The 144,179-nt window shown below is 43.0% G+C and overlaps 3 protein-coding genes across 3 annotated transcripts in view; all 3 read left to right on the plus strand.

The window, feature by feature from the left end:
* Nucleotides 1-710: 710 nt before the first annotated feature.
* On the plus strand, nt 711-80,178 carry LOC116982018 (protein HEG-like). Its single transcript, XM_033035289.1, has 12 exons — nt 711-991; nt 44,761-45,801; nt 50,445-50,558; nt 54,793-54,902; nt 56,584-56,642; nt 59,555-59,697; nt 65,314-65,442; nt 68,486-68,528; nt 72,819-72,856; nt 74,524-74,611; nt 75,320-75,497; nt 79,663-80,178. The coding sequence occupies exons 1-12, from the start codon at nt 901-903 to the stop codon at nt 79,783-79,785; spliced, it is 2,157 nt and encodes a 718-aa protein (XP_032891180.1). The 5' UTR covers nt 711-900; the 3' UTR covers nt 79,786-80,178.
* Nucleotides 80,179-101,276: 21,098 nt separating this feature from the next.
* On the plus strand, nt 101,277-121,091 carry LOC116982019 (all-trans-retinol 13,14-reductase-like). The gene is made up of 11 exons (XM_033035290.1): nt 101,277-101,526; nt 103,288-103,470; nt 106,736-106,977; nt 107,787-107,988; nt 110,799-110,996; nt 111,097-111,216; nt 113,152-113,290; nt 114,138-114,247; nt 114,689-114,855; nt 116,216-116,375; nt 120,491-121,091. Exons 1-11 carry the CDS (start codon nt 101,364-101,366, stop codon nt 120,634-120,636), a joined length of 1,830 nt encoding a protein of 609 aa, XP_032891181.1. The 5' UTR covers nt 101,277-101,363; the 3' UTR covers nt 120,637-121,091.
* A 6,341-nt stretch (nt 121,092-127,432) lies between these two features.
* The window catches only part of LOC116982020 (cyclin-dependent kinase 6-like), an 18,038-nt gene continuing 1,291 nt past the window's right edge, over nt 127,433-144,179 (plus strand). Inside the window, exons 1-6 of the mRNA XM_033035291.1 lie at nt 127,433-127,676; nt 129,147-129,282; nt 129,809-129,976; nt 132,520-132,629; nt 135,621-135,671; nt 140,316-140,451. Coding sequence (XP_032891182.1) covers nt 127,456-127,676; nt 129,147-129,282; nt 129,809-129,976; nt 132,520-132,629; nt 135,621-135,671; nt 140,316-140,451 — 822 coding nt within the window. The 5' untranslated portion in view covers nt 127,433-127,455. The remainder of the gene's footprint in view (nt 127,677-129,146; nt 129,283-129,808; nt 129,977-132,519; nt 132,630-135,620; nt 135,672-140,315; nt 140,452-144,179) is intronic.

The raw sequence follows: 144,179 nt of genomic DNA on the forward strand, positions 1-144,179 counted from the left end.
CCATATTGGTACTTTAGCTGATGTTCAAATTCCAATAACTTAATTTCAGAAACAACTTTAATATGTATTTGTCAATTGCAAGTATTACGGCAACATACATAGATAGAGTAAACAATCAGAACCTTTTTCCGAGTGTGGAAATGTCAAAGTCTGGAGGGAATAGCTTTAAAATTTGAAGGAGATGCACGGGGCAGGTTTTTTACACAGAGGTGGTGGGCACCTGGAATGCACAGGCAGGTACCATAGTGGTGTTTAATAGGATTTTAGATAGGCACACGGATAGGCAGGGAATGGAGAGATCTGGATCACATGCAGATAGAGGGGATTAGTTTATCTTGGCATCATGTTCGGTACAGACATTGTGGGCCGAAGGGCCTGTACTGTACTTCCATGAAAAAAACCCTCCAGCGTTCCGTACCACACTGATGTTCAAATTCCTGTAACTCAATTTCAGAGACAGTCTTAACAAACAGCTGACACTGAAGAAATGAGGTCTACCCACTGCCTCTACAGCCTGACCAGCTAAGTTACCCCGGCACTTTGCTCAAGATTCCAGCATTTGCATTCCCTTGTGTCAACAGGTTGAGTTTGTAGATTTGTCAATTGCTTGTGTTAGTGTCGCCATTTACGCCGGGAACAGCAGGGGGCAAGTGGCGGGCGGTGCGCCTTTAAGACCGGCAGGAGGTGGAGTCTGGTGCGTTGAAGCCGCTACATCTGTTGAAAGTGACCAGACTCTCAGTTTGTTCAGCACCTGTGCACAGACGGAGCCTCCCAGCAGTCTCCGGATCGTGGTCAGAATTAACCAGCATCAGCGACAGACGCGGGCGGCTGGGATCCAGAGAGCAATTTAAATCATTGCTATTTCTCCTCCAGTCTCTGCACTGCAATCAGAAGCCGAGGATGGCGATGAAGCGCGGCGCCACATCCAGTTGCCTCTTCGTTCTTATCTGCTATGTTGCAGCTTCAACCCCAGGCAGCAATACAACTATGGGTAGGTCATGTCAAATGTGCCCTGGGGATTGATCAGTACATGCGAGGGAGAGAAAACTGGGGAAGAAAGAGCTGCAGAAAACTTTATTTCAAGTTTAATTGTTTTGGTTTTAAATGTTTCTGTGTTGACGTAATTTTGTTTTCTTTATTTGCGCCGGCCAAGCTATTTTGTTTTTATTTAAGAGCACGGAATCGGTCAGGCGTGAAGAGGTTTCATTAATCTTCTTGCAGTGATTACTGCGGTTCGCATAGCAACTGTGTAGTGACTCAAATCGCCCAGAGTCTCGCAGTCTCCCTCCAGTCCTGACATGTCTGCACGCCTGCCAACTCCAGTTTGCTTCGTGGTTTTCTTTCTCTCCCTTTTTTTGTTGTGGTCAAAATAGATGCTATCTCAGCAACATAAACTGGAAAAAATATAGGCAATGCAATGAGAGAAATTGCCTCGGAAATCAACGCACAACGTTTGTGTTTTGGTCGCTGCTACAGTGGATGGCTCTCTCGAAACCTCTGGTCCGGTTCGATTTTTCTGCATTAATCCGATTTCCCATAAATAATTAGTTCATTAATAATCACCCCGCAGTTTTTTTTTTAAAACAAGTGGACACTGTTGAATGCGAGTATCCAGGCTCATAGGGACGGACTCTTGCCACGAAGGATCTTTCCTTTATATACATTGTAAAATAAAAGATTTCAACCATTTATTCATCACAAACTATGCCCAGCCGTTGGTCCTTGTTCGTGATCTAACCGCATCTGCCGACTTTTTGCTCATCCTGCTTGGGGAAGGAAATAATTAAGTTCAATTTCAGCTGCAGTAAATGTTAGTTTTAACTTGATGTCGCTGTCATTATTGCAAATGTAAAATCCATGTGTTCCTGTAATTAGTCTAATTGGTCATCAACTGTACAGCAAACTTGTTCCATTGAGGTTTAAGTGACTGCCCCCAATGTTGATCCTAAGTTTCAGATGTTGAAATAATGTGAGGAGTGCTGTGATGAGGTACAATGTAATGACACCTATGGTTTTGATCTTTGGTCGTTCACCAAGTGGTGCAATGAGCACCCCATGATTTATCTGAAACCAGGAAGATTGCAACATTGTGTATGATGCCATGCTGACTTGTATTTGGCACCCTGTGATTGAATGGCAATCAGTGTGTGGCCCAACGCTGGAGTTGGCCTGGGGTTGCATTCCACCCATGCATGAAACTATCTGACAATCTTGGGTGGAATTTGGGTTGCTAACTGCTGCTGAGTTTGTTTGTGGCATTTAGTCAGGAGGCTGTTTTATGTCTGGAAGATGGTATTGTAAATGATGAATAGGATGTTTCTCTAGGGCTGGAGAGGTTTTGGTTCCTCAGTTACTCCAAGTGCCTCAATTTGATGATTTGCATAAACAACAAAAGAGAAACTGGTTTGCATTAGGAACTTGTATTTTAATTTATTTAAAGAGTTTTGTTTATTTTAAAACTGGATGGACATTTGTCTTCTGATTATATCCATTTGTGTAGTACAGCACAACTAATTAAACATTAAAAAGAACAGAGTGCTGAAGTAACTCAGCAGGTCAGATAGCATCCCCGGAGAACATGGATAGGTGACGTTTTGGGTCGGAGTCCTTCCTCAAACATGTTCTGGTTGTAAACCTCACTCTGGACGTAGCTGGTCATGGCCAGTGTATACTTGGATGAGGAGAAAATATCTTAAAATCACTTTTTTTGAACGTAAAGGGCTATTTGTTGCTATTCAGTGGAGCCATAGATGCATGTAGATATGACAGAGAGAGTAGAGACAAAATGGGGGTAAAAGAGAATCGGGAGAGAAGGTCACAAATGGTTATCATATGTATTGATAATGTAACAATGAAATATTTACTTGCGAATATAGACACAAAAAGAGTCAGTCTGAAGAAGGGTCTCGACCCAAGACATCACTTATTCCTTTTCTCCAGAGATGCCTGACCCGCGGAATTATTCCAGCTTTTTGTGTCTATCTTTGGTGTAAAGCAATGTCTGCAGTTCCTTCCTACACACATTTCTACTTGCTGCAGCTTAACAGGCCCGTAAATGCAATAACACATAGATAAATATAATAATCAAAAAGCAATAAATTATAATGGTAAACTATAATAGTGCCACAAAAATGAAGTCTGGAGTGCAACCAGAGATGCCATCGCGGAGATGCAGTGTTCAGGAGCTAGATGGTTGCTGGGAAGAAGCTGTTCTTGAACCTGGAGGTCACAGTTCTTGGGATCCTGTATCACCTTCCTCATGGCAGTAGCAATGACATTATATTGACTGTGACATGTTGTTTATGTTCTTGCACGTGAAGAATTCTTATTTAGATGGGAACCAAAAATAGTTTCAAATAAAGATCATGATATTTTTGACTGATAGTTATGATCCTAAATCTAGAATGCTTTCTGATTTAGAATGTTCATATGTCTTTAAAAAATATTTTTATAATGTCCCTCTGTAAATTTAGGGCCTGGTTTTGTACCACTTGGGATTAGTTTCTTCCATCATATTGGTGAGGGGTGATATGTCCTGCAATTGCCTTCCATGGTGGAGAAACATTGAGGCTGGATTCTGGATTTGTGCTGCAGCATTAGTGTTTAAATGCAACAACATAAGACCATGTCACCAAATCGCAACCTCCGTGTTACCCTCGTCATAGAGTGCTACAGAACAGAAACAGGCCCTTCCACCCATCCTGTCCATGCCGATCAAGGTGCCCCATCTAAGCTGGTCCCATTCGCAAGACCATGGGCCAAATCCTTCCAATCCACGTACCTGTTCAAATGTCTTTAAAATTATGTTATTGCACCTGCCTCAACTATTTCCTCTGACAGCTCGATCCATACATGTGCCACCTTCTGTGTGTAAAGTTGGCTCATGGGTTCCAAAGCCCTGCCCTCTCACTTTAAACCTCTAGTTCTTGATGTTCCCCAACCCTGGGAAAAGACTCTGAGCATTTACCCAAATAGGGCAAGCAGCATCTCTGGAGAGAAGAAATTGGTGACATTTTGGGTCGAGACCCTTCTTCAGACTGAACGTTGAGTTACGCCAACATTTTGTGTCTATCTTCGATTTAACGCACCATCTGCAGTTCTTTCCTACACACTGCATTTACCATATCTATTCCACTCATGATCTTGTACACATCTATAAAATCACACTTGCGATCTACTGTGCTCTAAAGAATAATTTCTGAAGTGTTAGGATGTGCTACAATTAATTGTATCATATTACTACTGTTGTAGTAATTGGGTTCTACAGCTGTATACTCACGAAGAAATTATAGTGATTTACTTCATAGGTCACAACCTTCCTTGCTGTGTGAAGTTTCATGAAATGATTGGATAAATTAAGGATAACTTTAAATTACATTTTAATAGTGGTGCTGTATTGTCATGAAGTTCATTAATGTTGCTTATGACATTGTTGATCTGGGTTAAAAGTAACATGTATTCCACCTGCTTTCTGTTTTCTGCTTAAGTGAAACTTTCAAAGGACTTCATTTGGATGTTGCTTTAGTTCGGAATTCCAGAGGGCCAAATTCAAACAATTGATCACAAGAAGTCAATGAGAGGCCTATTCATGGCTCAAGGGAAGTCAGACCCATCATTAAAGGCTGGAGGTTTCCTTCAAAACCCTTATTCGTTTTCTTAAACTCCTCAACTTTCATTGTTTAAGTTGACACAGAGCAGCCAAGTAATGCACATACATGACTTTGTACCTTTTCATTTCTCTAGTTTCCATCTCCCTTAACTCAGTCTAAAGAAGGGCTTGACCCGAAATGTCACCTATTCCTTCTCTCCAGCGATGCCTCCTGAACTGCTGAGTTACTCCAGCATTTGATATCTATCTTCAGGGTAAACCAGCATCTGCCGTTCCTTCCAACACATATATAGTTTTCCAGTTGTAATTCTTTTCTGCCGAGTCAACGGAGTTGCCGAGATATGACTATTGTAAATAGTTTTGTGATTAGCTGCTATGTATGAAATTGTGAGAAATATGTTTTCTGATTCCAAGTACTAATGTCCATAAATGTTGTGTGAAGTTGATCTGACCTCCTTGTGCTAAGTTTTCTGCTGATGTCAAGAATCCACAAGTCATCAGCACACACCATAATGAGGCCTGCAAATGTTGCACTTCACTCTAGCCTAGAGAAGCAAAGGAACCGGCCGTAGACCCACAATGTCTGTGTCGAGCATGATGCATGTTAAACAAATCTCCTCTGCCTGTACGTGATCCACATCCTTCCATTCCTTTCATATCCATCATCCTCATTGACTCAACTGATGACTCAGTTGCATTCATTCAACCCACCACAAATATTGTCAGCATCTTTGATTTAAGGAATGAATAGCTTGACAATTACATTATAACGTTCATTGAGTAGTATCTCTGGAATTTTCTCGCCTGCAGGGCTGTGGAGGATAGCTGATAGCAGGTGTTTAAAGAGGAAGAGAATATATTTTTGAAAGAATCTGGAAATTACGGAATGGGGAATTGGCAGAGACGATGGGTGATCAGCAATTACTGTGTTAAATGGAGGAGCAAGCTTGGAGACGGTCTAATCCTCCTCCGATTTACTGACGTGAACACAAAAATGCAGTGATGATCTGCCATGCCCATTTTCCTTTAGCTTTGTGACCGGCTTAGTTACTGATTTGAGTGCCGAGATATGGGCACATTTTCTCAGAGGTACTGCTGACGAGATAATTTGTTTTCCATATAATGGTGATCAAAGACCTTCATAAAGTACTTTTAAATCCACATAAATCTTAATGCTCATAATATTTGAAGGATTGTGCAATGTGACAGAGGGGAACAGACTGTGTAGGTATAGATGTTCTACACGATAGAGGTCTGACCTCTATCAAGAAGGTGACAAGGTTTGGTTGCAAAACATCTCGCCTAAGAACAATCAATTGATGGGAAGTTTGGGACTTGCTTAGAGTAATTGTACATCAGAGTTAAATCATCTGGGAGGCAATGTTAATCCCAGATGTGCATTTAACAACCTTACCACATCTCTGCTGAAAGTAATTAAGCTCTTAGGGTTTACCTTTAAGTCTTAATGATGCAATTGAATGGATTACCCCTAGTGCCCTTGTGTGTTTGACACTTGCTGATTTCTGCTCCCGTTGTGCCTTAAGGGCTTAGCAAATGAAATTTGGATTGTATCCAAGTTTGGACAGGTGTATGTTTTTAGTATAAGCCAATAATGGGGTCCTGCAAAATCCAACAAAGGTAAAGGAACAGCTTGCATATTTACTGCATTTTTCATGATCTCGGTTTGGCCCTCGAGTGTTTTAAAGCAAAGTGTTTACTTTAGCAGTGGCAGTTAATTTAAACATAGCAAGTTTGCACAAATGGCAATGACTTTAGACTTTACTTTAGACTTTGGAGAAACAGACCCTTCGGCCCAATGAGTTTGTGCCAGTCAGGGATCACCTCCTATACTAGCACTATTGTATACACTATGGACAATTTACAATTTAACCAAAGCCAATTAATTGATTGGAGTGCGGGAGAAAAATGGAGCACTCGGTGAAAACCTCTGTGATCATGGGGAGAATGTACAAACTCCATACAGACAGCACCTGTAGTCAGAATCGAACCCAGGTCTCTGGCACTGTAAGGCAGCAACTCTACCACTGCACCACTATGATAATTAACTTTTTCTTTCTCAAAGCATTGTTGGCGCAGTGATAAATATTGGCCAGGGCACAAGGAGGACCATGTTGCACTTTGAAGTAGAGAGTAGGATACGTCATCCTTGGGGGTACAACATCCTCGTTGCTCAACCACTCACCCAGTGGTGTTACCTCAATGCACCAGTGAAATCTTACTGTAGCATATTTGCCAGGATCTCTGGAGTGAGCTTTGCATAATGTAACCTTCTGACCAAGAAGTGACCATGATAAACAGGTTACTTCAGATACTGGAGTCTTGAGTAAATGCAAAGTGCTGAAGGAACTCGGCATCTGTCATGGGAATGGACAGGCAACATTTTGGGTTGTGACCCTTCTCCAGACTGCTGGTTCCTTCCTTACACGCTGCAGCTGTAAATATGTGCCTAATTTACCTGAATGCACACAATGTAAGGTCACTGCTTTTGCATTCCACCATGCTTGGCTGGCTGTCGTTGTTATCTTGGTCTCTGTGTTCTTGAAAGAATAACCTTCCTACAGGCTGAGTGCAATGAAGGTTGATCAGATTGATTCCTGAATAATGCCACATTTGGTGAGATTAGTAAGGACAAACTTAGTCAACCTAAAGTTTGGACCAACGAGGAGGGAGTCTCATTGAAAATCTAAAAAATCCTGACTGGCCTCGACATCCTGGATAGGAGTGGATGTTTCTCCTGACTATGGTGTCTGAAAGGGGGAGATCACAGTCTTGGGTTTATATTCATTAGTCATAGGACATTCAGCCCATCGAGTCTACTCCACCATTCAATCATTGCAGATCTGTCTTTCCCTCTCAAACACATTCTCCTGCCTTCTCCCAATAATATTTGCCAACCTTACTAATCAAGAAACTGTGGGGCAAGTGGACAGAGATTAATTCACTCTGAGGATGAAGAGCCTGTGAGTAGGCTCCCACAGAAGGACGTGGAGACCAAGAAACCTAATGTACTGAATGAAAAGATACATTTCTATGCCATATGTAACGGGGGACACAAGAAATTGCGGTAGCTGGAATGTTGAGCAAAATACTGGAGGAATTCTGTGGGTCAGGCAGTATCTGTGGAGGGAACAGACAGATGATAGATGAAAGGTCAAGACCTTTCTTCAGACTCCTAGGAAATGTAGTATTGAGGTACATGATTAGTTGTTGTGTTGATAGTTGGACAGGATTGCAGGGCTTACTGCTGTTTTCTGTGCTTCTTAAGTAGACCTGTAAATCCCACCTCTATTGATCTGAGATAATCGGTGATGAGCTACACAATTCAAAGCGAGCTGCCGTCTTTCAAGATCCTTTTTAACTGTTGGATATAACCATGTGGTTGTTGGATCTCCTGATATCAAATTCCATTATATTGGCTTGAGACTGGAGTCGCATATAGACCAGATTTGCATCAATAAGACAGTGAGCCAATTTGTGTTCATCTTGAGTTTAGTTTATTGTCATATATACCAATGTACAGTGGAAATCTTCAGCCATCAATTCAGTTTCAAGGTGTAAAAACAAAAGTGTATTCAAACATAAAGTGGGATTTCAGCTCCAATGTGCATCCAGGTGCCTATATTGTGCCCTCAATGGTGTAATCACTGCACCAAGGAACCCAGCACATATCATAAGGGATAGGAGTAGAATTAAGTCATTCAGCCCATCAAGTCTACTCTGCCATTTTATCATGGCTGATCTATCCCTCCTAGCCCCATTCGCCTGCCTTCTACCCATAACCTCTGACATCTGTACTAATGTGTCCAGTGTTGTAACACTACACTGCAGAACAGAACCTAGTCACTGGATCAGATGTGGATGGGGGATGGTGTATAATATATTTGCTGGACCAGCTCAACAGAAAGACTGCAGAGCATCATTATGTCTTCCCGCACTTCAGACGTTGAATGTTCCGCTCACTTTCTGATTGGGAAGCGCATGTTGAGTTAAGCTGCTTCTAGGTGTTCCCCGTCCAGAGTTGTGATCAATGATTATCACCTAATTGACACGAGTTGTGAAGTTGAGTTAGTTCTCAGAGTGTGAGGATGAGAGATGCATGACCAGAACAGGCAAATGCTATTCCTTTTATTCTATGGAACTGTGGTTAATAGATATTAATAATGGATAAGTGCCCCTTACAAGGCAGGTGCTGTGGGCTGATTTTGCCAGCAGGTTGTGGTCTACAAAATCTGCTGAAGCGATTTATAAACGATAGGTTGGTTTTCTTGACTCTGGTAGTTTTGAATGTGACACATTTGGCTTTGCTATGGCCATTGTTCTGCAAGATCTCTCAGCACCCTCTGGCCACCAGTAGAAAAGCAAGCCTAAAGCGGAGAAGATCATAGACCCGTAGAGCAGTGCAGCATGGAAACATTCCCTTCATCCCACCTTGTCCACTCTGACCAAGTTGGCAAACTGCATTTGTCTCATTTCCCTGCATATGCCCTGTAGCCCTCTGAACCCTTCAGAAGATTACAGAAGATTAGTCAAGCATTGTCATAATTGTGTCATTTTGGTGACTCTTCTCGCTAAGCAATGAAAGCAATTAACAGCCCATCGTTGAGGCTGGGAGTTTGCTAAATATTCCCAATTTAGCAACTATTTGGATAAACTCACTGAGCCAGTGGAGCCGTGCTAGAGTTTATCTTTCCCCATTTGTGCATAGATATGTAGAAAGATGATGAACTGGTTTTGGTCCAAACAAAGGTTTGTGTTATGTATTCAGAATTGTGTTGCCTTGGCACGGTGCATATGTCAACTCATGCCCTGATTTGGATCTTGTTTATTTGACAACTGATGAGCAAATTTCCACTGCCTCTTAAAAAATATTTGGTCCTGTAATCCAAACAGGAGAATGGCTTAGTTTTCCACATAACATTAGCAGATGTATGGCTGTGTAACTGCTTGCTGCAGTTAACTAAAAACGTGTGTGTGAAGCGATTTATTGACTTGAAATTCATCCCTGGTTTGTAGGTCCGTGTGGTAACATCTGCACAATGTACTCTTGCCTCTGATGCTCAGTCCCACTGACCATGCAATGGGTGTGAGGCAGAGAACAGTCTGCTGACATAAGATTTTGCATTTAGTCACTGCTGAGAAATTTGTCCTCGAGCTTAATCAGAAACTTATTTATTTTAAATTTAAAAAAAGCAAATTGGGTGCAGATGCTGGATCTTTGGAGTAAGACAGCAAAAATGCTGGAAATATTCATTTAGTTAGAGGAGATGGGACATTGGCCAAATGAGAATCAAGGTTCACCTTTTAGGTTGATGCTAATTAATTATGGATAAGAATCTCCTGACTTGTAGATAATAGGTGCAGGAGTAGGCCATTCAGCCCTTCGAGCCAGCACTGCCATTCAATGTGATCATGGCTGATTATCCACAATCAGTATCCCGTTCCTGCCTTCTCCCCATATCCCTTGACTCCACTATCTTTAAGAGCTCTATCTAACTCTCTCTTGAAAGCATCCAGAGAACCAGCCTCCACCGCCCTCTGAGGCAGAGAAATCCACTGACTCTCCGTGTGAAAAAGTATTTCATTATCTCCGTTCTAAAAGGCTTACCCCTTATTCTTAAACTGTGGCCCCTGGTTCTGGACTCCTCCAACATTGGGAACATGTTTCCTGCCTCTAGTGTGTCCAAACCGTTAATAATCATATGATTCAATAAGATCCCATCTCATCCTTCTAAATTCCAGAGTAGACAAACCCAGCCGCTCCATCCTATGAACATATGACAGTCCCACCATCCCACGAATTAACCTTATGAACCTACGCTGCACTCCCTCAATAGCAAGAATGTTCTTCCTCAAATTTGGAGACCGAAACTGCACACAATACTCCATGTGTGGTTTCACTAGGGCCCTGTACAACTGCAGAAGGACCTCTTTGCTCCTATACTCAACTCTTCTTGTTATGAAGGCCAACATGCCATTTGCTTTCTTCATTGCCTGCTGTACCTGCATGCTTGCTTTCAGTGACTGATGAACAAGGACCCCCAGATCCCATTGTACTTCCCCCTTTTTCCCAATTTGACACCATTTAGATAATAATCTGCCTTCCGGTTTTTGCCACCAAAGTGGATAACATCACATTTATCCACATTAAACTGCATCTGCCATGCATCTGCCCACTCACCCAACCTGTCCAAGTCACCCTGCATCCTCATAGCAACCTCTTCACAGTTCACACTGCCACCCAGCTTTGTCATCTGCAAATTTGCTAATGTTACTTTTAATCCCTTCATCAAAATAATTAACATATATTGTAAATAGCTGCGGTCCCAGCGCTGGGCCTTGTGGTACCCCACTAGTCACTGCCTGCCATTCTGAAAGGGACCTGTTAATCCCTATTCTTTGTTTCCTGTCTGCCAACCAATTTTCTATCCATGTCAGCACCCTACCCTCAATACCATGCACTCTAATTTTGCCCACTAATATCCTATGTGGGACCTTATCAAATGCTTTCTGAAAGTCCAGGTACACCACATCCACTGGCTCTCCCGTCCATTTTCCTAGTTACATCCTCAAAAAATTACAGAAGATTAGTCAAGCATTAATACCCCTTCGTAAATCCATGCTGACTCGGACCGATCCTGCTACTGCTATCCAAATGTGCCGCTATATCATCTTTTAAAATTGACTCCAATATCTTCCCCACCACTGATGTCAGGCTAACTTGTCTATAATACCCAGTTTTCTCTCTCCTGCCTTTCTTAAAATGTGGGATAACATCAGCTACCCTCCAATCCACAGGAACTGATCCTGAATATATAGAACATTGGAAAATGATCACCAATGCGTCCACGATTTCTAGAGCCACTTCCTTAAGTACCCTGGGATGCAGACCATCAGGCCCTGTGGATTTATCAGCCCCATCAGTCTACCCAACACCATTCCCTGCCTAATGTGAATTTCCTTCAGTTTCTCTGTCACCCTAGATCCTCTGGCCATCAGGGAGATTGTTTGTGTCCTCTTTAGTGAAGACGAATCCAAAGTACCTATTCAACTCGTCTGCCATTTCCCTGTTCCCCATAATAAATTCGCCCCTTTCAGTCTTCAAGGGTCCAATTTTGGTCTTAACTAATTCTTCCCTCTTCACATACGTAAAGAAGCTTTTACTATCCTCCTTTATATTCTCGGCTAGCTTACCTCATCTTTTCTCCCCGTATTGCCTTTTTAGTTATCTTCTGTTGCTCTTTAAAAATTACTCAATCCTCTGGCTTCCTGCTCATCTTTGCTATGATGTTATACTTGTTCTCTTTTATTTTATACTGTCCCTGACTTCCCTTGTCAGCCATGGTCGCCCCTTACTCCCATTGGAATCTTTCTTCCTCTTTAGAATGAACTGATCCTGCACCTTCTGTATTATTCCCAGAAATACCTGCCATTGTTGTTCCACTGTCATCCCTGCTAGGGTATCTTTCCAGTCAACTTTGGCCAGCTTAAACCTACAAACAGCACAGATCAGGAGTCAAACTTGTAACGTTTCTCATTGTTGTGGGTTGGCTCCAAGAGTGGGGAAACCTGCTAGATAGTTACATTGATGGTGATAAGGGACACTGATGTGACAATCCATAGAATTCTTCAAAACCTGCTTTCAGTGGCTGCTCCTAATTTAGTTTAGTTTATTGTCACGTGCCCTGAGGTGCGGTGAAAAGCTTTTTGTTGCATGTCAATGGAACCAACCAGTCAATGGAAAAAACAATACATGATTACAATCGAGCCATTCAGTGTACTGATACATGCTCAAGATAATAACATGAAAAACGTTTAGTGCAAGATAAAGCCAGTGAAGTACGATCAAAGATAGTATGATGGTCTCCAATGAGGTAGATAGTAGTTCAGGACTGCTCTCTAGTTGTGGTAGGATGATTCAGTCGCCTGATAACAGCTGGGAAGAAACTGGCCCTGAATCGGGAGGTGTGTGTTTTCACATTTCTATGCCTTTTGAAGAAAGCATTGACTTTGTTACCAAACAGGGAAATTGGAATGGATGAAGTAATGCACAATGTGCAGGAGGGGTGCAGTGAGTCAGTCTGAAGAAGGGTCTCGCTCTGAAACATTGTCTGTCCATTCCCTCCGCAGATGCTGCCTGATCTGTTGTTCCTCCAGCACTTTGTGTTTTGGTCAAGATTCTAGCATCTGCAGTTTCTTGTGTCTCCAGTCTCTGGAAGGCACTAGGTGCTGCCTGATCTGCTGAGTTCTTCCAGCAGTTTGGATTTTGACCATCTCTGATACAACTAATATCCCCCGCCCCCCACTCTCCACAGATGTTGTCTGCCCAGCTGGACTTTCCCTGCATTCTCCTTTATCTTATTTCCAGTATCTCGGCTTTAGCAACATTTTCTCCCCTCTCGATGTTCTCCCTCTATTTACATCTCCTTCAGCCAGGGCGGTTGCAATTAACAATATCCTCTCTATCAATAGGAATCTGTATCATCCATCACCTCCAGGCTTCCACCCCACCCTACCACAGAGATGTTCGTTCTCACACACTCATTTGCACCATTCCACAGACTCTCGATCTCTTTCCCTTATTTACACGTTGAAACTTGTCCATTTTCTAAACTTTCTGTTTTGACCAAAGTCATTATTTTCCGGCTTTTTGTTTATGCATAGGGTTAGTTGCTGGAACCGACAAAAAAAATTGCCCACAGGATTTCTGCTACATGCCACACCCTCAGAGTGAAGTCCTTCAGACTGAACCACCTTACCAAAGTCTCGCTTCTATTTTGCATTATCGTGGGTGGGGGGAGAAATACAACTTTTTTTTTTTACCCCCCCCCCCCCCCCCCTCAATATTGAGGCGTTTTATTGGTTCCTGTCAGTTAAAACCAAACAATTCAAGTGTTGTAAATGTAACTTTCATTGCATTACCTGTTTTTACCCTGATTGTGGAAGAATATTCACTGCACCTTTAAAGTGAGAATCGAGTTGCAACTGCTTGTTTGTCACACGAGAACGTTCTCGAATCATAAAGAGTTAGGTCAGGGAAATGGGCACTTCAGCGCATCGAGTCCCTGCTGACCATCAACCACTCGTTTGTCCTATTCCTACAATAATCCCATTTCTGTTTATTTCCACAAATTATCATCAACACCTCCCAGATTTTACCCCAAACCTCCAAATTAGGGGCAATGTACAGAGACAAGATTTTCCCATTCCAATACCCATCTTTCTCTCCTTGGCTTCCTCCATTGCCAGAGTGAGGCCACACACAAACTGGAAGAACAGCACTTTGTACTTTGCTTGCGCAGCTCGCAGCCTAATAAATTCTCCAGTTTTGAGTAATAACCTCTGCCATCCTGGCGTGCACACACATTTCTCCAACCACCCTCTCCTCTGTACACTTATCTCCCATTCCAGAGTCCCCTACCTTTCCCATCACATTCCACCCATATCTGCTGCTCTGGCTTCACAATTCACACCACTTCATCTCTCACCTGCCAACTTTTTGCCTCCTTTTCACCTTGAGCTTTTGTCACATTCCCCATTTACCAATTACCTACACCCCCTCACCTATATCCACCTATCACTTGCCAGGCTTTGCCCCACCCATACCTTCCATCTGTTTTTTCCCCCCTACTCCATCAGTCCGAAGAAGGGTCCAACTCGTTCATCTGTCCATTCCCTCCACAGATGATGCCTGCCCGGTGAGTTCCTCCAGCACTTTGTGTTTTGCTCAACTAGCCCCTACATATAATTGGTATCGATTCAAGATACAGCTCCCAAAGTCACCCATCCATGTTCTCCAGGGATGTTGTCTGACCCGCTGAGTTACTCTGGCATTTTGTGACATTTGTTGGTAAACTAGCATCTGCAGTTCCTTGTTTCTACATCAATGCAAGCTTCTGCAGTGATTTTGTTTTTAGAAAGGAACAGTTCGTCAAGTGAAAGATTACTTTGAAAGCTATGGCTGGTGGTCTTTAAGTGTCGTATTGATGGTGTTACTCTCCCAGTTTGTTCCTGCCTAACAGTTTCGGAGCATTGTGTGTAATTACCAAGGTCACAATAGAACTGGTAACTGCAGGTTTGAAAGTAACTTTCAGTTTGAGTACGGGAAACAATCTGTCACAATGTTAGGATCCCTATCACGTGCTTAATCCATGAAGCATGAATACAATTCGGTAGCAGTCTTTGAACGTTGTTGGAAGCAAAGCTGTGGGCAGTTTCTCACTTCTGTTCCTTTGCATGCAGTGTAGCCAAAAGGTCGGGATCAAAGGAAATGGCAAATTCTGTTTAAAAACTTTTTTTTTTAAAATCTGAGATAAAACTGAAAATACTGAAATCTAGATCGACATCTGCAATGTCAGTTCAGATTCCAGTACTGTTCAGCACATGACCACGTCTTTTATTTATGTACAGTCTTTCATGTCCAGAAGCACGGCATAGTTGGAAGTCATTTTGAAGTGAGGTCACTGTGTAATGTAGGAAACATCACACACGGCAATCTCAGATAGCCTGCCACATGACGATGACTTGATAATTTTTTGTGGATACATTGATTTCAGTGATAAATATTTACCAGGACATTGGGTCATTTCTTTGCCTCTGCAAGATGGTGCCTTGGGATATGTCGAGCCTGTCTGAGAGAACGGAGGAGGATGTAATGAATGCGTTATCTGAAAGAAGGCATTCCTGACCTATGTGGCTCTACCGTTGCACTGAGAGGCATCTGCCTGGAGATCAGAGCTCGTGTCTCCAGCGAGACTGGAATCCAGAGCTTCTCAACTCCAGTCAGAAAACCACCAAGCGATGCGAAACGTGCTTTGAAATGTAAATGTGATGACTTGCTTTGCTGCTTCATAGAAAGGTTTTATGCTTGGAATTTGTGAAGATTGATGTGACAGAGTTTGAAAGCTAGATTGGTCTGAATGAGTACAGTTGGTGAAAGAAATATCATTTTTCTTTCCCTGGTTTAGTAGTTGTTATATTAAAAGGTACAAATGCAGTTATTTTTCATGTAACAGTGTTGAATATTTGGCTCCATCTTTGCTAATATCCCCTTTGACTTAATGAGTCATGCTTTCATTACAAATGTTGTAGTGGAAACACGAGGTAATCTTTGTTTATAAATAGGGGAGGGTGGCGGAATTGGACACATTTTCAAGTAAGCCAAAAGACCGAGGAAGGTTGGAACTTATGATGTCAACAGATGGGAACCTATTGTGTCTACAAGGATTGAGGACCACCTAAAATAGAATGTACAGATGTATAATAGAACATAGGCCAGTACAGTATGAGAACCTAGTACAGTATTGGGCCCTTTGGCCGAAAATGTTTGTGCTGAACATTATGCCAATACTAACACTTATTTGCTTGCACATAATCCATATTCCTCCATTCCCTGCATATCCACATGCCTATCCAAAAGTCTCTTGAATGTCACTATCGTAACTGATTCCACCCCCACCCCTGGCAGCACATTCCAGTCACTCGCCACTGATTTTTGTTTTAAACTTTCCCTGAACATATCCTTTAAAACTATACCCCTCTCACCTTAAAGCTCTGCCCTCAATACTAATTTGATACTAATTTGATATTTCCATCCAGGGGAGAAAAGGTTGCGACTGTCTACACTGTCTTCAATCTTTTCTCCAGATCTGCTGGTGTATCATTCTTTGGGCCCATAGATTGGTTTTAATGTCAAATGTACAGCGGGTGTAGATTGTGCAGTATTTTGAGTCTGTTCTCGTACTCATTAGAATTGTGACTCATGCTGTGCTTCATCCACTTTCCTGGAAGCTGGAGACCCATTTCTGGAGGCATTCAAGTCTGTCAAAGTGTCGAAACCTCTTGAGAGATCAAAAAATACACTGCACAATGATCAACACTGTTCCCTGAAATTCCCTGTGCAGGTGGATTTTCTGAGATAGGTGCATTGTATGAAATGTCTTAATTTGTGGCTCTCAATGGTTCATTTAACTTTTTGGTCTTTGAACAGGCAAATGAGGAATTTAAAAAAAAAAAGGAACTTGCAGCCTTAAATTGTCATTAATTGTTTTGAAGTTTGATATATTAACTGATTAACCAATTTACTTCTGATTTGGTATATTGTTGCCCACTTCCTGAAACAAGCAAAAATGTGTAAATCTGTTCCTACTATTTATTGAATTTCAAATTAACATGAAATAGTCACGAACACCATTGCTTGGCCAAATGCAACCTCTACAATATAGAAGGATAAGGACTGGAGGAGTGTGGGAACACCACCAATTACAAATTGCTCATCCTGGCTTATTAACTCTCCAGTTTCCGACCAGTGAGAAGATGTTTCCTCTCATAGGAGGGTTCAGAATGAACAGATGAGCTCTCAGAATAAGGGAACAACCATTTAAGGTTGTAAGGAAGAATTTATTCTAGGGGCTGAAAGTCTTTTGGAGCATCTTGTCACAGGGAGGTTTGATTGTGGTCTAATGGCAGGGAAACGGGCCAATCTATCCAACTCTGTCCAATGCAGCCATGCTGACCAAGGTGCCCCATCTAACCTAGTCCCATTTGCTTGTATTAGGCCCATATTAACTCTAAACCTTTCCTATCCATGCACTTGCTGAAATGTCTTTGCAAATGTTGCTCTTGTGCCTGCCTCCAGTTGCTTCCTCTGGCAACTCGTTCCGTATACCCACCACCCTCTGTGGGGTGGAAGATTGCAGCCTTCACGTGGTCCGCCCTGTTTCGACGAATGCAATCTACCCGGCGTGCACAATCAAATAAGATCGAATAGAACAAGTTGTCGTACAACTTTAGGCTGTGCACGCCATACACAAGAAGAAGAAGACCACCCTCTGTGTGAAAACATTGCGCCTCGGGTTACGATTAAATCTTCCCCTCTCACCTTACACCTATGTCCCTTAATTCTTGATTCCCCTAGATTGGTGTGCATTCACCCTGATTGTGATTTGTGTGCCTTAAAATCCTTGTGTAACCTTAGGGCTGAGATGGATCTCTCTCTGTACTTGGAACCTTGATGCTTTTGTTGTACGCTTTAAATTTGACAGCTCCTCAATTGCTATTACTGAAGAACAAGCTCTATAGAACTAGTCATACAGTGTGGGAACTGGATCAACTTGCCCATGCTGACCAACATGCCTCATCTACACTATTCCCACCTTCCTGCTTTTAGCCCATGTCGCTCTAAACCTATCCTATCCAAGTAGCTGCCTAATTGTTGCAATAGTACCTTCCTCAACTAGGGTATTTCAAGTTTGCACTGCTACTGATCAGCCTTGGAAGTAATATCTGGGGATACATGTGCCACAACTTGCCTTCCAGATCAGGCCGTGAACCCATGATTTAAGTTACTGCTTCAATACGATGCCCAAAATGCTGTATTAATGATGATCCTCCTGCGCTTGGCCTCTCCTGGTATTTAACTCTCTCAAGCTCTTCCAAAACACATGGGCATTTCCATCGTCACTGATTGTTGGATTCTGCTAGGCACACATTGGTTGTACTGCACTGTTTACTTTTTAGTTTTGAGATCGAGTGCAGAAACGGGCCCTGCTGCCAACCGAGTCCGCACCAACCAGCGATCCCTGCACATTAACACTACACAAGGGACAATTTACATTTCCACAAAGACAATTAACCTACAAACCTGTACGTTTTTGGAAAGTGGGAGGAAACCGAAGATCTCGGAGAAATCTCAAGTGGTCATGAGGAGAACGTACAAACTCCATACAGACAGCACCCTTAGTCAGGATCGCACCTGGATCTCTGGCGCTGCGAGCGCTGTAAAGCAGCAACTCTACCGCTGTGCCATTGTGCCGCCCTACTGTTCATCAATATTATTACAAATCAAATAGTGAATCATTGGTTGTGAAATTCCTTTGCACACTGCCTCTACTCAGTATGGTTTATTTTCTGACTTTAATTGACTTTCTTGCATTCATGAGCATTTTGATTCTGAAACTCCCTTTCTCTTTTTGCAAATCATTTTCAACTTTAAGATGGACAAGTGCAGACACATCCTTGCCTGAGAAATAATATTAGTTTTCATCTCAGCGAAACATTAATTAAAAAAAAAAAGTGTATTACGTGGCTGGTGATTTTGAAGTTTTGGATACAATGAATGGGATTGTTGAACTTAAATACTCATCCACAAGCATGTCCATGTGATAGCAGCATTAGGCCATTCGGCGCATCAAGTCTATTCTTTGCCATCAATTTCACAACTATGAACTATTCCAGAGCAGAAATATATATATTTTTTTTAATCATGATTTTTAACTGCATGTGCACTATATTAGCACCAAATCATTCTGAATTAACGAGGGAGTTGCAGTATTCTATGCAGATAAATGTTATTCATGGAACAAATTCAGCTTCGACCTGGAGATCACTCCAGCTGTTGCATCAACCCAGCAGAAAATGTTCATGGAAATTCTGCAAATGGCATAATTACCCACCTTTTTCTTAACAATAACCCAATAAAAATGGTGACGTTTTGGGTCGAGACCCTTCTTCACACCAGTGCCTGAAGAAGGTTCTCGACCCGAAACGTCACCAATTCCTTCTCTCCAGAAATGCTGCCTGTCCCGCTGAGTTTATTATTATTATTATTATTATTATAATCGGAGGCTCAATCCAGCGTAAAAATGCAGCTCAACTCTGCCTGTCTCGCCAGGTTAATCTACAGCCCTGCCTGGACTGACGGGACACCAGTGCTGCTTCTCCGCGCTGACTGTAAACCTGGGCCATATTTCCCGCATGCCTAGGCAGGGCTGTAGGTTAACCTGGCGGGACAGGCAGAGTTGAGCTGGGTTTAGCGCTGCTTCTCTACACTGGCTATGGGCTGGGGGGGCACAGCTCCCGTCTGACTCCTGACGTCTCTGGCCATGAGGCGCAGGTCTGTGCCGAGAGTGTTTTGGCACGTCTCCCTCCTCCAATCACCGCACTCAGTCCCCCCCCCCCCCTACTCCTCCCTCCTCCAATGATCGCGCTGAATCATCATGTCCCGCCCCTATTGCCTGCTGACCAACGTCTCTCTCGTCCTATCGGTGCCCTCGATCAGCAGTCCCACCTCCACTGTCTCGCGGAAAGCGGAGATTTCACCGGATTACAAAAACTTCGGGGGGGATGTCCTCCACCTCTCAAAACAGAGGGGGGAACATGCCCTCCATGCCCCCCCCCCCCCCCCCTCCGGGATTTCCACCCCTGATGCTACAGTGATCGCAACTTCCACTAAAGTGTGGATGGCCGTTGGCTTGCTGGGAGCTCATCCGCCCTTAACCGGGTCTTGTTTTTGGTCCTGCTGGGGGTCCACAGCCCTCTCCTCACCTGGTGGGGGAGACGGTTTAGTCACCGACTAGCCGACCATGGAGCAGGTAGCACGGGATTACATGGTACCCGTGACTGGGGGTACTCGCCTGCTGAGTTACTCCAGCATTTTGTGCCTATCTTCGGTTTAAACCAGCATCTGCAGTTCCTTCCTATACATTAAAAATTGTGTGTAGTAAAATCATTTAACTAACCAAAGGCATGTCACAGGAATAGTTAGAGTGAAAGATTTTGACGTATGGATTTATTCTGTGAATTATGAAATCTGGTAACAGATCTGACATTTAATAGGTTAATTAGAATAGATTAGATTAGATATAATTTATTGCCACACAGCCAGGCTGGTGGAAATTTGGGTTGTCTGCAGCGATACAATAATAAAGAACACACAACCACAATAAAACTGTAACACAAACATCCACATTCATCACTGTGGTGGAAGGCACAAAATTTGGCCAGTCCTCATCCATTTTCCCCCCGTGGTCAGGACCAGAGTCCAGAGTCAGTCCAGGATCGGCTCTTCCTCTGAAAATGTACCACTTAGCCATTCCATGTTGATTATTCTTGGAGAAAATGAGGTGTGTATTTTTTAGTTATTGGTAGTATGATCAAGTTTGTAATGTTTTCATTTGCACGTCTGTTCTGTGAGGTCTCGGTTAAAATAAAATCACATGTCAGTATTTGGGGATGGAGGGAAAGCAGAGACATTCTCACTGATGTCCAGGCCACTGATGTCCAGGCCAGTGTCAAATCATCACCAATGCAAAAAGTAATCCAGGATAACTTGTCATTTAGTTTAGAGATACAGCGCCGAAACAGGCCCTTTGGCCCACGAGTCCGTGTCAACCAGTGATCCCCGCACATTAACGGGCAGCACGATGGCGCAGCGGTAGAGTTGCTGCCTTACAGCGCCAGAAACATGGATTCGACCCCGACCACGGGTGCTGTCTGTACAGAGTTTGAACGTTCTCCCCATGACCTGCATGGGTTTTCTCCGAGATCTTCTGTTTTCCCCCACACCCCAAAAATGTACGGGTTTGTAGGTTAATTGGCTTGCTATAAATATAAATTATCCCTAGTGTGTGTAAAATAGTGTTGGTGTGTGGGGATCACTGATTGGCGTGAACGCGGTGGGCCGAAGGGCCTGTTTCCGTGCTTTATTTCTAAACTAACACCATCGTACACACATTAGGGACAAATTACAAATGTACCAAGCTAATTCACCGACAAACCTGTACGTCTTTGGAGTGTGGGAAGAAACCGAAGATCCCGAAGAAAACTCGCGCAGTTATAGGGGGACCGTAGAAACTCCACACGGACAAGCACCTGTAGTCGGGATTGAACTGGAGTCTCAGGCGCTGTCAGGCAGCAACCCTGCCACTGTCTTTCACTGTAGACCCTTGTGTGTAAAGCTGGTAGCTGTGTCTCAGCTCATTGCAATAGTGACGGGGGGTCCAATGCTACCTAATTGCCTGTAATTATATCCTGCAGTCATGGATAACGTTTCTATGAAAGCAAGATGTTTACTTTTGTATTATAATGTAAGATATATTGTTTCTAAAAATAAACAATACAATCGACCCAGTATGAAATACGGTCCGAATAAGAGGCCCGACCTAAAAGATCGCTGCCTGACCTGCTGAGTTAATCCAATACTTTGTGGTTTGATCAAGTTTCCAGCGTTTGCTCAAGTTTCCAGCGTTTGCTCTTCCTTGTGCCTCCATGGAATATGGTTTATTGTACAGTTCAGTGGCTGACTGATATTTTCTTTGCATGAGAGCGTTTTGCTATCTGAAATATAAAGGTAATGGTTACAGTTTAACTTCTGATGGTGCTGGAAGAAGTAGACGTGGCAAGGAGGTGAATCTCTGGAATTTGGTTGATGTAAACAAGTGAAGCATGGTTTTGAAAGACTTTGAATGTGCAACTCCTATTTTGTTCTTTATCTTTCCTCTGACTTATTATTTGGGTGGGAACCTGGATGCATAGCCAGCTTGCGCTATTAACTATAATCAGTTTACATAAACAATACTTGGCAGTGATGCATGTTTGTGCTGCTGTAGCCTGGAAATCATCTGGAGGGATATTGTGCTTCTCATTAAGAAACAGGCTACTCAACCTAAGCCCTAGCCTCATGTATAGGGCTCTGGGCCAGATGTCCCCTCATGTTTTCATACAAATAGAACTAGGCCATTTAGCCCATCAAGTCTCTGCCAGCTCTCAATGTTCCCATCAGTTTCATTTAATCCGCCCCCCCCCCCCCCCTTCAATCCACCTAGGGCGGCACGGTGACGCAGAGATAGGGTTGCTGCCATCCCGCACCAGAGACTCTGGTTTGATTATGACCATGGATGCTGCCTGTACGGAGTTTGCATGTTCTCAATGTGACTTGCATGGGTTTTCCTTGCGTGCTTGTATTTCCTCACACACTTCAAACACATACAGATTTACAGGTTAATTGGCTTTGGTAAAATTGTAAATTGTCCCGTATGTGTAGGATCGTGTTAGTGTGCACTCAGTGGGCCGAAGGGCCTGTTTCAGTGCTATGCCTCTAAACTAAACTATTCCCTAATATCCCATCCTCTCTCTCAAACCTATTAACTCTCCCTGTTCTGCTGGCAACTACCTACACTAGGGGTAACTTACAGTAGCCTGTTGACCTACCAACTAGCATGCCTGTGGGATGCAGGAGGTAACCAGAACACCAGGGAGAAATCAATCTGTCATACATTGTTCAGACTCTTGTAGCTGTGCACTACCTGCTGCTCTGATGTGTGTCCTGAGGAAATATTTGGAGTGTGCTTGGCCCGGGCTGTACTGGACTGGCTCAATACCTCGCGCAGATCAGGATCATTTGTTAAATATGACTGCACAGACCCTTCAATGTGACTGCGTAGACCCTTAATTCTAAATGCGTATTTGGTGTTGAACTAGGTTTTAAATTAAACACAAGCCAGGTTTGATGTGTACTAAGTCATACAGCATGGAAATGGGTCCTGTGGCCCAACTTGCCTATTCCAACTAAGATGCCTCATCGAGACTAGTTCCACCAGCCCGCGTTTGTCCCATGTCCCTCTAAACCTTTACGATCCACATACATGTCCAAATGTTTTAGATGTTGATGATGTGGTCAAATTTAGCATAGACTGTCTGTAACAACACCGGGTTCGATTTGGTGCTTGAGCAGATCTCCATTTGTGGAGATGGGAATGGGAAATAAATGTGTTCAATAATTTTAGTAAAACGTCATCAACGTTTTATTTACCACACACCCCTGGCATGGTTTAGCAGTGTAACTTGGGTTAAAGACACGGGTCCATTGCACCACCTAGTCTGCACTGACCATCAATTTGCCTTCATGTTATCCCATTTCCTCATCCACCCTCTAAACATTATAGGCAATTTATGCGGGTCAATTAACTTACAAGCCAGCACGTCTTTGGGATGTGGGACGAAACCAGAGCACCGCGTGAAAACCCACGCAGTCACAGAAAGAACGTGCATACTCTGCGTAGACAGCATGCAAGATCAGGATCAAACCCAGGTCACGGGCTGAGACGGCAGCTGTGCCACTGTGCCGCCCATACGGATTTATGTAATACTAAGCAATGTGGAGTATGGTCGTCCCAAAATCCAGCTCTAATTTCAGTGTGGACAGTCCAAGAAGGGACAGACACTGGTTAGGTTTGCAGTTAGTGAGTGGGGAAGGATAAGCCAGCATGCAGTGGTTGTGAGTCGTTCAGCTCTTTTCAAGTGAATAGCCACTCGAGAAACAAAGGTCAATAGTTGCAACATTATTTTTCCAGAAGAACAAGATAAAGTAAAAAGGAGCTGCAGATGGTGGTTTACACCGAGGATACACCACAAAATGCTGGTGCAACTCAGTGATCAGGTAGCATCTCTGGAGGCAAATTCCTTGTATGTATATACATACTTGGCTAATTCAATTCAATCCAATTCAAAAGAATAGGTGAATTTTGGGTTGTGACCCTTCATCAGACAATTCATCAAATTAATATTTTCTCTGGTGCTAAATTTAATTTTCTTTGGAAGAAGCTGACATCTAAATCCTTCAACTCCTGCTCACTAACATTGTGGGAAGAGCAAAACAAGCAGGCAGCTCCTCACTACCTTCTCAGTGGCTGCAGGATTGGCAGTGAATGCCATCCTTGCCAAAGATGCCCACACGTCTTTTTTTTTTTTTTTTTTAAATCACAAGATCTATTTCCATGTATCTGTAATCTGTTTAATAATTCTGCATTGTAATTCTATGTAAATGTGGGTACTTTCAGTTGACTGAATCATGGTCTCTCCAATCAGTAAACGGAAGCTGATTAATGAGAATACCTAATTATCTTTAGAATAGAATAGAATAGAATGCTATTTATTGTCATTCAAGCCTGGGTTTGAACGAAATTCCATTTCTACAGTTTTTTTACATTACAAACACAGTCCAAGACCCACACTTAACATAGTTTACATAAACATCCATCACAGTGAGTCTCCAACATCTCCTCACTGTGATGGAAGGCAAAGTCTTTATCTCTTCCCTTTGTTCCTTCTCCCGTGGTCCAGCAGTCCAACTGCAGCGTCGAGGCGAACTGGGGCTCCGATGTTAAAGCCCCCGGCGGGCGATGGTAAGTCCTGAGGCCGTTTAAGCCACGCCGGGCGATGTTAGGCCCCGGCTCCATGTCCTTAAACCCGCGGTTCCAGCGGGAGAAGTCGCCGTTGCGGAGCTCGGAAAAGCAGTCTCCCACCAGGGACCTGCGAGCTCCCGATGTTCCCGTCCACCGGGTCTGCGGCCGGTGCCTCCGAACTCCAAAAGTCGAGTCGCAGCCGCGCGCCACCACAGCTCTTCCCGCTCCGAAGTTGGCCAGCTCCGCGATGTCAGTTCCGCAGGCTCTGCAACTGGAGCCCTCAGGTTAGTCCCGGCCGGAGGTCGCCGCCGGCTCCACGATGTTAGGCCCAACGACATCCGAGACCCGACAGGGAATAGTCGGGTCCCCGCACAGGGAAGAGATTAACGGTTTCCCCCACAGCCCCCCCCCCCCCTCCCCACCACCCCCCACATATACACAGCTTAAAAAAAAAAAATAAAAAAACTGACAAAGACATACATTTAACAAGACAAAAAATAAAAAAAAGACGATACCGAGACGATACATAGTTATCTTGAGAATAAACAGTCCCTTCTGGAATCTAAATCTGTTTACTTGATCTGAAGATTGTTATCATTTAACTGCTTCAAGAATAATGAAATGACTAACTGACTTCATCATGTTACAAATTTATCTTTGACCCTGCACCATTTCCACTTGAGAATTCCCACCGTCCGACCCAATGCAAAATTGCAGGTCTCTAGATTCCCAGCAAGGGCGCCTACTTTTCAAAGCTTGGGTTAGGAGGAAAATCAATTTCCAAAGTTACTTTAGTTTTGGTTTAGTTTAGAGATGCAGCGCGGAAACAGGCCCTTCGGCTCACCCAGTCCGCTCCGACCAGCGATCCCTGCACATTAACACTATCCTACACACACGAGGGACAATTTACACTTATACCAAGCTAATTAACCTACAAACCTGTATGTCTTTGGTGTGTGGGAGGAAACCCACGCGGTCATGGGGAAAATGTACAAACTCCGTACAGACAGCACCCATTGTCGGGATTGAATCCTGGTCTCTAGTGTTGCAAGCGCTGTAAGGCAGCAACTCTACTGCTGCACCACCGTGTCGCTGCCAAAGTGTGTGTTGGCTCTTGAGAGCTGGGAGAGTAATATCATGGGACCTTCAGAAGTGAGACCTGTGAGCTAACGCACAAGAACTAGTTCATCAACATTTTCTTTTCCACGGTCTGCTTTCAAGACCAAGTGAAAATAAACAAAAATAAGACTCTAGATGCTGAAAATCTGAGGTAGATGGAGAAGACACTGGAAACACTCAGTGGGTCAGGCGGAGTCAAGGGCATTTAATTGTTCCAGTGCCGGTACATACGAACAAGAGATTCTAACGTGCAGCAGTATTACAAGATTGTAAATGCAATGCACATAAATAAACAATCATAAAATAATAACCAAAAAGAAACAGTCCTTGGTGTAATCCAAGACAGTTTATAGAAGCTCATAGCTGATGTTAGTGGGTTGTGGTGTTCAAAGGTTTGCTGGTTGTTGGAAATAGGCTCATCTTGAATCTGATGGACAGTCTTCAGACATCTCTTCCCTGATGGTATGAGTGAAATTAGAACATGGACAGGGTTGTGTGTATCTTTGATGCTGACAGTGTGTATGCCCTCCGTAATCCCATTCATTTGAGTCACTGAACCAGGCCATAATGCAGGCAGTTAAGTTGTAGAAGTTCAGGAGCATGGGGTTAGGAGGGAGAGATAGATCAGCCATGAGTGAATGACGGAGTAGACTTGATGGGCCGAGTGTGGCCTAATTCTGCTCCTATCACGTGATCTTATTTCCTTCAACAAGATGCCATTGCCTGGTACATCTTTCTCTCCTTTCCCTCCCCTTCCAGTATTGCGCAGAGATAATTTATTTCACGACTCTCCAGTCTGTTATTCTGTTCCTATAATATCACCAAGATTTTCATATGTTTCCTTCCTGTCATCCTGGGATCTAGTCTTTCAGGATGAAGTGGCAATTCACTTGCACCTCATTTAATCTTGTGCATGGCATTCAGTGTTCATAATATTGTCTCCACTATGTTGGAGATAACATACACAGATGGATAGGGTGACCACTTTGCAGAGTATCTACATTCACACCAGAAGGGGGTCTTCCAGTTACCTGCCTCTATAATTCTCCATCCACTTCCACTCTGACCTAGCTCTCTGTGGCCTCCTGCACAGTTACAATGCGGTCTAACATGTCCTGTTCCTCAAGCTTCTCATCTTCCACATGGGTATGTTACAACCTTCTGGAATCAAGACACAAAGTGCTGGAGCAATCCAGCAGATTAAACAGCATCTCTGGAGAATGTGGCTAGGCGACATTTTGGGTCGGGACCCTTCTTCAGACTAGAGACACATCCTCAGTCCAAAGAAGGGCCCTGGCCCAAAATGTCACACATGCCTTTTTTTGTTTTGTAAACTAGCATCTGCAGTCCTTGTGTTAAATTACAACCTCGAGAACTGATTCTGCAGCTTCAGGCATCTTATTTTCTCTGTGTCTAAATGGGACAGATGATCGCTCTAAGATTTTGGCACAGTGTTTTTCTCTACATTAGTGCAACCTGACCTGTGGGCCCCATCCTGTTGTTCCATAGTTTGCAAATCTTGCATCCCTTTTGTCTGATTTCTCAATCTCTGACTGTCCTCATTTCAATCCTGTTATGAACAAAGGACTGCACTCTCTCTTTTTTAACCCCTCGCCCAATCAGCAATATTCTCTTTGTCCTATCCATTCCCTGCAGAACTACATCTTCTCTTTCCCAATTCTGATAAAGGATCTTCAACCAGAATCATCAACTGTTTCTCTTTCCACAGATGCTGCCTAAACTTCTGAGTATATCCAGCATTTTCTGTTTTAATTACTTTAAAGGGCTATTTGTAGGCTATGTAGCAGCTTATGACTTCCTAATATGGCTGATAGGTTCCTTATAAACATGCCAGCCTTTCTTTGAACTATTGTATGGATTTCATTCTTATTAAAAGAGGAATAAATTGTGCATCAACAATTGAAATGTTCCTCCTTTGACCGTCTGTTTCTGTTTCTAATAAATAATTTGACTGCATGTGCGTGTGTGTAAGGCCAATAATTTGTCCTGATGTCTTGTCATACAGCATGGAAAAGAGCCATTTGGTCCACCATGTCCATGCCAACCTTCGATCACCCATTCACACTAGGCCGATGGTATCCAGCTTTCTCATCCACTCCCACACACGCGAGGGTCAATTTACAGTGGCCAATTAATCTGCTAACCTACTGACACGCACGGCTTTGGGATATGGGAGGCAACTGGAAGAAACTCATGCGGTTACACGGAGAACATGCAAACTTTGCACAGACAGCACCTGAGGTTGGGATCGAACCTATGTCTCTGGTGCTTTCAGGCAGCAGCTCTACCAGCTGTGGAAGGGATTTATTATAATAATCCAAAATTCTATTCAAAGTAATTTCACTTCAAAAATACTTTGTCTTCTAAATCAATCATTTTGTTATTAAGCCTCCATCTTATTCACCTTGATCATGGCACAGTGCATTTGTTCCCTGAACACAAGCACTTGCTACTTTCATTTGACTGCATCCAGTGCCCTCAATGAGGCCTCCTGTACGTTGGTGAGGCCAAGCACAGATGCGGCAACCGTTTCCCTGAACACTTGTACTTGGTCCGCCAAGGCCTGCCAGATCTCCAGGTTACCAACCATCTAAACTCTCCTTCCCATTCCCATAATGACCTTTCTGGCCCATGGGCCTTCTCTACTACATGAATAAGGGCACACACAAACTAGAGGAACAGCACATCACATTCTGCTTGGGTAGCTACCAACCCAATGGTATGAATATTGGGTAACTAACCAGCGACAACCGCTTCCCTCTTCCACTTAAATCCCTTCCTCTGGCTTCACATCTCTCGTCTCTTCTTATCTCATCCTTTAGCCATTGTTTCATCTCTGGCCCTTGTCCACTCATCTGGCAAATTAAGTCTCACTCCCCCGTATCCACCTATCAAAGGCTTTGTCCCAACCCCACCTCTCTTCCAGTTTTTCCTCCCCACCGCAATCATTCAGAAGAAGGGTCCCAACCCAAAACATCACCAATCCAGAGATGCCACATGACTCGCTGAGTTACTCCAACACTTTGTCTCTTTGTTAGCTAACATCTGCAGTTCCTTGTGTCGTCATGCTACTATCTTCTCTTTGGTGAAAGGGAAGTCCCATGTTAAATGCCTTGAAGGCTGGTTTGTAACTGTCCACGTGGGGGAAAACCAGCAAAACATTGGCATAAAATAGCTCATGGGAACTCGTACCACTCTCATGGCCATCCCTGAGGAACTTGTTGTTAATCTGTTCCTCTGAGCCAGTAACAAGAACACTCAACTGAAGGCTGCAGGATCGTTTTGGCTAATCTGATAAGGATGTGTGCGGCCATTTTTATTTTCCTCGGGCACTTGAATGAGGCAGCCATTTTGATTTTCCTTTGAAGCAGCATGGCTACATGGATGTTTCTCAAGACTTCCCTGTGGCAACTTAATCTGTCTTCCAGAGGTCATAATTTTACATTCCACATCAACAAGCCACTGGATTTGGGCCAGAGACCGATGGGTGACCTGTGAAAAGTAGGAGTTGAATTGTCCTAGCTCCACAGTTGAATCCTAGGTGGTCGACTTTGCCCCCCCCTCCCCCTTCCTTTCCCCGTACACCTAATCTATGCCTCACTTATTTCTCACTGGAATTATGTTTGCTAACTACAGGTTCCATGCCCACTGACTGTGAAACCAGGAATCCAGCAAAATGCTGCCTATGCAGAAAGCAATGTTTTCCAATTGCTCTCTGAGTGCACTGCTTGTAATTGGTGTGGCCACCCAGTGAGAGAGCTCCGCTAACTGTATAATCAAAGACCTTTGTAGGACAACTGAGGGTGTGTGCACTTTTGAAGCCTCCCCTGTTGAAACAATCGATGTAGCTTGGACCGTGTAAAAGTAGGTGAAAGGAAATATAATAAAATTTAGGAAGCAAGCTAATGACGGAGAACTAATATTGTCACTTGGAATTCCAGCAGCCATTTAAAGAGGAATTATTGTTGTCCCTTTTGTGCTTTATTGTCATATGTACTGAAACTGAACAATGAAATTCGTACTTGCCATAGCAACACAACAGGCTTGTAAACTCGGTACTTAACAGATAATATAACAAACAGAAAAAAGTTCAAACATTTTTTTTTCAAGTAACAATGTCGTGCAAAAACAAATCCGAGTCCCTCGTGCAACCAAGGCAGTTTGGCGTTTAGTTGTTCATGGTGTTCAAAAGCTTAATGGTTGTTGGGAAGAAGCTGTTCCTGAACCTGAACATTGTAGTCATAGAGTAATACAGTGTCAAATAGAGTAAAACAGGCCCTTTGGCCCAAGTTGCCCACACCGGCCAACACGTCCCAGCTATATTATAGACTACTATATCACCTTCCTGATGACAGGAGTGAAATAACAACATTGTCAGGCTGGCGTGGGTCCTTGACAATGCTGGCTGCCTTTAGGGACAGTGCGTCCGATAGATTCCTTCGATGGTGGGGAGGTCTGAACCCGTGATGGACCAGGCAGTGTTCACCTCTTTTTGTGATCTTTGATGTAAACCAGAAGACCAAGGATAAAGCCTACAGGTTTTCTCTGGAATGCCGGAGATTGGGGGCTGACCTGATAAAAGTTGGATTGGAATTGTCAAAGATTAGAGGACATAGTTTTAAAAAGGGGGGTGGGGAATCGAGTTTAAAGGAGATGTGCAGGGCACATTTAGATGGGGGATAGGGGGTGGTGGGAGCCTGGATCACACTGCCATGGATGGTGGTGGAGGCAGATACGATAATAGTATTTAAGGCATTGTTAGATAGGCTCCTGGATATGGAGGGTTTTGGACCATGTGCAGGCCAAGGAGATTAGTTTCATGTAGCATTGGGGCCTGTTCCTGTACTGTTCTGTGAAAGTAAACAGAACCATTAATGCCCGTCGGAAGGAAACTGGAACCACTACAGATTGGGGTCAATGATTTTAAAATTGCTAACCCAGGCTGCCAATTGAAATGGCTGGGATTCTTCCGAAATAATCAATTAAGACAATGTGGGATACAAACTCTGGAAATAATTCTAAGTATTACAATGCCAGAAACTATCATCATTAGGTACCCAACAGGATGACTGTAATGACTTAAAGATTTTGTGGTTAACTTAATAGCTGCGATTAAGTCAATCATAAACCTGCCCCAGCCTGCAAGTGGCAAAACCAAAGTGATTAATTTAAAATGTATTTAATGAAATGAGAAAACTACGATGGCGAATTAAACTCTTGAGTGGGAAGGAACTGCAGGAACCGAAGATAGACACAAAAAGCTGGAGTAACTCAGCGGGACAGGCAGCATCTCTGGAGAGAAAGAATGGGTGATGTTTTGGGTCGAGACCCTTCAGACTAGTTGGGGATAAGAGAAATGAAAGATGTAGATGGTGCAGAGAAATAAAGAATAATTAATGAATGATATGTGGAAAAGGTAATGATAATAAAGGAAACTGGTCATTGTTAGCTGTTTGTTGGGTGAAAATGTGAAGCTGGTGCAACTTGGGTGGGGGAGGGATAGAGAGAGAGGGAATGCTGGGGTTACTTGAAGAGATAAATCAATATTCATACCACTGGGCTGCAAACTGCGTAAGCAAAATATGAGATGCTGTTCCTCCAATTTGCGTTTAGCCTCACTCTGACAATGGAGGAGACCCAGGACAGAAAGGTTTGCATGGAAATGGGAAGGAAATTTATGCTTTACCAGTAGGTTAAAGAAATTACATTAATCAAGCTTTTAAATGTAAAAGCTATTGTTTCAAAAATCCTTTATTGTGGCAGTGACAACAGCTCGAGTGTTATTTATTGGTTGAAAGTATTTTGGAATGTCCTGTGGTCTTAAAGGATTCTGCGTAAATACTTCCAAGAATGTTTGTAGTGAATTGATGGGTGAAGTGGGAAGTTTGGTTCAGAAACTAGATCCAAGGCATGTAACTTGTACCCCATTGAAAGATGTAAATCTTTAAAAGAATTTGAGGTTTAGCATTCTGGGAGCCTCGAGGGCCATTTTTATCATTCCGCAGCATCAGTGTGCAAGGTATCAATGAAGCCTTGTGTATTCTTCATCTCTAGCCTTTGTCCACCCACCTGCTAATCAAATCCTCTCTTCCCCTCCATCCCCACCTACACCCGACCCATGTGCACCTACCACTCCCGACCCAAAACAACATATATCCACGTTCTCCAGAGATTCTTCATGACCAGCTGAATTACCCCACCACTTTGTGTCCTTTTGTGCGTCAATCAGCAGCTGCAGTTCCTATTCTCCACCTATCACTTGCAGGCTTTGTTCTACCCCAACCCCCACTTTTTTTCAGCTTTCTACAGCCCCCCTTTCCCCCCCCCCCCCCCCCCCCTCCAATTTGTCTGAAGAAGGGACCTGACCTGAAACTTTACTAATCAATGTCACACAGTGCTGAAGTAACTCAATGGGCCAAACCGCATCTTTGCAGAACATGGATAGGTGATATTTTGGGTTGAGACCCTTCAAACACGTCCCAGCATTTTCCACAGATGCTGCCTGTTCTGAGTTACTCCAGCACCTTTTTTTGTAAACCAGCATCTGTAGTGCCTTGTGTCTACATTCATCTTGCCTTCATCTCAATGTCTACATTTTACTTTAGAAGGGTTGGGCAAAGACTTTTGGAAGAGATGGTTCTTTGTGGATTGATTTAGAATAAGAAAAAGATTTTTAACTATCAGGATGTGTGTTTTAGTTTTTATGAGGCCAGAAGATAAGACAACCTTTTGAATTAACCCAACTGCACAGCAATATAACTTGGTAACAAACACAATAATGAAATCAACACCACATGGGCCTGGATACTTTTCATTTGATGATCAATAGTCATAGGGTAGCACAGAAACAGACCTTTTGGCCCACTTTGTCCATGCTAACTAAGTTGGCAAACTGGCCTAATCCCATTTACCTGGACTTGGTATATAGCCCTCCATGGCGACAGATGGCACAATGGGCTAAGTGTTTGGCTGGCAACCGGAAGGTAGCCGGTTCGAATCCCGCTTGGAGTGCATACTGTCGTTGTGTCCTTGGGCAAGACACTTCACCCACCTTTGCCTGTGTGTGAATGTGTGTGAGTGATTGGTGGTGGTCGGAGGGGCCGTAGGCGCAGATTGGCAGCCACGCTTCCGTCAGTCTGCCCCAGGGCAGCTGTGGCTACAGAAGTAGCTTACCACCACCGAGTGTGACTGAGGAGTGAATGAATAATGCGATGTAAAGCGCCTTGAGTATTAGAAAGGCGCTATATAAATCCCATCCATTATTATTATTATTAAACTCTTCCTATTTATATATCTGTCCTTTGAGGGAAATTAATTTATCCCAAAGATCATACACCTGATAGTCGACCACAGAAACTTCCAACTGCGTTATTGGCATGCTTTCACGGGAAGGAGTGAAATAACTATCTCCTGTCGTCATTAGCTTTGTTCAATGAGTTTCTCAGAAAAAATTAAACTTAATCAAAGTGTCGATAAGAACAGAAACTTGCAGGGGGAAGGGTTTTACTTGGAGTTGGAGAATTCAGCGTTACAGTAGAATAGGGCTGATGTTGGGTCTCAACCGAAAACGTCACCTATTCCTTTTCTCCCGTGATGCTGCCTGACTGGTTGAGTTACTCCGGCATTTTGGGTCTATCTTCAATGTTCATATTGTTGGGTTGTAAGCTGTGCAAGAAGAATGAGTTGCTGTTCCTCCAGTTTGTGTGTGGCCTCGCTCTGTCAGTAGAGTAGGCCCAGGATCGAAAGGTTGGTATGGACATGGGAAGGGGAGTTAAAATGATCAGCTACCAGGTACGGTCATTTTTTTACCCCCCTATTTTATGCTGCAATTTTGTACATCCCAGTTGATATTTCAGTCAAAATGCAGGAAAATACACAGCGTTAGGCAAGGGGCAATGTAAATAGAAATGCTTTGAAAAATGCTATGGGCATAATCTCTAATCTTCATGAACTGTTACGTACTGTAATAGTTTTAGCTTCTGGGAAGGTTCAGCCACTGTAAACTTTGCATCAACTCCAAGATAGCCACAGTACTTGGTGTTCTTTCATGTTCCAATAAGATGGTCACAATAACACTGCCACTCTTCTACTAATATGCAGCACTTGGGTATTTCAGACCAGCTGAACAAATAGCTCCATTTATAATGTCCTGCTATTTTTTTCAAAATGCATGTGCTAACAGAATAAGTTGGAGAGATTTGGGTAGAATTGATGGTCCTTGCACAAAATGTATTAGTTGATTGAAAGATAGCACATGGAAACAGGCCCTTAGGCCTACCGAGCCTGCATGTCAGAGGAGCAGAATTGGGCCATTCAGCCCATCTAGTCTACTCCGCCATTCAAGCATGGCTGATCTATCTTTCCCCCTCAACCCCATTCTCCTGCCTTCTCCTTCAATCCCCGCTTTAAAAATCCCTTCGCCTCCAAATCTGGTTGCGGCAATGAATTCCACAGATTCATCTCTCACTGACTAAAGAAATTTGTCGTCATCTATTTTCTAAAAGTACATCCTTTTATACTGAAGCTGTGCCCTCTGGCCCTAGACACTCTCACTTGTGGAAACATCCTCTCCACATCCACTCTATCCAGGCCTTTCACTATTCTGGAGGTTTCAGTCACTCCTCATCCTATAAACTCCAGTGTGTTCAGATCAAGAACTGCCAAACAAATTGACCATCAACCATGCTAATTCTATGTTATCTCATTTTTTTTCACCCACTCTCAATTCTCCTACAAACCCACATGTCTTTTGGTTTCCTCTGGGAGGAAACCGGAGCACTCGGATAAAACCCACACGGTCACAGGGAGAACATACAAACTCCACACAACACCAGAGTCAGGATCAAAGTTGGGTCTCTTGGGTAGCACGGTGGTGCAGCGGTCGAGTTGCTGCCTTACAGCCCCAAAGACCCAGGTTCGATCCTGATTGCAGGTGCTGTCTGTGCGGAGTTTGTACGTTCTCCCCGTGATTGTGTGGGCTTTCTTTGGGTGCTCCGGTTTCTCCCACATCTCAAAGACGTACAGGTTTGTAGGTTAATTGGCTTTGGCAAAGATGGTAAAATGTCCCTAATGTGTAGGATAATGTACGGGGATCGCTGGTCAGTGCGGACACGGCGGACCGAAGGGCCTGTTTTTGCGCTGTATCTCTGAACTCTTGCCCTGTGAGGCAGCAGCTCTACCAGCTGTACCTCTGTGCCGTCGCAACTGAGTTAGTTTCTCATGAATGCGTTTAGATAAATTGAACAAGTAATTCTGTGAGATTATTCCCTCGAGGCAAGAATTGTAGAGTTCGTGAAGTACTACTGATGCGTACTGAAAGTTCTAATGTTGGAACTCTGTAGCCGATTGCTTGCAGTAAGTCAGTAAGCCTCAAGAACTATGTGATAATTCATTAGAATGTAGAAACGAGGAACTGTTTACAAAAAAGTTTACAAAAAAAAAAATCAAAGTGCTGGAGACACTCAGCGGGTCAGGCAGCATCTCTGGGGAAAACATGGATAGGTGATGTTTCGTGCTGGGACCCTTCATCAGACCTATTGTGGAGGAGTGAGGGGAAGAAAGCTGGGATTGAGGAGGGGACAGGATTGTAGATGAATATAGGAGAGTAGTGGAGGGGTTGATCAGCAGATAGTTGGAGAAAGATGAAAAGACAGAAGGCATGAGATCAATTGTGAAGCTAGAGGAGGGAATGTAGGGGGGGATGGGAGAAATGTGCGTGAGCCCGGGTAGGGCACAGGGGAGAGGAGTGGAGTGAGGTGGGAAACTGGGAGATCCAGCAGGCCTTGGTGGACCGAGCACGTGTTTAGCGAAATGATTACTGAGTCTATGCTTGGTTTTATTGATGTTAGTTGAGCAACAAATAAGGGCCAAGAACTGAGGGAGAGACAACCCTTTCTCATCTCTCTCCAAAGCCCTCAAAATCCAGCAGTTCTTTAAAATGGGGCCATGGGATCTCTTATGTCGATTTGAGAGCCTTGATTTAACATTTCATTCAAACAAAAAGCATATTTGGCAGCACAGCACTCTGCCTAGACTTAGTCATAGAGTCACAGTGGCATATTATGGAAGTTCAAGTTCAAGTGAGTTTATTGTCATGTGTCCCTGATAGGACAATGAAATTTTTGCTTTGCTTCAGCACACAGAACATAGTAGGCATTGACTACATAACAGATCAGTGTGTCCATATACCATAATATAAATATATACACACATGAATAAATAAACTTATAAAGTGCAAATAACAGATAATGGGCTATTAATGTTCAGAGTTTTGTCCGAGTCAAGTTTAATAGCCTGATGGCTGTGGGGAAGTAGCTATTCCTGAACCTGGTCGTTGCAGTCTTCAGGCTCCTGTGCCTTCTACCTGAAGGTAGCAGGGAGATGAGTGTGTGGCCAGTATGGTGTGGTACTGCCAGCCTTTTTGAGGCAGCGATTGCGATAGATCCCCTCGATGGAAGGGAGGTCAGAGCCGATGACGAGGGCAGTGTTTACTTTTTGTAGTCTTTTCCTCTCCAGGGCGCTCAAGTTGCCGAACCAAGCCACGATGCAACCGGTCAGCATGCTCTTACTGTGCACCTGTAGAAGTTAGAGACCTCCTTGACAAACCGACTCTCCGTAATCTTCTCAGGAAGTAGAGGCGCTGATGTGCTTTCTTAATAATTGCATCAGTGTTCTCGGACCAGGAAAGATCTTCAGAGATGTGCACGCCTAGGAATTTGAAGCTCTTGACCCTTTCAACCATCGACCCGTTGATATAAACGGGACTGTGGGTCCCCATCCTACTCCTTCCAAAGTCCACAATCTGTTCCTTGGTTTTGGTGGTGAAACGGGCCCTTCTGCCCAATCAGTCCATGCTGATCAGTTTACTCCATCTAAGCTAGTCTCATTTGCCTGCATTTGGCCCATTTCTCTCTAAACCTTTCCTATCCATGTACCTGTCCAAGTGCTTTTAAATGCTCTATTTGTACCTGCCTCAACTACTTCCTATGGCAACTCATTCCACACAACCACCACCCTCTGTGAAAAGGTTGTCCCTCAGGTTCCTGTAAAATCTTTCCCCTCTCACCTTAAAGCTACATCCTGTTGTTCTCGATTCCCTAATCTGGGTAAAAGACTTTGTGCATTCACCCTATCTATTCCCCATGACTTTATACTCTAGAAAATCACTCCTCAGCCACCTCCTCCAATGAATAAAGCCTATGGGAATCTATAGGGAGAGGTTGTGCAGATTAGGCCCTTGAGTCCTGGCAATATCCTCAACTTTCCTCTGCACTCTTTTTAGTTTAATGACATCCTTCCGATAATAGGGTGACCTCCACTACAAAACTGAAGGCCTCTGATTCAGAGACAAGTGAGTGAGTCAAGCAAACTACAAATGTATCTACTTTTCCTTTATGTATCTGCCTTTTAATTTGGAACAATACCGTGCCTTGGTTTACTGATGCCAAGTGAATTAATTCACATGTTAACTTGGACAATATCAGCTGCCCGAAGTTCATCTCTTAATTTTGAAGGTGAACAAAACCGAGGAATTCAGTGAAGGTGCATTGCTGGCAGATTTTCAACAAGAATGTTATAATTTGTTTTTGCACATTGACAAGGATGTGCGGAGACTCTTTATGTTTAAGATCTGCCCCTTGGCGAGATAAGGATTCTCCCTTTGGAATGTAAACAGCAACTGCTGATATTGAAATGGCTGTGATTTTTCTTTTTGATTTTTTAAAGTCTCGTTAGCATGGTTCATGAAGATTAGAGATTATGTCCATAGCTGGAGAGATCGGCTGCTTTTTTTTCTGGAGTGGTCCAATTATAAGAAACACAAGTAGGCAATGGATTGACTTGTTTAACATTAGTGTAAAATCTATGTTTAAGTTTGTTTAGTGTTCAGTAAAAGACAAAGTGCTGGAGTAACTCAGCCGGGTCAGGCAGCATTTGCGGAAAACAAAGGGGCCAAGAGTCAAGTCAAGAGTGTTTTATTGTCATAAGTCCAAGATAGACACAGTGAAAGTCTTACTTGCTTACTTCCACATGTTCTCCAGAGACGCAGTCTGACCTGCTGAATTACTCCAACACTTTTTGTTTCTTTTTTTTGTTGTAAACCAGCATCTGCAACTCCTTGTGGAGTTTTGTAAACCAGCATCTGCAACTCTAGTGTTCAGTTAAGGTTTAGAAGGAAGCCATTTGGCTTATTAGGTCTAGGTCAACTCGTATTAGAGACCAGGTCAGTCTCATTTCCCCATGATTCAGCAAAGTAATTTCCATCCAGTGCCATTCCAATGTCCTCATGAAAGCTCCCACCATTCTTTAGAAGCAGCGAGTTCCACATCCCGGAGTGCCTTTAATTTCAATGCCTCTTCCATTGTTGGTGATCACTGGAACTAGTAATTGTCCTCCTGGTAGGTCCTTTCTCTGATACATCTCTCCTGGTGGATGCCTGTGCATGACATCTTTTTATGTGGGGAGACTGCTGCACCGACAGCTACCACACGGTCTTTGGTTGAGACAGATCTGGCTCCAACAGCATGAACTCCGCAACAGTTGGAAGTCTCTCCCTGCTGCAGGCGCCTTCCACGCCGAACGTGATGACGATTTAAACTAATCTCCTCTGCCTGCAAGTGGTCCATTTCCCTTCATCCCTGCATATCTTTGCCTACCAAAAAGACTATAAAACGTCACTATCGTATTTACCTCCACTCCTAATAATGCATTCCAGGCACCCTCCACATTGTGTAAAAAAAAAACCTTAAGCCTATGCTCTAAAGTCTGTGATGTGTTTAAGATTAGCCAAAGGTTAACTTAAATTTTTTTTTTTTAACAAAATGGGGGTGGTGCACCGGTAGAGTAGCTGCCTACAGCGCCAGGGACCCAGGTTCGATCCTGACTACGGGTGCTCGACTGTACAGCGTTTTTACATTCTCCCTGTGACCTGTGTGGGTTTTCTCCAAGATCTTTGGCTTCTTTCCACACGCCAAAGACTTATAGCGTTGTAGATAAATTGGCTTGCTATAAATGTTAAAATTGTCCCTAGTGTTTGTAGGATAGTCTTAATGTGCAAGGATTGCTGGTCGGTGCATACTCAGTGGGCCGAAAGGCCTGTTTCTACACTATCTCTAAACTAAACTAAACCAAACTTAATTGAAAAATAATGTTGAATCTGTCTGCAGACATGCTCTACAAATTGCTATTTAGAGGGTTTTTTTAGGAGACGGGCTGGTTTAAAATTTAAATCCTTAAGCTGTTTAAGTACCCTGCGGTCAAAGTCTAATATTTACATATGGATAGAGTATTTGGTCTTCAAACAGGTGTTGAATGCTTCAGTGATTCTGCAGGCTGTCTGCTTTCTTCCCTTCCTTGCCCCATTGTAATTCAACATGAATGGGCATCACTTGGATGTTGGGTGTCTGACGCTTTGAAGGGTAACATGTACACCGTTGCTTCATCTCCCTGTGACCATGTGGGTTTTTTCGGGTAGCCCCGGTTTCCTAAATCACAAAGACATACAAGTAAGTCTGAAGCAGGGTCTCGACCCGAAACGTCACCTATTTCCTTCGCTCCATAGATGCTGCCTCACCCACTGAGTTTCTCCAGCATTTTTGTCTACCTTCAATTTTTCCAGCATCTGCAGTTCTTTCTTAAACAAGTTAATTGGTCTCTATAAAATGCCCCTTGTGCGCAGGTGAGCGGTAGAATCTGATAACAATATGTAGAGAATAGAATTGGATAGAATGAGTTTAAATAGGTGATCGATGGTCAGTGTGGACTCGGTGGGTCAAAGGGCCTGTTTCCATGCTGTGTTTCTCCCTCTATAGAACCCTACTGCAGATTTCTCCCCTCCCCCCCTCACCTAATGGTATTTGCCACATTGGTAATATCATCATCTTTGGACTATTAGTTTCCAAATACATCAGTTTTATATTTAACATAATTATTCCAATCAAACAATACAATCTTCATGATCTGGAACACTGTGATTCTGATAGAGTAATGGCATTATTCAATGTCCCTTTCCTACAGGGTGTCTGCAGTTCCCTTTTGTAATGCTGTTTGTGCAAACAAATAATAAGCCAGTAAACATGGACGCACTGTGGTGCAGCCGTTAGAGCTGCTGTCCCACCATGCCAAAGACCAGAGTTCAATAATGACCTTGGATGCTGTCTGTGTGGAGTTTGCACGTTCTCCTTCCTTGGGTTTCCTCTGGGTGCTCCCATTTCCTCCCACATCCCAAAGACGTGTGGGGTTGCTGGATCACTGGCCTCTATAAATTTCCCCTAGTGTGAAGAGAATAGATGGGAAAGTGGGACAACTGAACTAGTGTGAATGGGTGATCGATGGTCTGCGTAGACTCGGTGGGCTGAAGGGCCTGTTTTCGTGCCATAGCTTTCAATCAATCAATGCAACATCCCTTTTCTGAAGGCAGTAACTCTCAACTAAACTGCAAGGTCTGGTATAATAAGGTATCAAAGACTCATTCAATTCTTCAAGCAACACAAATATACTACACTGAATTTTTTTTTGGATAAGTTATATTTAAGTTTTTTTACATTTCAGTTATTGGTCACACTTGAATCACTTCAAAAGTACCATTCTGCGTATGCTGGAACTATGCAATAAAACACGCCTTTTAAAATGCTCGGCAGGTCAGGTAACAGCTCTGGCGAGAAAAGCTGAGATTTAACAATACAGGTTGAATAACTTTTGACATGAAAGACGAAGGTACTGTCTGACCTTAGTTTAAGCAGAAAACAAAGTGCTGGAGGAACTCGGTGGGTCAGGCAGCATCTGTGGAGGGAATGGACAGATGACATTTCAGGCCAGGACTCCGCTTCAAACTTTCCAGACCAGAAATTTCCTCTGGCACCCTCTGTCGCTGCGGGGGAACAAGCATCCAAGGTCAATGAGCGATACAGCTTGGAAGCAGGCCCTTCGGCCTGAATCTGTACTGACCACCAATCCCCCATTACACTTCCTCTCTATGAATCCCATTTTGATTCTTCTTGCATTCTTATATTTATCAATCTAACACTGGGGATGCTGGCTTTGGTCAGATGCCCACAACTTGCTCATTAGAGTGACAATTCCTAGCACGTAAACGGGGGGGGGAGAGGAAATACTAACATTTTGTTTTGTTTCACATGTTGAGTATTTTTTGTTTCAGTCTGTCTCTTCTGTTGGAGGTTGAGGGACTATATGGCAGTGAGGCAGATGAGACAATTTGGCAATGCTAATGGCTTTAAAAGGTCTCTGAACGTGACTGCAACGTGGGCTTGAACCTCTCCGACCCCACTTCCTCCAGCCCTTCATCCTATTGAGGCCCCCCCCACCCTCTCTGAGGGTCGGGTCTCCGCAACATTGCCAGAGGTCTACCTGCTGCTAAGCCTGGCAGTGACCTCGGCAAACACCTGGCAGGGCAGCTCACTCCACTCTCTGCCCGCTCAGGTGTGGCCGGCTGTGTCCAGCTCAAATCAGCCCAGTGCTTTGCGTCCCGTTTACACAATGCAAATCTTGGCTGGTTTAACATTTTTAAACTCGTGTAAACTTTGTTGATCTGAAGTTATTTCTGCAAAGGGTAGCGGTGACAGAATTTTGGATGTTAAAAGCCCTTTCTGCTTCTTGAGTCTTTCTAGACCCTCTTTGAAGAGGTTTACCAGATTGTTGCCTAGTTTGGAGGGAATTAACTACAAGGAGAGACTGGACAAACTTGGATTATTTTCTCCGGAGAGTCTGGGTCTGAGAGGAGACCTGGTAGATGAGTATAAACTTGAGAGGTGTGGATAGGGTAGGCAATTCGAACCTTTTGTCAAAGGTGGAACTGTTAATGAATAAAGAAGTGATTCGGCCCGAAGCGTTGCCTATTTCCTTCGCTCCATAGATGCTGCTGCACCCGCTGAGTTTCTCCAGCACTTTTGTCTACCAATGAATAAAGGGGATAGTTTTAAGTTGAGAGGGGCAAAGTTTAAAAAAGATGTGCCAGGCACGTTTTTTTAGAGTAATGGGTGCCTGGAATACAATGCCAGGGGTGGTGGTGGAGACAGATACAACAGTGGTATTTACGAGGCTTACCGGTTTAGATATGCAGGGAATGGAGGCGATACGATTCATGCAGAGGCAGAGGCGATTAGTTTAACCTGGCATTATGTTTGGCACAGGGCCAGTTACTCTGCTATATTCTATGTTCTATGTAAGGGTGGTCTAATTAAGATATTTAAGACTCTGGGAGAAATTGACATGCAGGTAGTTCTTGATCAGTCTAAAGTATAAGAACTAGAGACATGGCCGCAGGGTTTTAGATAGGCACATGGGCAAGCTGGGAATGGAGGATATGAATCAAATGGAGGCAACTCCATATATTAGTTAACTCGGCATCATGTTCGGCATAGATATTATGGGCCGAAGGGCCTGTTCCTGTGCTGTGCTGTTCTATGCTTATGTGGAAAGAAATGCCTGGCATTAATGTAAGCTGTTTATGTGAACATGCACAACAATTCGAGGGAGCCCCAATCCATTTACATCAGCCTTTTCATTACAAAACGAGAGGGATGTGCTTCAGTGGAGTAATGCTTAAAATGCTGTTGTGGCCTTTGAACTAGCATTTTGATAATCTACACTAAACAGTGAAGCCAAGCGACTGACATCCACATAGTTAGAGACTTGTTAGCAATGCAACGCTCTAGCTCTGTGTTAGTTTCTAGTCGTGACGTAGTTCTTTCTTGCTGCACAACATGGCTCTGGTGCCGATCAGTGAGTTAGGAAAGGAACAAGGAAGTTCCTGATGTCAGGATTTTTTTCTGCTTAGGAGGGGGGAGGTTGCTAAATGAATTCCTCTGGCTGGTATGCTGCTGGATACCATTTGTGAAATATTTCAGGAATGCCGGATAATCCCTCCGTGTATCTGAGATGTTATGTTGAGTTCTCCAGCTAATTAAAGGGACATGCTTCAAGCAGTGCACCTTCCACCTTATCAGTGTCCCTGAGTTCAGGGAAGAGAGATGTTAAATGTCAACCCTCTTGTGCTGGCACTGTCATTATAGTTTCCCCGACAAGTTAAAGAGGAATGTTAAACAGACTTTTTTTTTAAACGGACATTCTTGTGTACAAAATAAACTAATTGTGGGTTTGGGGAAGCTGAGTTGCTGAAGTTGTCCTCTCTGCAAATGAGGTCATTGTAAGGATGTAATGATATGGGTGTAATTAATATTATAAATGTAATGGGAGAAGGGAACTGCTTTGCTTCACTTGGTTGTGTTTCCTTTACAGATTTGTACATTAGTTTAGAAATGCAGCATTGAAACGGGTCCTTCAGCCCATCCATTCCATGCCGATCATCACACTAGTCTGTTATCTCTCTTTCTCATCCACTCCCGACACACTTGGGGCGATTTACAGTGGTCAATCTATAACAAATATACTTATTGTTCAATGATTTTTCTACATTAGTAATATTATTTCATTTGTATAATTTTCAACACCCTTCCAAGTCATGACTTTTAGGGAAAAAAAGCCTTGCTCTAAGATCTGACTGGATTTGATCATTGTTATAATTATGGTGTTTTCTCTATTTTTTCCACTTCTCCCTCCAGCATTTTTTTGTATATAAATGTAGCCCTTATGTGATGGAAAGCGATTTAACCTTGTTATTCTTTCATCGTCCTAAGCATTGATGATAATCACAACCTGTATACTGTGGACGGCTTGATTGTAAACATGTATAGTCTTTTTGTTGACTTGATAGCATGCAACACAGTTTTTCACTGCACCTCAGTGCACGTGACAATATTAAACTAAACTAAATAATCCAAAGTGTACAACTGGATCAGAACAGTATATACGGAACTAATTGTCCAGCACAGTTTAAGCTTGAATTCCACCTCAAAATGACCAACGGGTGAGTCTTGTAAAATGACTTTAAGCTTGGGAACAAAATATCTTTCAGCTGACCAATTCCAAATGCATTATTGTTGGGCTTAAAATCGTCGCCTCAAGAGGGTCAGAAAACAGTTCCGATTGCCCACACAAGACATGAAGACACTGTAGTCGTAGGTTATTGAGACAGCAGAACTATGTTTGAAAGGAATATTATCATTAGCAAAACAAAGTGCCGGAGTAGCTCAATGGGTCAGGCAGCATCTGTGGGAGAATGGATAAGCGATGTTTCAAGTTGGGACCATTCTTCAGACCTCTGAAGCAAACCTTCACCTGCTAATTCCCTCCATGGATGCTGCCTGACCTGCTGAGTTACTCCAGCAGTTTGTGTTTGTTCAAGGTTCCAGCATCTGTGGTTATTTGTATTCCTAAATATCATCATCAATTGCTTTTTGGCATTTCAAATAGAGATAATTAGTGGCATTAAAGTATTTTTATGATAGAGGATGGGAAGATACAGAGGAGAGATTGGGGGCAGTTTTGGCTTCGTTACTGTGCAGTGATCATGGCCTTATTAGTAGGTCGACAAAAATGCTGGAGAAACTCAGCGGGTGCGGCAGCATCTATGGAGCGAAGGAATAGGTGACGTTTCAAGACCCTTCAGACTGATGTGGGGGTGGGGGGAGGGAGGGAAGAAGAAGAAAGGAAGAGGTGGAGAAAGTGGGCTGAGGGAGAGCTGGGAAGGGGAGGGGAAGGAGGGAGAAAGCAAGGACTACCTGAAATTGGAGAAGTCAATGGTCATAATGTTCATGGCCTTATCAGTGATCCAGCCTCCTCAATGGCTGGATTTACCTCTCCAAACCTCAACATGCTGCTTACTTTCCTCCTTAAATGCTTCTGAAACCTTAATACATTGAAGTTTTTGAGCACCAGCTTAATATCTCATAATTAGAGACCTTCGACCGAACTCATCCATGCCGATCAAGATACCACATCTAAGCTCGTCTCATTTGCCCACACTTGGCTCGTATCTCTCAACCGTTCCTATCTACATACTTGTCCAAATGTATTTTAAATATTGTTAGTAGTGCCAAAGTTCCTTGGAAGCTCTTTGGGTGTTTGTTTTACTATATTAAAAGCACTAAATTAAATAGTTTTTTTGTTTTGTTTCAGACACCACAGGAACATTCACTAAGACCTCTTCAAGTACATTATCTACAGCTGGTACGACCTGGTCACCATCAAACTCCACTTCGCCGGTGGCACCAACCTCCATGGCGACTGAACAAGCAAGTGCTTCGAGTTCAGCAAGTGGTAACACAACTTTGGTTGTCAGCTCGAGTACGGCAGCTGTTAATGCACCCTTGCCCTCCAGCACGAGTACGGCAAGTGGTAACGCCAACACCACCGCGGTCCCTGGCGCTTCGGCAAATGGTAACACCACCCCGGCCCCGGCAACTGGCAACACAACCATGTTCCTAAGTTCAAGTATGGCAACTGGCAACACAACCATGTTCCCAGGTTCAAGTGCGGCAAATGTTAACACGAGTATGGTGCCAGGTTCTGGTATGGCAACTGTTAACACAACCATGTTCTCAAGTTCAAGTACGGCAAATGTTAACACGAGTATGGTTCCAGGTTCTGGTATGGCAACTGTTAACACAACCATGTTCCCAAGTTCAAGTTCGGTAAATGTCAACACCACCTTGATCTCTGGTGCTACCACTACTGGAGCTTTAGTATCCAATACAAGTTCCACAACTGTTTCTATCGCCAATGAAACATCTACTTCAGCCCAGAACAATATGAGCACCGATGGAACGATGGCCACTGGTTTGAATTCGTCGTTTGTGTCTACAAGCTCCCAGGTCAACCAAACAGGCACAGTAACAAGTGCTCCAACAACTTTGGCTGTAACCCCGTCTACAATTGCGACTGAGAACGTCACCCAAACTTCAACATTTGACCCCACAGCCATCGCTACCCTACCTAGTAATGCATCAACCAACTCGACGAGTGCAAGTACAACTACAAATACAACAGTACCAACTACAGTTTCAAAAAATGAGACCTTTATCACAATTACTCCTAACACCACACTAACAAGCACACCAGTACCAACGATGCTAGTCAACACGACAGCCCTCACTACAAACGTTCCCAATTCCAATATGACCACACATTCTCCGAAGACTTCAGCAATGCGGCCTGCAGGTAGGATGCTTCTGTTCAATTTTGACCAATTGGCTGTGAAACTGGTTGATTTAAAAAAAATGAATATTAGTTAACACGATGTTTAATCATGTAGTTGTGAAGTTTAGTTTAGAGATACAGAATGGAAACAGGCCCTTCGGCCCACCGAGTCCACACCGACTAGCGATCACTGCATATTAACACGGTCCTACACACACTAGGGACAATTTACATTTATACCAAGCCGATTAACTTATAAACCTGTACGTCTTTGGAGTGTGGGAGGAAACAAAAGATCTCAGAGAAAACCCCCACAGGTCACGGGGAGAACGTACAAACTCTGTACAGACAGCACATGTAGTTAGGATCGAGCCCAGGTCTCCGGCGCTGCAAGGCAGCAACTCTACCGCTGTGCCCCCGTGCCACCGCCAAGTTGTTCATAAAAGAAAACAAAAGCCCATTGATGATCATCCCAACCAAAAATGAACTGTTTAGGCTGATCCTACTTTCCAATTTGGAATGTACAATTTTCTTGGTGAATTTTGAAAAATATTCTCATCTCCCCTTTTATCCTTGTGTTTTAAATCTGTGTCCAGTTTTTGCCGTGTCTGTCAAAGGACACATGATTAAGTTGTTGGATTAATAAACCAGAGGCCTGAACTAACGGAGGCCCGAGTTCAAATCCCACCATGGCACCTGTGGTATTTAAAGTCAAATAAAATTGGGAATATGGAGAAACGGAACTGGCCTTAATAAAGATCAAAACTGCTGGAATTGTTATTAAAAATCCATCCATTCCTTGTCTGTGTTACATGTGACTCCAGACATACCACATGTAGAGGTTTGCTATATGCCCTCTGATATAGACTGGTAAGGCACCACCATCTAGAGGACAGTTTTTGAGAGCCAATGAATTTTGGCCTTGCCAGTGAAGCCCAAGTCCCCCAAAATAAATGCTGATTGAATTTCCTTTCAGTCCCCTTAGTTCCAAAGAAAACAAACCAAGCTAAATTTTTCTTGGAAGAAAAATTCTCCATCCCTAGTAATATCCTCATGAATCTTCTCTACACCTTCTCTTGTGATGACCAGAACTATGTTCAGTACATTGTCAATGTTCCAATTCACAATGTACACTGTTGCAGCCTCCCAGGCCTTGTATCTATTGGAGTGGCCAACAAAAGCAAGTACACCCTCTGAGCTATGTTCTTTTGGGAATTGTGGACATTCACTCCAAATTTGCTAGTGTTTTCCATCTCCCTACCATTTTAACCCGCACCTTGCTAAACCTTCCAAAAAGCTTGAGCTTCGAATAGCATTTAAGAACAACAAAGTTTGTGGCTGTGCGTCCAGCAAATAAATTTAGGTGAGAAAAACTGAAATACCTCTGGGTTTAGTGGATTATTAATGTAACTTTGAGAGCACTAACACCTGGCAAAGCTATTTGTTTATCATCCCATGACCTTCGGGCTTGTCTGCCGTAAAGATCTTGTTTACAATACACCGAGTGGAAAATTACATAGTGCAGTCTTTACTGATAACTGTTGTGATTCATCAACATTTTGCCCGATAAAACCTACACGTAGGACCTTTTGGAATGAAGGTGCCATTTTTTTTCACATCTATACTGATGGCATTCGATCAGCCTTATCATCATTCCTGTTGACCCATCTCTAATTTGCTCCATTTATCCTTCACCTGAATAATGGAATATGGAATAAGAATAAAGGGGAGGCCATTTAAAACTGAGATGAGAAAAAAAAAATCAATTGTGAATTTGTGGAATTCTCTGCCACAGAAGGCAGTAGAGGCCATTGGATGAATTTAAAAGAGAGTTAGATAGAGCTCTAGGGGCTAGTGGAATCAAGCAATATTGGGAGAAGGCAGGCACGGGTTACTGATTGTGGATGATCAGCCATGATCACAATGAATGGCAGTGCAAGATCGAAGGGCCAAATGGCGGCCTCCTGCACCTATCTCTATGTTTCGAAGGAACCCAAATAATGTTGGCACAAGAAGACACCAAGTGCTAGAATAACGCAGCAGGCAGCATCTCAAGATAACATGGATGGGTGACATTTTGGGTGGGGGACCCTTCTTCAGACTCAAACAAAGTTCCTCAGCCTTATTGTCTGTAATTGAATCGGGTTGTTCAGAGTACTGGTGTCATATTTGATCCCAAGACAGCTACTAATGTCTATTTCTCCCATCACTAAGATCTCTTTCCACCTTCCAAGCATCCCTTGCCTCACTTGTGCATTATTGATTGAAAGCGTGGACACAGGCCATTCGGCCCACCCTCCTTGCCAACTATCGATCACCATTTCACACTAGTTCCATTTTAGCATCCACTCCCTACACTCTAAGGGCACGTCTATGGGGTTTGGGAGGAAACCAGAGCACCCGGAGGAAATAGGCACTGCATTGCCCATGTTTCAACAATCAAGGACTCTAGGTCTGGAATTCCCTTTTCAACTCTCTGCTTTTTATTAACCACCACCTTCTTTGGGACTTTTTATAACCTATCTCCTTGATTCATTGTTTATTCAGCGGGTGCAGCAGCATCTATGGAGCGAAGGAAATAGGCAACGTTTCGGGAAAGGAAAGGGTTTCGGCCCGAAACGTTGCCTATTTCCTTCACCCCATAGATGCTGCTGCACCCGCTGAGTATCTCCAGTACTTTTGTCTACTTTCGATTTTCCAGCATCTGCAGTTCCTTCTTAAACAATTAATTGTTTATTCATTCAGCCCACTTGGCTTGGCATCAATTATTATTTGGCGAGTCTCCTTTAAGACATATTAAAGGCAATAGAATACTGAAGGTATCTGCACTGGCAATAATAGTAATGAGACTCCAGCATGACTTAAGTCCGATGTAAATGAGTAAGCGGCAAGTGATCGTTTAATTGGGAGCTAGTGTAGTTAAAATGTTATACATAGAGCAGAACAGTACAGCACAGGAACAAATTCTTCAGTCCTTAAAGTCCTGGCTGCACATGTTGCCAAGTTAAACTAATCTCCTCTGCTTGCACATGATCCTTGTCCTATTCCCTTCGAATTCATGTGCCTAGCTAAATGTCTCTTAAATTCCACTATCGTATCTGTCTCCATCACTACCTCTGGCAGCTGTTCCAGGCATCCGTCACTCTCTGTGCAAAACTAACTGCATCGCAGATCTCCCTTAAACTTTGCCCCTCACCATAAACCTGTGGTCTCAAGTGTCTGACATTTCTACCCGGGGAGAGAGGTTCTGACGATCGACCCTCTCTATGCCTCTAATAATTTTGTATTCTTCTATTGGGTCTCCCCTCAATCTCGATGCTCCAAAGGAAACACAGTCTGTCCAACTTCTAACTAATACCCTTTAATCCTTGCAGCATTCTGGTAAACCTTTCTGCACCATCTCTAAAGCCACCACATCCTGCAATGAAGCAACCATTAACTTTTAATCTTTGGAATGTGCTACCAATATTAACCATGATTGAAAGAGACATTAATGATTGTGCTTTTTTGTAAATTGATCTTCCTTGGGACCCAGTGGAAAATTGAGGATTTTCCTTTTGCCAGTGGTGGTTACTGTTGTGAAATTTCTTGTTGTATAAATAGGCATTTGATTTATTTACAGAAGTGATAACGTCACTTTTCCACATTGTTTTGTGCTATTGAATAATTTATATTTCCATTGGATAGACAGTAACCACCAACAATAACTTCTGCTTGTTTGTAGCTTTTCTTTCCAGTTACATACCGAACAAGCAGTTCATCAGGCAGACTGTTGCTGCAAAATATTATACAAAGTAGACCTTTTTTTTTGTAGCCAGAGCTGGCCTTGGACATGGTTAAAAGCTTCATGCAGACTCGTAATAAAAATGCATTGATATGTTGCATGAGACTCGTCCACCTCCTGTTTGTGCAGTCTACATTGGTTGACCTGAGCAGGAGTAAAAGTTTATCCTTTTGCATTGGCCAGAGTTTAGTTTTGAGATACAGTGCGGACACAGGCCCTTCAGCCCACTGAGTCCACACCGTCCAGCAAGCCTTGCACATTAACACTAACCACACACACACACACACACACACACACACACACACACACACACAAACACACGGGACAATTTACATTTACACCAAGCCAAATAACCCACAAATCTGTACGTCTTTGAAGTGTGGGAGAAAATCGAAGATTTCGGAGTAAACCCATGCAGGTCACAGGGAGAATGTCCAAACTCCATACAGACAGCACCCGTAGCCGTGATCGAACCCGGGTCTCTGGCGCTGTAAGGCAGTAGCTCTCCCGCTTAATCGCCGTGTTGTCCCGAGGTTATTGCTTTTTTTATTACTTTAATGTTTTAGACCATGGCAAAGTTACAATGACCTAATTCCTGCAACCTTGATCAAGGATTATTGGGAACATTTGTCATCCATGTTACATGACAAGAGTGCAGCTGACAATACTTTGTTTGGTACACTGGCAAATCCACAAAAGATTATGAACTACTTTATAATTCCATCCAATAAACCCTGCACCACAAGGACGTAAACTGTTACTTTTCTAATCCAAAGCTCTTAATTGTTTGTGTTCAGTGAATTTCAAACATTCTGTGACTGTGTCCTTCAATAATTTACACTGCGAGTTAGACATTAATATTCTATTATTGTTCCCCCAGTTCAATGCCTCAATGTGATTTGTCCATTCGGCAGTAAATGTGTGAATCTTTTTGCATCGTACATCTGTCGCTGTCTTCCTGGACAATATGTGCAAGATGGTAACTGCGTAATAGGTAATAAACAAATGTTTGCTCTATATCTATAATAATACAAGCGCGATGTCGTGATGTTTATTGTGGCATTGCATGGGAAGCAATTCTGTAGCATCAATTCCGAATGGTGTATTACAATTGTGAGGAAAGTTGTTGGGATATGATGCAAGTAAACTAGAAGTCCTTAATATGGGGGAAAAAAATACTGTACTGGAGAAACTCAACCGGTCAGGCAACATCTCTGGAGAACATAGATAGGTGTTGTATTGGTCCTGACCTGAAACATCACTTATCTGTTTCCAGACATGTGCTGACCAGCTGAGTTATTCCAGCAACTTTTCCTTTTTTGTAAACCAACATCTGCGGGTCCATGTGTCTCCAGCCTCTTATATTAAATAGCTGAAGATTTCACCTTACAATATGTTGCAATAATTTTGTAGAATTGCTTTCAAGAATTGTTTGATAATTGGCTCCTGTGCCCATGCCTTGTATCATAATGCATTTTTTTAAAAAAGAAGCCACCGCCTTGGACCTTCACATGATCAAGTATTGCCTTGTAAGATTGTTCAATTGCTGTTGCTGACTGAAACTGTTGCGTGTTCCCACACATTCTGACCGCAGCCTGTCTTGCAATGGTATCACACACATCATGTGTCTGTCCTGTGGAGAACTGGAGGAATTCCAGCACTGATCTTTCCCTGCCTCTTGGCCAAGTGCCAAGATAAAGTATTAAATAAAGGAAAACAGGTTTCACAATGTCCTACTTGGCAATCAATTTTGCAGCGCACTGCTCGGCAAGAACCTAGCCTGACATCATCTTCAGACCTGTAGACAGGTACACACTTGTTGTGCCTTGGCAAGTTGTATCAGAGGCCGAGCACTGGCTCTCGGACTCATCCTCATATTTCCCTCTGGACCATGACCCCATCACCAAAACTCTGGCCATTATCCCCCTGACTATGACTGACCTCGTGCAGGTCACGGGGAGAACGTCCAAACTCCGTATAGACAGCACCCGTAGTCGGGATCGAACCCGGTTTTCTGGGCGCTGTAAGGTAGTAGCTCCACCGCTACGTCACTGTCGCCCCGAGATTATTACTTTTTTAAATTACTTTTTTAATGTTTTAAACCATGGCAAATTTACAATGATCTAATTCCTGCAACCTTGATCAAAGATTATTGGGCACATTTGTCATCCATGTTACATGACAACGGTGCAGCTGACAATACCTTGTTTGGAACATGGGCAAATCCACAAAAGATTATGAACTATTTTATAATTCCATCCAATAAATCCTGCGTCACAAGGATGTAAACTGTTACTTTTCTAATCCAAAGCTCTTGATTGTTTGTGTTCAGTGAATTTCAAACATTCCGTGACTGTGTCCTTGCATAATTTACACTCCGAGTTAGACATTAATATTCTACTATTATTCCCCCAGTTCAATGCCTTAATGTGCCTCAACACTTGCCAGGCCTTGTCCCGGTCCCACCTCTCTTTTCCAGTTTTCAGAACCTGACTTGTAATGTCCCAGTCCTGCACAGTCCACTTCCACCTCCTGCACAAGATGCATAAGCAGGACGGTACAAGCAGACCCATTGCTTCTGCCTATCTATGTGTCCTGTAGAACTTGTTTCTTCCTACGTTTAATCCATCCCCACTTCCCTGGTCCGTTCCCTATCAATTTGCTTCTGCGATATTTCGGATACTCTCTTTAGCTTTGACTTCCCTGGTCTCAACTAGCTCATCTTTATCATGGACTTCCAATCCCTATAACAATCTTCCTCTTCTATCTGGAACAGAGGCCTGACCATGTCCTCTCCATTAGCACACTCAGTCAAGTGGCTGAACTTGTCATCTCACTCAACCAACTCCACGCAGTCTATCCAAATCCAAGGTGTGCCAAGGGCCTGCCTTTTTGTTGAATATATGTGGAACGGTTTTTGCTTTGTCCAACTTGGGGACCCTTGTTCAACTCCCTGTTTCTTTCTTGCTTGTGTATGAGTCTTTCCTGCAATCCTACCAAACTTCATTGCTTTTGTGGCTATTTTCTACCTTTTCTCACATTTCAGAAGATTTGGCTGTAACCCCTCCCTTCCTGGATCTCTCTCTGTCCATCTGTGGAGATAATCTGACCACAAGCATTCATTACATGCCTGTAGGCTCCCGTGGCATTCCTGACTATACTTCCTTTCCACCCTGCCTCCTCTAATGACTCTATTTCATTCTCCTAGTATTTTTCTCTGTGTGGTACTTGCTCCAAAGAAGTATTTCCACTGAAATATCTTCTTTTCTGAACTGTGGTTTTCTGTCTACCGGCCACCACCTTGACCTCTCCCCTCCTCTGTACGCTCATCTCCATCCGAGAGACCCATATTCCCCCGTTTCCCACCCCCCCGTTTCCCACCCCATCCTTTCCACCCATGTACCTCCCTCTAACTTTACATTTCACTCTTCTCTCCACATCTGACACCCTTTTCATATCTAGCCTTTGTCACTCCACACATCCCCAAATCACTCCTATGTCTCTTCCCCCCCCCCCCACCCACCCCCACCCATCTTAACCACCTTTATCCACCTATTACTTGCTAGGCTTTGTCCCGGTCCCACCTCTCTTTTCCAGTTTTCAATCGGAAGGAGAATCCCGACCAGAAACGTCATCTGCCCATTCCCGCCACAGGTGCTGCCTGACACAGCGTTCCTTCAACACCTGTTTTGTCCAATCTCAATCTAACCAGGCTGTGTTGTTATCCAGAGTCTCCTCCCCAGAGTAGGAGAATCGAGAACTAGAGGTCACAGGTTTAAGATGAGAGGAGAAATATTTTATAGGAACCTGGGGGGCGACTTGCTCACTGGTCTCTGGAATGAACTGCAAAGTAAGTGGTTGAGACGGGTACTATAACAACATTTAAAAGACATTTGCACATGTACATTGATACAAAGGGTTTAGAGAGATATGCATCAAATGCATGTAAAAGGTGCCGTGGTAGAGTTGCTGCCTTACCGTGCCAGTGACCTGGGTTCGATCCTGACTATGGATGTTGCAGGATACCGAGGAGACCCTTGTGAAAGCTTCGTTCTTGCTTCTCCCTTCCCAAAGTTGCAACAGGGACAGTCCCTCTAGTCCTCGCCTTTCACCTCATCAGATGTCGCATACAGCACATAATCCTCCGGCATTTTCGCCACCTCCAACTGGATCCCACCATTCGCCACATCTTTCCACCTTCCGCAGAGACCGTTCCCTCCGCACCTCCTTGGTTCCCTCATTCCTTCCCACCCGAACCACCCCATCCCTAGGTACCTTCCCCTTCAACTGCAGGAGATGCAAAACCTGTCCCAATACCTCCTCCCTCGATTCCATCCAAGGATCCTGACAGTCTTTTCAGGTGAGGCAGTGGTTCACTTGCACCTCCTCCAACCTCATCTTGTGTATCTGCTGTTCCAGTTGTGGACTGCTATATATTGGCGAGCCCAGTCGCAGGCTCGGCGATCGTTTCGCAGGACACCTCCACTGAGTCTGCCTAAACCTACCTGATCTCCCGGTTACTAAACGCTTTAACTCCCCCTCCCATTCCCATACTGACCTTTTTGTCTTGGGCCTCCTCCACTGTCAGAGTGAGGGCCAACGTAAATTGGAGGAACAGCACCTTGTATTTCGCTTGGGCAACGTACAGCCCAGTGCTATAAATATTAACTTGGTAATATGGTAATTGAGTTTCACTGTACCTTAATTGGTACATGTGATAATAAACAGACCTTGAAACCTTGAACTTCTCTAACTTCAAGTAACCCTTGCTTTCTCTCTCTCTCTCTTCATCCCTCTCCCATCCTAGTTTTCCGACCAGTCTGAATGTCCTCTTGATTACACTTTTATCTTTGTATGCTTTGTTGTCACTTTCCCCTAGCTATCAATGATCTATTCTACATTTTCCTTGATCCGCATCCCCTTTGATCTCGTTTTCACACCTTAACCTTTCATATCTCTGACTCCCGCTCCTCTGAAGAAAGATCTCAAACTGAAATGTCATCCATTCCTTCTATCCCAAGATGCTGCCTGTCTTGATGAGTTACTCCAACATTTTGTGTCCGGGCCCCCTCCCTTCCTTTCTGCAATCATAAACACCAGAGATAAAAATGCCCGAGTTGATTTTTTGTTTTTGTTTTTGTGGTATAGGTATTTTTAACTATCGCCATCTTTCTACTAATTGCTCATTCCAATGGAATGGTCCAATTTATTTTATCTATCTCTTCCAGTGAGAACCTTCCCTGGAGTCCTCCATTTATCAACCGTGAATTTTCTTCCGGCCATGAGTGAAATGAATTCAAGGACATTCTTCGAAACGGCATCCAAAATAGAGAAGGAGGTAAGTTACTCTGACTGAGTACTCTGTTCTCTGACGTACTGTCGGTACTCTATCTCATGCATGTTTCACCCACTGTTCAGTTTAAAATTGGCCATTCTCCTGGATATTTAGTTGGGGATTGCGCTTCTCCATCCTGAGAGAGATTTTATTTTTGAGATTTAGAGTCGGGAAACGGGCCCTTCAGCTGAACAGGATGTCCCAACTAAACTATTCCCAGTTACCCACGTTTGCCCCATATCATTTTAAACCTTTCCAATCCACGTACATGTACAATTGTCTTTTAAATATTGCTATTGGACCCGTCTCACCTACTTGCTCTGGCAGCTCATTTTGTATACCGACCACCCTCAGAGTGGAAAAAGTGCCCCTTGGGTTCCTTTGAAATCTTTCCCTACTCCCCTCATGATTTTATACACCTCTATAAGATCACCCCTGCTGCACTTGTAGTTTATTCACAGTTAGCAAGATCTCCAAACGCATAAGCATGCATTGAAGTTTTACATGACGTAATAATGACTAGCTCACAAAGACTGGGAGATCCACTCATACAGAGCCTGGTGTCTATTTTGTTACTAAGTAAATTAGTGGATGAGTGGATCTTTGATCTCTGATTCCTTGACCCCTCCAACTCTGATTAAAAAGACTGAATTACTTTAAAACGTCCATAATTACAGACTAGATGAAGACATTGATAACCAGGTAGATTACACCAGGTATATCAGGTGCTGCTGCGAGTCAGTCCTTGCTAGGCAAATTAACTTGCACGAAGAGAGATCCTGCTAGATATGCCAATGATCCTGCTCAATGATGCAAGAATTTAGAAATCAATGGCAGCATTCTTGACTTGACTGGATTGAATTGGCGAAGAGAGATCAGACAACTGATGCTTAATCTTTAGGATTTTCATGTAAATCGAAAATCGAGTAGATTTTCCAAGCATGAAGCTATCTGCAAAAAGGTTGGCACAATTAAATTGTTCTGCACCACCCCATTGCAAAATCAAATATAGTTTCCAACCACACCTTGTTTTCTGCAAATCTGTTCTCCTTCTTTCCTTTTCTTCCCTACATTGCCACTCAGTTGAGGTGTAAATGAAGCATTGTAACACAAGCATCACCTGAGAAGGGTCTCAACCCCAAAAGTCACCTGTTCCTTTTTTCCAGAGATGCTGCCTGACCGCTGAGTTACTGCAGCATTTTGTGTCTATCTTAAGCATTGTAACAAAGATCTCTTTTCTTTAAAACAAATACCAATGAAGACAGTTTTCGTGAGTGGTGAAAATGCTATTGCAGAGCGTTTATCATAGTTTAGTTTAAAGATGCAGTGCGGAAACATGTCCTTTGGCCCACCGAGTTCGTAACGACCAGCAATTCCCCGCACATTAGCACTATCCTACACACACTAGGAACAATTTTACATTTATACTAAGCCAATTAACCGACAAACATGCACGTCTTTGGCGTGTGGGAGGAAACCGAAGATCTCGGAGAAAACCAACGTGGTCTCGGGGAGAATGTACAAAGTCTGTACAGACAGCACCCGGAGTCGTGATCGAGACTGTGTCTCTGGCGCTGTAAGGCAGCAATTCTACTTCTGCGCCACCGTGCCGCCCCAAAACAGAGATGAAAGAGCTGTGCTATTTCCTGAACCTTTTTTTTTCCTTTCTTTCTACTTTGATTAGTTGAAAAGATTCTTCAAAAATGACCATTCCTACTACAGATCTATTGTTTGGAAGCTTGAGTAAGTATGCAATATTTATGTTAAACTGCAGCAAATATTGTTCCTATAATAATTAAACAATCTTTACTTGTGATTATTAAACCAAAGCCTCAAAATACTGGGTTACTCTGAACTTGTACTCAACCGCAAAGCATGGGGCAGGAATGATGCAATGATCTTGATGTCCCAGTCATTCCTCATGAACAATTTGACATGTTTGTGTAAAATCAGATGTCTTATCCAGTTGTATTGTAGTCAACATTTACATTTGCATCTGTTTGCTGAGCTTTATTCTTGTTTGAACATAAGTCTACGCCTTTAACGCCCAGCCTGCAGGCTGCCTAGAGGTAGACTCAGTCCGCAGTGAGTTACAGGTGCTCGATAAGTACTGAGAGGATTCTAGCCATAGAGTTTGCTTCATATCAGTGGAAGAATCGAACACTTGACATTATGTGCAGTGGGCAATCACATGTGCATGAACATTGACCAACTGCAGATCTCTCTATGTTGCAAGGGTTTTTTGGAGATTAGGTTTTTAATGGCAGTACCTTTCCTCCACGTTTCAAATATTGCATGCTAACACAATAGAATAAACTTGTTACCAACAAGTCTCCTGTACATGGCTGAGGCACCCACTCCTTGTTTGGTCAAATAGTTCTTTGTGTTTCTGGAGGATTTTTATTTTCAGGTTGAGAATCTTGACAACATTTTTCCCAACCAGAATGGAGGTAATTTAAGTTGTAAGTGAGGATGGTTTACTTTTTTAAGGGCCGGTTATGTTGAGATCGTATGTCCCCTGGTGCCTACATCATTCTGGAGATTTGTACTTCAAAAATAAAAGTTAGTCCTCATGAAGTGTATATATACAAAACAAAAACCATGCAAAATCTCTTAGTTTCCATACATTCAATAGTTTCATACTCGCTAGTGTTAGCACCTGTCTTTGCACAAGACACCCTTGTCATTCATGTGGTCACCTGCGGTGATAGCCCTTCAATTGTTTGAAGGGTGTCGCCACTGGACTCAAAGCAGCAGTGGAAGAACCCTAGGTTGTGGTCCACCCTCACAGAGCCTTGGCGTTGGCTGCACAGGGCTTCGCTGCGTCCCTCAGCACGTACACGTGCAGCCTGAAATGGGCCAGTCAGTAACATTCCCTGCTGGTCATCTCGCTGTGCTGGGAGACCAACGGGTTTTGGGCAGTCCCAAGAGAGTCTTTCACTGAACCAATGGTCTTCCAGCAGCATGCCCAGCCTTACTTGGAGAAGGTGCTGTCACTTCTGCTGTAATTTGTATTTCCTCGGCTCTTTATTTTCTGAGTAAATGGACATTATTCGATGTTCAATAAATGATGCTTTGCACCTAGCAACATGCCTGTCCCGCCTCCCTTTCCACCCAAGCAGATGACGCTGTTATCAGTTGTCACTCTTGTTGTGTAAACTGAACAGCAATGTTTGTTCCCAGTGAGTTTTTGTCTTTTTTTAATATAATTGTGGGATAAACTTAACATCTCAGTCAGAGCTTAAGATGGGAACGGATCCAATGAAGTTCATTCCTAAAATAAAATTGGAGGTGTTTTTCATAAGTTGACTGAAATGTGTGGACTCGCAGAACAAGTGACATTCAAGATTGTTAATGGCTTGTTATGCAGGCAATGTTAAACCAGACCCAGTAGTATTACTTATAATCTGGAGCTGACATCTGCCATCTAAAAGTGAAGTGAATTTGGCCAGACTAGAATCAATTGCAACAGTGTGGAGGCAGACCAGAGAGACATCACTGTGTTAATTCAAACCACACGTTCATCCAAATAAATATAATGGTGCGTGGGGCGGGAGGAAGGAGGGGGGAGAAACTGATAATAAATACAAATGCAAGGCAAAATAAATACAAACGTGTGCTTGTCAGTTAACCCAGTCAATGATAAACTGTGGGGAGGGGAGAGGGGGTGGGATTGGGGGGGGAGAATACTTCAGATAAATATACAACTGACAGCCAAACAGGCTGATTTGAATTTGGAAAACTGCTGTACTCTGTAAGTGGCTGGTTAAAAATCTGTCACAGTGGTGCAGCTGGTATAGTTGCTGCCTCACAGCACCAGAGGCACCAATCCTGACCTCTGGTGCAGTCTGCGTGGAGTTTGCACGTTCTCCCTGTGCCTGCGTGGGTTTCCTCCGGGTGTTCCGGTTTCCTCCCACATACCAGAGGCGTGCGGGTTTGAAGGTTAATTGGCCCTCTGTAAATTACCCCAAGTGTGTAGGGAGTGGATGCGAAAGTGGGATAATAGAACTAGTGTGACCAGGTGATCGATGGTCCGTGTGGATTCAGTGGGCAGAAAATCCTGTTTCCTTGCTGTATCTCTAAACCTAAACTAAACTAGAATTAATAAAAGGAAAAATGCTTGAAAAATGAAGAAGCAAGTTCATTTTCAAATACTCAATGCTCTCAATGCCTTTTCATGTTTCCTGCACTTCTCATGTGTAGAAATTCCAGTAAACAAAAATCTAAATTATTTGCTTTCCTAAATCCATTAGGAAGGTGTAATTAAGTGTTGGACAAGAAATTGCATTTGGATGGTTAAGTTCAGCTCTCTTCTTACCCTCTCTCCTCTACCACTCACATGTTTCCCAATTCTCTATAAACAGCAGATCCAAACCCCAATGCATTCTGACAGTGGAAGTCTAAGATGCCCTCCAGGGTCACAGTGATGTCACCTTGAATTAAGATTAACATCAGTCTGAGATAGAATCGGAATGTGTGGAGATACTGATGTAAAATAAAACAATGTAAAATCTCTGAACTACTAATTGCGGACTTGAATTAGTTGGCAAGTGGAATCTTTGACCTGCAGAAAATACAAGTAGCTTGTTGTCGAAGTAAATGAGCCATGGTTTATTTTCACACATACTTTAATTTGCTTTACTTCTTTTTTTCAGAAAAGGGAGTGTTAAGGCCTTTGTTGACAACATCTTTTCAACTTCTTCCAATGCAACAGAAGCATCTGTCATCCAAAATATCAAAGCTGGCATCAGAAACTGTTCAAACTGCTCACTGGTAACGACATCCGACAGTTACGCTCGTAAGTTGAATGTCCTGTGGTTCAATATATTTGGGCTAAAATGTGGTTACTACATTTTTCAATGCCATTGAAAGCAGTGGTGTGGATCACTTTAATGCCTTTATTTGAAAGTCCCGTTGAAATCTTCAGCTATGAGATTCAAGAAACAGTGTTGCTGGATTTCCTTTTATAATTCCACGTGTCAGTTTTAAGGAGATAAACTATCTTTAAAAAGAAATGGACTCTAGCAGTTCCTCTCCTACTGATGTCAGGCTGATGGGTAGTTCCCTGTGCTTTCTCTCCTTCCTTAAATAGTGGAGGCAGTTACTACCCACAGATGAAAAGGTAGTCTTCTAAGAATATGTGGTATTTTAGAATAGATACACTAGTTATCTTCTCCCCCCCTTTCAAAACCTTGAAATATCGGCCATATCATGTGGTTTTATTAATTTTCCATCCAATTATTTTCCAAATTAATTTATTTCAGCTATTTTTGTAGTTATGTAGTTCTCTGATCTTACAAACATACAAGATATTTAATATCTCACCCATTTACTTACTACTCAATATAACTTCTTCTGCCAATCTATGAGGGACCCACTTCAACTTTTCATATTTTGCTTTCAGCATATCTTTAGATGTTTTGTTTTTTGTTTGCTTTTCTGTTTCTTGCTCAGTTTCCACTCCAGCCCCAAGGGATTGTCCTTGTCGCTGGCACCAGACGGGCTTTCTCCCCTCTGCTCTGACAAGTACCTCTACTTTTTTTCCAGCTTTCTCGCTCCTATTGGGGCAGCACACTGGTGCAGCTGGTAGAGCTACTGCCTCGAAACCAGACACCTGGGTTTGATCCTGACCTCGGATGATGTCTGTGTGGAGTTTATAATTTCTCCCTGTGACCATGTGAAATTCTCTGGGTACTCCAGTTTCCTCCCACATCCCAAAGTTGTGTGGGTTTAGCAAGTTGATTGGCTACTGTTAAAGAAACATTGCCCCTAATGTGTAGGAAGTAGATGCAAAAGTGGGATAAGACAAAATGGCTGATCGATGGTTGGTGTGGACTCGATAAGCTGAAGGGCTGGTTTCATTGGCGTATCTTTAAACTAAACCATTAGTCGGAAGAAGTTTCCTCGCCAGAAATGGCTCTGCCCATTCCCTGCCAAATGCTGAGTGTTCAAGAAGGAACTGCAGATACTGGAAGATCGAAGGTACACAAAAATGCTGGAGAAACTCAGCGGGTGCAGCAGCATCTATGGAGCGAAGGAAATAGGCGACGTTTTGGGCCGAAACCCTTCTTCAGACTGATGGGGGGTGGGGGGGAGAAGGAAGGCTACACTGCTCTCTCTCCCCATCCCCGCACTCGCAACAAGGGCAGAGTCCCTCTAGTCCTCACCTTTCACCCCACCAGCCGGCAAATACAACAAATAATCCTCCGCCATTTCCGCCACCTCCAACGTGACCCCACCACTCGCCACATCTTCCCATCTCCCCCCATGTCTGCCTTCCGCAAAGATCGCTCCCTCCGCAACTCCCTTGTCAATTCTTCCCTTCCCTCCCGTACCACCCCCTCCCCGGGCACTTTCCGTTGCAATCGCAAGAAATGCAACACCTGTCCCTTCACCTCCCCCCTCGACTCCATTCAAGGACCCAAGCAGCCGTTCCAGGTGCGACAAAGGTTCACCTGTATCTCCTCCAACCTCATCTACTGCATCCGCTGCTCTAGATGTCAGCTGATTTACATCGGGGAGACTAAGCGGAGGTTGGGCGATCGTTTCGCCGAACACCTCCGCTCAGTCCGCAATAACCTACCTGAACTCCCGGTGGCTCAGCACTTCAACTCCCCCTCCCATTCCCAATCCGACCTCTCTGTCCTGGGTCTCCAACACCGGAAATTGGAGGAACAGCACCTCATATTCCGCCTGGGTTGCTTGCGTCCTGATGGCATGAACGTTGAATTCTCCCAGTTTTGCTAGCCCTTGCTGTCTCCTCCCCTTCCTTAACCCTCGAGCTGTCTCCTCCCATCCCCCTGCCCTCGGGCTCCTCCTCCTCCCTTTTTCCTTCCTTCTCCCCCCCCCCCCACCCCCCATCAGTCTGAAGAAGGGTTTCGGCCTGAAACATCGCCTATTTCCTTCGCTCCATAGATGCTGCTGCACCCGCTGAGTTTCTCCAGCATTTTTGTGTACCCCCTGCCAAATGCTGCCTGATTCGCTGAGTTCCTCCAGCACTTTATTTTGCACAAGACAAGACAAGAAAAGCAATCCTGCCATTGTTACTAGCATTCATTACTGCAATGAACACTATCTATACACCTAGAAAATTGTTACTACATTAGTTTTCATGTCCTTCATCTTGGATAGCACCACTACGCCATAGTACTGGAGCCTATTTTTCTTTTCTTTGTTGTCTCTGCTCTGATTCAATCTTGGTGCTGACATTTTATACAAAAGCAAGACGGTGTCCTTCTGTATTGCCTTCTGTAGCCCAGACTGTAAAGAGACCTTGTAATATGGTTCTATGTAAGACGGAACTGCAGATGCTGGCTTATACCAAAGATAGACACAAAATGCTGGAGTAACTCAGCAGGACGGGCAGCATCTCTGGATAGAAGGAATGGGTGATGTTTCGGGTCAAGATCCTTCTTCAGATTGGTTAACCATGTATGAGCCTGAGATGCATGTGTCATGGGTTCCATTGGGGGTTTTTTTTTTGGGGGGGGGGGGCATCCTGTGAACTAATTTAAATTTGAGTGCATCAAATAATATAGTTTATTATTTCATATTTGCCATTTTCATCAACTTGAAATTAACCCTGAAAATCACCACTGCACTTCATCCATAAACAAAATAATGGCTAGTAAAATTATATATAAACAATAGGTGCAGGAGTAGGCCATTCGGCCCTTCGAGCCAGCACCACCATTCAATGTGATCTTGGCTGATCATACCCAATCAATACTCCGTTCCTGCCTTCTCCCCATATCCCCTGACTCCGCTATTTTTAAGAGCCCTATCTAGCTCTCTCTTGAAAGCATCCAGAGAACCCGCCTCCACCGCCCTCTGAGGCAGAGAATTCCACAGACTCACCCTCTCTGTGTTTCCTCATCTTCGTTCTAAATGGCTTACTCCTTATTCTTAAACTGAGGCCCCTAGTTCTGGACTCTCCCAACATCGGGAACATATTTCCTGCCTCTAGCGTGTCCAAACCCTTAACAATCTTATATGTTTCAATGAGATTCCCTCTCATCCTTCTAAACACCAGAGTTTACAAGCCCAGATGCTCCATTCTCTCAACATATGACAGTCCCACCATCCCAGAAATTAACCTTGTAAACCTACGTTGCACTACCTCAATAGCAAGAATGTCCTTCCTCAAATTAGGGGACCAAAACTGCACACAATACTCCAGGTGTGGTCTCACTAGGGCTCTGTACAACTGCAGAAGGACCTCTTTGCTCCTATATGCGATTCCTCTTGTTATAAAGGCTAACATGCCTTTCGCTTTCTTCACTGCCTGCTGTACCTTAAAAAAAAAATTAAAAAAAACCCTGGGTGCAGAATATTGGCAATATAATTGAAAAAATTGAAAGCACTCAGAATTTCAGGGCTCAGTTCATGTGAAGGATCCTGAACTTGACACATTAACTGTTTCTCTTTTCTCAGATGCTGCCTGACCTGCTGAGTGTTTCTAACATTTGCACAACAATCATTTTGCAGAAATGTTGTGAAAAATGTAGCAAGTGATTTACTAGCTCCAAAACATGGAATAGTACAGCAGAGAAACAGGTCCTTCAGCCTACAATGCCCATGCCAAGAACAGCTCTTATTTGCCTGCCCATAATCCATATCTCTCCATTTCCTGCATATCAATGTGTCTACCTAAATGTCTTGTAAATACCATTGGTACCCCGTTGAATCAACATTGCATGGAATATTTTGGACGGAAGTGGTCAACGTTTCTAACACATACAATGTTTTAAAAAAAAAACCATGACGCCCATCTGAAATAAGAGCTCTGGAATATATTTAAGCCAACAGATCAGCAGTGAATCAAAGGGTAGCATATAGCCTGAGCTACAAGGAACAAGATTCTGAACTACAATGTAGAAAGCAGATTGGCGGAACCTCGGGTGCCCAGGTTCGGAACTGGTTGGAAGTGTCGGGTTACAGTGAGGGAACTAGATTGGAATTCCTGAAGAATTGTGTAGAGAATTACCAAGTACTACATAACTGTGTGTGATTCCACTTCTGAAACATAACTTTTCATTTTGTGTTATTTGCCTCACTGGTACACTTGCATTTCAAGAGTCACAACTTCAATATGGCACAAAGTTAGAATTGTTTTTGAAAGGTTTTATTAAGCAACCTGCCTAGGCTCCTTAAAAGATTATGGAAGTTTCAATATACTCTCTGAATACTACTGTGTATTAAACCCGGAACACCATGCAGGCCTTGTTAGCAAATACTTACTTTAAGGCTCCGATAATTGCCGTGCTGAGACTTTGAAGGGCAAACCTTGCTCAATCGTGTGTGTAATGTTCACAGCTTGACCGGCCATCGGTAGCTTGCATTGTGCAAAGCAATTTTCAGCAGTTGAGACGCAGCAGATCAGGCAATATGGAGACAAGGAATAGGTGGCATTTTGGGTCAAGACCCTTCTCGAGACATGTGGGTTTGTAGGTGAATTGGCCTCTGTAAAATTGCCCCTAGTGTGTAGGGAGTAGGATAACTTAGAACTAGTGTGTTCTGATTAATTGTATGCCACTAATATAATAATACTTGAAAAGGTCTTCCAAACTGCTGTCTCACTGCGCCAGAGACCCAGATTCGATCCTGACCTCGGGTGCTGTCTGTGTGGTGTTTGCACCTCTTCCCTATGACTGCGTGGGTTTCCTCTGATGCTCCAGTTTCTTCCCAGATCCCAAAGAGGCGCAGGTTTGTAGGTTAATTGGCTTCTGTAAAATCACCCCAAGGGAGTGGATGTGAAAGTGGGATAACATAGTACTAGTGTGTGAACGGGTGATCGATGGTTGGCGTGGGCCAAAGGGCCTGCTTCCATGCTGTATCCCTTTAAAAACAAACATAAGATATCCAGTACAAGTCATACTGCAGCCTCTGCCTCTGCACCAAGTCAACACGGTGGGATTTTCACTGGAGCTGTTGTAAAATGAGCATTCTGATGTTTTCCACTTCAGTTCTGTTTTAGAACAAGCCAAGATGTGAATAAATAAATGCTTGTTGGCAGCTAGATTGGCCCTCATGCTGCTTTTGGTGGAAATGTCCTTAAAACCACTTTCAATGCCTAGTTACGGGCCAATTTTGTCTTTGTGAAATGATGCAATGCTAACTGCAATTGACTCCTCTCAAATTGATACTTGACCAATTAAGGACAGTGTGTGTGAATGTGCCAAAAGCCTAAATCAGTTATGTCTGGAACCAAGCTCTCCTGAGGTTTTTGGTTTGTCTTAACATCAAAGAGACAATTGAAACAAAGTGGGGGAAATTGCTACAGCAAGCAATAAGCAGAAATTCCAAATTCTAAACATATTAAAACAAAATCATCGGAAATAACTTGCAACTAATATATTTTTTTCTTCATCTGTTTTCTCTTTTCCCCATATCTCCTGCCTTCAACAAACCAAAGCTGAAACTCTGTGCAACCTCAATTTTTGTGATATCAACACCTCCAAATGCAAAGCGAACAATGGGATTGGCATGTGCAGCTGTCTACCTGGTTACTACAAGTTTGTAAATACTGATCGAAGTTGCAAAGGTAAGGGACAAATTCCTTACAAAATAAGTTATTCTTCTTGTGGTGCTTTAACCTTGTAACCGAGAGATGTGAGGAAAGTCCAGAAGTGAGGTGGGCAGGCTCTTGAGGGAAAATAATGTGTGAAGATGTTCGAAACTGTTGGGGAATGAAAGACAACTGGACTGCAGAACAAGGAGTTGTCTGGATTGGCCAAGTATCTGCTATGTTGTAACAACTTTATGGAAAGCTTGGAGATGCAAGGAACTGCAGATGCTGGAATCCTGAACAAAACGCAAAGTGCTGGAGGAACTCTGAAGATCAGGAAGCATCTGTTGACGGAGTGGCATTTTGGGTTGGGACCCTTCTTTAGACTAATTGCGATAAAGGGAGACCCTACTCTGGGGAATGCTTGTTTTTATATATCATTATTTTCTGTAATAAAATATCCCCTGGTGTTTCACAAGATTTCAGCAAAGGAAAGTCGAGTTGTACCCTTGGTGCCAGAGACTCGGATTCAAACCTGACTACGGGTGTTGTCTCATGGATTGTAGGTGAATTGGCCTCTGTAAAATTATAAATTGTCCCTAGTGCGTCGGGTAGTGTTGGTGTAGGGGGTGATCGCAGGCCGAAGGTCTTTCTTTAGACTAGTGCTCTATCTCTAAAGTCTAAAGAAAATTGATATCCAGTCAAAAGGGGATCAAAAGCTTGGTCAAGGAGCTAGGTTTGTGGGAGAATTTCAGTGGAGGTGAGAGGCAAATGCATTGAGGATTGAGTGAGGGTGGTAAGGGGGGGGAGAGGGATGAATTCCAGCCCTTGAGATCCAAGCAACTGAAACCATGTTCCACCAATGGTGAGACAATTTAGATAAGACATGGGGCCAGGACAATGATCCTGAGAAGTGTTGCAATGGAGCGGTTTGTGGAATGGTAGTGGCAAGACTATCCTGTTGTGTGCTGTATAATTTTATTCAGTGATAATCTCTTTTCTAATTGTTTATATAATGTGGTCCTTTTGAGTCCAAATCTGACAAATATTTAGTAAATTCCTGTTGCAACTTGCCATGTCTGAAGCAATATCTCTTGTTTATCAAAGTTACCAGTAAAGCTATAAGCATTAAATATGTTCTTCTCTACCGGCTGAAAGAAGTCCGTCTTCGACACACAAGATTATTCATTGAGATCAAATGCACTGCTCCATCCTGGGATATGTCATTTGTAATTAGTTTAGTTTCGAGATACATTGCGGAAATAGGTCCTTCGGCCCACTGGGTCCGCATCGACCAGCGATCCTCGCACATTAACACTATCCTACACCCACTAGGGACAATTGTTACATTTACCAAGCCATTTAACCTACAAACCTGTACATCTGGAGTGTGGGAGGAAACCAAAGATCTCGGAGAAAACCCACGCAGGTCACGGGGAGAACATACAAACTCCGTACAGGCAGCACCCGTAGTCGGGATCGAACCTGGGTCTCTGGTGCTTCATTCGCTGTCAGGCAGCAACTCTACTGCTGTGTCACCATGACCACCCCAATGTATTGAGTACTTGTTCTCAATCCTCTGAAAAATCTGCTTTCATTTCCAGACTAGGTGAAGTATTGACCTGATAGCTCTGTTCTCTGGGAGATTACATGATTAGCTACAGCACTTCTTGTTTCAAATTAGCTGTTGTCATTCTCTTGAATTTTATGATGTAATCCACACCTTTGTTTGCTGAAACAATAACCTATTTCTGCCAGTCATGTTGAAACTCTTAGTTGCCTGCCACTTCTCTATCTTTTTAATCCCTTCTCATCCATCTGTCCATCCAAACTAATCTTCAATATTGAATTTTCTTCAGTTGCAAGTCTAACAGAAATAATTGCTGCAGCCTCCTCTCTCTGAAGTAATTTCCTTTCCTCTCTTCTAAATCTCTTCTATCTGGTTTACTGTTTAGCTGTGCCTACTCTAGATCCTTCAACTATCATTTCAAGCAGCCTGTTTCTATCTACTTCATTATTTTAGTCACTTCGTGTTCATCCTATTTCATGCATCTTTCAAACAAAATATCCTGATATTTAAAGTTCTTTTTGAATTTTATTTGCTCTAGATCTTGATCAGACTCCTGAACTGACCATGGAGATGTAGAAACTGCTGATGTGGGGAAAAAACAAAGTGCTGGAGGAGCTCAGTGGATTATGCAGCATCTGAAGAGGAAATGGACAGGATATGTTTTTGGTCGGGACCCTTCCTTCCTGTTTAACTGCAAGAAGGGTCCTGAAACATAAAATTACCTCCACAGATGCTACCTGTCCCACTGAGTTCCTCCAGCACTGAGTTTTGCTCATCAACCAGCCACCTTTTTCACACCCCCTTTCCAGAGGTGCTGCCACATATGCTTGCTCGTAACTCTTCCTCATCACACTTTAATTTTTCTTTGTTCTACTTCGGAATGCACTAGTCTTGCACAATTCTGCAGTATTGCACTCGTCATTGCATTTATTGCTGTGTTTACCATTTCCTCCGTGACCCATCATTTGAGCAAATATTTCCACTGCACCCTGGTTTATATGACAAACTAACGAGAATTTTGAGATGGTTAAGATGACCATGTATGTCTGCCAGGTTTCCAGGAACACCTGCCTAACACAAAATCATTCAACATCATGAACTTCATTGAGAACTGAATGCCTGGCCTCCATAAATCCTTGGGCTCCACTATTACAATACCTGGCCTCTGCCTCATGGATTTTGTTTTGCTTTTGAGCAATATCCCTCTTTTTATCATGTGGGCCAAGACATCATTTGAATTGTAACCCAAACGCACATGTTCGGCAAATGGAGGCCACAGTGAGAGATTCCTGTGTGTACTTTGTATAACGTTGATGTGAACGTACCCTTTGAGTAGTCCTCCTGGATGCTGATAATATTATTATAATGGTGGGTTAAAAGAGTACACACGGCTTACACAGGTGTCTTTATGGACTAAAAACTGCTGTGTCTTGGCATAAACAAGGCACCCATTGAAATGATGTAAGGATGAGTAAGACACAATCAACTTATTTACTTCTCTTCAAACAGCATGTCCAAGCGGCTTCAAGGTTCAGAATGGAGCATGTGTAAAGTAAGTCGGACTGTGCAGTATTCATAGAAACATAGAAAATAAATGCAGGAGTAGGCCATTCAGCCCTTTGAGCCAGCACCGCCATTCAATATGATCATGGCTGATCATCTGAAATCAGTACCCCATTCCTGCTTTTTCCCCATATCCTTTGATTCCTTTAGCCCCAAGAGCTAAATCTGAAAACATCCAGCAAATCGGCCTCCACTACCTTCTGTGGCAGAGAATTCCACAGATTCACAACACTGAGTGCAAAAATGTTTTCTCATCTCAGTCCTGAATGGCCTACCCCTTTTTCTTAACCTGTGACCCTCTGGTTCTGGACTCGCCCAACATTGGGAACATTATTCCTGCATCTAGCCTGTCTAATCCTTTAAGAATTTTATATGTTTCTATAAGATTCCCTCTCATCCTTCTAAATTCCAATGAATACAAGCCCAGTCGACCCATTCTTTCATCATATTACAGTCCCGCCATTCTGGGAATTAACCTGGTGAACCTATGCTGTACTCCCTCAATAGCAATAATGTCCTTCCTCAAATTAGGCGATCAAAACTGCACACAATACTCCAGGTGCGGTCTCACCAGGGCCCTGTACAACTGCAGTAGGACCTCCTTGCTCCTAAACTCAAATCCCCTCGCAATGAAGGCCAACATGCCATTAGCTTTATTCACTGCGTGCTGTACCTGCATGTTTACTTTCAGTGACTGATGTACAAGGACACCCAGGTCTCGTTGAACCTCTCCTTTTCCTAATCTGACACCATTCAAATAATAATCTACCTTCCTGTTCTTGTCACCAAAGTGGATAGCCTCACATTTACCCACATTATACTGCATCTGCCCACTCACCCAACTTATCCTAGTCACACTGCAGCCTCATAGCATCCTCCTCGCAGCTCACACTGCTACCTAGCTTTGTGTCATCCGCAAACTTGATGTCACATTTAATTCCCTCGTCTAAATCGTTAATATATATTGTCAATTACTGGGGTCCCGGCCCCAAGCCTTGCGGCACCCACTAGTCACTGCCTGCCATTCTGTAAAGGACCCGTTAATTCCTACTCTTTACTTCCTGTCTGCAAACCAGTTCTCTATCCATGTTAAGGACTCATCACACCCCTGCCACGGTCTGTTTCAACTACTTCCCTCCGGCAGACGTTACAAGGCCTTCTACGCCCGAACCTCCAGACTCAGGAACAGTTTTATCCCAAGAGCTATAGCGGCTCTGAACCGGCCCTAATGAGTGCCCCCCCACCCACCCCCTTTGGACAGTCTCCCTCAGATGGTCACGTCAATCAATTCAGCTTGTTTATTTATGTATTGTATTTATTTACCTTTCTTGCACATCAGTGGAGCTGCACACTAAATCTCGTTGCACTGACGTGCAATGACAATAAAAGATATATTATTATTATTATTATTATGTTAATACACTACCCCCAACACCATGTTCTCTAATTATGCATGCTAATCTCTAGTGTGGGACCTTGTCAAAGGCTTTTTGAAAGTCCAGATACACCGCATCCACTGGCTCTCCCTTATCCATTCTACTTGTTACATCCTCAAAAAATTCCAGATTAATCGAGCATGATCTCCCCCTCACAAATCCATGCTGAGTTTGACCGATCCTGTCACTGCTTTCCAAATGCGCTGCTTTGACATCTTTAATAATCGACTCAAGCATCTTACCCACTACCAATGTAAGTTTATATTTCCCCGTTTTCTCTTTCCCTCCTTTCTTAAAGAGTGGAGTTATATTGGCTACCCTCCAGGCCACAGGAAATGATCCAGAATCGAGAGAACATTAGAAAATGATCACCAATGCTTCCACGATTTCTGTGATGCAGACCATCAGGCCCTAGGGATTTATTTGCCTTCAGTCCCAACAGTTTACCTAACACCATTTTCAGTCTGAAGAAGAGTTTTGGCTCGAAACCTTGCCTATTTCCTTCGCTCCATAGATGCTGCTGCAACCGCTGAGTTTCTCCAGCTTTTTTGTCTACCTTCCATTTCCTGACTAATGTGGATTTCCTTCAGTTCCTCCCTCCCACTAGATCCTCGGTCTCCTAGTATCTCTGAGATTGTTTGAGTCTTCCTTAGTGAAGACAGAACCAAAGTACTCATTTAACTGTTCTGCCATTTCTTTGTTTCCCATTATAATTTCACCTGCCTCTGATTGTAAGGGATCTACATTTCTATTTACTAATCCTTTCCTTTTTACATATCTAAAGAAGCTTTTAGAGTCAGTTTTTATATTCCCAGCAAGCTTTCTTTCGTGCCCCCCCCCCCCCCCCCCCTTCTTAATTAACCCCTTTGTTCTCCTGTGTTGAGTTCTAAATTTCTCCCAATCCTCTGGTTTGCTGCTTCCTCTGGCCAATTTATATGCCCTTTTCTTGGCTTTAACATTAGCCTTGATTTCCCTCGTTAGCCACGGTTGAGCCGCCTTCTCAGTTTTACTTTTTCGCTAGACAGGGATGAAAAATTTGTGAAGTTCATCCAAACAGTTTTTAAATCTTTGTCTTGCATCTTCACTTCAACCCTTTAAGCACAATTTGCCCGTCTATCCTTGCCAATTCCCGTCTCCTGCCTTCAAAATCTCCTTTCTTTAACTTCAGGACCCTAATCTCATTAATTAACTGTGTTAATGCAGAATTCCACCACATTATGGTCACTGTTGCCCTGCTTCTTTAGAAAACTTTATCCTACAGTATTAATGCAGTACAGTATTCATAGATACCATGCCAATCATGAGGATGAGCTAATTTGATATTAAAGTTTTGTGTCAAAGATACTTTAATATTATTTGGATTACTTTGACAAGCAACTCCCATGTTTCTTGTGCAGGAAAGAACTGCAGATGCTGGTTTAAATCGTAGATAGACACAAAATGCTGGAGTAACTCAGCGGGACAGGCAGCTTCTCTGGAGAGAAGGAATGGGTGACGATTCGGGTCGAGACCCTTCAGACTCTGTTTGCTGAGACCCGAGTCTGAAGAAGGGTCTCGACCTGAAAAGTCACCCATTCCTTCACTCCAGAGATGCTGCCTGTCCTGCTGAGTTATTCCAGCATTTTGTGTCTATATCCCATGTTTCTTGTGTTGACAACTAGTCTCTGTATGTGGGCTGAACTGCATTTTTAAATACATAATCATTTTGATCAGCTCTCTGCAAACACATAACTAATTTTAATTCTGGTCAAACACAGGCAAATGGGATCAGCTTAGGTTGGTCATCCTGGTCAGCATAGAATAGTTGGACTGAAGGGCCTGTTTCTATGCTGTGTGATACTATGTCCTTATGACTCTAAACATCTGTCCTGATTAACAAAATTGATAGCTTATTCTGATTTTGCCTTCTCTAAAACCATGTTTACATCATGGTATACCAGTGTAGTTTTCTCTAGGATAGGCTCAAAGTGCTGGAGTAACTCGGTGGGTCAGGCAGAATCTCCGGAGAAAAAGGATGGGTGATGTTTCAGGTCAAGACCCTTCAGGCCCCGACCAAGAGGTTGCAACCTCCAGCAAAAAATAACGTCACAAACCTAAAGTCGTATGCACTACTGTAGATGGGTGGGTATGCTTTTTGAAACAGTGAAGTGCAGGAATAATCCATTTAGATCCCTTTGCTGAGATGAATTTTACTGAAGTAGTACTCAGCGGGGAAATTGTATGCTTGTGAACCTACACTTTACCTCCCCCTTCTTTGCTGAATGTATTGTTACTTGAACCATGGTTAGATTAAGATAGAAACTTCGCCAAAATCGAAATCCGGATGTTACAAATTGAATGCCAACTTTTGCATTTGACTAGATAAACGCATGCTGAACTAATGTAAAGCCAACTTTGTTGAGTGGTTTTAGGCAGTACTTTGTTTTGTGTCGACAAAAACGTGCTGGTACACACATCATTCCTTCCAGCTGACATATCGTCGTCCTATAAACTGCTGAAGCTGCTCAAGGGCCTGTCTGCATAATTTAATAAATTTTACTTTCATAATCTCTTTGTAATATTAAAAAAAATTAACTTAAATCTAGTTTTGAACGACACAGTACTGGCACGTAGCATCACAAAATAAGCACTGCTTCTCGGCTGCATTGTTGCTTGAGACTACCTGGAGGGGAAATAGAATTATAATTGCACATAAGATATTCCTGCCTGAGAGCTGAGAGATTTTAAGGCACAAATCCAATGGGATGGTTTTAAAGGGAGCATGGTTGTGGATTGATTTTTAAACATTGTTCGGCAACAGACTTTTCTGCCAGTGCAATAAACCATTTGTCTGTTACTTTTAGGTGTCCATTTGGTTACGGAGGATTCAACTGCGATAAATGTAAGTAGATGTCATGTGATCCTTTGCAAAATAGTGTAACATGGAGCTCAAACTCTCTCTACAAATAATGCAAACAATAGGGCCAGTTGAATTAGTGTTATACATTGTCAAAGCGTTTTTTTGTAGACAAAAAAAGGTGGCTATACGATGCAACAGTTCACGTGACATGTGTTTTGTGTCTATCTATAAACCAGCATCTGCAGTTCCTTCCTACACAGTTCATGTGACTCTATTGGCTGTTGTACATCAATCTTGTTTTTACCTTTTTGGAGGTGCCCGGAGGAAATTAAAAACACTATTTTGTAACAATAAATAGAGAATATGATTGTTAAACGTAAGCACACTTTATACACATCACACACTAATGTACTAAAGTACAAAGAGAATGCATTGTTCAATTGATCAGAACACAAGATACGAGTCTGTTAAGACATTGATGTTGGTCTTTTGGAATCTAACAAACAAACAATGCTCTTTAAGAAATAAATAGCCGGGTGTAACCCGTGACTCTTGTTACCACGATGCGTCATTATATTTAATACTAGTAGAGGTGTGGGGGACCAAATATCATATCCCTGCTTCCACCTTTGTTCACTGTTCGGTAACTCCTGCCTCTCCACCACTCCTCTATTCTTGGCATAGTTTTTGCTCCTTTATCTGCATCTGGTGAGGTTTCTTGTTCCTCAATCAGGTTTGTGCCACCGGCATCTCCTCTATTCTGTAGAGCACAGCAGTTCGTTAACAACCTGCTCCTGTTTCAAAAGGGGATTATCAAAGGTTTAAAACGCCTACCCCAATACATTTTTGCCCATTAATCAAATGGTCAACATACTCCTTTTACATCTGTCACTTTTGGACGTGTCCACTGTTGGGGTTATGTGCCTGATGCAATATGCAATCAACTGCTTAATCTTCAACCAAGTCCAGGGCAGTCATGAAAAAGTTGTGCCCAGGATCAAAACTAGTCTGGTGGTCACATTCTGCTGAATGTAACTGAAAACGGGGCAAACTCTACGGGTCTGAGAGGATCAGTGGATGGAGAAAATGAGTTAATATTGGTACTGGAAGAAATTAAAGATGAATAGTGTATCTGGTGAAACTCAAGGAGGAGGATATTATGCTTGCTGGACTCTCCTATTTTTTTGATATAAAGTAATTACTTCACTCAAAGCTGGACTACACAGAAGCTACTTGATACAATAATAGCCACATCATTCTTTGATGGACTATGTAAGAATTTTATTGTTCCGGTGTCAGTACATAAAACAATGAAGCAGTCTTAACTCTAAGAAAGGTTGAGAGGGATATGGTCCAAACTTGGACAGGTGGGACATGCGTAGATGGCACATCTTGGTTGACTGAGTTGTATCGAAGGAGCTGTTGCTGTGCTGTATGATGCTTGAACACTAGTACTTCCTTGTGAAACTTGCATGAAAAAGTAGTTCTTAATCAGAGTTTTTAATTCATTTTGGGTTGATTTGGATTAAAGTGGAATGCTAACAGTTTTTATTCTGCAAAATAATATGTTTTTAAATCTTTTAGTGCTTAATGCTCATTTACTAGATAAACAGATAATTAGATATTCTCTAACTAATTTAAGGGATGTGCTAGTTTATAGTTCATTAATGTAGATGTATATTAATGGTGGTCTGTTTTTCTGTCCACAGCATATTTGTTGGCACTGGTGGTCGTTTCCTGTGTGCTGGGTGGTATCCTCCTACTCCTGCTGTTGGCCTTAATGGGAACCTGCCTCAGGTAAGCCTGTGTCCTGCATAAATACTCGGGTTACTTCTGTCCAGTATTGTTTGATGTTTTGGGGGAAAGGATTCCTATTGTCTTATTAAAGTAGTAGCCCTCATTGTGGAATTTGACTGGTCTGGATGTAATTTTCTCACTATTGCCCTTTAGTGGGATATCTAACAAATGATCAAGAGCCAGAGACAAAGGAACCATTCTTTGATGGGAAAGAAAGCTGGAAAAGAGGAGAAGCATGGCTGGTAACAGATGAACACATGCAAAAGAGTTTTTTGTATGGGCAGATTATTAGAGCGAGTCCGGGTTAGAACATGATCGAAATGCAGGGGAGCAGCAGGAATCGGAGGGAGAGCAGTGAGGGAGGATCTCGAAGAACTCCGTACAGAGAGAGGAGAACTTCTTCAAAGTAGGCATATTTTGAAGACATTTTGCAATGGAGCCGTCAAAATGTAATAACCTGGAACGGCAGGTGCAGGTTTGTATCAAAGACTGTTGCTCTTTGGTACAAGTCGGCATCTGAACTCCTTCTTATTACATTTCTCAAGTCCATGTTGGATAAGCATTGTCAAGCAATATGCAAAGGTGAAAAATGGTGAAATATTTAAACGTTATAGGATCTGTACATTTCCTTGCACAAATTTTTCATGCTGAACGTGGTCAAATGAATATTGGGCATGATTTGCAACCAAGTTGGGTTTCTGTTTGCAGATTAAGGAGCGGTGCTTATAGCTCCTCATCCGGCTCCCATGACTATGTGATGTGGCCCAAATCGGAGATGCCAAAGATACCCCGTGCCACCATGCACTGGGACGGCAACCAGCTGGAGATGCAGGAGAACGGGAGCACCAGCAGCTTAACTGACATCCACCGGGAAGGAGGAAGAACGGTGAGAAGAGTTAAAGCTATGTATTGTATAGGAAGGAACTGTAGATGCTGGTTGAAACTGAAGATAGACACAAAAAGCTGGAGTAACTCTGAGTGAGATAGCATCTCTGAAGAAAAGGAATAGGTGACATTTCGGGTCGAGTCCCTTCTTCAGACTGGGGGATGGGGGGGGCAGGAAGGAAAACGAGAAATATAGAACAAATGAATGATGTAAGAGAGATATAGAACAAATGAATGAAAGATATTCAAAAAAGTAATGATGATAAAGAAAATGGGTTGAGGTGAAAAATCAGCACTAATTTTGGCCTTTTCACTTTATGCAGTTATTTTCCTTCCTGACTCTCCCAATAGCAACTCCCTTTGACTGGCTTTTCTCACAAGACCCTGGATTAAAACCTTGAGTAGATTTGGGAGGTCATTTTGGCATAAATTTCTTTCTCCCTGATCCTCGTACTTCCCTATTCCCATTCACTCAGCATGGCATGATTTTCGTGACTGCTTGTAACCCTATACTGATGTAATCCAACATTGTTCTCTCCGTATTGTCATCAAATCACCCCAGATTCTACCACTCACCAACCCACAAGGGTGATTTGTAGTGGACAATTAATCTACAAACCCATGGGTCTTTTAGACTTGGTGGCGGGGGGGGGGGGGGGGGGGGGAATCAGAGCACCTGTAGGAAACCCACATGGTCACAAAGAAACGGTGCTCCAAGGAAACGGAAATGGTCTTAAGGAATAGGAGTAGAATTAGGCCATTCAGCCCATCAAGTCATTCAACCATGGCTGACCTATCTCTCCCTCCTTATCCATTTTCCTGCCTTCTCTCCATAACCTCTGACACCTGTACTAATCAAGAAATTAGCTTGTGCTCTCCAATGAAAGCCATATCTGGCACCTAGAATCAGCTGCAAAGGACCAAATCAACTTAAAGCATTTGCACTGAAATCAAACTCTTTCGGCATTTAAGTTCTAAAATATATATTTCACTTTTCTTAGGAGTTGCTGCCCAAATTTTTTTAAATACTTGAAACCAGTCTATTTGTGCAAATGCTCCCGACAAGAAAGATTGCCATGTTCCCCCCATTTGGGAATGTGGAGAGTTCATGCTGTCGGTGGATAACATGGCAGAGCGGTGCAGCTTGTAGAGCTGTTGCCTCAATGCCAGATCCCCAGGTTCAATCCCAACCTCTGTGCTATCTTTGTGAAATTTGCATTCTCCCTGTGACTGCATGGGTTTACTGCAGGTGCACCGATATTTCCCATACGTCTAAAAGACGTGGGTTTATAGATTACTGCAGATAGCCCTTGTGTGTTGAGTGGTGGAATCTGGGGGGATTTGATGATATAGAGAGAATATTGTTGGATTAAATTAGTGTAGGGTTAGTGTAAATGGGTGGTTGATGGTCAGCATGGACTTGGTGGGCCAAAGGGCCTGTATCCTTGCTGTATCTGTCTAAAAGGTAACACCCTGAACGATTAAAGATGGGAAGTTCCAATGCAACACTGTGGGATCAAAAATGAGTTTACCAGATATGGCAAACAACAATAGCTCCAGAATAAGTTGCTGCAAGTTCCTCCTGAATGATTCATCTTGTGAGTGACTAATGCAGACATTGCAAATGTAAATTACTCTAGTGAGTGCGTGGTTGAATTTTGGGAGTGAGGGGAATGAACTGGTCATTATCATATTTGACAGTATTTACTGTTGAGAAAAACATATTGGGCAATTGTCCATCTGGCCATATGTATTCATAACTGGGCAAGTGACCAGGGGTGGAGATCCTGGGGGGGGGCCAGATAGGACGCGCCCCCCCCCCCCCCCCCCCCATTTTGAGAGGTGGGGGGCGATACCCCCTATTTTTTGTAATCCGGATTTTAAAACCCGATGAAATCACTGCTTTCCGCGAGACAGTGGGGGTGGGACTGATGATCGAGGGGGCCGATTGGACGAGAGACGTCGGTCAGCAGGCAGCAGGGGCGGGACATGATGATTCTGCGCGATGATTGGAGGATGGAGGTGTAGGTCAGAGGCGGTAGGGGGGTGGGACTGAGGATAGAGCACGGTGATTGGAGTAGGAAGACGTCCTGGTGGAGCAGATGGAGCGGAGCTGAATTGCATGCCCAGGCCATAGGGTCACAAGCGAAAAACACTCTCTGCAGCCCTGGACACAGACCTGCGCCTCATCCGCAGCCAGGATCGATCCTGGCCGGGTCTCCGGCGCTGCCAAACCGTCACTGGACCATTCCCCCACACCCGGGGGCAGCCAGAGACGTCGGGAGTCAGACGGGGATGGTGCCCCCAGGCCCACAGCCAGCACAGAGAAGCAGCGCTAAATCCAGCTCAACTCTGCCTGTTAACCCGCCAGCCCTACCTGGACTTACGGGAACTACAGCCCAGGTTTACAGACCGCGCGGAGAAGCAGTGCTAGCTCCACAGCTCCGGACTGGTGTCCCGTCAGTCCAGGCAGGGCTGTAGGTTAACCGGCGAGACAGGCAGAGTTGAGCTGGATTTAGCGCTGCTTCTCCACGCTGGCCGTAAGCCTGGGCCATCGTTCCCGTAATTACCGTCCACAGGGCCCACGGCTGAAGCCTCCGAAGCCTCGTATGTGAGTGTGAGAGTGCACATGCGCGCGCGGCCGCCAAGAAATTGTGTCCCCCGGTTCCCCCCCATGTTTTGATAGTGATTTCCGTGCCTGCAATTGACACACTCTCCCCCGAAACACTGTGGAGATGAGGTCAGTGGACAGTGACTCTGAGATTGGTGAGCAATTGATAGCCAAGGGTGTTAACGTTTGGGACGACAGATGGCACAATGGGCTAAGTGTTCGGCTGGCAACCGGAAGGTAGCCGGTTTGAATCCCGCTTGGAGTGCATACTGTCGTTGTGTCCTTGGGCAAGACACTTCACCCACCTTTGCCTGTGTGTGAATGTGTGTGAGTGATTGGTGGTGGTCGGAGGGGCCGTAGGCGCAGAATGGCAGCCACGCTTCCGTCAGTCTGCCCCAGGGCAGCTGTGGCTACAGAAGTAGCTTACCACCACCGAGTGTGACTGAGGAGTGAATGAATAATGCGATGTAAAGCTCCTTGAGTATTAGAAAGGCGCTATATAAATCCCATCCATTATTCATTATTATTATTAACGTTATTTATAAAATCGAGGCAGGAGCTGGAGGCAGTTAAGATTTGCATTAACCGTGGTCTCATTGAATGTCCAAGCTAAACTTGGGTTCAGTAATACATCTCTGCTCCCAAGATTAACCCATATTAAAGATTGCATCTTGTAACTTTCAGGCAGAAATTGCTGCCAGAATTTCCTAACTACCATGTATTTAATTTGCACATTTTTGCATCATCACGATCAATGCACTCCGTTGATATAACAACTTGTAGAAATTTAACAGAACAGTTCTTCTTCTTATAGAGTCCACACACAAGATTAGAAATTGTTCAGCCAGAGCTGAACACACTTCTCGGCATCTGCATACAATGGTGTCTGTCTTATGCATGGTGGTGGAAAGATTGGTGGAAACACAGCTGCGATGTGAACGCTCTTTCCTTGACCCCAACAGAACAGTGACTGGTTAGCATGCAACAAAAGCTTGCCACTGTACCTCGGTACACTTGACAATAAACTAAACATATAAACTGAACTGATAAACTGGTAATAGAGAAAACCGTCTTGCCATGTTTGAGCTAATCCATGTTGGTCACCTCGGCTTCACTTCCACACCCAAACTCAGTAAACAAGCTATTTAAAATGGATAAAGTAGCTTCCTCACCAGCTGACAGCTAACAACCATCACTGTGCAACAACCAGTAGTCCTACCACTTATATAGTTATATTATCAGTATATGTTAAGGAAACGTTAACTGTTAAATAATTATTAAATTATTTAACTTGTTATTTTACTTATTAAACTGTTAATTATTCATTACACTTTATATACAAAAACTTAAGGGTATTCTTAATTTTTGTATTTCTTGGCCCATTGTGGAATGTCTCTCACAAGGGTCAAGAATATATGCTCTTCATTTTGTGCAATTGCACTTAATGTGATAAGTTCTAAAGTCTTTGGAAGGCATGTTGTTTGCCATTTGTAAGCTCAAATCCTCTCTTGGGCATCTGCCTAATTCTGCTCTGCACCGTTCTCTGTTATTCCAGCCTGAGAAGAACGATGACTTGAAGACCTTTAAAGGAAAGCAGCAGTCTCGTTACACCTATCTCTGTCAGGGGCAAGAGAATCCATATTACGTCAGTGATGAAAAGAAGCCGGAGTACTTGTAGAAATCGGAAGGGGATGAAGCACATGCACTCAGACTATTGTAAAGAGGCTGGCATCCTTTGTACTTGTGTGTTTGTCACACAGCAAGTGTGAGGGAGGGGGCGGAAAAGAATTTTACAAAATTTCTAAACCATGTTATTGGAAAATGGAATTCAGGCCTACTGGCTACTAAAATATCAGATGGGTAGATAGATATCCAAGGTAGACTCTTTAGAACCTGCTGTTTGCCTCCCCTTACCCCAACAACAGCAAACAAATCAAATCACTATTCCCAATATAACCACATGAAACATGGGAGAGATAAGAAACTTAGAATAAAAGACCATGGAATATTAGTGGTCCCAAGATTGGGAGGGGAGCTTGGATATGAAGAGTATCTCATATTTGGGGCATTTTTTAAAATTTGTTTATATGTGATACAAAATCACAACATTTATTTCCAACCCTATCGAGGAAGTAATTAATTTGGTATTCAACATCATACTGCACACAGATGCAGTAGAAATTTTTCCATTGAAATAATTCGGGAATCATCTCCAACATATCCCAACCAAGATTTATTTTCTAAATGAAAGAATATATTAAATTGCTCATTTATTTTAAGATTTAAGTTATCCTTAAAATGTCAACCTTCCTTTTCCATCCAGGAAAATCTGTAACAATTTCATGCTTGTTTGTATGTATTTAAACTGTTGGGATCAGGTGTATGTCATGCCACAATGTGTCCAGACTTTAGTAATGTCAGGGGTAAAAATTATTTCTATCTAGTTTTAGTGCACATTCAGTCAGCAGCTCTTTTATATTGCACTGCTTCCTGAGGATGGGTTGGAATAAGCAATGTGGCGGGAGTTCCCTTTACATAAACAATATATTTATCCAAACAAGCAATGAGGAAACTAATCTTTGGAAGTATGTTAAGATGTTGGTTCGTAGAGAAATAGGAAATAGCAATTTGCAGCTTAAAATGGTAGAAGGAATCTTTACAACATGACAAATCTTATTCATGTTGTTGTATCACCAGCCAGCTAAAGAGTACATATTTTCACCAACAAATGACTTAAATTGTTTTAAAAGTTTTAATACTGATTGATTATGTGGATATGTTGTAAATATTCTGGTGCACACTTTAGCTTCAAGATGTATATTTAGTTTATCGACTATTGTGGGCAAACTTTTTGGTTTGAATCTGCAATCTGTTTAAAATAATCCACCGCCTTTCAAAATCGATTCATTAATTTATTTCTGCAGTGAAGACTCTAGATCTAATTAATATTCCCTGGCACAAGGGAATGCAAATGTGTAATAAAATAGGTTTTGATTCTTTTCATAACTTTTTGATTTCTTAGCATGTTGGAAGAATGAATATAAATAAGCTTGCACTGTAAGAAACATTCATGCTTTGTAAGGTGTCAGTAAATTTTTGCTTGTCGCATTCTCAGAGCTACATTTGAATTCTGGGTCTTGGATTACCAAGTTAACTGTCACTCTCCCTAACTTTAATAACATTTGGTTCTTTCTGTGAAATAGGGGGCATCGTGGAAATGTTTTTCAAACTACATGGTACCATGGCAAATACAGGGGCTTGGATTAGGTGACTTGCTATGAGCAAGTAGAGTCATGTGCACTCTTAATGCCATGGTGCATAGTTGCTGCAAAATACACCATTTTTACTGACCCAGAGAGATTGGCAGCAGCCTTGTAAGATGTAGTGGAAAATAACTATCTGAGTACCAGCCTTAAAGCAGTATATTTAATTCAATAGAGAAACCAACAGGGCAAGACAAACGACGGAAACTGAAATATAAAGAAACCAGATTTAAAAAAAAAAAAATTTTAAACGCTATAAATTTTAAAAAAAATCTTTTCAGTCTGTCTATTCTTAAAGAATAGTTTAAACTATGCTGAACACTAGTAGCAATTGACTATTAGTAGTTTAGGGCAGCACAGTGATGCAGCATGTAAAGCTGACGCCTCACAGTGCCAGAGACCTAGGTTTGATCCTGACCTCTGGTGCTGTCTCTGTGGAGTTTGCACATTCTCCCTGGGTCCTCCGGTTTCCTCCCACAACCAAAGGCATGCGAGTGTGTAAGGTAATTGGCCTCGGTAAATTGTCCCTCGTGTGTAGGGAGTGGATGAGAAAGTGGAATAACATTGAACTAATGTGAACGGGTGATCAATGGTCGGCAAGGGTCTGTTTCCATGCTGTATCTCTGATCTAATCTATGTGGTGACAGTTCTTGAATAGCAAAGGCCAGTAACCTCTACAGTTTGGGTCACATAGGAAGTAGCTCCTAAGATTGAAGCAAGTAAATATTGATTAGTCCTTGAAGTTTTCTATTCCAATTGTTTGCATTTCTTTATTTTTTGTTAAATGTGTAGACAAAATTTCTTCAGAATGTAACTCGCATTGGTGGTCCAGTTGACCATTTGAGGCATTTTATTGCTTAATCTGAATAGCTTAAACTTCAAAGCACATTAGTGGAAATGTTGACAGCTTTTGCATGTAAAAACTTTTTTGTTTCTAAATCAAAATAGAACAGTCTATAAATAGTAAAGATGTGCCTATTTTTTTCTCTTTTACAAATGATATATTTTTGCAATACTAAGAATGACTATCAGAAATGCAAGGTTCATTTGCTTAAGAAGTGGATTGTAGCTTTCAATGACTAGAAGATCACATTTCTCTTGAAGCTATGTGTATTTTGTGTTAGTAAAGTTGTTTCTCCGTCAACATAGCTGTCCTGCCTTTGAGTTCTCAATCTCATTCTGCTTCTTTCTACGCCATTTTGCTGCCAACTTTACTCTGTTCTCAAAGAGATACAAGTTTAATTATTAATGCTTACTAGGAAGGGCGTAAGGTTGCTATGGGATGGATGAGTTTTGCCGGGGAAAAGTTGTAATAAATAATCAGTAGATTGGGGATAAATCAGTCACCACAAGGTTCGGAAAGAAGTATTTCAACATAAATGCCGTGCAATTAGTTTGTGTAACGCTGTTTTCTTAAGTACTATTTGCACAGAATTTATTTTTAAATTAATGTAGATTAAAGCGGCAATGATTTTTGGAATGCCAATATTGTACCAGGCATTTGGATTGCTATTGGCCTTAGAATACCCGAACCCTTCCCAAGATCAGCCAAAGGATGCTGTTTTCCTAATGTCCATTTCCACATGCCATCACTAAATGGAGGTCAGAACTCCCCACCAAGATTGACACGGAACACTTTCAGTATAACAGAGTATTGTGGACACAAGAAACTGCAGATGCTGGTTTCCAAAACAAAAACCTGCTGGAGTAACTCAGTGGGTCACGAAACATCTCTGGAAGACAAGAATAGGCAATGGTTTGGATCTCAACACTTCAGACTGAAAGAATATTGTGCTAGATTTCTATGTTCTCTTTTTTCTAAAAAGACACTGTTCTCTCGTTGGAAGACCTGGGTTGGTATTTTCAGGACTGATTCTGGCTTCTCAACCGCCTTCCAGAATTGGCTTAAGATATCATGTCTCCCATTTAGTTCCTGAATTGTTAATTTCATGGGTACCTGGGTGGTGACACCACTGACTGCAGCCCAACACCAAAGGCAGTGTTGTCCATAATCGGTTGCTCAATAAGACAAGGACCTTTTGGGTTCGGCAGCAAAGAGCCCACTCCCACTTTGACTGCAGAGACCCCAGCATCCTATCAGAGCCCGAGGCTTTTCCAAACCTGTTATCACTGAGGTGCTTAGTGTTGCTTGGAATAACTGGAACCTTTCATGCCTAGACTGTTTTTCATGTTGATTCTTGACTGACTTGCACAGACTCTTTCATAAGGTCATAAGGAAAAGGAGTAGAATTAGGCCACTTGGTCCATCAAGTCTACTCTACTATTCAATCATGGCTGATCTATCTCTCCCTCCTAACCCCATTCTCCTGCCTTCTTCCCATAACCCCAGACCTGTACTGATCAAGAATCCCAGTATCCACAGCAGATCTCCACCATGACTCGCCCTGTAAATTTCAATAAGGAACTGGTGCCACCTCGTGGTGTCTTGGTCATATCGCGGAAATAATCTTTTGGCACTTGCTGACATTGTTGGATTCCCAATGGCCCTTTGTTGCAGTCAAATCGACAAGGCTACCCATGAGCCCCTCACAGTCCACTCCTCCAAGGTGCACCTTTTAGTAGACCATGGGATGAACTTCCTAATGCTGAAATCCATGTTTCTGGGAAGCATCTTTGACCCGAGTGAGGCCACGAGTCAACTTTAAATGGCAATACTGCTGGAAGAGATTGACCTTGAGGGATGAGGAATACCCTGCTCACTTCCATGGCCATTCCCACTAGTGTTTCCACAAGGGCAGCTATGCAATACCAGGATGAAAGTGGAAATTGACACTGCTCTCCTAAAAACTTCATCAGTTGAGGGCAGCATTGCAGTGAAGGCATGGGGACTTCTTTAGTTTGCATGCTGCACAATCGATCAGCCAGTAGTCAGCGAACAAGAGCAGCAGATTGACCCAGGCCCTGGTTGTCCTTGAGCAGAGCATGGAGCAGCAGGAGCTGGTGACAGACAGAAGCTACCAGGGAGATGTCCTTGCACCACCTCCACAGCAGCACCATCAAGAGAAGCACTGGTGATAAGATGGTTCAAACAAGCTTGCCAAGCCTGAGCCTCTAATGGAAGCCAAGTGATCGTCTTCAAACATCAGTCAAAACCACCAACATGGTGCATCAATAATCAAGTGTGTTTAACCATCGTAAGTACCAACAACAAAACAATGAAATTCTTACTTGCTGGAGCTTAACGGGCCTGTTATCAGAATAACACCGATTATACATTGCCCTCCATGATGTTTGGGACAAAGACCCATCATTTATTTATTTGCCTCTGTACTCCACAATTTGAGATTTGTAATAGAAAATATCACATGTGGTTAAAGTGCACATTGTCAGATTTTAATAAAGGGTATCTATACATTTTGGTTTCACCATGTAGAAATTACAGCAGTGTTTATACATAGCCTCTCCATTTCAGGGCATCATAATGTTTGGGACACAGCAGTGTTAAGTAAATGAAAGTTGCTATATTTAGTATTTTGTTGCACATCCTTTACGTGCAATGACTGCTTGAAGTCTGATTCATGGACATCGCCAGTTGCTGGGTGTCGTCTCTAGTGATGTTCTGCCAGGCCTGTATTCCAGCCATCTTTAGCTTATGCTTGTTTTGGCGGCTAGTTCCCTTCAGTATTCTCTTCAGCATATAAAAGGCATGCTCAATTGGGTTCAGATCGGGTGATTGACTTGGCCACTCAAGATTTGACCATTTTTTAGCTTTGAAAAACTCCTTTGTTGCTTTAGCAGTATGTTTGGGAATGAACCGCCGACCAATGGGTTTTGAGGCATTTGTTTGAACTTGGGCAGCTAGGATGTGTCTATGCACTTCAGAATTTATTATGCTACTACCATCAGCATTTGTATCATCAATGAAGATAAGTGAGCCAGTATCTTCAGCAGCCATACATGCCCAGGCCATAACACCCCCACCACCGTGTTTCACAGATGAGGTGGTATGCTTTGGATCTTGGGCAGTTCCTTCTCTCCTCCATATTTTGCTCTTGCCATCACTCTGATATATGTTAATCTTCGTCTCATCTGTCCACAAGACCTTTTTCTAGAACGGCAGTTGCTCTTTTACGTACTTTTTGGCAAACTGTAACCTGGCCATCCTATTTTTGCGGCTAACTGATGCAAGGTTTGCATCTTGCAGTGTAGCCTCTGTATTTCTATTCATGAGGTCTTCTGCAGACAGTGGTCATGGACAAATCCATACCTGACTCCTGAAGAGTGTTTCTGATCTGTCAGACAGGTGTTTGGTGATGTTTCTTTATAATAGGGAGGATTCTTCTGCCATCAGCTGTGGAGGTCTTCCTTGGCCTGCCAGTCCCTTTGCGATTAGTGAGCTCACCAGTGCTCTCCTTTTTAATGATGTTCCAAACAATTGATTTTGGTAAGCCTAAGGTTCGGCTGATGTCTCTAACAGTTTTATTCTTGGTTCTCAATCTCATAATGGCTTCTTTGACTTTCATTGGTGCAACTGGTCCTCATGTTGATAAACAGCAATAAAAGTTTCCATAGGTGATAGAAAGACTGAAGGAAAGACTAGATGCTGAGAGCTTTTGTACGTGCATTAAGGAGGCATTTAAACACACCTGGGCAATTACAAATGCCTGTGAAGTCATGTATCACAAACAATATGGTGCCCTGAAAAATTAGGGAACTATGTATAAACACAACTGTAATTTCTACATGGTGAAACCAAAATGTATAAAAATCCCATTTAATAAAATTTGACAATGTGCACTTTAACCACATGTTTTTTTTCTCTATTACAAATCTCAAATTGTGGAGTATAGAGGCAAACAAATAAATGATGGGTCTTTGCCCCAAACACTGTATATAATATCAAAAATACAATGGGTTAATAACTGTAATACTAGGTAACCATAATAATGCAAAAACCCAACCCCTCAGTGCAACAAAAGACATAGTCCACAGAAGATCATAGCTGCTGAGATTAGTGTTGAGCAATGTTCAAGAGCTTGAATGAGTGCACCTTCCAGTCCTGCTCTGCCCGCTTCAGCAACTTTATTACAAGGTCTCTATTTCCATATCTCTAGCACCTGGTCTAAAGAGCTTAGACATCCACAAACAATACCCTTCCCTCTGATACTCTCCATCTGCACATTGTGCAAACAATCTGCAAGTCACCATTTTTTTTTTTTTCCTTTGTTCCTTATTTGGAGATACTTCCTCCTGCAAGGGATTACAGTAGGGCTCTCCTGTCAGTTCCAATAAAAGGTAATCTGGTTGAAACATTAACTCTGCCTCTCTGCAACTGCTGCCTGCCTGAGACCATTTCTTGCATCTTCAATTTCTTGCACCTTCTTTATCAAATGTACTGAGGTACGGTGAAAATTTTTTTTTTTTTTGCATGCAATTCAGTAAATTATCACAATGCACAAGCATGATCCTGGATTAGATTTAAAAAGTATGGAAATAACCCACTGAACCATATACAAGAGTCACCAGGTTTGACGCCTTTGTCAAAGTCCAAGCTGCAGTGGGCCATAAAGACCTGTTGTCCTGGCTGCAGGACCACCTCCTCATTCCTGTGCCACCCATCTCCCGCTGGGCTCCTCTTCTGCTGGACCTGGTGAGTCTCCAGCGCACATTGTCATCCTCGCGGCATCTAGCTTGTTAACCAATCCTCCTGGAGAGGTTGAACAAATTTAGATTGTTTACTCTGGAGCATCAGAGGCTGAGGGGAGAAGGAGGCTGAGAAGTATATAAAATGATGAGAGGCATTGATAGGGTAAACAGTCAGAACCTATGTCCCAGGGAGCTAATGCCAAAGACCAGAGGGCACGGCTTTTAGGTGAGAAGGGCAAAGTTTAAAGGAGATGTACAGGACAAGTGATTTTATTTTTTTACGCGGTGGTGAATACCTAGAACATGCTGCCAGGGGTGGAGGTGGTGGCAGATAAAATGGTGAGATTTAAGAGGATTTTGATTGGGAACGTGGATATTCAGGGATATGGATCACGTGCAGGCAGAAGAGATTAAATTTAACATGGCATCATGTTTGGCACGGACATTGTGGGCCGATGGGCCTGTTCCTGTGCTGTACTGTTATATGTTGTGACTGAGTGTGAAGCTGTCTCTCACCCTAGTAATTATGCTGTGTTTATCTGGCTGATATGAGAGTGTTCTCAGAGGATCCGCAGGAGATGGGCTGCATTGAAATTTAGGTAAATGGGATTTGCACAGGTTCTGCCTAAGTGCTTAGTTTGTTTATTTAACTACACTAAATCTGTTTCACCACAGGTTTTGGATATTTTTGCAATGTTGCAAGGTCCCTGATTTAACACTGGCACGAACCATATTTGACTGCATCAAAGATGAGTGACACCAAATTTCTCGGGCACTGATTTCATTGATCTTATTCACGGCTGATGAATTTTGAATGTTGTAAACACCTTTGTAGAATTCTATCACTCTTTTTAAAGACTTAACTGAGTTAAGGTGCAGTTTTGTTTTTGGAAATGAGGAACTGCAGGTGCTGGTTAACAAAAAAGACACAAAATGCTGGAGTAACTCAGCGGGTCAGGCATCATCTCTGGAGAACATGGATAGGTGATGTTTCAATTCGGGGCCCTTCTTCAAACCCTTCTTTAGTTTGAAGAAGGGTCCTGACCCAAAACATTACCTCGGTTGGAAGCTCGGGAAGAATACAATGAAGAAAAAGATGCTGACTGACCCGTTGAGTTACTCCAGAATTTTGTGTCTACTTATCCATGTTCTCCAGGGATGCTGCCTGACCTGCTGAATTACACCAGCAATTTATGTTTTTTGCATTTTTTTTTGCTGGAAAGAAAGTATGAGGGGAATAGATCGAATAGACAATATGTGCAGGAGTAGGCCATTCGGCCCTTCGAACCAGCACCGCCATTCAATATGATCATGGCTGATTGTGCACAATCAGTACCCCGTTCCTGCCTTCTCATCATATCCCCTGACTCCGCTTTCCTTAAGAGCTCTATCTAACTCTCTCTTGAAAGCATCCAGAGAATTGGCCTCCGCTGATGTAGTGTGCTCAGAAACAAGAGATTGCATTTTGCAATCAGTTTTTCAATTTGAAATTCCCCTTTACATAAAAGGAAAAAAAATCAAACAGCCTTTGGAGATTGCATAGTTTCCACATCAATCCCAAAAACATAAGGGAGACATGACCATTCTATGTTTGAGTCTGTTTTACAGATGTCTTTTGTGTGTGCTCTCTGTTCTGTCTCAGCAAATATGTAATGGAAAGTGTGTTTTGGGGAGTTTCAGCATATTTCGTTGCTTTCAAAGGATTCATTTGCTGCTCTTGCATGTTAACGAAAATAACCAAAGTTGTTTTCCTGATTCAGCCTGACTGTTTTGCTTATATATTTCTTCTATGTACATTGTAGTTGCAAAACTTGTAAAGCAATTTAATGCCAAATAGGATTAAAATCGTAAGAATTACAAGTAACTTTGTTTTGAAAAGAATCACTGGTATTGTAACATTGAAATGTGTTTTTCTATTGATATTGATTACTATTGTATAATTTTAAAATGGTTAAATTGAAATAAAGAATTAGTTTCCAGTTCCTCTCATCTCAATCTATAGCAGATTTTGAGTCCAAATGAGAAAATTAATAATTGGGCTACTAAATGAACGATGTCACAATTGAGTGCAGAGTCTTGTAATTTAGTTTAGTTTAAAGACACAGTGAGGAAACGTCCCTTTGAATCCGTGCCGACCATTGATCACCTGTATACTAGTTCCATGTTATCTGTATACTGTATACTGTATACACCTGTATACTAGTTCCATGTTATCTGTATACTGTATACACCTGTATACTAGTTCCATGTTATCCCAGTTTCGTATACTACGCACTAGGAGGGAATTTAGATAAACCAATTAAGCAATAAACCTGCACTTCTTTGGAATGTTGGAGGAAACCAGAGCACCCGGAGAAAATCCTTGTGGTCACAGGGAGAGTGTACAAATCCCATCCAGACAGCACTCATTGTCAGGTCGCTGGTGCTGTAAGGCAGCAACTCTACCACTGCACCACTGTGCTGCCCTAATACAAATGTACTAATAGATTAATAATGGTTTAAATTAATTTAGTTTAGACATGTAGCACGGAAACTAGCCCTTCAGCCAGCTGACCATCAATCACCCGTTCACACTAGTTCTATGCTATCCCACGTTCCCATCCACTCCCTGCACTTTTGAGGCCAATTACAAACCCACATTTTTTTTGTGGGGTTGGAGGAAACCGGAGCACCCGGAGGATCCCACGCAGTTACAGAGAGAACGTGCAAACTCCACACATACAGCATCTGAGGTGTGGATTGAACTTGGATCTCTGGCATTGAGAGGCAGCAGCTCCCCTCTTCTACTCAACATTATTCCCAGTGGAAAGGCTGACCAGTGTGTGGTTGGGAAGTCACAAACCAAACTTCTAAGGAAGCCCACAGCTGACCTTCAAATATCTGGTCAGGAAGCCAGTGCAAGATTAACTTAATAGTTGAGCACGCCTAGTGGGTTGAGGTTGAATATTTCCATGGAAGGAAGGATCATCTTTGGGATGATCTGGTATGCAACATCTGGTATGCGACTTTCATAACCAGAAGACTGAGTGATTCATCTGCACATGTGCTCATGTTAAACAAGTTGAATTTGTGGAATTCCCTGCCACAGAAGGCAGTGGAGGCCAAGTCACTGGATGGATTTAAAAGAGAGTTAAATAGAGCCCCAGGGGCTAGTGAAATCAAGGGATATGGGGAGAAGGCAGGCACGGGTTATTGATTGGTGATGATCAGCCATGATCACAATGAATGGCGGTGCTGGCTCGAAGGGCCGAATGGCCTCCTCCTGCACCTATTTTCTATGTTTCTAAGTTGAGACATTACCATTTACAATATCTGTACATTGGGAAGTGATCATATTCCTCCAAATTAAAAATTTGAAGTAAATCTAATGATAACGATGGGGGGTGGGGGGGGGGAGAGAGAGAGGAAAGTAAGCTTTAAGAGACGAAACCTGACCATAAAAGGCTGACACAAGTGAGGAGGGTTATTTGCCAGGCAGATGGTAGAACAAAAGCCAGAGATGATAAGACTGAAGGTGTGAGACAAAAGGATTGAAGAGTTGCGAATTGTGAAGCTTGAGTGTAAGCTGGCTACCTCACTGAATTTGTGTTTGTCTGAATTCAATTCCATGACTGGTCAGCAGATAGAAAAATATCAATGTGTATTGTCACTTCTGGAACTCTGAAGAAGGATCTCAACTCAAAACGTCGCCTGTCCATTCCCTCCACAGATGCTGCCTGACCTGCCGAGTTCCGCTGGCATTTTGTTTCTGTTGCTCATGATTGCAGCATCTGCAGTTTATTGAGTGTCTCTCCAAAAGCTATGTACAAACAACTTTCTGATATCAGAAATCTACTGTGGGTTTTATCAGGAGAAAATTATCTACAGGCAGGTGGAGTCTGAAGAAGGGTTTCGGCCCGAAACTTTGCCTATTTCCTTCGCTCCATAGATGCTGCTGCACCCGCTGAGTTTCTCCAGCACTTTTGTCTACCTTAAATATTTTGAACAGCTTGTTGGTGCCACCAGAAGGCACGTGTGGGTATTACAAGGATTAAATAAAACATTTGTTTAAGAAAGAACTGCAGATGCTGGTAAAATCGAAGATAGACAAAAATGCTGGAGAAACTCAGCGGATGAGGCAGCATCTATGGAGAGAAGGAATAGGCAGTGTTTCCGGTCGAGACCCTTCAGACATTTGTGTAAATTATTGAGATGTATTGGCTGTGAACTTGAGTAAGAAACGCTGCAGTAGATCATTTGGACATTTGAGATTTTGTCATTGAAAACGGTGGTTGCAGTATTGTAAAGTAAATGAGATTTCATTTGATATCTGATTTTATTTTACACCTGCATCATATTCTGCTTTGCAAATGTACTTTATGTGCCCATATTATGAGCACCATAGATGGGGCATCATGGTGTCTTGTACAAAGTTTGTCTTGACATGGATCGCTTCAGCCTAGGTTCCTGATGGCTCTTCACAATGACCACTAACCTTGAACTTGTTTGAGCAGTTATGAGCAGAGTTCTCTCAGTTGTCAGTATGAATGTTGAATATATATTTTTCTGAAGGTCTGAAAAATCTCAACCTGAAATGACACCCATTCCTCTCCAGAGGTGCTGCCTTGAGCATTGAGTTACACCAGCATTTGTCTATCTTTGGTGTCAACCAGCATCTGCAGTTCCTTCCTATATATATTACATATATACCAGTCTTGGTTATCTCTGCATTGTGTTCTCGGCCTTCCTCAGAGAAATAAATTCTATAAATAGAATGCAGTGTGCTGGTATACATCTTTATTAAGGAGAGAAAAGCAAGATATTTAGAGACAATTAACATAGAAACATAGAAAATAGGTGCAGGTGTAGGCCATTTGGCCCTTCGAGCCTACACCGCCATTCAATATGATCATGGCTGATCATCCAACTCAGTATCCTGTACCTGCCTTCTCTCCATACCCCCTGATCCCTTTAGCCACATGGGCCACATCTAACTCTCTCTTAAATATAGCCAATGAACATTCTGTGGCAGAGAGTTCCAGAGATTCACCACTCTCTGTGTGAAAAATGTTTTTCTCATCTCGGTCCTAAAAGATTTCCCCCTTATCCTTAAACTGTGACCCCTTGTTCTGGACTTCCCCAACATCGGAAACAATCTTCCTGCATCTAGCCTGTCCAACCCCTTAAGAATTTTGTAAGTTTCTATAAGATCCCCCCTCAATCTTCTAAATTCTAGCAAGTACAAGCCAAGTCTAGCCAGTCTTTCTTCACATGAAAGTCCTGATGGTTGCATAAAGTGAAAACACGTTGACAAATTTGCTTGTTTCTTTTTTGAAGATGTAACAAACAGGGTGGACGAAAGTGGGAAAGAGGGCAGAGAAGATTTACGTGGATGTTGCCAGAACTCGAGGGCCTGAGTTATAGGAAGGAGTTGGGAAGGTTAGGACCTTTACCCCTTGGAGTGCAGGAGGATAAGGGGTAATCTTGTAGCGGTGCATAAGATCATGAGGGGAATAGATAGGATTGATGAAGCACAGTCTTTTACCCAGAGTTGGGGGAATCAAGGACCAAAGGACATGGGTTTAAGGTGAGGGTGACAAGATTTAAAAGGAACCTGAGGAATAATTATTTCACACAAAGGGAGGTGGTATATGGATTGAGCTACCAGAGGAGTAGTTGAGGCAGGTATCATATCACCATTTAAAATACTTGTGGACAGGTACATGGTTAGGAAAGGTTTAGAGGGATATGGGCCAAACGCAGTCAGGTGGGACATCTTTGTCGACACGGGCAAGTTGGACCGTAGGGCCTGTTTCTGTGTTGTATAAGTCTTTGACTAGGTGAACCAGTAGATATAATTTGTCTGGGTTTCTATATGACATTCAATAAAATGCAACATAAGAGCATGGGATGGAGGTGATGAGGAAATGGAAGGTAATATAATGGTTCAAATAAAAGGCTGAAGAAATAATACAAAACCAGTGTCGGGATTAAATGGACATTTTCTGATTGATTATCAGGAGCCCGGCTTGTGTCTCTGGGATCAATGTTGGGGCCTCAACTATTTATAATCTATATGAGATGGACCAAGTATTCTGCAGCCAAATCTGCTGATTATTCACAGAAAGTTGGGTTGAGGAGGTCACGAGTTTTTAATTGTGATAGGAACCATTGAAGCAACTATTACATTTTTATTTGCTGCAACTTAACATGCCCGTGCACACAGATAAATGTATAATAATCAATGTAATATTTTACCACAATACTAGGTAACCATAACAGTGCAACAGTGAATTCTGTACCACTGTAGCCACAGTCATAGAGTGATACAGCGTGGAAACAGGCCCTTTTGCCCAACCTGCCCACACCAGCCAATATGTCCCAGCTACACTTGTCCCACCTGCCCGTGTTTGGCCCGTATCCCTCCAAACCTGTCCTATCCATGTATCTGTCCAACTGTTTCTTAAATGTTGTGATATTCCCTGCGTCAACTACCTCCTCTGACAATTTGTTCCATACCCCCACCACCCTTTGTGTGAACAAGGTACCCCCCCCCCCCCGATTCCTATTAAATAATTTTGAACCAATGTCCTCTTGTCCTCAATTTGCCTACTCTAGGCAAGGGACTCTGTGCATCTCTGTGGGAAGAAATGAGCAACTGGAGAAAACCTACATGTTCACAGGGATAATGTGAATCCCTTCGTATAGACAACACCCGTAATCAGGATTGAACCCAGGTCTCTAGTGCTGTAAAGCGGCAACTCTACTGCTGCTCCACTGTGCCACCCTTCTGCACCCTCTCTAGAGCCTCCACTTCCTTTCTGTTATGGTGTGACTAGAACTGCACACAATACTCTGTTTTCAAACCAAAGTCTATAAAGCTGCAGATGAAAGGCAAACTAAAATGTAAATCATTTTTCTTTCCATGTTCCTCACTAGATTTACAGAAGTGTTGTTTGTTTCTCCACTGCGCACTCGGTGAAAGATGTGAACGGAATTTAATTTTTGTTTCTGTGGAAGATTTAAGGCCGAAAGTTAAAGTTGGAATTCTTACAGTGAACAAAAGTTCACACTAATCCGGAACTGTAAAGGGATATGGATAGGATATGCGAGTGGGCACAAAGTTGGCAGATGAAGTACTGGCAAAATGTGAGGCTATCCACTTTGCAAGTAAGAATGAAAAAGTAAATTATTATTTAAATCAAATAAAGCTATGAAGGATTGATACTAAAGGGATCTGAGAGGCGTGGAGGGCACGACACAAAGGATTGGAATGAAGGTACAACAATCAGTTAGGAACATTAATGGACTGGCGGATTTTATTTGAATGTGTATGGAATATGAAAGTAGGAAAGCTTTGCTGCTGCTTTCTAAGGTTCTGGTGAAACTGTACTTGGAGAACTACTTTCTGCACTATTATAAATATTAGGCAATTTGGCAATTTCCCCCTGGTCTCACATTGGGCAATCTCTCACCATACCCTGCACTTTCTCCATTTCCGGGGACAGATTTGTGATTAGTATCCACTGCAAGCCCACAGAATCCAACAGCTATCTTGACTACACTTCCTCACATCATGCTTCCTGGAGGGATTCCAGCCCTGCTCTGTCTGACAATGAAACTGTCCACACTGATACTTCCAAGATTCCTTCTTTTTCCCCTTAGCCACGATTTTCTCTTGAGCTGACAAGCCTCTCTATTTCCTGCACTCCTTCTCAAAACAAGAATAGATTCCCTTATCCTCATTTTCCATTCAACCATTCTCTAAATTGGCAAGGAAGTGAAGATCTACAAAGGCAGCTATTCCATCTTCTGTGGTTCCACAAAAGATGTGAAAAAGGTGCTGTAAGCAAGATCAAGGTATTGGTGCAAAGGGAAGAGTGAACTAGGAGCAATAGAATTTCCACCAACTTTGGGTGATGCTATGATCAGGCACGCCTTCTACATCCTGAATGAACCATTTCTTCTGTAGCTCCTGCTTCACTCATTTGGCATCTTGCTCAGCATGGACCAGTTGGGTCAAAGGGCCTGTTCTGTGTAGTATGACTGAGTCTATGAATCTTACTAAAGGGTAGGCTGGACTTGAAGGTCCTCATGACCTTTGATTTTCATATTTGTTCATAAGGGAGCCTGTGTTTAATTAATTGAGGCACAGAGTCCAGGAGTGTTGGAGATTGTCAGGGGAGTGGGGTGAGGCAGGCATTATTCTGAACTTTCAGACTACAACTGGACTGTTGTGCCCAATTTTAATTATCAGTCATTCTGACACCCCAGAGAAGGTGCAGAGATTTGCCAGAATGATTCCAGGAACAAACTGCAAGGTTAGAATGGAGGAGTTTGGCTTGATTTGAATGGACAGAAAGATGAGAGGGGATTTGTTTTGCAATCTGCAATTGGCTTTTGTAAACAAGAGAGGTTAGTTCCCTTTTATCAGCACAGTGATGTAACAACTGCTGCCTTGCAGAGCAGAGTTGCTGCCTTGCGGTGCCAGAGACCCAGGTTCAATCATAAATATGGGTGCTCTCTGTGTGGAGTTCTCCCCGTGACAGCATAAGTCTTCTCTGGGTGCTCCGATTTCCTCTCACACTCCAAATATGTCTCATGTGTGTGTGGGATAATGTTAGTGTACAGGAATCGCCGGTCAGCGCGGACTCTGTGGGTCGTAGGGCCTGTTTCCACGCTGTGTCTCTAAACTAAACCAAAGAGATACGTAGCCCAGGCGAGTAGCTTCAAAATGAGTAAATGGGGGTATTAAAGGTGTTTTTCAAGTGGTGAGTGGTTTCATTAACTGAAAACCAATGATGGTCGTAACAACACCAGAAGACCACTCTGCATAGTTGCCTCAAATAGGAAGGGAAAGAAACTCTGCTAGAGAATGGTTAAAACATAAACAATTAATATTTTGTTAACTTGCCCAATGGCTCCTGCTGTTGCATTGATACTGAAAGTGAAAAGAAAAGGCCAAAAACAGTAGGGAGCAAACATTCTTTGATTAAAAATAAATCCTAATGTGTTTGGCAGATTGATTATATGAATAAAGTGGTTTACTAACTTTAGCCATGTAGGAAGAAGGACGATTTCCTCCCTGTTCCCCCAGCAACTATCAGCAGGCAAACTCATTCACGCAGTGGGGGGGAAATCTCTCTGTAGCTTCTGATCACAAACTTCACGTTAATTAGTTGTTAAATTGCTGCTTCCATCCCACAACAAGATGATTTTTCTGCTTAGATTAAAATATATATTTTTGGACTTTTCGTTGCACTCAGAATTAGAAATTAGTTGAAGTCTATGTTTTTCACTCAGAATAATAACTACTGTACTTTGGGCAACTTTCCATGTTACTACACTTGACATTTATCACAGCTTTCTAAAATAATATAGTTTATAATTATTTCTTTTACCTTAAATCTTCATTGTGCACCCAATCCATTCCCTTCCACACCAATAAAAATGTAAATATTTCAGCCAAGGAAATATCAGCTGGTCCATTCAATCCTACTCCAATGCAAATAACTTTATTTCTAAGAAGCCACAAGAAACTGCAGATACTGTAAAGTTTGCGCAAAATAAAGTGCTGGAGGAGCACAGCGGGTCAGGCAGCAACTATGGAGGGAATGGATGGATGACATTTTGGGTCAGGACACTTTTTCAGATTTTCATCCTCGCCTGTATCCACCTATCACTTGCCTCACCCCCACCCCTCTTCCAGCTTTCTTTTCCCCACTTTACCGATCTAAATAAGGATCCTGACCTGAAACAACATCTGTTCATGCTGACCTGCTGGGTTCCTCTGGCATTTAGTGTTTTGTTCAACTTTCTCTCTCCTGTTTTCCTCGCTTTCAGGTCAATTATGAAAAATTAGGGAAGAGAGTTTTGCGACATGGCCATCTCATCAGACAAATCATATTAGACATTGAAATTTCTGATCTGCAACTCAATCCTTCTGTTCAGGAACTGAACAGTTAACCCATATAGAAATGAAACAATATTGCCCACTTTTCCTCTGGCTGGAGATGTTTGTTGATACCTTCTATCCTCTCTCTGTAGAGGATACCTAGTTTAGTTTAGTTTGGAGATACAGCGTGGAAAATGGCCCTTCGGCCCACCGAGTCCGCACCAGCCAGCAATCCCTGTACACTAACACTATCCTACACTCAAGGGACAATTTATTATTTTACCAAACCAATTAACCTACAAACTGCACATCTTTGGAATGTGGGAAGAAACTGGAGCACACGGAGAAAACCTATGCAGTCACGGGGAGAACGTACAAGCTCCGTACAGACTGAGTTTGGAACTAGATGAGAAGAACTTTGGTTCCTGGCACAAAAGTACCATCCAATGGTTGTTTCCACCTCTGCAATATAAAGTCCCATTGATAAACCTCCTCTTGGTGTTTATAACATTCTATAAGGTGCAGAAAAAATCTTGAGTGTCAGTTGTTCAGAAATTTATGTCATGCTTAAAACGGGTTCCTTGACAGCTGGATAAAACTCAAAACAGTTCTAAGATTTCTCTGCTTCTGGCCTTTAAAAAAACCTCTCACAGTTTAAGCTTAATAGACATTGATTATTTGTGCTGCAATTTAGTTTTTTTTTTTTTAAATGTCAGAAATAAGAGTCCAGTGATGAGGTTCTCTCCTTGATGTTTATAGCGTTCTACTCACTTGTACTCTTCTTGCCATTTGTGGTCTGATAACTGGACTGAAGGAGGTTCTCAAAATGGGAAAGTTCAAATATTTATCATCCAACAGAAACTACAGGAAATAACTAGATAAATATGATATCATCTATGGCAAGAAACACAGAGGTCATGGTGTAGGGTTTTCCAGTTGATGGAGCATCTGCCACCTTGGTTTCCCAGGTTTGATCCTGACTCTGGTTGGAGTTTTTGTGTGGAGTTTGCATGTTCTCACTGTGAGTGCTTGGATTTCCTCCGGATGCTCCTAAATCTGAAAGGTTGATTAAATTGACCCAGTTAATCTACACATTGTCCTTGGTTTGCCTATATTTTTATTTTAAAATATTTGCCCAGTGGCCACATTTCTGATTTGTCAACTGTTCAGGTTATGAATAATTCTCAGGGAAGGACCAGGTAACATATTCCATTTAAGCTTATATATCTAATTTGGTCCATATCTCTAAAAAACTTTTCTATCCATACACCTGTCCAAGTATCTTTCAAATATTGTTATTGTTCCTACTTCAATTACTTCCTCTGGCAGCTCATTCTATATACCCACCACCCTCTGTGAAAAAGTTGCCCCTCATCTTTCCCCTCTCACCATAAACTATGCCCTCATGCCCTTGATTCCCCTACCCTGGAAAAAAAGACCCTGTGATATCTCTCCAATATCACCTCTCAGCCCACTGCTCTCCAAGCAATAATGTCATAGCCTCCCCAACCTCTCACCGTGGCTCAGGCCCCCTGACAACATCCTTGTAAATCTTCTCTGCTCTCTGTCCACCTTAATGACATCTTTCCTATAGCATGGTATCCAAAACAGAGCACAATATTCCAAGTGTTGCCTCACTAACATTCTGTACAACTGCAGCATAATGTCTGAACCTCTACACTCAATTATTTCCCTTACTGATAAAGACCAGCATGCCAACGTCCTGCCTGCACCCTCTATCCGCCTGCAACGCCAATTCTGTACCTGTTGCTTTGCACTCTGCACTGTGCTTAAGTCAAGTGGCAAATACTGATACTGAGCCATGGAGTAGTACAGCAAGGAAACAGGCCCTTTGGCCCATCTTGTCCACGCTGACCAAGGTGGCATACTGGGCTCATCCCATTTGCTTACATTTGGGCCATTGCTTTCACAACTATTGCTGTCCATTTATCTGTCAAATATTTTATAAACATCATAATTGCGGTGATTCCTACAGCACTTTTTTACTCGATATCCCAGCATCTGCAGTCTCTTGTCTCTCCCCCTAACTTTATTGGCACATTGGCCTTCATCAGTCAGAGTATCGAGTATAGAAGTTGGAGGTCATGTTGCAGTGATATAAGATGTTGATGTATTTAGTTTATCTTTCCACATCTGTAGATTCCCTCTCCCCTGACTCTGTCTGAAAGAGGGTCTCGACCCAAAACGTCACCTATTCATTCTCTCCAGAGATGCTACCTGTCCCACTGAGTTACTCCAGCATTTCGTGTCTATCTTTGGAGTATTGTGTTCTGTTCTGGCCACCATGTTATAGGAAAGATGTTGTCAAACTGGAAAGAGTGCAGAGATGACTTACAAAGATGCTGCTAGGACTCAAGGGCCTGAGCTATAGGGTGATTTCACGAAAGGTCACTGGAGCGTAAATCCCCACTCACGTGACCGAAAATTTTAACTGGGGGACAAGCGTCACTTCCGGTACATGTTAGTGGATGGGAAAACACGCACTTTCACACCCGTTAAAAACATCGAAAACGGCCAGTTTTTGAGCTGCAATTAAGTGAGCCAGTCGGGGTGACCGTGAGGAACAGCAACCTAAATTTACAGTCCAAAAAAAAGATAGAAACTAAGGTAAATACAAGGGCGAGCTGAAGGTGTAAACAAGGCGGAAGTGCTAGCGGACTTTTTTCTTGGAGATTTAAAGATCCAAAATATGGGGAATTATCGCGTTTGCTCGCTGCATTTCATCAAAAGTGGCATTATTGACTTTTTATCTTTATTCATTTATTATATGAAAAGTATTAAAAGTTAGAAACCCGTCAGTAAAATTGCAAAATCGCCCATGGTTCTCGGGTTAGTTTTAACATGCAAAATGAACACGCTTCTGAAGCTCGATTTACCATTTAAATAATCGTAAACTATCAATGCGTTTGGAAATCAATTTTACTGAGATGCAAGCTTACGATTATTTAAATGGTAAATGGAGCTTCAGAAGCGTGTTAATTTTGCATGTTAAAACTAACCCGAGAACCATGGGCGATTTTGCAATTTTACTGACGGGTTTCTAACTTTTAATACTTTTCATATAACAAATGAATAAAGATAAAAAGTCAATAATGCCACTTTTGATGAAATGCAGCGAGCAAACGCGATAATTCCCCATATTTTGGATCTTTAAATCTCCAAGAAAAAAGTCCGCTAGCACTTCCGCCTTGTTTACACCTTCAGCTCGCCCTTGTATTTACCTTAGTTTCTATCTTTTTTTTGGACTGTAAATTTAGGTTGCTGTTCCTCACGGTCACCCCGACCGGCTCACTTAATTGCAGCTCAAAAACTGGCCGTTTTCGATGTTTTTAACGGGTGTGAAAGTGCGTGTTTTCCCATCCACTAACATGTACCGGAAGTGACGCTTGTCCCCCAGTTAAAATTTTCGGTCACGTGAGTGGGGATTTACGCTCCAGTGACCTTTCGTGAAATCACCCTATAGGGAGAGGTTGTGCAGGCTAGGACTCTATTCCATGGAGCGCAGGCGGATGAGGGATAGCTCGGGTAGACGCACAGAGTCTCTTGCCCACAGTACAAGAATCGAGAACCAGAGGACATGGGTTTAAGGTGAAGGGGAAATTATTTAACAGGAATCTGATAGGTATGTTTTTGACACAAAGGTGGGTGTATGGAACGAGCTGCAGGAGGAGGTAGTTGAGACAGGTACTATTGCAAAGTTTAATAAACATTGGGACAGTTACTGTACATGGATACGACAGGTTTAAATGGATATGGGCCAAACGCAGGCAGCTGGGACTAGTGTAGATGGGACATGTTGGCTGATGTGGGCAAGTTGGGCTGAAGGGCCTGTTTCCCCACTGGAAGGCTCTATTCCTCCTTACCTTACACCCATCCCCTCTAGTTTTTCCCACCAGTGTTGTTTTATCCTATCTTTGACTCCTCAGAGTAAAGCCCAGTGCAATATAAGCGCTGCTTTCTCGCCAGATTAACTTTCTGGCAGGTCGCGGGTTAATCAAGAGCCTGGACTTCTGCCTCGTGTAATTTAGCTAATAGCTGGACAATCCTCTGCTTTAGACCTAAGCCATCGGGCAGAATGTACATTCAAATTATTGCAGCATGACTCTTAACAACTAACCTCGTATTGAAAAAAAGATGCAATGATGATGTGTAGAGTTATTAAATGCAAGTGCCTGCGACAGTCTGGTCTTGCTTGTTCTGCATTAGCACCTGTTTTCTCCTCCCTGTATTCCTGACCTTGCTGCGAAGACGAGATACATAGATTTAACCTGACATTTCCCCTTTAATTTCTCGTGCCGTTTATCAGTTCTAACAGGAAGAAGTAAACTTTGACCGGGCTCCACACCAAAGCTGCTAGAGGAGCAAAGATGCGCCACTCAGCGAAAAAGACGTAGTATCACACGTGTGATTGTCGACGCCATTTTACCGGTCTGCCCACACACTGTCCGTCAAAGCTCTACACTACTCGTGACTATCACGAGGGGGGAAGAAATGTGGCTTAGTGCAGGGTTGGTGTTGCTGCTGCTTTTGTATTTTATGTTCAGAAGATTCCGCCGGGCGCCCGTGAGTCCCAATCCTTTCGCTACCGACACCAGCAGAGCCCCAGCGCCTCTGGTGCGCGACCAAGAAGCGAGGAAGCAGGTTCTCCACAAAGGTATTATAAATGCCGGCTCATACTCCACACGCCCACAGCACAGGTTGTACCGTTGTACCGGGAAGCTGAAACTGGGATAAAGTGGCACAAAAAAAAAATCTTTAGCATGTTAGTTGTTTTAGAAACCTTAGTCATTTCTAAAACAGGTTCCTTTAGAGCTAGTGGAAACTTTTTATGCCCCTGTCCCACTTAGGAAACCTGAACAGAAACCTCTGGAGACTTTGCGCCCCACCCAAGGTTTCCATGCGGTTACCGGTGTTTTTTTGTCAGTCTCCCTACCTGCTTCCACTACCTGCAACCTCCGGCAACCACCTGCAACCTCCGGGAACCGCACGGAAACCTTGGGTGGGGCGCAAAGTCTCCAGAGGTTTCTTAAGTGGGACAGGGGCATCAAAGATTATATTCTTATGTCCTTTTTAAAAAAAACTCACAGTTTTAAGTTTATTAGACTATGGTTAATTGGGCTGTAAATCAATAGTGATTTTTTAAAATGTCAGAAATAAAAAGCCTCTGTTTAGAAAAAAAATTACAAGGATCAAAATATTCTCTAAATTTTTACATGAGAACCGATTTCCAGGTATATGGGACTAGGGGAGAATACGTGTTCGGCACGGACTAGAAGGGTCGAGATGGCCTGTTTCCGTGCTGTAATTATATGGTTATTTCAAGATTAATTTGTCCTCCAGATTATTATTGATAATGATAAGGACAAGAGGAAGTATAAAACGAATGGGTTTGTTATTCAACTTTGGCTCCTTGTACAGTACTTTAGACATTCACGTTCTATCCAGAAAATGTTTATAGAAAAGCCTTTATTATTTGGTGTGTTACTGGTGAAAATACTAAAGGAATATTCCTGGTGTTGTTGTTCATGGTTCCGAGTGCTCGCGGTTAGAACGAAGAACATAGAGCCAAGAACAGTCTCTTCAGCCAACAATGTACACCCCATACATGAGGTCCTTAAACTAATCTCTGCCAGCACCCGATCCATATCTCTCCAGTGCATGCATATCCACGTGCCTGTCTAAAAGCCTCTAAGCACTACTACTGTATCTGCCTCCACCACCACCCCAGGCAACACATTCCAGACACCCACCTCTGTTAAAGAAAAACTTACCCTGCACAACCTCTTTCAAATTTGTCCCTCTCACCCTAAAGTGATGCCCTCTAGTCTTTAACGTTTCCTACCTGGGGAGGATAAGGTTCTGATAGTCTAGCTCTTAGAAACATAGAAAATAGGAGTAGGCCATTCAGCCCTTCGAGCCTGCACTTGCCATTCAATATGATCATGGCTGATCATCCAACTCAGTATCCTGTACCTGCCTTCTCTCTATACCCCCTGATCCCTTTAGCCACAAGGGCCACATCTAACTCCCTCTTAAATATAGCCATTGAACTGGCCTCAACAACCTTCTGTGGCAGAGAATTCCAGAGATTCACCACTCTCTGTGTGAAAAATGTTTTTCTCATCTCGGTCCTAAAAGATTTCCCCCTTATCCTTAAACTGTGACCCCTTGTTCTGGACTTCCCCAACATCGGGAACAATCTTCCTGCATCTAGCCTGTCCAACCCCTTAAGAATTTTGTAAGTTTCTATAAGATCCCCCCTCAATCTTCTAAATTCTAGCGAGTACTCTTCTCTCTATGCTCTTCATAATTTTATATACGTCTACTTAGTCTACTTTTATATACTTCTACTGGGTCTCTCCTCAGCCTCCGTTTGCCGTAAATGTTTCTAGTACGTCTTTGTGGCTCTGTTTAGGTTTTTCTGCAAATAAGGTTCCGGGGCATTTGGACGCTATTGTGATCGGCAGTGGAATTGGAGGCCTAACAGCGGCAGCAATATTGGCAAAGTCTGGCAAGCGTGTTCTAGTGCTGGAGCAACATGACCAAGCTGGAGGCTGCTGTCACACCTTCATTGAAAAAGGCTTTGAATTTGATATCGGTAAGAACCTCGTGATTGATATTTACTTTAGAAAGCTGGTTTCCTGTTTTGTGTGATATTTAAGTATTTAAATCCTCTCATCCCCTCATCCCGCCAAACCTGTTCAAGTGTCTTTTAAATGCTGCTATAGTACGTGTCTCAACTACCTCCTCTGGCAGCTCATTCCATATACCCACTAGTCTGTGAATGAACCTATCGCGCCTATCTCACCAGGGACTAACTCTACTGAACGTTTTTCCTTCCATTATTTATTATGTAAAATAATATGTGTGTTATGATTGTGTTTATAGTTTGGTTGTTTGTCTTTTGCACAAAAGTCCGCGAGCATTGCCACTTTCATTTCACTGCACATCTCGTATGTGTATGTGACAAATAAACTTGACTTGACTTGAAATAGTAGATCCTCGAGTTCCTATTAAATCTTGCCCCTCTCCCCTTAAATCTTACCAGTCTCCATGTTTTTTTTCTCTTCAAAGGTTTCAAAGGTCTTTTATTCACACGTGTCCCAATTAAGGTACAGTGATATTCGTTTTACCATACAGCCATTCTAAAAAAAATCAACAAGACACGCAACTACATAAAAGTTAACATGAACATCCACCACAGCGGATTCCTCACTGTGATGGAAGTCAATAAAGTCTAAACTTCTTCCCTGATTTTCTCTCGCGGTCAGGGCAGTCGAACCATCTGTCGGGGCGGTCAAAGCCTCCGCAGCCGGCGTTTCTTAGCACCCACGTCGGGGCAGCCGAAGCTCCCGATGGCGGTCTTTAACCTGGGAATGCGAGCCCCACGATGTCAAAGTCCGCAGGCCCCCGCAGTTGGAGCTCAGAGGTCGATCCCTGGCAAAGGGATCGCCAGCTCCGCGATGTTAAGTCCTGCAAGCTCCTGCGGTTGCAGCTTCCAAAGTTGGTCTCCAGCAGAGGAGGCCAACTTCACGTTGGTAGGCTGCAGTGCGGACGGAGATACGATACAGAAAAAAAATCGCACCTCTGTCAAGATAAGAGATTTTAAAAAAAGGTTTCCCCTAACCTCCACCCCACATAAAACAAGCTAAAGGACACTTAAAACTTACATTTAACACATACTATAAAAAAACATCAGAGAAGGAAGGGACAGACAGACTGTTGGCGAGGCAGCCATTGCTGGCGCCACCCAGTGGCTCAACTCTTGGTTGTCGGTTTGGGAATTGCGTCCCAGTTTGGGAAAGTTTGACAAACGAATTTCAAGGAAAGTAAAATCATATCTTTTTACAGAAGGTATATAGATAGGAAGGCCTGAGGGCCAAATGCAGGCAATGGGACTTGCCCAGTATGTCAACTTGGTTCTGTGCTGTCCAGCTCCATGGTTCTCCAAAGCTCTGCATTTAAGGTAGATTCCTATCAAATCCTGGAGTAGTCTCAAAATACTTGTCCACCAATGTGTTACTGTGAAGCTCAGACACACACAGCCAGCACCAGAATTATTTAAGGATGTGACATGTAGAATTGATAGAGGGAACCTTTAAGTGAAGAAATTGTAACTGTAAGAATCCCTTCTGTTTGCATGTGATCCACATCCTTCTATTCATGTAGCTATTCTTTTGAAGATAACGTGCATGGAAACTACATACAGAACTAACCTTACCCTAGACAAAGGTGGTTCTGACGTTTAGTTGACAAGGGGGAAAGGGGTAGCAATCTACATGGGTGTAAAATTGAAATCTGATCCTTCCATGGCCAATTTAAATCCAAACCAAATAGTACAACTTAATTTTTTTTAAATATATATACCCGATCAGCCCTAAACTTCAGGGGTAGTCAGGACCTGCGGACTTGGATCGGGGAGACTCGACAAGAAGTCAGCTGCAGGAGGCTCCCCTCCCCTGGGGAACTAGGGCTGAAGAGGGTCATGAAAGGAGAGGACAAGAGTTCACGGGTTGACATGAATGGAGGTGGCGGCTGCAATGGGCCTTTGTGGCCAGATGCAGCTGGGACTGTAAAATGGTGACAAAATGGCGGCTTTTGCATATAGACTCAGTAGCAATGTTACAAAATTTTGAGATTAAAAAAATCAAGTCTAATTTATCCCATCAGATAAAGCATAAAAAGAAGTTTAATTTGACACCTAGTTCACTTTCATATCTTCAGTATTAAAAAACTTATGGCCATTTTCATACTCGGAAATTGGCATCTTGTTCCCTTTTTCATTGACTTAACACAAAAGCTGTGCGAGAAAATTTAAAAGCCCATAACTTTCTTAAAATTTAAGAGAAGTGAAAGAAATTTTCAGTTGTTATAGATTGAAGCATTCTGAAACAAATATGAAACAATCTTACTTAGATGACTTGAAATTAAAGCATATAATTAGTTAGTTACCTAATTGTAGCTAATTACAAAATTCAATTACTAGATCTAAACAAATATCCATTTCTTAAGAATAGATTAACATTTTTAAATAGCCTAAGTGTCCAAATAACATTCACACAAGAATTCACAATATAACATAATTTTTAAATCTCATTGTCATGGGTTTATAGGCCAAATGGAAGGAATTTAATGTTTAATACCTGTAAATTAATTGCCATTTAAATCAGCTTGCGAGTGGGTTTTTCTGGAACGCGCCCATTTGGAACGTTGAGGTTGCGGTGATTTAAGTCCCCCATATCGGCAGCAAAAACACTGCCGGTTCTTCGGGGTAAAAAAATCACCATTTCGCAACTTAAAATGTGAATTAAATGCATCTTAAGAAACACTTTTATACATAAAAATAAACTACTTTCTTTTACCTGTCCCCTGCATAAAATCCGTCCCCGTTGTCGGCGTTGACGGCTTCAGAAGCTGATTTTATAATCACTCCAGCGATTAACTTGTCGGGCGAATTATAAAAAAAAACACACAGAATGGCCATCGGAACGATTCTTTAGCAAAATCTTGCACTCCAACAAAATATAATCCAGGACCAGGTTGGAAAAAAAAAACACGTTTTAACCCGTCCCCCCCCCTCAAACGCGCCAAAATCGCGCACACAGCCAGTGGCAGAATTGCAGTGCCGCTGAAGTATTGTAACATACCTAGACTCTGTGGGCTGTTCTGTGCATTCTATAGTTTAACCAGGGAATTGTGCTTGTGTATGGTGATAGTCTTGCTGATCTGTATGCAAAAAAAAAAATTCACTGTACATTGCTGCACATGATAATAAATAGACCATTGGATTTGTGGATTGAGGTGGTTGTGTTTTCTCTGCATGGCCGTAAGTGTTGGGATTCTTCGAACTTTGTTTGTTTCAGGAATTCATTATGTAGGACAACTCCATGAGCGGTCCTTACTGCGGACTCTAATAGACCAGATCACAGATGGACAACTGGAATGGGTGAAAATGGATGACGTGTTTGACCATGTAGTCCTGGGGGAACGTCAGACTCTACGCACGTATCAGTTGTGCAGTGGAGAGAAAAATTATCAACATTGCTTGCATACGCAATTTCCTCAGGAAAAAGAAGCTATTGATAAATACCTGAAACTTATAACGGTAACTTTTTCCACCAGAAAATTAAATTGTTTTAAAGTATTTATTTATATTGAATGTAACACAGGAGCAGCCCCTTCATCCCACAATATCCATGCCGAACATAATGCAAAGTTAAACTAATCTACCCTGCCTGCACATTATCCCATATCCCTTCATTCCCTGCATATCCATGTGTCTCTTACATACCCCAATCACATCTGCCTCCACCACTAACCCTGGCAGCAGGTAACAGGCAATTGTCATCTGTGTTTTCAATAAAAAATTGCCCCACACTTCTCCTTTAAACTTTGCCCCACTCATCTTAAAGTTATACTCTCCACCCTGGGGGAAAAAGGTTCTGACTGTCTATCCTATACATGCCTCTCATAATTTTCTGTACTTCTGTCAGGTCTCCTTTCAGCCTCTGATGCTGCAGAGAAAACAATCCATGTTTGCCCAACCTCTCCTAGCATTTAGAGTTTCAGGTGTCAACCTCCGAATATTGATAAAGGCTGTATAGAGGTAGTGGAAACGGGTCCTTTACTCCACCGAGCCCGTGCCGACCAGCGATCACCTCGTATATTAGCACTATCCTGCACACGAGGGATATTTTACAAAAAGCCAATTCACCTACAAATCTGTACGCCTTTGGAGTGTGAGAGAAAACCGGAGCACTCGAAGAGAGGTCGTGGGGAGAATGTACAAACTCTGTACAGACAGCACCCATAGTCAGGATTGAACCCAGGTCTTTGACACTTTACCGCTGTGCCACTTTTTTATGCAGAAGAGGGATTTGATCTTTCCACCATGTTTTGCTTATTTTTCTGCAGATGGTCGCAAAAAGATTACCGCAGTTAATTATAATAAAAATGATCCCTCTTCATCTGGCCAGGTTCCTCATCAGGACTGGCATCATCCACTGGTTCACATCAGTTTTCAAGCTGGCTTCTACCTCGCTTTCAGATTTGGTGAATAGCCTGACAAAAAATAAAGACCTTCGAACCGTCATGTGTTACATCTGTGGGGATTATGGTAACGTGCTTTTATTATGTTTGTTTTCACCTCGTAAAAACGTTTTTTTATAACTTGCGTTGTTTAATTTGCATTAATTCTGACAGTGTTCATTTCTTTTTGCTGTTGTTTGTGGAATATGTTCACCTAGGCAGCACGGTGGTGTAGTGGATAGTGTTACTGCCTCGGCTCCAGGGACACTGGTTCGATCCTCGCCTCTGGTATTGTTTGTGTGGAGTTTCTCTCCAGCCAACCTGGTTTCTCTCCAGGTCCTCCAGTTTCCTCCCACGTCCCAAAGATGTAGGTTACCAGCTATGTAAATTAGTCTAGATTAATAGTAAGATAAATGAATGGGAAGATGGACACAAAATGCAGTAGTAACTCAGCGGGACAGGCATCTCTGGGGGGGAGAAATGGGAGAGGTTTTGGGTCGATATCTTTCTTCAGACTGAAGAAATATCACCCACTCCTTCTCTCCAGAGAGGTGGTCTGTCCCACTGAATTACTCCTGCAATTTGTGTCTATCTTTGGTTTAAACCAGCATCGACAGTTCCTTCCTGCAAATTAAAGGGAAATTGCATTATAAACATCTCTATAAAACCACCCTTCAGCCTCCTAGCCTACCCCTCCTCTCTATACTCAAGCTCTTGAGCCATGCCAAAATCCTCTTAAATCTCTTCTGCAATCTTTCCAGCTTAATGGCATCTTTCCTGTAATCCGGCTGACCAAAGCCGAACACAATACTCCATGTAGCGGCCTCACTAACGTCTCATACAATTAAAGCGTTGAGCTTTAATCAATTGAACCGCTAGTATCTCGACTGCAAATAATCAGGTGATTCACCATAAGAGAAGCTTGGCCAGTGGGAACCTTCATCTCCAGACTGGAGTGTGTATACGAGCACTAGGTGCAGGCGCTGTGTAGAGTTTTATTCCATTTGTTGGAAAGGTACTACCCACTGGTGTGTTCTTTGTGATTTTCACATTGAGGTGGTTCACCTTCCACATTGAAGTCATGGAGGTGGAGTGATACAGCAACAGGCCCTCCTTCCCATCGAGTCCACGCTGATCATCAAGCATAATTCCCACCATTCCTATATTTTTCCCACTCTTTCTTCTATCCACGTTCTCATCAATTTCCCTGCGATTCCTCCACTCAGCTACACGTTGTGGCAGGTTCCAGTGGCTGATTAATCTACCGACCTGCACGCCCTTGTGGTATGGAAGGAAACTCGTGCAGTTACAGAGAGAATGTGCAAAATCCACTGAGATAGCACCGAGGTGAGGATTGAAGGTGGGTCTTTGGCACTGTGATGCTAGCAGCCCCACCAGCTTCACTACACTTCCTCTTAATGGGATGGCTTTTAACTCTTGGAGTTGGATAGTGGTGTTATCCCAACTTAAACAATATTTTCACTGATATCACCTCAATCAATGTGACAGTAAACTTTTCAAGATTGTCTATGGCTTTCATTGACCGCATGGTCTGAACTACAGTGTCTGGCCTGGATGGTCTTTTTTTTTAAAATGTTTTTATTTTATTTTATTTATTAGAAGTAAGTACAATACAGTGGTACCATTTTTCAGGTGCCAAATATGTTGACACGATACATTCTATGTACAACTTCATTTCATTTTTATTTTTTTTTAAAGAAATGAGAGAAAGAAAGATAGTAGAGTAGTAGAAAAACATGTAGTGTGTGTACAAAGAGAAAGAGAGTGAGGAAGAAAAATAAGAAAGAAAAAAGAGCAAGAGAAAGATTAGCAAATAGGAGATAGGAGATGAGTTTTTATATTGTTGACCATCTTTCACCCAGACCTGAAACAGTTGTTTTTTACGATTCTGTTGCACCACATGAATCCACGAAGTCAATAAATGGAGACCAACTCGTTAAGAATTGGTCTGGTTTATCTATTAGGAGGAGTGGCCTGGATGGTCTTGAGGTTGTCGGTGGAGTAAAGCCTAGTGATGCTGTGTGATGTATTCTCTTAAATATGTAAATGATTCTTTGCTAATTGCCTATGTTTATTATACAAATACAGTTATATCTTGATGATCTTAGGTAAGGAATAAAAACTTTGAAAAGTACAGCAAAAGAACAAGCCTTTTGACCCACAATTTCCACACTGAATATGATGCCAGGTTAAAGTAATCTGTGCCTGAACAGGATCTATATCCCTCCATTGCTGGCCCATCCATGTGCCTGTCTAAATGCCTCTTGAATGCCGTATCATATCTAACTCTACCATCAACTTTGGCAGTGTGTTTCAGACACCAACTGCTCTCTGTATTATAAAAAAAAAAAAACTTGCCCCGCACGTCACCTTTAAACGTGCCCTCTCACCTTAAAGCTCTGCCCTCTAGTCTTTGACAGTTCTGCGTCTAGCCTATACATGCCACTCAACATTTTATAAGTTTCTATCAGGTCTCCCCTCAGCCTTTGATGCTCCAGAGAAAACTATCGTAGTTGTCCAATCTCTCCTTGCAGTGAATACTCTAATACAGGCAGCTTTCTGGTAATACAGGCACCAGTCTGAAGAAAGATCCTGACCCTAAACATCGCATATCCGTGTTCACCAGAGATGCTTCCTGATCTGCTGAGTTACTCCAGCACCTTGTGTCTTTTTTAGCATTCGGGTAAACCTCTTCTGCATCCACTCCAGAGCCTTCACATTCATTATGAATAGAACAAAAAAAAAAAGCTGTCAAAACTTTAGGTTGCGCTTGCGACACAGTTTGGTGAATATTCTGTACTTTGGGCACTGCTCTCTTTTGGTAAACCCATTGGGTATCTGTACTGCCCTTGCTAGAAACGTGTTTTCTTTTTGCAGGAGTCATGCCGAGAGATGCCAGTTTTCTCATGCACGCCATTGTTGTGCAGCACTACCTGAAAGGTGCGTGGTACCCAAAAGGAGGGTCCAGCGAGATTGCCTTTCACATAATCCCGGTTATTAGGAAAAGTGGAGGAGATGTCCTCATGCGGGCTCCTGTTCAACGTATACTAGTCAACGAAGATGGTGAAGCATATGGTGGGTGTGAATTCAATGCTTTCATCGCCAGAAGAGAAATGAGACAAACAAGTGCACTTGTTTTAATTTTAACTAATCAAGTTTTATCCTTTCTTGGTAGGTGTGACGGTGATGAAAGGTGAAGATGAAATCAACCTGTTTGCTCCCATTGTGATTTCTGATGCAGGAATATTTAATACTTATGAGAAACTGCTACCTTGTGAAGTGCAAAGTAAACCAGGTGTGTAAATAGATGGTTTTATTTTATTAAAAAATAGACAGAGACAAGCAAGTATCTATAATATTAAAACTCTGTGGCTGGCTGGCTGTGTGTGTTTCTGCCTGACTTGTGGGTGCCAGCCTTTGATTCGTTGCTACGCCAACAACCAGACCCAGAAACGCCCAGATTTTTTCCATTTCAGTAGAGATTTCACTTTTCATTCCAAGTATCCACTCCTCATTAAATTTTGTTGTGTTTATGTACACATTTTTAATAAAATCCTTCTCTTCCCTCCCCCCCCCCCACTCACTCATTTTGTCGCCTCCTGCTGGCCAGCGACCATAACGGCTGCTGGTGCCCGCCTCTCGCCATTTAAAAACAGCCGCACTGCTGAGTCCTGAATGGCTTGAGGACACGTCTCCCGTGGGGGCTACGGGTAGGGAACAGCTGCGTTGGGGGAGCAGACCCAACGGGTCTGCATTTGGCCTAGTATAGTTTAAAGCTCATCACTCATGGTCAACTGGTAATAATTGATTATTTCATTCTTCCTTGTTTATTCAGTGCTTTGTTAAATAATGACAATTTCCTTTTAATGGATCTACAACAAACTTTTCCTTCTTTTCCATGCTCTATTTAACAGGCCTAGTTGAACTAGGTATTTAGAAGATGAATATGATTTGAGTTTAGATTTTAGCCCTTTTGATTATTATTAATCCATTTATTTTTAAATATGTCCATCGCATGATCGGATTAAAATCAAGTGTCTTATCTATTTATTATTGGCACATGTACTGAGGTACGGTGGAAAGCTTTTGTTTGCATGCTATTCAATTAATGATATACTATACTTGAGTACAGTCAAGACGTGCAGGAATACAACGGGTAGAGCAAAGAGAAAATACCAGACTGCAGAATATAGTTTCTCAAGGTTAGGATTGAACCCAAGTCTCTGGCACTGTGAAGTACTAGCTCTACCAGCAGCGCCACCCTTCCCCCTTTGCCCCATTCATCTCGCAACTATGCCCGCTAGACTTTGACATTTCTACCCTGAGAGAAAGGTTCTGACTATCTACCCTGCCTATGCCTCATAATTTTATTTATCCAGGTTGATCTAGCAGTTAAATGAAGCATGGCGTTAGAGCTGATCTCGGTACAAGTAGCTAACTTGCAGAGTGATTATGAAGCATATGATGAATACATGAATATGATTTGAATTTTAATACAAATAATACCGCACTAAGGAGAAATTTAAAAAAATGTGGAAGCAGATGTTTCTTTCGGAGTAAGACCTAAATGATATGGAATGGGAGTTAAAAGACCAGACTTTATTTTTCATTGAAGATAGACACAAAATGCTGGAGTAATGCAGCAGGCCAGGCAGTATCTCTGGAGAAAAGAAATGGGTAACGTTTTAGGTCGAGACACTTCTTCAGACGTACCTTGTTCAAGTTGAGTTTCATCTTGGTCATTACTCAGGAACGTGCATTGGTTCTTTAACTGTGCACCACATAAGATTTTCCACGACATCTCAGGTTATTACAATGGGAAACACCATTCAAACAAACAAAATTGGGCGGCACGGTGGCACAGCGGTGGAGTTCCTGCCATACGGCATTTGCAGTGCACGGAGATCCGGGTTCGATCCCGACGATGGGTGCTGTCCGTATGGAGTTTGTACATTCTCCCCGTGACCTGCGTGGCTTTTCTCCGAGATCTTCGGTTTCCTCCCACAATCCAAAGACACAGGTAAATTGGCTTTGTAAATGTAAAATTGTGTGTGTGGGATAGTGTTAATATGCGGGGATCGCTGGTCAATGCAGACTCGGTGGGCCGAAGGGCCTGTTTCCGTGCTGTATCTCTAAACTAAACACTTGCCCCAATATCTGGGAGCGTGAAAATAATTCCTTCAATGAAAGTCGGGTCCGATGGTGATTGATCTTTCTGTTGGCCCCACAGCAATCCAGGCCCAGCTGAGCTCGGTACAACATGGAGTGGGAGGGTTCAGCGTGTTTGTCGGTCTCGATGGCTCGAAGGAAGAGTTGGGGTTGAAAGCAGCAAATTACTGGTTCTTTAAGGAAAACAATATTGATGATTTGTAAGTCAATTTAGTGTTTTAATTGACGACATTTTCCCTTATGAATTACATTCAATTGTTGTGAAATAACATGAATATGATCCATGAAAATACCACGCCATTCCCCGTGGACAAGTGTGACTGTGGATGTCTCGATCGCATCATGAATTTCCATTCATAATCTGTTTTTGTTCGTCGTATTTCTCTGAAGTTTTGATTTCATAAATGGGATTATAAATATTTTGGTAGGTTTGAACATGGAATTGGAACTAATTTGTCTTTAGTGCAGAAAATGACTAGACATTAGACAATAGGTGCAGGAGTAGGCCATTCGGCACTTCACGGCAGCACCGCCATTCAATGTGATCATGGCTGATCATCCACAATCAGTACCCCGTTCCTGCCTTCTCCCCATATCTCCTGACTCCACTATCTTTAAGAGCTAACTCTCTAACTTTCTCTTGAAAGCATCCAGAGAACAGGCCTCCGCTGCCCTCTGATGGTTCAAGTGCCAGGGCATGCATGGTTCAAGAGGCAGGACATGCACTTCCCTTTGGTATGTACAACAGTAAATACACCAAGGGAGAGATGTTGATAAAAATAACCCATCAACAAGACTTTTTACATTTCTTTTATTAGTGGGCTTAAGAAGCTGGAGAATAGGGGCAGGGAATGGAGAGACATGGATCATATGCAGCCAGTTGAGATTAGTTTATTTTGGCATCATGTTCGGAGTAGATATTGTTAATTGAAGGGCCTGTTCCTGCGCTGTATTGTTCTATGTTTTACAATTTTTTAATTACAGGTTTCTGAGAATTCCACGCCATTTACTGAGTAAACTATTAGCTGTACTTTTCTTCATTGGCAGATTCATTAAATACTTTTCACTCAAGGATGAAGATCTAATCCAAAGACATCCAATGATGTTTGTCTCCTTTCCGTCAGCTAAAGATCCATCCTGGGATGACAGATTTGCAGGTAATTAGCAACAGGCATTGATTGAATATCAATATTGCCCAGTGCACGCGTCTCTTTCCAATAACTTGTTCAGAAAACGTAAGATACTGTTGAGATAATATCAGAAGATCCCTTGTTGACATCTTGTTCACAAGATGAATTGATCTCACTCTAACCACGTAAACCATGTGAAGGAAGAAACTATAGATGCGTCACCCATTCCTTCTCTCCAGAGATGCTGCCTGTCCCTTTGAGTTACTCCAGCATTTTGTGTCTACCTTCTATTTAAACCAGCATCTGCAGTTCTTTCCTACACAGGGAAAGGTCTTGGGCATCCAAGTCTCTCAGATCATTAACAGCAGATTATCCCCCAAGGGCTATTCTGATAATTAAATAATAAGAAAACAGTTCAAAGGAACTCTTCTTTTGTTAATAAAAGCAATTTTTTTTTTGTATTTGAAGGCAAGTCCAGTATGATTATAATTACACTTGTACGCTATGAGTGGTTTGAAAAATGGAAAGATGAACGTGTGAAGAAACGAGGAGAAGACTATGAGAGTTTAAAGATGGGCATTGCCAGAGGGTTGATAGAGCAAACCACTGAGTACTTTCCACAACTCAAAGACAGGGTATGTTTACTTAAGTTTGTGCACTAACAAAGTAACTTGCAATGTTTGCAATGATAAAATATTAAATGGCGAAAGTTGCCTTCATAGTACATAAAACCATGAGAGGAATAAATAAGGTAGAGGCACAGAATCTATTGTTCAGAGTAGGGGAATCGAGGACATAGGATCAAGGTGAAGGGGAAAAGATTTAATAGGAATCTGAGGGGTGTCTTTTTCACACAAGGGTAGTGGGTTTATGGAACAAGCTGCCAGAGGAGGTAGTTGAGGCTGGACTATCCCATATTTTAAGAAACAGTTAGGCAGGTACATGGATCGGACAAGTTTGGAGGGATATGGACCAAACACAGGCAGGTGGGACTAGCGTAGCAATTTGGGCTGAAGGGCCTGTTTCCGCACTGTATCACTCTATGACTCTGAGTAGTAATGCAAGATTGAAACATTATATTGAAGTTTATATTACTGTAAAGTATTTTCATGGATTGAAGGGTTAACAGTTATGAGTGGAAACCATCAAGGCTTTTTTAGGAGAAATTGTGGACAAGGGGAAAAAAGACTTATCTAAGATGAAAGAAAGGACATTATGTACTTTTGTTGGTGGAGAAGTACGTGATTTAAGTTAATTAGTACAACAGTAGAAAGCATTGAGAACAAAATTAGTCCACTCTTTGCATGGCAGAGGTCAGGAACTGATTGCATCAAAGGTTGATGGAGGTAGAAATCCTGATTACATTTTATATATTATACTTTAATGAGCCAATGGTCTGAGAGCTGGGAAATAGAATTAAACCGAATTCCTTTCGTGACGGCATATTAAATGGCAAAAGTTGCTGTCGTAATTGTATTGCAAGAGCAAAATACTGTAATTACATTGAAGTTTATATCACAGTAAGGTAATCTAAGGTATTATTACAATGGGTCAAATAGCTGCTCTCTGCACTAAACCTCTATGAATCTCTGACCCTTGTATCTGTGCCAAGTTGCAGCAAGGGCACAATGGTAGTTTCTGCCTTACAGCGTCAGAGATGCGGGTTCGATCCTGACTACGGGTGCTTGTATGTGTGCAGTTTGTACGTTGTCCCCATGACCTGCGTGGGTTTTTTCCAGGATCTCTTGTTTCCTCCCACACTCTAAAGACGTACAGTTTTGTAGGTTAATTGGATTGGCATAATTGTAAAAAATTGTCCCTATTGTATCGGACAGTGTTAATCTGCAGGGATCGCTGGTCAGCGTGGACTCGGGCTGAAGACTCTGCTTCCACGCTGTATCTGTAAACTAAACTAAACTTGTAAATTGCAAGTGCTATTTCTACTTCCAATTGTTTTGGGCTAACTTGATAAGTTTGTGTTTGACTACATTCCAGATTGAGTACATCGAAGTCGGCTCTCCACTGAGCAATCAGTTCTACATTGCCGCTTCATGTGGAGAAATATATGGTGCTAATCATGATGTGTCCCGTTTTGCTGCAGAGACTATTGCCACCTCTAGAGCAAAAACACCAATCAAGAACCTTTATTTAACAGGTATGCCATCCTGCATCAATCAGAAAGAATGTAGCGTGCAATACAGATGCTGTAAGATTTTTCCAATTAGATTAGTTTAGAGTGCAATGAAATTCCACAAGGTAAACAGTATATGCACGACAATGATCAATACAACAAAAAACATTGAGGGCAAAGTAGTAGAAGATTTAGGATTTTAATGCAAAATCCAAGTAGTACAAAGGATTGTTAAAGTGCAGTAGTGATATGTGTTGGAGTTTAAAGTAAGATTGTACATGGCAGCACCTCGGAGGGTGGGATGAGCAAGAGGAGATTGGTTCTGCAGTCTGATAGCAATGGGGAAGAAGCTGTTCTTAAGTTTGGAAGTCCAAACTTTCAAGCTCCTGCATCTTCTCCTGGAAGGTAGTCGAGAGAGAAGGGAATGGACAAGATGGCAGCCATCCATGATGATACTTCCAGCCTTCCTGATTCCCCACATCATGAAGATGGATGGATGGACGGATACGACCCCTGTGATAGACTGGGCTGTGTTTACCATTCCCAAAGGTTTAGGAGGTCAGGAGCAGAGCAGTCGCCGTTCCTGCTGAGATGCATCCCATCAGGAAACTTTCAACAGGCCATCTGTAGAAGTTGGAAAGAATCCTCGAGGCCATGCCGAATCTGCTCGGACGTCCAAAAAAGTAAATCACAGCATCAGAGTGAAGGGAACTGGTTAGGTTGCTGGAGTTGTGGATGCCGAGGTACTTGCAGCTACCATCTCTACAGCAGCTCCATTGTTGGCGACAAGGATGTGTTCACCCCCTCACTTCGATATGTCAATGACCAATTCTTTTGCCTTGCTGACGTTAAGGCCTAGGTTATCATCTTTACATGAAAATGCAAAACATGCTCTGTAGTATATTGGATTTTAGCAACAAATGCATTCTCAGACTATATTTTAAAGATCTGTATGATTGAAAAACAAATAGAAGTTGTATGCTGTAGCACTGTGGTGAAGCTATGTAATTGCATCTAGTGAGCGGACCATTAATCAGGAGGTGTGAGTTTGTTGGGGAACATAAGAACATGCAGGAAAATGTAGACACGAGGAAATGCAGATGCTGGCCTATTTTATTTTTTTAAAAGGCAAAGTGCTGGAATAACTCAGTGGGTCAGGCAACATCACCGCGGAACATGGACAGGAGATGTTTCGTGTCGGGACCTTTCTTCAGTTTGTCTGCAGTAGGAACAGGGAAGCTGGAAGAGAGGTGGAGGTGGGACAAAGCCAGGAACGTGATGAGGATACAGGTGAGGGGGATTTGATTGGCAGATGGTTGGACAAAGATGAGATAAAAAGACAAAAGGCGGTGAGATAAGAAGAGAAGAGGCATGACATGTGAAGCCAGAGCAAGGGATATAGGTGGAAGGAGAGGCACATGGAGGGGATAAAATTACCACAAAATGGAGAATTCAATGTTCTTACCATTAGATTGAAAACAAGCAAAATAAGAGAATGACCAATTAAATGAAATCTAGGGGGGCTGGGGGAGGGAACATTTATCAAAACTAACAATGCTCATCAGGGAATGAAATCTGCGGCCTTTATCTGCTCTGGCTGATACGTGGTACTAGATCCACCAATATGGTTCATAAACACCCTGGCCCAGATGGCATCCCAGGGAGAGTATTGCGGGACTGTGCAGACCAGTTAGCGGAGGTTTTTAGCAACATCTTTAACCTCTCTCTGTCAACGTGCACTGTCCCTAAATGCTTTAAGACTGCTACCATCGTGCCTGTACCCAAAAAAACATTCATTACGAGCTTGAATGACTATAGACCTGTTGCTCTCACTTCGACCGTGATGAAATGTTTTGAACGGCTGGTCCTGGCCCACATTTAAGTCCTCACTCCCATCCACCATGGATCAGCATCAGTTTGCATATAGAGCTAATAGGTCAACGGAAGATGCCATCAACACAGCTCTACATTCTGCACTGACACATCTGGAGCGTCCTGGCTCATATGTGAGGATGTTATTTGTAGATTTTAGTTCTGCATTTAATTGTATCATCCCCAGCAGAATGGTGGACAAACTGTCTGATCTAGGTGTTAATGCAAACACGTGTGGATGGATTAAGGACTTTCTAACAGACCGCCCACAGACTGTCAGGATGGGGTCCAATTACTCCCCAGTCCTGACGCTCAGCACAGGAGCGCCACAAGGATGTGTGCTGAGTCCCATCTTGTATACAATATACACTTACGACTGTATACCAACACACAGTACAAACAGGATCATCAAGTTTGCGGACGACACGACTGTGGTGGGACTGATAAACAACAACGACGAGTCTGCCTACAGGGATGGTCCAAAAACTGACTGTCTGGTGTACCAAAAACAACCTGGTACTCAACCCATCAAAGACAAAAGAACTGGTCGTTGACTTCAGGAGGAAGAGGAGAGAGGAACCTGCTCCCTTATACATCAAAGGAGACATGGTGGAGAGAGTCACTGGCTTTAAGTTCCTGGGAATAAACATCTCCCAGGACCTCAAATGGCAAATGAACACCGTCACTCTCGTGAAGAAGTCTCATCAGCGGCTGTATTTCCTGAGGTCTCTGCGGAGAGCAAACGTCTCACAGCCGCTGCTGTTGTCCTTCTACCGATGCGTCGTGGAAAGTATCCTCACCTATGGAATCCTGGTGTGGTTTGCTAGCTGCACTGTGGCTGAGTGGAGGGCGCTGCAGGGAATTATAAAAACTGCACAGAGCATTACAAACGCTCAACTGCCCTCTTTGGATGACATATACAAGGCCCGATGCTTGCGCCGGGCCACAAATATCAAGCAGGACACATCCCACCCTGCCAACCATCTTTTTACTCTGCTACCCTCTGGGAGGCGATTCAGGTCTCTGAAGGCTCGCTGTAGACTAAAAAATAGTTTCTACCCATGTGTGATAAAAGAGCTTAATTCCAACAGAGAACACTGGGGAAGCAAAATGTAATTCCGAGGAATGCCGCTAAATTCTTTTAAATTATTTTAAAATTTATTTATTGTTTTGCTAATAAGTGTACATATGTGTTAATGGCTGTCGTGTTTGTATTTCTTTTTAACCGGAGGAGATGTAATGGAATTTCGTTGCACAGTATTGTGCAATGACAATAAACGTATTCATTCATTCATTCATTCATTCATGGACGTTAGCCAAGCAAGTGGATGGATGGTCAATAAGTACTAGCCTTGTCTTTGAGGCCTGTGAATTAATAAATTTAAAAGTGCCATTTTTATTCATATTGCCTATGTGGTTCAAATAATTATGTAAAATGTGTCGTGATGCAATGCTTTTTTGTCATGCGAGGAAATTCTGTTCCGTTTTAAAGACCATTTATTTACATTATGAAGCTGAGGCTGGGTAGACTAGGATTTACTTCCCCTGGAAACTGAGCAGTGATAATATGGAGATTCATAACATCATGCGGGCCATAGTTAAGGTGAGTAGCCATGGTCTTTTCTCCAGGTTAGGGGAGTAAAAACCTACAGTTCATAGTTCATATTCATAAGTTCATAAGATACAGGAGCAGAATGCAATCAAACCGATTTGCTGGCAGTGTGGTGAGGAAATAATAATAATAATAATAATGGATGGGATTTATATAGCAGGAGAGATTGCATAAATATAGATGCAAGTGAAGAATGTACGGGTTCACCACCGATTTTCCGGCACCCTTAGTTCCAGAGCATTTCTGGTGTATCTGTTTTGCCAGAGCTCTCGGCCTCCGGGAGGAGTCCAAGAGTACCGGAACGGTCTACCAAGGCCGCTGAGAGGCTGAGATACTGGCCCATAAAGTCTGGCTCAGAAATCGGCTATAGGGATGGATCTGCAGGCTCCGTCCGGGCGTGAGTTCCAGAGCCCTGGCCGCAGGGATCAAGTACGACCCGCTAATCGGCCGCGGAAGTCCCGATGAGATAGAGATCGGCCGCCTTGCCCGACCTAGATGTTATATTTTCAGCAGGGGCTTGAGAGGGTGGGTGTGGGGGAGATTTAAAGTGAGCTCTCATAATTTTATCTGGATTAAAGGAAGTGCCGGGCCATCAGTTGCTGGAAAATCAGTGGTAGAGCTGTAGTCCTATTGCCTCTCGCCTTTATCATTCCAGGTCAGGACATATTTTCGTGCGGTTTCATGGGAGCCAGCCAAGGAGCCCTTATCTGTGCATCTGGCGTTCTTCATCGCAATCTTTACCGGGATATCGGGAACCTAAAGAAGAAGATCAAAAAAGATGAAAGCAAGAAGAAAGTTTAACAGTGCAAAGATAGCTCAACAGTGCATTGTTAAGGTTTTTAATCCTGCTTTATTGATAACCTGCACTGACGTCCAATTCCTAAGGGATGTCAAAGACTTTGGACATGTTTCTTTACAGAGCCACAGTTTTGGCACTGGGACAAGCATCATTGTAGAAGCAACTTTCTGAACCAACATACAGAAGATAACTGGACGAGTAACATTTTGCTTAACAAATCTAGATCTAATTGCAATTTGCACGCAACTGATTTTTAATCCATATTATCCATTAACACGAGCAAACTCATTTATTTTGCTTTCCGTTTTCGGAATTCACATTTCAGATTATTAATCATGTAAACATTAAAGAGCAATGATTTGCAAGTAAATGGGTAGTTTGGAATTTAGACTTGAAGAATTAACTCCTGTGTTAAGTAAACTTGAAGAGCTCGCACATAAAGAAAGCAATTACAGACCTCGTGACTTGACTGAATGTTTGACAAAAAAACACAAGCGACATTTCATTGTTTCCAGAAGTGACCATTATTTTCTCGCTGCAAGAAACATCCTTCATTAGTGTTAACGTCCTTCATAATCTTAGAGATGCATGAAGCTACAGATGCCGGAATCTTGAGCAAACCACAAAGTGCTGGAGGAACTTGGCCATCAGGCAGCATCTGTGGTGGGAATGGACAGATGGTGTTTTGGGGCAGGATCCTTTTTATAACCATATAACAATTTACAGCACGGAAACAGGCCATCTCGGCCCTACAAGTCCGTGCCGAACAATTATTTTCCCCTAGTCCCATCTACCCGCACTCAGACCATAACCCTCCATTCCCTTCCCATCCATATTTATTTTTAAATTATAAAATCGAACCTGCCTCCACCACATCCACTGGAAGCTCATTCCACACAGCTACCACTCTCTGAGTAAAGAAGTTCCCCCTCATGTTACCCCTAAACTTCTGTCCCTTAATTCTGAAGTCATGTCCTCTTGTTTGAATCTTCCCTACTCTCAATGGGAAAAGCTTGTCCACGTCAACTCTGTCTATCCCTCTCATCATTTTAAAGATCTCTATCAAGTCCCTCCTTAACCTTCTGCGCTCCAGAGAATAAAGACCTAACTTATTCAACCTTTCTCTGTAACTTAGTTGCTGAAACCCAGGCAACATTCTAGTAAATCTCCTCTGCACTCTCTCTATTTTGTTGACATCCTTCCTATAATTGGGCGACCAAAATTGTACACCATACTCCAGAATTGGTCTCATGAGATTCCACCTTCAGGGAACTATGCACAGTTATTCCTAGATCCCTCTGTTCAACTGCATTCCTCAATTCGCTACCATTTACCATGTACGTCCTATTTTGATTTGTCCTGCCAAGATGTAGCACCTCACACTTATCAGCATTAAACTCCATCTGCCATCTTTCAGCCCATTCTTCCAAATGGCCTAAATCTCTCTAGACTTTGGAAATCTACTTCATTATCCACAACACCACCTATCTTAGTATCATCTGCATACTTACTAATCCAATTTACCACACCTTCATCCAGATCATTGATGTACATGACAAACAACAGTGGACCCAACACAGATCCCTGAGACACCCCACAAGTCACCTGCCTCCAACCTGACAAACAGCCATCCACGATTACTCTGGCGTCTCCCATTCAGCCACTGTTGAATCCATCTTGCTACTCCTGCATTTATACCCAACAATTGAACCTTCTTAACCAACCTTCCATGAGGAACCTTGTCAAAGGCCTTACTAAAGTCCATATAGACAACATCCACTGCTTTACCCTCATCAATTTCCTTAGTAACCTCTTCAAAAAATTCAAGAAGATTAGTCAAACATGACCTTCCAGGCACAAATCCATGTTGACTGTTCCTAATCAGACCCTGTTTATCCAGATGCTTATATATATTATCTCTAAGTATCTTTTCCATTAATTTGCCCACCACTGAAGTCAAACTAACAGGTCTATAATTGCTAGGTTTACTCTTAGAACCCTTTTTAAACAATGGAACAACATGAAGGTCCGTCTTCAGATCTGTAATGTCATCTTGTCCACTCCTTGCGCAGATGCTCAGCATGTTGTGCTTCACTCGTAATCTTGCACGTCTCAATCGTCCCTTCCCATTCCTGTAAACTCCATGAATGTAAGTTTTGCCTAATCATTGTCTCCTCATGAAAATGACTCTTCATTGCAAAGATTAGTTTTATCGAGCTTCTCTGAACTGCTTTTGCAAGGGTCATGGGCGTATGGAACGAGCTGCCAGAGGAGATAGTTGAGGCAGGTACTATCGCAACTTTTAAGGAACATTTGGACAGGTACACTGATAGGGCAGGTTAAGAGAGAAATAGATCTAGTAGATGCACAGAATCTCTTGCCCAGAGTAGGGGAATCGAGGACTAGAGGACATAGGTTCAAGGTGAAAGAGAAAAGATTTAATGGGAATCTGAGGGGTAACCTTTTCACACAAAGGTTGGTGGGTGCATGGAACAAGCTGCCAGAGGAGGTAGTTGAGGCTGGGACTATCCCAACATTTAAGAAACAATTAGACAAGTACTTGGATAGGACACATTTGAAGGGATATGGACCAAGCTCAGGCAGGTGGGACTAGTGTAGCTGGGACACATTGGTCGTTGTGGGCAAGTTGGGACGAAGGGCCTGTTTCCACACAGTATCACTCTCTGACTAAGAGAGATATGGACCAAATGCAGGCAGGTGGGGACTAGTGTAGATGGGATATTTAGGCCGGTGTGGGCACATTGAAACGAAGGGCCTGTTTCAATGTTGTAAGGCCCTGTAACATCTTCCTTAAGAAGTGTATTCCGTAAGTTTCGATCCGATACTAAGCTAGTTTAAGTTTACCTTGATGGTGCCTTTAATTGTGCAAGTCCTGGCTCAAGGCAAAGACTATTTAACCCCATTTTTAATTTAGGCGCAAAATCTACATTAAGGTGACGTTTAAACAACTCCCTTAATGTGCTCTATAACAACCATTTACACATAACTATACAATGGTGTATAATTTTTTTTAAATGTTATAATGGCTTCAGATGTTTCCAAAAATGTGGCTTGTTTATTTCTCCTGCTCTTCCAGCACATTCTGACAGGCTCTCCTACACTTACACTAATATACTGTGTTGGCGATCTCCATGAACTGTTGGGGGTTAAATGTAAATGGTTGCAGTTACCAATGGGTTCGGAATTCAACTGATTCCCCCGATCCGCAGGTTGACTTCCATTTGTTTGGTTTGTACTTCGAGATGACGAGAAGGTTCCCCACCTGAAACATTGTCTGCCCATTCCATCCGCTAATGCTGAAGACAGATACAATGAACTGGAGTAGCTGAGCGGGTCGGGCAGCATCTCTAGAGAAAAAGGATGGGTGACGTTTTGGGTCAATCTGAAGAAGGGGTCCTGACCCGAAATGTCACCCATCCTTTTTCTCCAGAGATGCTGCCCCACCCGCTGAGTTACACCAGCACTTTGTGTGTGTGTCTCTCTCCTGTATAAACCAGCATCTGCAGTTCCTTTCCACACCGTTCCCAGTTGCTAGCTGACCAGCTGAGTCCTTCCAGCATTTTGTGTTTTGTTCACAGCCATCAAATTTCTCCACTGAGTTTTAATAGCCTTGTGCATCTGGTGAAATTCCCGGGACCAGCACAAAAGAGGGCAACATTATTGAACCTAATCCCTATTAAAAAAAAAAACAGGCCAGCTATCTGATGACACAAGCAGTGAAACTACTCTGAACATTTGATCAATCTCAGCAGAAATATCCAGCATGACAATGGTGCAATCTCAATGCTGCTATTGTTGTGTGCAAAACTAACATCAATCTTTTCCAGTACATTTCTAAAGGTGGGTGGTGGGTGTGGGGGGGGGGGGGGGGGGGGGGGGGGGGGGGGGAGAGACACGTGCAGTGAGAGGGCGGAGTCGACCTGGAAGCCAAAGTATTGAAGAAGAAATTGCAACGTCGCCCAAATCTCCAAAGACAAGGTGACTCTGCAAAAGACCTTCTGGGGCAATGATCAGCAGGGGTTTCTGCAAATTGGCATCTTTATTTTCGAAGTCACGTCTCTTTTTGATAATGCATCTTGTAAAGTGAAGAAGTCGAGTTAAGTTTTAAAGTTGGATGTCGAAAATCAATGTTTTAATTTGCAAATTAATGTATTGCCAAAAAAAAAACTGATGGAAGGTTTTGGCAGTAATTAATCTATGTCTGGAGAGCAGGACTTATTTTTTATAATCTCCGCATGTAAACAATCGCTTCGATTGTCACTTCGGCACGATAATAAAATGGAATAGTCAGGAAAACAGTTGGTATTTATCGATCAAATGCAAATTTTAGCTCAAAAGTTAAATTCCTTGCCATGCCATGCTTCAGTCTCCAGTTGGGTGGTAATATCTGTTTTTTTTTTTGTATTGTATTGAAATGTATTAAAATTATTACAAGATGTAGTTGTTTAAAATAATTTGAAATGTTTGCAAACATTTGAATAAAAGCCCTTTGTTTTGAGTTCTGCACATTTAGAATTTCTGGGGTAGGATTTGTAAATGTATTTTAAAAAAAAAGATATTATTGGAGACAGATGGAAGCGGTGTTTCGTTTATTTAAATATCATTTTGCAAATCTGAGATTCGGTTTTAAAATCTCTGAAGGATCTGCATTTTAATAGATTGCCAATTGCCCCGCAGTTCCTTCAACTAAAACATTTCCTAGCATTTAATTTGCTTTAGCAGAGTGCAGGTCGCCATGGAACCATGTCAATTATTAATATTTAACGTTTTTGTAAAATATTACTTGCAAAAAATAAATGGAAGATTTAAATTGAATTAAAATGTGATTAACATCGATAATATGTTAAATTGTTAGTAAAGAAATTACCCGTACAAGCAGCGATTTAAAAAAAAAAAAAATCCCCAAAATTCACTATATCCAGGGTGCGACAGCGTTTTCTAATTTATTTATCCAAACTTCTGGATACTCCCCGCCGACTTCCTCCTCCATGGAATCCATGGAACCCCAGACTTTAAATATCCCTATTTCTGCTCTTGCCTGCAGAAGGATACAATTTCTTGGTATCTGCTTTCTATCAGGCTATCCTTGTTTAATCCAGAGATAAGATCCAGTTCACTCTTTCCCCATCTAATACATAGAGTTTAAGGAGTGAATAATCACTTCCATGGCAATCTAATAAACTTCATGATGCCATCTTTTAATCTACACGTGAACATTTTGCAAGTTTTGCAAATGTAATGCCTATATATTAAAGTTAAAGATTGCGTATTGTTTATTTCAGAGGTGATTGAGACTTGAAACCAAGTTCTTTGTATGAGATGGAGTGTTGTGCAGCATTGTAATACCATGAATGATTTAGTTTATTGTTTATTTTAGTCTATTATTGTCACATGTGCCAAGTAAAAAGCCTTTTTGTTGCATGCTATCCAGTCAGCGAAAAGACTATGCATGATTACAACCAAGCCATCCACAGTATACAGGTACAGGATAAAGGGTTTCACACTTGGTGCAAGATAAAGTCTAGAAAAATCGGATTAATGCTAGTTTGAAAGTCTTCAGTGGTGTCAGGACCGCTCTCTCGTCGGTGAGACACCAGCTCTTGTATCTCTGGATCGGCAGCTTGGCGTCCAGTCTCTAATGGGTGGGTGTCATTCTTTGGAAGATATGGTGATAGTCTCCATTGACCTGGCCAACTCCCATGTTGCATGCCTAAGGCATCGACATTCCTAAACCAGGCTAGGTGCAGCTGGAGTATGGAAACTTAATTGTGCTAGTCCAGCAACATCTCTGCTCCTTATCTAATGACACTGTCTTGGACCTGAGGTATCTGTTTACAACAATGTGTGACAGAGGAATGGCCAGGAACCTTCCCAAAGATCGACAACCATCATCAATAAAAAAAGACACTTGAGGTAAACAGATTTAATGTATCTCCCACCACTGAGGTTTACACGAACGCTGCCTGGTTTATAGAGTATTGGCTATAAGGAAAGGTTGGACAGGCTCCAAATGATTTTCTCTGGAACGCCAAGGGTTGAGGGGAGACCTTAAATGATGCAGGCATGGATGGGGTAGACAGTCAGAACCTTATTTGCAGGATGGAAATGTCAAAGACGAGAGGGCATAGATCTACGGTGAAAGCGGCAAAGCATAAAGGAGATCAGTTTTTCTTACACAGAGGGTGATGGGTGTCTGAAACATGCTGTCAGGGGTGGTGGTGGTGGACACATGGATATACATGGAATGGAGGGATATGGATCATGAGCGGGCAGAGGTAATCAGTTTATCTTGACATCATGTTTGCACAGACATTGTGGGCCAAAGGGCCTGTTCCTGTGCTGTAATGTTCCGTGTCCTGTGAGAGTTCAGTGTCAATTGATTTAAAATACTTTGGTCTACTAATCATGTTTTTCACGGTGGTCTTTTGCCTTTCTTTTCATGCCTTATTTGTTGAAAGAGATGGTGATGCCACTGGTCCGCTGTAATACCCTAGGTAGACACAAAATGCTGGAGTAATTCAGCGGTCAGGCAGTATCTCTGAAGAAAAGCAATAGGTGACGTTTCAGGTTGAGACCCTTCTTCAGACTATATTCAGACAGACATTCTGTTATACCCTCCAGCTGTAGAGATAAAAGTTGCTTTTCGACCGTGCTTATGTAAAATATCCGATTTCACAAATATTTCATTGTTGTTCCAAAACATTTTCAGAGTGTTGGATGTGGCTTTGGATTTCACTGATGACGTGGTTTGTTTACTTCAGGTAGTGCCGCACAGCTCCTCAGCTGATCAGCTGTCCAGGATGGAGAGCAGCCATCTCGTACGATATGAGCTGCTGGCAGAGATTGGGGAAGGAGCTTACGGAAAAGTGTACAAAGCGAGGGACCTGGAGAATAACGGGAAGTGTGTGGCTCTGAAAAGAATAGTCGTTCCAAGAACGCCAGAGGGTATCCCCCTAATAGTAATTCGAGAAGTGGCCTGGTTGAAACAGTTAGCCCTCTTTGACCATCCAAACATCATCAGGTAAGAAGATCACCAACGTATCAGAACATATAATAGTATAGCATCGGAACAGGCCCTTCGCCCCACAATGTCTTTCAGACTTTATTTAGACTTTAGAGATACAGGGTGGACACAGCTGTACAAATTACAGAAACAAATTGACCGATAAGCCTGCACGTCTTTGGAATGTGGGAGGAAACCGGAGTACCCGGAGAAAACCCACGTGGTCACAGGGAATGTGCAAACTCTGTGCAGACAGCACCCATAGAGTTGGTGTCCTCTGGCGCTGACAGGCAGTAACTACTGCCGCCCCTAATACTAAACAAATTCAATTTTATTCTCGCACACCCATCAACTCTCTGCAAATTGTATTAGTCAGTAAATGCTCAGAGCATTCAAGGTGGCCAATTATCCTATGTGTCTTGGGGATTGAGAGGAAACCCACAAGGTCATGGGGAGAACGTGCAGACTCCACACAGACAGCACCAGTGCTCGAAATCGAACCTAGACTGCTGGAGCTGTGAAGCAGCTGCACCACTGGGCCACGTCCTTGCCGCGGAGCTGCATTAGTCAAAGTATCCTAAAATAAGTCAACTAACTAGTTCTAACTAGCCAAATACATCGATGAGACCAAGCATCGACTACCTGACCCGCTGAGTTCCTCCAGCACTTTGTGTTTTGCTCTAGATTCCAGCATCTGCAGTTTACTGTAGCGTCTGCTTGCTATTTTTCAAACTTTAATAGTCCATTTATGGACAATAACCACACTCCAATAGCACATTTAAACAACCATTATATAAGGCTTACAATGCAGCATCAATGCAATGAATAACTTGAATGTAAATCATGTCTTTATTTTCCTTGAAGATAGACACAAATAGCTGGAGCAACTCAGCGGGACAGGCAGCATTTCTGGAGAAAAGGTATGGGTGATGTTTCATGTCGCGACACTTCTTCAGACAGTCTAAAGTGTCCCGACCCGAAACGTCAGCCATCTCTCCAGAAATACTGCCTCCCGCTGAGTTACTCCAGCATTTTGTGTCTATCTTTGGTTTAGACCAGCATCTGCAGTTCCTTCCTACTCTTTATTTTTCATTATGCTTCAAGAGAACGTATCCAGACAAAACGAGACACTTCAAGGAGCCCTTGCTTTCCCTCTCTCTCCATCCCCTTTCCCTTCCCAGTTCTCCAACTACATTTTATCTCTGTTTGCTTTGTTGTTACCTTCTCCTAACTAACAATGTTCTATTCTACATGTTCCTTGATCTCCATTCCCTTTGTCCTGTTTCACACCTTACACTTCCTTATCTATGTACCATCCACTCCCCTCGCATCAGTCTGAAGAAGAGTCTCGACCCGAAACATCACCCATTCCTTTTCTCCAGAGTTGCTAACTGTCCCATTGAGTTACTGCAGCATTTTGTGTATATCTTCAAAACGAGACACTGTTGAGTTTTGCCATTGTGAAGTCTCTTCCCTCGTGTTGTTCAGGTTATTTGACGTCGAGCTTGATCACCAGACGGATCAGGCAATGAAAGTGACACTTGTATTTGAACTGATTGAGCAGGATTTATGTGTCTTCCTCACAAAAGTTCAGGAGCCGGGGCTTCCTCCGAATAAAGTTAAGGTAGGTGAGCTATCACGGAAATTCGGGGCAGTCTTCTCACCCCAGAGTCCTTGTCCATTAGATAGCATGAACAATAATCAAACACAATGGCACCTAATGCCAGTTGCCATTAAGAATTTTCTACAGGCTGATCTCTTCCAAACACAGCAGAACTCTGAGGTTAACTACAAGAAGTTCCTTGTCCTGAATGATAATCAGCGATAGCTGGCATTAAATACTTCCCCTCCATCTGCCATCTTGATGTAGGGTATTGGCTCAAAACACCACCTATCCCTTTGCCTCCACAGCAGCTGCCTGACCCACTGAGTTCCTCCAGCAACCTGTTTTTCCATCCATATTCTAGCATCTGCTGTTTCATGCATCTCCATTGTATCAACTGTCGTATGTACCAACCCATCCACCCTCTCCTCTCAAGTATGTTCCCTTTAACTTCAGTAATGACCAACTGAGGAAGCCTTTTCACATCCTTAATCAGAGTAATATTGTTTTTGCTGAACCTGATTTTAACGTACTATTCTGCACTTAGGACATGATACGGCAACTGTTTAGAGGCTTAGATTTTCTCCATTCAAACCGTGTGGTGCATCGTGATTTGAAGCCCCAGAACATTCTGGTTTCAAACAAGGGCCAGGTGAAATTGGCAGACTTTGGGCTGGCGCGTGTATACAGCTTCAACATGGCGCTGACACCTGTGGTAAGCTCTTAGTCCGTTCTCTCAGTTTGTGGTTCCGCTGGTGTGTGAGGCAGAGACTTGGATTCCCCTGGGTGTTTCCAGTAGTTTGGATTCTCCTAAAAAGACGAGACATTAAAAGATAGGCACAAAATGCTGGAGTAACTCAGCGGGACAGGCAGCATCTCTGGAGAGAAGGAATGGATGACGTTTTGGGTCGAGACCCTTCTTCAATCTGAAGAAGGGTCTCGACCCGAAACATCACCCATTCCTGCTCCCCAGAGATGCTGCCTGTTCCACTGAGTTACTCCAGCATTTTGTGCCTATCTTTGGTTTAAGCCAGGAACTTCAGTTCCTTCTGACATTAAAAGATTGCTGATTTGAGCAGTGGATGTGGTTTACACCGTCTTTGTTATTTGCAAGGGATAGGGCCACAGAGACGCTGCAAATACCAAAGAAATGTTGATATCCCTAAACGTACAAACTCCGTACAGACAGCACGCGTAGTCAGGATCGAACCCGGGTCTCCGGCGCTGTGAGGCAGCAACTACCTCTACGCCACTGTATCTCTAAAGTTTAAAGTCAATAGATCAAATGGCGGCCCTCTGTGTCATGGGAGATCACAATAAATATGTACTGTTTAGGATAGTGAGGCAGGTACAGTGGCTTGCAAAAGTATTCATACCCCTTGAACTTTTCCACATTTTGTCACGTTACAACCACAAACGTAAATGTATTTTATTGGGATTTTATGTGATAGACTAACACAAAGTGGCGCATAATTATGAAGTGGAAGGAAAATGATACATGGTTTTCAAATTTTTTTACAAATAAAAAACTGAAAAGTGTGGCGTGCAAAAGTATTCAGCCCCCTTTACTCTGATACCCCTAAATAAAATCCAGTGCAACCAATTGCCTTCAGAAGTCACCTAATTAGTAAATAGAGTCCACTTGTGTGTAATCTAATCTCAGTATAAATACAGCTGTTCTGTGAAGGCCTCAGAGGTTTGTTAGAGAACATTAGTGAACAAACAGCATCATGAAGCCCAAGGAACACACCAGACAGGTCAGGGATAAAGTTGTGGAGAAGTTTAAAGCAGGGTTAGGTAATAAAAAAATATCCCAAGCTTTGAACATCTCACGGAGCACTGTTCAATCCATCATCCGAAAATGGAAAGAGTATGGCACAACTGCAAACCTACCAAGACATGGCCGTCCACCTAAACTGACAGGCCGGGCAAGGAGAGCATTGATCAGAGAAGCAGCCAAGAGGCCCATGGTAACTCTGGAGGAGCTGCAGAGATCCACAGCTCAGGTGGGAGAATCTGTCCACAGGACAACTATTAGTCGTGCACTCCACAAATCGGGCCTTTATGGAAGAGTGGCAAGAAGAAAGCCATTGTTGAAAAAAAGCCATAAGAAGTCCCGTTTGTAGTTTGCCACAAGCCATGTGGGGGACACAGCAAACATGTGGAGGAAGGTGCTCTGGTCAGATGAGACCAAAATTGAAGTTTTTGGCCTAAATGCAAAACGCTATGTGTGGCGGAAAACTAACACTGCACATCACCCTGAACACACCATCCCCACTGTGAAACATGGTGGTGGCAGCATCATGCTGTGGGGATGCTTTTCTTCAGCAGGGACAGGGAAGCTGGTCAGAGTTGATGGGAAGATGGATGGAGCCAAATACAGGGCAATCTTGGAAGAAAACCTGTTAGAGTCTGCAAAAGACTTGAGACTGGGGCGGAGGTTCACCTTCCAGCAGGACAACGACCCTAAACATACAGCCAGAGCTACAATGGAATGGTTTAGATCAAAGCATATTCATATGTTAGAATGGCCCAGTCAAAGTCCAGACCTAAATCCAATTGAGAATCTCTGGCAAGACTTGAAAATTGCTGTTCACAGACGCTCTCCATCCAATCTGACTGTGCTTGAGCTATTTTGCAAAGAAGAATGGGCAAAAATTTCAGTTTCTAGATGTGCAAAGCTGGTAGAGACATACCCCAAAAGACTTGCAGCTGTAATTGCAGCGAAAGGTGGTTCTACAAAGTATTGACTCAGGGGGGCTGAATACTTTTGCACGCCACACTTTTCAGTTTTTTATTTGTAAAAAAATTTGAAAACCATGTATCATTTTCCTTCCACTTCACAATTATGCACCACTTTGTGTTGGTCTATCACATAAAATCCCAATAAAATACATTTACGTTTGTGGTTGTAACGTGACAAAATGTGGAAAAGTTCAAGGGGTATGAAAACTTTTGCAAGCCACTGTACATGGGGACATCACCATCTTTGTCTGCAGCTTTCACACTGTCTAAAATCGGGCACTTGTAGCTTTCTTTCCTCATCATTATTAGCTCAGAGCTCTGCGCCAGTGCAGTAGTTGGACCTTCAGCACACAGACTGCTGCAGCTCAAGGTAGCTCAGTGACAACACCTTAGTAACATTGGGCGAGAAACAGAGATCTATATCCTGTACAAGAATATGTATAAATAACAAGCACAAACTTCCACAGTCTGTTTTGGGGGCGAGTATTTTCTAACTAGCGGTCTTGTGTTTAGGTTGTGACTCTGTGGTACCGGGCACCAGAAGTCCTTCTGTATTCACGGTACACAGCTGCGGTGGACATGTGGAGCGCAGGATGTATCTTTGCTGAAATCCTCCAACTGAGGTAAGGGAGCAAACAGCTGACTAGCAAAGCTGGGAAGTTAAATCAGAATTAACGTCAAAGAGTTGTTTCTGTGAGAATTTCATAACGTTGATGCTTTAAAGACTTAGTCATAGAGTGATACAGTGTGGAATTAGGACCTTCAGCCCAACTTGCCCACACCAGCTAACATGTTCCAGCTACACTAGTGCCACCTGCCTGCGTTTGGTTCATATCCCTCCAAACCAGTCTTATCCATGTACTTGTCTAACTATTTCTTAAAACGTTGGGATAGTCACTGCCTCAACTACCTCCTCTGGCAGCTTGTTCCTTACACCCACCACCCTTTGTGTGAAAATGTTACCCCTCAGATTCCTATTAAATCTTTTCCCCTTCACCTTAAACCTATGTCATCTGGTCCTCGATTCACCTAATCTGGGCAAGAGACTCTGTGGATCTAATGTGTTCACTTTCAATGTGTTCTGGTTTAAGTAATGTAACTTGTAATAGACCCACATTAACTTTTCACACTAGGTTAGTTTTTGAAGGTACGGTAATCCTGTCACACGTCACCATATGTAACTCTATTCCCTGCTGCATCTTAATGTCATCCGTTGCCATTTTTGAATGCGGGATTACTGCCATAACTCTCTGCCATAACATTATATTTGAGTATAGGAGCAGGGAGGTTCTACTGCAGTTGTACAGGGTCTTGGTGAGACCACACCTGGAGTATTGCGTACAGTTTTGGTCTCCAAATCTGAGGAAGGACATTATTGCCATAGAGGGAGTGCAGAGAAGGTTCACCAGACTGATTCCTGGGATGTCAGGACTGTCTTATGAAGAAAGACTGGATAGACTTGGTTTATACTCTCTAGAATTTAGGAGATTGAGAGGGGATCTTATAGAAACTTACAAAATTCTTAAGGGGTTGGACAGGCTAGATGCAGGAAGATTGCTCCCGATGTTGGGGAAGTCCAGGACAAGGGGTCACAGCTTAAGGATAAGGGGGAAATCCTTTAAAACCGAGATGAGAATAACTTTTTTCACACAGAGAGTGGTGAATCTCTGGAACTCCCTGCCACAGAGGGTAGTCGAGGCCAGTTCATTGGCTATATTTAAGAGGGAGTTAGATGTGGCCCTTGTGGCTAAGGGGATCAGAGGGTATGGAGAGAAGGCAGGTACGGGATACTGAGTTGGATGATCAGCCATGATCATATTGAATGGCGGTGCAGGCTCGAAGGGCCGAATGGCCTACTCCTGCACCTAATTTCTATGTTTCTATATTACCCAATTTCAGATAAATCAAGTAATCAAGCAGTCTATCCTACTGCTTCTGACTGTATTGGGGAGCCTGTCCACTTCCTCCCCGCCACAATCTATCTGATGAAGGGTCCCAACATAAAACGTCAGCTATTCATGTCCTCCAGAGATGCTGAGCTGCTCCAGCACTTTGTAGCTTTCTTTGTAAACCAGAATCTGCAGTTCCTTGGTTCTATGTCTCCCGTTACTTCATCTGTTTTCTATCACATTGTAAATTCCTTCTGTACCAAATTGTAACTCCATTTAATTATCGCCCATACCACAACCTACACTTCATTACCCAACATGTTAATTTACCGAGTCCCGCATTGGAACGCCATTCTCTGCAACATCGTGATCCCATGTGGCCTGGTCTGTGTTCTGGCAGAGCAGGAAAGGAGCAAAAAAACAAGCTCAATGGTTTTTGGACAGATTCTGTGAAACCTGAAATTTGTACATCAGACTATTGTGGAGCTAATTCCTCCTATTCTGAGGCAAAGAAGCTGAACTATTCACATCTCATTTCACTGCCATTTCACAGGCGTTTAAACGTCCGGATAGGCAAATAGATATCCAGGGAATGGAGGGATATAGGTAATGTGCAGGTAGATAAGTGATGGTCTTGGCATCATGTTCGGCGCAGACATTGTGAGCTGAAGGGCCTGTTCTTGGGCTGTAATGTTTTATGTTCTATAAATTTACATGCTTTACAGCAAAGTGAATTTTCAATCATTTTACATTAAGAATTGTCATTAAGTTGGGAAGAATGGGGAAGGGATTTGCCAGGGCTTGAGTTCTCAGGAGAGGTTGGATAGGCTAGGACTTTTCTCTTTGCAGTGTAGGAGGTTGAGGGTTGACCTAATTGAGGTGTACGAGACCATGAGGGGCATGGATAAAGTGAATGCTCTTTTCCCCAGGGTAGAGGATTCTAAAACTAGGGAGCATTGGCATAAGGTGAGAGGGGAGAGTAAGACCAGCCTCAGGGTAGTCCATGTCGGGAATGAGCTGCTAGAGAAGGCTATAGAACAGGATACAGTTGTGACTTTTAACAGAAATTTGGATAGATACATGGATAAGGAAGAGTTTACAGGGGGCCAAAAGAAGGAAATGGAGGACTAACACAGTAATAGCCTAGTATGCCAACTTGGTCGGCTTGGACAAGATGAGCCGAAGGGCCTGTTTCAGTGCTGGACAGCTCAATGACAGATCTGGAACTAGAGCTGGCAACTTCAGAATGGCCTTGTTTAACAGTGCGCCGTGTTGCTGGTATCAATTTTCTCGTGTAGCGACAGCTAAAGCTGACAATTTAATCATGGTTACACCCAAAGATCAGGCCACAGCGGTGCTCTCAGCGACAGCTAAAGCTGACAATTTAATCATGGTTACACCCAAAGATCAGGCCACAGCGGTGCTCTCAACAACAGGTTAACTCTGCGGCAGAGAATGAGAAACAAGCCTTTGGAACTATGCTGCACAGCAGAGCATTCAAGTCTATATCTTAAAAGATGGACTGCTGAGGGGATAAAGCATTGCTTGAAGAAATAAATTACATGATGCGCTCCAAATGATATGGCAGCACAGAGTGTAGTGAATGCACAATTATTATTTGGGGAATTTATGGTGTTGAGATGCACAGAAAGATATGCTTTGGTATTTCTCAAACTGAAAATCTTAACAATGAGAGGATCATTTGATTTATTTTTCTATCTTTAGACCCTTTCTTTGTGGAATTTCAGATATTAATCAGCTTCAAAAAATATTTGAGTAAGTATCAGGACTGGTTTACAGATTCTGAACAATCTATGTTTAATATTTTTGATTTAAGTTAAATGAAATCTAACTAACAAATTGTTGGTGGGAATAATCTCATTTCCTTTGGATTAGATTTATTGCTGTTGACGTAATGATCTTCAATTAATTGCTCGGGTTAATGAGAAACTATTACATAGGCAATGATAGGGTAGATAGTCAAAACCTTTTCCCTAGGATGGAAATATCAAATATTGGGGGGCATAGTTTTAAATTGAGGGGCAAAGTTTAAAGGTAACTAGGCCAAGTGGGACCCGTTGGGCCCGTCCCCCCCGGGGTTGAGGCGTCGGAGTTCACCCTGGAGACAGGCGCACCCCCCGGGAGCCAATCATCACCCTCTGCAAGGAAAATAATGGAATTTATGGAGGCAGTCAATCGTCACCATGAGCGGGCAGGGGAGGGGCGGGAGGGGACCCGCGAATGGGCATCTTGGCCAGGCCCCCCCCCCCCCCCCCAGTTCGGCCCTTCCCACTCCAGAACCAGCATTTGAGGAGCAGCCCCTTCAGATATTCGTACAGGGGCAGCAACCTCACAACACTCGATATACACGTGGAACACGGTCTCTACCTCGCTGCAGAAAATACAGGAGGCCGGCGAGCCCCCTCTTCTAACGCTCTTTTGTACCTGCTAGTAAATATGATTAAGAATATTTAATGACGTAATGACGTTGCCTGCCTTTGGCAACCTCGCCTTCTGCTGTGGCTACCGTTGGCAACGTCCCATTGTGATGTCATTGTGGCAGTGGGCAGCTTGAGAGCCCATTGTGATAGGTGCACTGTGAGTGGCATTGTGACATCATCATCATTTGTAGTTGCTGGTAAAAGGCTCTCTGTGATAAGTGGTTTTTGGCTTTTTTTTAAACTTTAATCGCGATTAACTTTTGAAAATGAGCATAAAATCTGAGGTGAACCTGATGAGGTCGTGGAGGGGAAAAATGTGACTAAGAATATGTAAAGATTTATGTGAGCGCGTGGAAGATACAATGAATACAGACGGACACACACACACACACACACACACACACACACACACACACACACACAAGATCAGACTTTTATAGGTATAGAGATGTACGGGGCAAATGGGTTTACACAGAGGTGGTGGGCCTGGAACACGCTGCCTGGGGTGGTGATGGAGGCAGATATGATAGTGGCATTTCTGAGACTTTAGGATAGGCACACGGATATGCAGGGAATGGAATGAAATGGATTACGTGCGGGCAGAGAAGAGTTGGTCTTAATGGGTCGAAGTCTCACTTTAACCACTTGAAGTCTCATCTGACAATCCAAGTACTGCCTTTGAGAGGAAGCATTAAACCACAGGCCTGCATCCCCCTTGGGTGCTTATTAAAGATCTTTTAGCAATGTTAGAAAGCCACAGTATCTATTCCTGAGTTATTGAATAGTATCTATATAGTTATAGAGTTGGAAACATATCAAATTCTTAAGGGATTGGACAGGTTAGTTGCAGTGGATATTTTCAAGAGAGAGTTAGATTTAGCTCTTAGGACTTATGGAATCAAGGGATATGGGGAAAAAGCAGGAACGGGGCACTGATTTTGGATGATCAGCCATGATCATATTGAATGGTGGTGCTGGCTCAAAGGGCTGAATGGCCTACTCCTGCTATTTTCTATGTTTCTATGTAATATCACTCCAATGTTAGGCTGCATTTGGAGTATTGTGTTCATCTCTGGTCGCCCCATTGAAGGAATGATGTAGAAGCGTTGGAGAGGGCGCAGAATAAGTTTATCAGAATGCTGTCTGGATTAGAGAATACTTGCTATAAGGAGAGATTGGACAAACTTGGCATGTTTGCTCTGGACTGTTGGAGGTTGAGGGGAAACCTGATAGCATATAAAATTATTAGAGGCACAGAGAGGGTGGACTGTCAGAACCCCTTTCCTGGGGTGGAAATGTCAAAGGCAAGAGGCCATAATTTTAAGGTGAGAGGCAAAGTTTCATAGAGATGTGCAGGGCAAATTTTTTGAATGCAGGTGTTAATAAGTGCCTAGAACACGGTGCCAGAGATGGTGGTGGAGGCAGATATGATAGTGGCCTTTAAGAGGCTTTTAGAAAGGCACATGGATATGCAGGGCATGGAGGGATATGGACCACATGCAGGCAGAGGAGATTAGTTTAACTGGGCATTGTGTTCAGCATGAATATTACGGGCCGAAGGGCCTGTTCCTGTGTTGTACTGTTCTATGTTCTATCACCAGAAAAAAAATCAGATCCTTGCGATCTTGCAGATCGTAGGACTTTGTGTGTAAATAGTCTGTGTGTTTTCCCACATTCCGATACTTTAGAAAGACATCGTGAAATCATGTAAGGTATTATTATAAATGTCAAAGTTTTTCATCGCCAAGTTGTTGCAACTTTCTTTGTTACTTCAAACATTGCAGTTATTGCTGTGACAGAGATGGCACTGAGATTTGTTGCCTCAGTTACCCAGTTTTGAGCACTAAAGTAGTGGGTTTAATTATAAATATCACTTCCATGCTTTCTCACGTGGAAGTCTTTTTCGCATAGAGAGGTGTGAGTCTGGAATTCTCTGCCTCAGAGGCCGGTTCTCTTTCAAGAGAGAGCTAGATAGGACTGTTAAAGATAGCGAGTCAGGGGATATGGGGAGAAGGCAGGAACGGGGTACTGATTGGGGATGATCAGCCATGATCATATTGATTGGCGGTGCTGGCTCAAAGGGCCGAATGGCCTACTCCTGCACCTATTGTCTTCAGATTTGCATCCCTGAGCACCTGCAGGATGAAAGGTGGAATCAAACCAAACACATAGTGACCATTTCCATAAATCAACTCACCAGCAAACTGTGGGACATCAGCCGAGATTGCACAAGTGTTTCATTGTTCCATTTAAAGATAGTCATACAGGCCCTTCCACCCAACTCGGCCATGCCGACCGTGACTCTCCATCTATGCTAGTCCCACCTGCCTGTGTTCAGCCCTTATTCCTCTAAAGCTTTCCTATCCATGTAAGGTCCAATTTCCCTCTGGAATGAATAAAGTTTACCGTAACATATCATAAGGATGCAGGATGTCTCACAATCAGTGCCGAGCTAGTTTCCCCGTAGGGGCGGATGTGACGTGGACCCACTATTAATTAGAATTAGATTCCTTTATTGTCATTCAGACCTTTCGGTCTGAACGAAAATTATGTTGCCTGCAGTCATACACAGAACCAATAAAAACAAAACATACAATAAACACAAATTAAACATCCACCACAGTGAGTTCACCAAGCACATCCTCACTGTGATGGAGGCAAAGTCTTTGTCTCCGTCTCTTCCCTCCTTGTTCTCCCTCTGCGCTGAGGCGATTGATCCAGGCCGGAGATGCCGCCCTCCAGTCCAGCGAACCTCCGTGGTGATGTCGCCACCGCCGAACGCCGTCTCCGCTCCGAGACGGCCCGCCACAGCATCCGCTCCGGGCCGCCGCCCCAGCTCCGGGTCCCGCAGTCTCCGCTCCGGGCTGCCTCCCCAGCTCCAGATCCCGCAGTCTCCGCTCTGGGCCACTTTCCCAATAAAGGAATCTAATTCTAATTAATAGTGGGTCCACGTCACATCCGCCCCAGCTCCAGGCCGCTGCCCCAGCTCCGGGTCCCGCAGTCTCAGCTCCGAGCCCCGCTGCATCAGCTCCAGGCCGCCGCCGAAAGCCAGAACGCTGCACCAGCAAGTCGGGCCACCGCTGCCTCAGCCCCGAAGATGGCCAGCCTCTCGTTGGTGAGTCCTGACTGGCTCCGCCTCCGGAGCCGCGGGGTCGGTCACAGGCTGGAGGCCGCCAGCTCCGCCATTAGGCCTCAGCGCAGACGGAGGCAGAGAAGGGGGATACGACACGAAAAAGTTGCATTCCCCGGAAGGAAGAGACAGAGAACATGTTTCACCCCCTCCCCCCCCTCTAACACAACCCAACAAACTAAAACTTAACCAAAACAAGACAAAAATAACAACAGAAAAAAGTAAAGACAGACGGACTGCAGGCGAGCCACAGCTGTTAACAGCACCGCCACTTCCGGAAGTGCTGGCTCGAAGGACCGAATGGCCTACTCCTGCACCTATTGTCTTCAGATTTTCATCCCTGAGCACCTGCAGGATGAAAGGTGCTCAGGGATTGATCAGGAAAGAAAATCATCAAAATTACTGACGGAAACACAAAACTGCAGGCTGCTTCCAGATTCCGCCGTTCTTAACGTCGATAGATTGCATCGTTTTAATTGTGAGTCATATTATTTGCAGATAGTCCCTTACAAAAGTGCTTGGTTCTGCATTGGTACAGGCAACGACAGAGGTCTGAAGAAGGGTCTCGACCCGAAACGTCACGCATTCCTTCTCCAGAGTTGCTGCCTGTCCCGCTGAGTTACTCCAGCATTTTGTGTCTATCATTGGTTTAAACCAGCATCTGCAGTTCCTTCATACACGAATGACAGAGCACGCTGGGCTTTTGTCTTAATGTGGGAGGCAGGCCATGCACAGGAGCTGATGTATTTGCGGTCAGGGGTGCGTGCGTTCAGTGTGAAAACAATTTGGGGGGCATCTGCTTTGGGTGATCCACTGACACGGTGTTACAGAGTGTTCTTGTCTTTTCAGTGTCCTCGGTCTTCCTGATGAAGAGGAATGGCCCACAAGTGCCCCTCTGCCCTACAGTTCTTTCACTCCCAGGCTGGTGAAGCCCATTGAAGATTCATTACCTCAGATTGATTCACTGGGCAAAGACCTACTGCTTGTGAGTTTGAATGTTTTAACTACATCCTGATGCAGACTTGATCCAAAATGTACATTTACCCCTTTGTGCCTCCACAGGGTGGCACAGTGACGCAGCAGGTAGAGCTGCTACCTAACAGCACCATCGACCCGGGTTCAGTTCTGACCTCAGGGTGCTGCCGTGTGGATTCAGCAAGTTTTCTCTGTGACTCTGTGGATTTGCTCCGGGTGCTCCAGTTGCTTCCAACATCCCAAAGATGTACGGGTTGTAGGTTAATTGGCCTCTTTAAATTCCCCCGATCGTGTAGGGAGTGGATGTGAAAGTAGGATAACCCAGAACTAGTGTGAGCGAGTGATCGATGGTTAGCATGGACTCGGAGGGCAGAAGGGCCTGTTTCCATGCTGTATCTTTCAATCAATTGATGGAGCAGATGCCGTTCGATTTGCTGAGCTCCAACAGTGTTCTGTTTATTGTTCCAGATTCCAGCTTTTGAGCCACATCATTATGCAGCATCAAACAGCCCTTCGGCCCAACTCGACCATGCTAGCCAAAATGTCCCACTGAGTTAGTCCCATCTGGTTGTGTTTGGCTCGTATCCCTCCGAAGACTCTAAATGATCACCCCATAGCCTCCTGTGCTCCAAGGAATAAAATCCAAAGCTGTTTTGCAAAACACTTGCATTCCATTGAATTTCCCCTCCTCAGCTGGTTAAGTCAGTAGAATTAATGGCAACATTTTATATTTTGGTGGGTGAACAGAATTGCTCAGTAATTGTCAAAATCAATCAACATGCTATAATCAATTGTATTGTGTGGGAGAGGAGGGGACATCTTTTTAACCAAGGAATGATGGGGACCTCATCAAAACCCTCGGATGTATGGAAGGCCTGGATAGAATGGACATGGAGAGGATGTTTCCATTAGTGGGAGAGTCTAGGACCAGTGGGCACACCCTCAGAATAAAAGGCGTACCTTTAGAATGGAGATGAGGAATTTCTTTAGCCAGAGGGTGGTGTATCTGTGGGATCACTGCCACAGACGGTAGTGGAAGCCAAGTCAGGTCAGCCAGGTAGAGCAGACTCAATTGGGACGAATGGTTCCTGCACCTTTGTCTTGTGAACGTATGAATCGAAACACCAAGATCGATCTTTTCCGCAATACTATGTTGGGACACTTGAGGGCCCCATGGAGCTGCATAACCCTCTTCCTGCTTCAGAAAAAAAGTCCACTGCTAACTTCCCGATTGTTCCTCTGTCGTTGCAATTAATAAGTTCGCCGACCATAATCTAAAGCATCACAAAATGGATGTCAAATCTGAAGGATGAAGTAGGACCACACTTCCCTCTGCAAACACTCAGCTGTCTTAGAGATGAGACCAGTGGACAAGTGTGGGATAAGTCAGGGGAAGCTGTCCTCTGGTCACCCTGACAACCAATTCAAGCGAATTGTACAGCAAACAACCAGGCACATCAGCCCACCCATGTCTGTGTCAACCAGCAAGTCACAGTGGCGCAGCGGTAGAGTTGCTACCTTACAGCGCTTGCAGTGCCAGAGACCCAGGTTGCTGCCTGTACGGCGTTTGTACGTTCTCCCCGTGACAGCGTGCATTTTCTCCGAGTTCTTTGTTTTCCTCTGCCACTCCAAAGAAGTACCGGTTTGTAAGTTAATTGGCTTGGGTTTGTATACTTGGTATAAGTGTAAATTGTCCCTAGTGTGTGTAGGATTGTGTTAATGTGCGGGGATCGCATGTCGGTGCGGACTTAATGGGCCGAAGGGCCTGTTTCCGCACTGTATCTCTAAACTAAACTAAACCAAGCGTTCCAGCTTCTACTTACAACTGAAATGCCTGTCTGACCTCCAGGACTTCCCCCAGAACCGAACGCAGGATTGAGGTAGTTTGGATACTTTGTTAACTTGTATAACAGCAAAATGGGCTGTCGCTTCCTGATCGAGGAGCATGGCCACTGTCTGTGGATCCTAGAGGCCTACAGTGCTGATGTGACTCCCTCCTTGGCAGTCTGCTTGTCGGTCATATACAAGTCTCTGTGATAATCTAACAGAGTACGTTAATTTAGAGATGCAGCATGCAGCCCACCGAGTCCACACCAGCGATCCATCACCCAATCCCACTGGTTGTATGTTATCCCACTCTCTCATCCACTCACTGCTCGTTAGGGGCAATTTGCTGAGGATAATTAACCTATGAACCTGCACATCTTTGACGTGTGGGAGGAAACTGAAGTGCCCGGAGAAAATCCATGCGGTCATGGGCCAAACAGATTATTCAGAGGATGGGCCTGATCCAGAACTGTGTCTATCCATTTCCTCCATAGATGCTGCCTGATCCACTGAGTTCCTCCAGCTCTTGTTTTTATGCTTTGGTTAAAAATATCAGTGGTCTGATTGGTAAGTCTGCAGAAGACACGAATATTGGTGGAGATCGTGAGGAAGGTTATTAAATGATACAGTAGTAAATTTGTTCTTCTGAAAGGCCATATAGAACATCGAGCGGTACCGCACGGGAACGGGCCCTCCCCTGGCAATGCGTTCCAGGCCCCCACCACCCTCATTGTAAAAGACCTGCCTCACACATCTCCATTAAACTTTCCCCTTCTCACCTTACATCTATTCTCTCCAGTGTTGGACATTTCTACCCTGGCAAACAGATTCTGACTGACTATCCTAGATATGTCTCTCATAGTTTTTATGCTTCTCTCAAGTCTCCCCTCAACCTCTGACATTCCAGAGAAAATGATCGAAGCCGAACCTTGTTGAAAGGTGAAATCCTCTAATCCAGGCAGCTTAATGCTGACACGTGCGAAGTGTTATGTTTTAAGTTAAATGTAAATGGCAGGACTTTAGGAGCATTGATGTACAGAGGAATCTTGAGGTGCAAGTCCGCAGCTACCTAAACGTGGCAACACGTGGATCGAGTGGTAAAGAAGCGACACAGCGTGCATGCATTCATTGGTCGGTACACTGAGAATAAAAGTCGGGAAGTAATATTAGCAACTGTATGAAACTAGCTAGGCCACATTTAGAATACAGATGTGCAGTTCTGGCCATCATTTTATTGGAACTGGCCGCGCAGTGGTAGAGTTGCTGCCTCATTGCGCCAGAAACCCAGGTTTGATCCTGACTATGGGTCCTGTCTGTGCGGAGTTAGTACGTTCTCCCCGTGTCCTGCTTTAGTTTTCTCCAGGTGCTCTGGTTTCCTCCCACACTCCAAATACGTACAGATTTGTCGATTAAATGGCTTGGTGTGTGTAGGACATTGCTAATGTGTGGGGGTTGCTGGTCGGCGTGGACTCGGTGAGCCGAAAGGCCATTTTCTGCGCTGTATCTCTAATAAAAATGATTCTAGTTGTATTTGCTGTTGGGGTCGGATGTGAGTGGGACATTTGCAAATAAGGTACCAGAGGGCGCAATTTCTGGAGTTCACTTCTGCAAGCAAACATCTGTTTCCTGTTGATCATGATATTTGGCTCTTTTAACATTCCCAGTTCCAAATGAGTATCGGGTTGTAACGCTTTGACCAGCAGCCCTTACTTTGTGGAATTGGCCAGTAAGATCCTCCTGCCGTAAGATTAAGATTTTCCAAAGATTTAGGATTTCCTCAGTAGGAAAGATTACTGTATAAAAAAAAATACATTGGTAAAAGAAGACAAAATGTATTTGGCTGTGTGCTCCTTTAGCTCAATGTTACTTGCTTTGTGGACATGAAAGGGACCAAGCCTTTCTCTCCATTCA

The sequence above is a fragment of the Amblyraja radiata genome, chromosome 16 (genome assembly GCF_010909765.2).
Source record: "Amblyraja radiata isolate CabotCenter1 chromosome 16, sAmbRad1.1.pri, whole genome shotgun sequence".
In the NCBI taxonomy this organism is placed as follows: domain Eukaryota; kingdom Metazoa; phylum Chordata; class Chondrichthyes; order Rajiformes; family Rajidae; genus Amblyraja; species Amblyraja radiata.

Coding starts and splice junctions, on each gene's coding strand:
- LOC116982018 (XM_033035289.1), top strand. CDS start 901: ATGGCGATGAAGCGCGGCGCCACATCCAGTTGCCTCTTCGTTCTTATC. Junction 992..44,760: donor AGGCAGCAATACAACTATGG/GTAGGTCATGTC, acceptor GTTTTGTTTCAG/ACACCACAGGAACATTCACT. Junction 74,612..75,319: donor TTAATGGGAACCTGCCTCAG/GTAAGCCTGTGT, acceptor TTCTGTTTGCAG/ATTAAGGAGCGGTGCTTATA.
- LOC116982019 (XM_033035290.1), top strand. CDS start 101,364: ATGTGGCTTAGTGCAGGGTTGGTGTTGCTGCTGCTTTTGTATTTTATG. Junction 107,989..110,798: donor TTACATCTGTGGGGATTATG/GTAACGTGCTTT, acceptor TTCTTTTTGCAG/GAGTCATGCCGAGAGATGCC. Junction 116,376..120,490: donor CAAGAACCTTTATTTAACAG/GTATGCCATCCT, acceptor TTATCATTCCAG/GTCAGGACATATTTTCGTGC.